The sequence below is a fragment of the Phyllopteryx taeniolatus genome, unplaced genomic scaffold, assembly GCF_024500385.1.
Source record: "Phyllopteryx taeniolatus isolate TA_2022b unplaced genomic scaffold, UOR_Ptae_1.2 contig_31, whole genome shotgun sequence".
Taxonomy (NCBI): Eukaryota; Metazoa; Chordata; class Actinopteri; order Syngnathiformes; family Syngnathidae; genus Phyllopteryx; species Phyllopteryx taeniolatus.
The window spans coordinates 244,452-388,630 of record NW_026903239.1 but is presented as its reverse complement, the minus strand read 5'-3'; the positions used below and the strand labels follow the sequence as shown (position 1 = coordinate 388,630).

General features: G+C 46.1%; 1 protein-coding gene and 3 non-coding genes across 5 annotated transcripts; all 4 read left to right on the top strand.

Moving 5' to 3' along the window:
• Positions 1-2,513: 2,513 nt before the first annotated feature.
• On the top strand, positions 2,514-2,586 carry trnat-agu (transfer RNA threonine (anticodon AGU)). Its single transcript has one exon. It is a non-coding gene; the product is annotated as a tRNA-Thr (tRNA).
• Positions 2,587-12,818: 10,232 nt separating this feature from the next.
• On the top strand, positions 12,819-12,891 carry trnak-uuu (transfer RNA lysine (anticodon UUU)). The gene has a single exon. It is a non-coding gene; the product is annotated as a tRNA-Lys (tRNA).
• Positions 12,892-13,703: 812 nt separating this feature from the next.
• On the top strand, positions 13,704-13,776 carry trnak-uuu (transfer RNA lysine (anticodon UUU)). Its single transcript has one exon. It is a non-coding gene; the product is annotated as a tRNA-Lys (tRNA).
• A 20,961-nt stretch (positions 13,777-34,737) lies between these two features.
• Positions 34,738-100,145, top strand: LOC133473631 (pituitary adenylate cyclase-activating polypeptide type I receptor-like). Of its 2 annotated transcripts, none has more exons than XM_061765235.1 (13): positions 34,738-35,010; positions 53,386-53,494; positions 77,550-77,654; positions 95,719-95,819; positions 96,614-96,711; positions 96,846-96,978; positions 97,590-97,743; positions 97,852-97,912; positions 98,547-98,616; positions 98,774-98,865; positions 98,957-99,086; positions 99,205-99,246; positions 99,693-100,145. In XM_061765235.1, exons 1-13 carry the CDS (start codon positions 34,930-34,932, stop codon positions 99,897-99,899), a joined length of 1,383 nt encoding a protein of 460 aa, XP_061621219.1. In that variant the 5' UTR covers positions 34,738-34,929; the 3' UTR covers positions 99,900-100,145. The 2 variants fall into 2 exon arrangements, with proteins under 2 accessions (XP_061621219.1, XP_061621218.1); XM_061765234.1 differs by lacking the exon at positions 34,738-35,010 and adding an exon at positions 47,416-47,687.
• The last annotated feature ends 44,034 nt before the right edge of the window (positions 100,146-144,179 follow it).

Sequence of the window (144,179 nt, the reverse complement as noted above, 5' to 3'; positions counted from 1 at the left end):
ATCCAGGAAAGGAACTTGGAGGGACAGATGGTGGGAGACTTTGCAAAAAGGATGCAAATGGTTGTAGTGAACACTTTTTTTCCAGAAGAGGCAGGAACAAAGGGTGACCAACAAGAGCGGAGGTAGAAGCACGCAGGTAGATTACATCTTGTGCAGACGATGTCATCTGATGAGGTTACCGACTGTAAGGTGGTGGGAGGGGAGAGTGTGGCTTGACCAGGGGTGGGCAAACTACGGCCCGCGGGCTCTACATATGTGTGTGAACAGACTTTTGTCTGATGAACATCAACAAAACATCCTACAGATCCCAGCTGAGTGATGAACACCTCAGATGTGTTCTGAGAATTGCCACAACAAAACTAACACCAGACTTTGATGCACTGGCAAAAAAAAAAGTGATAAATAAAACAACACTGTTCCCTTTAAAAGTAAGTCTAAGTATTAACACTACAATGCCTTTTTTTTTATTTATTTATTTTTTTTTTATATGTAAGCATCTGGTTCTGGCTTGGCCCGCCTGTCAAATTTTTAAATTCAATCCAAAAAGTTTGCTCACCCTTGTGCTTGACAGCATAGGATGGTGCTGTGTAAGATGATTCTGGTGGTAGGGAGGAAGACTCAGAAGACAAAGGCAGAGTAGAGAACCATGTGGTGGAAGCTGAGAAAGGAAGAGTGTTGCGCGGCTTTTCGGGAATAGCTGAGACAGGATCTCGGTGGACAGGAGGAGCTCCAGAAGACTGGACCACTGCAGCCAAGGTGATCAGAGAGGCAGGCAAGAGAGTACTTGGTGTATCTTCTGGCAGGAAAGGAGAGAAGGAGACTTGGTGGTGGAACCTCACAGTAAAGGAAATCCTGCGCATTTATTCTTGAAAAACTTAAGTCGTTTCAAGTTGAAAAGATTGACACGTGTGGGAAGGCCCTCCCTCTATCCACCAGATGGCAGTGTTCTTGTATCTTTGAGAGCATTGTGTGTGCGTGTGTGTGTATGTGTGTATGTGTGTGTAGGTGTGTTCGTGTATATAGTAGATGTTTGAGAGCTAGCAAATGTTCTTTTTTAAACACTGTAGTAATAATAAGATGGCTTTTGTATCTTCCTGCCAGATGAAGAGGGTGATTGCTTTCTATTTGACTAATGATAGGGCTACTTGTTGTCCACCTTGTTCAGTTATTGTCGGTTTACTGGGGATTTCAACAGGGTCGGACCATAGACTGTCTGCAGCCTGAGGCCTTCTCCTTTTGGTTACGTCTCTTCTCTTGGGTACGCCCCCGTGTGCCTATGTGGCGCCCATGTTGGGGAGGTCGTCATTCCCATAAAAGGCAATGCATGAGAATGTGACTCACGAGGCGTCCCGTTGCGTCAGCAGCAAAGTGTATGCTATCAATACACAACATTAAAACGTTGATCAGTTTGGAATGACAGACGTATGTCAGTGGCTGAATAATTGCTTCAGTAACCTTTTTAATTGCCGCCATTTCTATGTCATCACAGTCAGTTGACATCTTGTAGTCAAGTCATCAATGGAGACAGCAACCCTGTCGTCTAGCAGAAGGAGGGAGGGCCTTCCCACAGGTGTGAATCTTCTCAAGTTGAAACCTGCGTGCCGTCCATCCATCCATTTTCTGAGCCGCTTCTCCTCACTAAGGTCGCGGCGGTCAAGCCAATTGCATTTCTGCTGCATCCACAGCCTTTGCTGCATTTGCATCATTGTGCAAACTCACAACTGGGGTTTAGCATTTGTTTTATTGTTGTTATCGTTGTGTTATCGTTACGTTATTTATTTTTATTTTCTGATTCTATTGTGATTTCACTTCGACTTATTCGGCTAATGCCAGGACTTTGGGTATTGAATTTTGTGCAATATCATGTGTAAATGTGTGTTGGTAAGACAATTAAATTCCTTGAAACCTTTTTTCTAAACAAGCCAACAATGCAGCCTTGTGGTTGTTAGATTGTTAACCAAAATGGTAACTCTAACATGAAAAGAAATACCTCATAGCTCAGTGGCTAGAACACTGGTCTAGTAAACCAGGGGTCCTGAGTTCAATTCTAACTGAGGCCAGAAGTCTAGTTTCACACTTGTAATACATGACGCTAGCCAAGGTAGGAAACCAGCTTTCTATATATCCATTTTGAGCGTGTCAAAAGCCATGACGTACTCTGTCATCCCTTGCTAACATCCCATTAGCACTATGGTTAACAAGCTGATCACAGACATTTCCAAGCTTTGCTCTTCATTTTGTAAAATTCGGTGTTAGCTCATGAGCTAAAACACTAACAGAAGGCCTCATATCTCAGGTGCGAGAGCACTGGTCTTGTAAACCAGGGATCGTGATTTAAATTCTCACTGGGGCCTACCACCCAGATACTATAAATTGCCCACAACATGTGTAAATATGTGTTGTTATGACAATTAAATTCCTTAAAACCTTTTTTCTAAACAAGCCGACAATGAAATTGCCCACTGTGGTTGTTAGCTCGTTAACCAAAATGGTAACTCTAGCATGAAAAGAAAGGCCTCATAGCTCAGTGGCTAGAGCACTGGTCTAGTAAACCAGGGGTCGTGAGTTCAATTCCCACTGAGGCCTGAAGTCTAGTTTCATAGTTGTTATACATGACGCTAGACAAGGTAGGAAACCAGGTACCTGAAAAGTCAATTTGCGCAATGACGTACTTTGTCATCCTTTGCTAACCTACCATTAGCACTATGGTTAACAAGCTGGTCATAGACATTTCCAAGCTTTGCTCTTCATTTTGTAAAATTAGATAAAAGCTCATGAGCTAAAATGCTAACAGAATGTCTGATATCTCAGGGGCGAGAGCACTGATCTTGTAAACCAGGGGTCGTGATTTCAATTCTCACGAGGGCCTTCCACCCAGATACAGATTTAATGTTTCCATACATCCATCCATTGTCAACACCGCTTATCCTAGTTAGGGTCGCAGGGTGATGGAGCCTATCCCAGCTGACTTTAGGCGAAAGGCGGACCACACCCTGAACTGGTCGCCAGTCAGTCGCAGGGCACAGACAACCATTCGCACTCACATTCACACCGTCACTGAGTGGGAACTGAACCCACGCTGCCCGCACCAAAGTCAGGCGAGTAAACCACTACACCATCAGTGATGATTCAATGTTTCTTTGTATTCTAATGGATATTTATTGAGAATTACAATAGTTCAGTTGAGCAAAGTTTGTGAATGGCAATTTCAGAAACAAAAAAGAGACAGAGTGAAAAGGTAGCTAAATAATAGAGGAAAAGACGACAACAAAAGACAAAACTCTCTCTAGCTGTTAACAAGATGAGGAAAGTAATCTAGTACAATGACACAGAATCGAGTGTCATTTGGTCTGATGAGAATTATTATTATTATTATTATTATTATAAGAATTATTTGGTCTGATGAGACCAAGATAGAAATTGTTGGCCTTAATTCTAAGTGGCATGTGTGGAGAAAACCAGGCACTGCTCATCACCTGTCCAATACAGTCCCAACAGTGAAGCATGGTGGTGGCAGCATCATGCTGTGGTTTTTTTTTTCAGCTGCAGGGACAGGACGACTGGTTGCAATCGAAGGAAAGATAAATGCGGCCAAGTACAGGGATATCCAGGATGAAAACCTTCTCCAGAGTACTCAGAACCTCAGACTGGGCCGAAGGTTCACCTTCAAAAAAGACAGTGAACCTAAGCACATCAGAATCAGAATCAGAATCATCTTTATTTGCCAAGTATGTCCAAAAAACACACAAGGAATTTGTCTCCGGTAGTTGGAGCTACTCTAGTACGACAACTGAGAGTCAATTGACAAAGAACACTTTTGAGACATAAAGACATTGACAAAAAAGGGGTTAATAGTTATCTGGTAATGCCGGTACATTATTTTTATTTTTTTTAATAAATTTATTTATTTTTTGACAATTGTGCAAACGATGCAGAGTCCTCTAGCACTTACAGCAGTTCGAATGACTAATATTGCAATAGTCCGGTGCAATGACCATTGTGCAAAGGGCGGCGAGACTTCAAGGAGTGTATGCAGTTTAAAGTGACGAGTAGCGCGTTAATCTGGGACAATGTTGGTTGTGCAAATGTTGCAGATACTCCTCAATCAGTGTGCAAATGGAGCCGATGCTACTTTGGCATGAGTGGCCAGTATTGGTCAACAACAGATATGCAAATAGTGCAGCGTGGCGAGACTACTCCAGTGAGTGCACGAGTAATATATAATTGGCCCCACAGAAATGTGACAATGAACTCAAGTCAAAAAATTGCCAGCATGTTGTAATGGAATTGTAGGTTAGGTGTTTAAGAAGTTGATTGCAAGAGGGAAGAAGCTGTTGGAATGTCTGCTAGTTCTAGTTTGCATTGATCATAAGACCGAGAGGATTTTGCACGCTCTTGTCTTAGTTCTGGCAGTGTGCAAGTCCTCAAGGGTGGGTAGGTGGGTACCGACAATCCTTTCAGCAGTTTTTATTGTCCGTTGCAGTCGGAGTTTGTCCTTTTTTGTAGCAGCACCAAACCAGACTGTGATGGAAGAACACAGGACTGATTCGATGACCACTGTGTAGAACTGCCTCAGCAGGTCCTGTGGCAGGCCGTGCTTTCTCAGAAGCCGCAGGAAGTACATCCTCTGCTGGGCCTTGTTGAGGACGGAGTTGATGTTGGTCGCCCACTTCAGTTCGTGAGAGACTGTAATGAACTTGATGGTCTCGACGGTTGACACAAGGCAGCTGGACAACGTGAGGGGCAGCTGTGGCCAAGGATACCTCCTGAAGTCCACGATCATCTCTACAGTCTTGAGCGTGTTCAGCTCCAGGTTGTGTCGGCCGCACCACAGCTCCAGCCGCTGCGCTTCCTGTCGATATGCAGACTCGTCACCGTCCTTGATGAGGCCGATGACAGTGGTGTCATCTGCAACTTGAGGAGTTTGACTGCGCTGAGGTGCAGTTGTTCGTGTAGAGAGAGAAGAGCAGCGGAGAGAGGACACAACCTTGAGCATCTCTGGAGAGACCTGAAAATGGCTGTACACCAATGTTCACGATCCAACCTGATAGAACTGGAGAGGATCTGCAAGGAGGAATGGCAGAGGATCCCCAAATCCAGGTGTGAAGAACTTGTTTCATCATTCCCGAAAAGACTCTTGGCTGTATTAGCTCAAAAGGGTGCTTCTACTCAATACTGAGCATAGGGTCTGAATACTGATATTTCAGTTTTTCTTTTTTAATAAATCAGCAAACATTTCAACAATTCCATTTTTTTTCTGTCAATATGGGGTGTTGTGTTTACAACCCTAATTCCGATGAAGTTGTGACGTTGTGTTAAACATAAGAAGAGTGCGGGTACGAGACTGGCCTGGCTGCAGTCCAGACCTGTCTCCCATTGAAAATGTGTGGCACATTATGAAGCGAAACAACAGAGACACCGGACTGTTGAACAGCTGAAGCTGTACATCAAGCAAGAATGGGAAAAAATTACACCTACAAAGCTTCAACAATTAGTGTCCTCAGTTCCCAAACGTTTATTGAATGTTGTAAAAAGAAACGGTGATGCAACACACTGATAAACATGACCCTGTCCCAGCTTTTTTGGAACGTGTTGCAGCCATAAAATTCTAAGTTCATGATTATTTGCTAAAAACAATCAAGTTGATCAGTTTGAACATGAAATATCTTGTCTCTGTAGTGTATTCAATGAAATATAGGTTGAACATGATATGCAAATCATTGTATTCTGTTTTTATTTATGTTTAACACAACGTCACAACTTCATTGTACATTAATGTGGAAAAAAAAATAACAAATGATTTTAGCAAATGGCTCAATATAAAAAAGAGTGAAAATTTTAAGGGGCTCTGAAAACATTCTGTACCACTGTATATTTGGGTTTGGCACTAAATAAACTTGATACACAGCTCTTAAATTTGCATTTAATGTGGATACTTTTCACGTTACATTGAAGACACATTATAAAGAAACATTTGTTTTACTTTGTATCCATCCATCCATCTATCCATCCATTTTCTGAGCCGCTTCTCTTCACTAGGGTCGCGGGCGTGCTGGAGCCTATCTCAGCTATCATCGGGCAGGAGGCGGGGTACACCCTGAACTGGTTGCCAGCCAATCGCAGGGCACAAACAAACAAACAACCATTCACACTCACAGTCACACCTACGGGCAATTTAGAGTCTTCAATTAATGCATGTTTTTGGGATGTGGGAGGAAACCGGAGTGGCCGGAGAAAACCCACACAGGCACGGGGAGAACATGCAAACTCCACACAGGCGGGGCCGGGAATAAAACCCCGGTCCTCAGAAGTGTGAGGCTGACGCTCGAACCAGTCGGTCACCGTGCCGCCGTTTTAATTTCATCCATCCATCCATTTTCTGAGCCGCTTCTCCTCACTAGGGTCGCGGGCGTGCTGGAGCCTATCCCAGCTGTCATCGGGCAGGAGGCGGGGTACACCCTGAACTGGTTGCCAGCCAATCGCAGGGCACATCGAAACAAACAACCATTCGCACTCACAGTCATCCCTACGGGCAATTTAGCGTCTCCAATGAATGCATGTTTTTGGGATGTGGGAGGAAACCGGAGTGCCCGGAGATAACCCACGCAGGCACGGGGAGAACATGCAAACTCCACACAGGCGGGGACGGGGATTGAACCCCGCACCTCAGAACTGTGAGGCTGACGCTCTAACCAGTCGGCCACCGTGCCGCCCCGTTTTAATTTGTATTTTGGTAATATTTATTTTACCATTTGAGATCATTATTATCCATCCATCCTCCTCCGCTTATCCGAGGTAGGGTTGCAGGCGGCTGCAGCTTAAGCAGAGAAGCCAAGACTTCCCTCTCCCCAACCACTTCGTCCAGCTCTTCCAGGGGGATTTCGAGGTGTTCTCAGGGCAGCCGAGAGACGCAGTACTGGGTTGTCCCCGGGGCCTCATCCCGGGTGACGTGCCCAAAACACCTCAGCAGGGAGAGGTCCGGGAGGAATCCTAAACGGATGCCCGAGCCACCTCATCTGGCTCCTCTAAATGCGGCTCGACTTTGAGCCACCGGATGACTGAGCTTCTCACCCTAATCATCCATCGATCCATTTTCTGAGCTGCTTCTCCTCACGAGGGTCGCTGGCGTGCTGGAGCCTATCCCAGCCATCATCGGGCAGGAGGCGGGGTACACCCTGAACTGGTTGCCAGCCAATCGCAGGGCACATACAAACAAACAACAATTCGCACTCACATTCACACCGACGGGCAATTTAGGGTCTCCAATTAATGCATATTTTTGGGATGTGGGAGGAAACCAGAGTGCCACGCAGGCACGGGGAGAACATGCAAACTCCACACAGGCGGGGCCGGGGATTGAACCCCGGTCCTCAGAACTGTGAGGCTGACGCTCTAACCAGTAATTATTAATGGTTACTAAACAGATGTCACACTACTAAAATCTATATTTGTGGCAGCATTAAAGCTCTTCGGTATATTGAATATATCCAACATCCATCCATCAATCCATACATTTTCTACCGCTTATCCGGGTCGGGTCGCGGACGCAGTAGCTTTAGCAGGGACACCCAGACTTCACTCTCCCCACCCACTTCATCCAGTTCTTCTGGGGGGATTCCGAGGCGTTCACAGGCCAGCCGAAGGACGTAGTCTCTCCAGCGTGTCCTGGGTTGTGCCCGGGGTCTCCTCCCGGTGGGACGTGCCCAGAACACCTCACCAGGGAGGCGTCCGGGAGGCATCCGAATCAGATGTCCCAGATGTCCTCCCGGATGATCGAGCTTCTCACCCTATCTCTAAGGGAGAGCCCGGACACCCTGTGGAGGAAACTCATTTCAGCCGCTTGTACCCGGGATCTCGTGCTTTCGGTCACGACCCACAGCTCATGACCATAGGTGAGGGTAGGAACGTAGATCGACCGGTAAATTGAGAGCTTTGCCTTTCGGCTTAGCTCCTTCTTTACCACAACAGACCGATACAAAGTCCGCATCACTGCAGGCGCTACACCGATCCGCCTGTCGATCTCCCATTCTATTCTTCCCTCACTTGTGAACAGGACCCCAAGATATTTGAACTCCTCCACTTGGGGCAGGATCTCATCCCCGACCTGGAGAGGGCATGCCACCCTTTTCCGACTGAGGACCATGGTCTCAGATTTGGAGGTGCTGATTCTCATCCCAGCCACTTCACACTCGACTGCGAACTGCTCCAGTGAGAGTTGGAGGTCACGGCTTGATGAAACCAACAGAACCACATCATCTGCAAAAAGCAGAGATGCAATACTGAGGCCACCAAACCGGCACCTAGAAATTCTGTCAATAAAAGTTATGAACAGAATCGGTGACAGAGGACAGCCTTGGCGGAGTCCAACCCTCACCGGGAACGAGTCCGACTTACTGCCGGATATGCGGACCAAACTCTGACTCCGGTCGTACAGGGACCGAACAGCCCGCATCAGGGGGTTCGGTACCCCATACTCCCGAAGCACCCTCCACAGGACTCTCCGAGGGACACGGTCGAACCCCTTCTCCAAGTCCACAAAACACATGTAGACTGGTTGGGCGAACTCCCATGCACCCTCAAGGACTCTGCTGAGGGTGTAGAGCTGGTCCACTGTTCCACAGCCAGGACGAAAACCACACTGCTCCTCCTGAATCTGAGATTTGACTTCCCGACGGACCCTCCTCTCCACCACACACTGAGGAGTGTGATCCCCCTGTAGTTGGAACACACCCGCCGGTCCCCCTTCTTAAAAAGGGAGATCACCACCCCAGTCTGCCAATTCAGAGGCACTTTCCCCGATGTCCACGCGATGTTGCAAAGGCGTGTCAACCAGGACAGCCCCACAACATCCAGAGCCTTTAGGAACTCCGGGCGAATCTCATCCACCCCCGGGGCCCTGCCACCGAGGAGCTTTTTAACTACCTCGGTGACCTCAAACCCAGCGATAGGAGAGCCCGCCTCAGTGAACCCACACTCTGCTTCCTCATGGGAAGTCGTGTCGGTGGAATTGAGGAGGTCTTTGAAGTATTCTCCCCACCGACTCACAACGTCCCGAGTCGAGGTCAGCACCACCCCATCCCCACTATACACAGTGTTGGTGGTACACTGCTTTCCTCTCCTGAGACGCCGGATGGTGGACCAGAATTTTCTCGAAGCCGTCCGTAAGTCTTTCTCTATGGCCTCACCGAACTCCTCCCATACCTGAGTTTTGCTTCAGCGACCACCAGAGCTCCATTCCGCTTGGCCAGCCGGTACCCATCAGCTGCCTCAGGAGTCCCACAGGCCAAAAAGGCCCAATAGGAGTCCTTCTTCAACTTGATGGCATCCCTCACCGTTGGTGTCCACCAACGGGTTCGGGGATTGCTGCCACGACAGGCACCGACCACCTTACAGCCACATCTCCGGTCGGCTGCCTCAGCAATGGAGGCGCGGAACATGGTCCACTCGGACTCGATCTCCCCCACCTCCCCGGAACATGAGCAAAGTTCTGTCGGAGGTGGGAGTTGAAACTCCTTCTGACAGGGGATTCTGCCAGACGTTCCCAGCAGACCCTCACAATACGTTTGGGCCTGCCACGTCGGACCGGCATTTCCCCCCACCATCGGAGCCAACTCACCACGAGGTGGTGATTAGTTGACAGCTCCGCCCCTCTCTTCACCCGAGTGTCCAAGACATGCGGCCGCAAGTCCGTTTACACGACCACAAAGTCGATCATCTAACTGCGACCTAGGGTGTGCTGGTGCCAAGTGCATGTGTGGATACCCTTATTCTTGAACATGGTGTTCGTTATGGACAGTCCGTGACGAGCACAGAAGTCCAACAACAGAACACCGCTTGGGTTCTGATCGGGGGGGACGTTCCTCCCAATCACACCCTTACAGGTCTCACTGTCTTTGCCCACGTGAGCATTGAAGTCCTCCAGCAGAACGATGGAGTCCCCAGCGGGAGCGCTCTACAGCACCCCCTCCAAGGACTCCAAAAAGGGTGAGTACTCTGAACTGCTGTTTGGTGCATAGGCACAAATAACAGTCAGGACCCGTCCCCCCCACCCAAAGGTGGAGGGAGGCTACCATCTAATCCACCGGGGTGAACCCCAACGTACAGGCGCCAAGCCGAGGGGCAATAAGTATACCCACACCTACTCGGCGCCTCTCTCCGCGGGCAACTCCAGAGTGGAATCCAACCCCTCTCGAGAGGACTGTTACCAGAGCCCAAGCTGTGTGTGGGGGCGAGTCCAACTATATCTAGTCGGAACTTCTCGACCTCACACACCAGCTCGGGCTCCTTCCCTGCCAGAGAAGTGACATTCCACGTCCCTAGAGCCAGCTTCTGTAGCCGGGGATTGGATCGCCAAGTTCCCTGCCTTCGCCCACCGCCCAGCTCGCACTGCGCCCGACCCCTCTGGCGCCTCCCACAGGTGGTGAGCCCACGGGACGGTGTCACGGACGGCAATCCCGTAAGGGCAGATCCCAAAAAAGAGACTAGGTAAGAGGTCCGAACAATTTCAATTAAATGACAGAGCATGTGATGGCGAGACATACGAAACTAAAGGGGCTCACAACCAGAGAATCAAAAAACAGATAACGTAGGGCGAAACGACAAAAGGTCCATGTGGTATAATCGTATAGAACCTAAATTTGGACAGCGTTCAGAACGGCGGCAAACACGGGGGCAAAAACGAGTGAATATTCCGACGCCCACACACTGTCACAGTGCCCCCGAAAAAGGCTGATGATTACAATGCATGACAGGTGCGTCACCGATGTCAACGCCCACCTTTGCTCACCCAGACACTACAACACAAAGAAAAACAACTTGAAACACAGGGCCATGAAAGAAGGGCGACCCACGTCACCCTTTTGGGCTGTGACCGGCCGGGCCCCATGGGTGCAGGCCCGGCCACCAGGCTCCCACCTCCAGGCCTGGCTCCAGAGGGGGGCCCCGGTGACCCGCGTCCGGGCAAGGGAAAACCAACTCCATCGTTTGTCGTCATCATTAGGGGTCTTTGAGCCATGATTTGTCTGGTCCCTCACCTAGGACCTGTTTGTCATGGGTGACCCTGCCAGGGGCATAAAGCCCCAGACAACTTAGCTCCTAGGATCATTGGGACGCACTAACCCTCCCACCACGATAAGGTGACGGCTCAAGGAGGGGTCCAAATGAACAGTAAAACCATAGTGCTCATCATCTGGTTGACCTTGGCCAACTCGGAGCACGGCTGAGGCGAAGAAACAAGCAGGGCGCATCGAGAAGCAGCCAAGAGCCCTGGCAGGCTCCCCGTGGTGCTAGCGGCTGTTGTGCCGTGGTCCTCTCTTGGCACCTTTGAAACGCTTCTCGAAATGACAGCATAATTTTCACTGACATTTACTGCGACTTCAGATGCTAATTCACTCCAGGTGAAAATCAAACCAAACAGTTTTCAACATCCATCCATCCATCTATTTTCTGAGCCGCTTCTCCTCACTAGGGTCGCGGGTGTGCTGGAGCCTATCCCAGCTGTCATCGGGCAGGAGGCGGGGTACACCCTGAACTGGTTGCCAGCCAATCGCAGGGCACATAGAAAAAAACAACCAAACCGGAGTGCCCGGAGAAAACCCACCCAGGCACGGGGAGAACATGCAAACTCCACACAGGCGGGGACGGGGATTGAACCCCACACCTCAGAACCGTGAGGCTGACGCTCTAACCAGTCAGCCTCCGTGCCGCTGGTTTTCAACATCAGTTTTAAAATTATTTTTTTTCACCTTTCATTTCTTTGATGCTTCTTTGCTATGTATTCACAAAAACAAACAAATACAAATAGAAATATACAGTATTGGATGTAGATGTAGAGGATGTAGAGGAATAAAACAAATCTGTTTAAATTTGGAAATAAAAACCTGAGAAACTACCTGATCGAAACTATCATATTTTAATGACTATGCATTAGAAATAACTGTATTATATAATGCTGAATGGCTGGTAATGTTCTTTAACTCATTCACTGCCAGCTTTCCCAGTTAACATGGTTATTTGACTTCAAAAGCCGTCAATGTTTTTTAAACACTTGAAGTTTGGTGGTTACAATTGAACAAATCACAAAGAAAGGCACAAGAACAAGCTGTCACATTCATGTATACTGCACATGAATATGCTGATGCAGTTGGCTGGGCTGGCTCGAGTGCGCAAATACTTCCTGACATGACAAGCTTGAAACGGAATATATTTTAAATGACATTCAACAACATTAGTAAAGTAGCACAGGGATTCACTTGACAGGCTGATTGCCTCGATCGATTTATTTCATGACAGGACAAGGGAAAGCTGATCATGCTGCTGCTGAAGTTATGCTTTCTCTTTAATGGTTGTGGTTTTAAGGACTGCCGTAGGACAAGTGATGCCGGTAACGCAAAAAAAAAAATAAAACCCACCGTTATGAGTAACGAGCAAAGTAACATGTTACTTTCCTTGAAAAAGTATTTAGACTACAGTTACAACTTCTCACCAACAATAGTTACTTTTGCATCATTAATGTCTCTTGTGAAGTTTTAATCTGAGGGTCCAGGGTTCAAGTCCCTGTTCAGGCGACATAATTCTTAAGAAGTTGTTCACTAAATATTACGTAGGTACTTTCACTCAGACACTTGAACACTTCAAAACACCCAACACGTTCATTTATGCACCACATACTCTCACTTTGACCTTGGGTATCTCGGTCATTCGTATACCAGGCTTTTAACCTGATGTTCAGTCTTTCGAGAACCAGTTTCGTCAGTAAATTCTTGCGCTTAATTTGAACCTAGTATCCTCACCTCACTGCCTCCCTCATTGACTATAGAGCCTGGATAGCTCAGTCGGTAGCGCATCAGACTTTTAATCTGAGGGTCCAGGTTTCAACTCCCTGTTCAGGTGACATACGTTTTAAGAAGTTGTTCACTGAATAACATTATGCAGGTACTTTCACTCAGACACTTGAACACTTCAAAACACCCAACACGTTAATCTATGCACCACATACTCTCACTTTGACCTTGGGTATCTCGGTCATTCGCATACCAGGTTTTTAATGTTCTGTCTTGCGAGTACCTGTTTCGTCAAATTTCTTGCTTGCGCTTAGCTTGAACATCGTCTCCTCGGTAGAGCATCATACTTTTAATTTGAGGTCAAGGGTTCAAGTCCCCGTTCAGATGACATACTTTTTAAGAGGTTGTTCACTAAATATCACTCAGACACTTGAAGACTTCAAAACACCCAACACATGTTCATCGATGCACCTCTCACTTTCTGACTTTGACCTTGGGTATCTCAGTCAGAACCATACCTGTCTTTTAATCTGATGTTCTGTCTTTCAAGTACCTGTTTATTGTCGCTTGCGCTTACTTTGAACCTCGTCTCCTCAGCTCACTCCCTCATTTTCTCTGGATCCTGGATAGCTCAGTGGGTTGAGCATGAGACATTCTGAGGATCCAGGGTTCAAGTCCCTGTTCAGGTGCGTTAATTCTTAAGCAGTTGTTCACTAAATATCAATTGAACACTTCAAAACACCCACCACATGTTCATTGATGCACCACACACTCTCACTTTGTTCTTGGGTATCTCGGTCAGTAGGATACCAGGCTTTTAATCTTATGTTCTGTCTTTCGAGAACCAGTTTAGTTAGTCATTTCTTGCTTGCGCTTAATTTTCACCTCGTCTCCTCACCTCACTCCCTCATTGACTGGAGAGCCTGGATAGCTCAGTCGGTAGAGCATCAGACTTTTAATCTGTGGGTCCAGGGTTCAAGTCCCTGTTCAGGCGACATACTATTTAAGAGGTTGTTCACTAAATATCACTCAGACAATTGAACACTTCAAAACTTAATTCTTAAGCAGTTGTTCACTAAATATCAATTGAACACTTCAAAACACCCACCACATGTTCATTGATGCACCACACACTCTCACTTTGACCTTGGGTATCTCGGTCAGTCGGATACCAGGCTTTTAATATATAAGAGAGAGAGGGAGATGGGAGATAGATGAGAGAGAGGAATTTGTTTGTTTTGTTTTAACCTAGTAGCACACACATTTGTTAAATGCAGTTTATTTGTATTTTTAACTTTTCAAATGAATCATTACCGTTGGTCGTGATGGTGGTACTGTAATCGGATATTTTTTTCGAGGTGGTACTTGGTGTCCAAAAGTTTGAGAATTACTGATCTCTTGAAGAAATCTATTTAGGTCCGATTTTCCTGCTCTATTGGAATATCCTTTTCTTCAAATCAAATGATATAATAATCCTGATTATTTTTGCAGCGTATCTTTTGCAGTCTCGAGACTTTTGTCTCAAATGCTTCAATGCACACATTTTCCCTCGACACAACTTACTCGTTCTCAGAAATGCAGCCATGTCAGATGTTCCTGTTCTTTTTTCTTCAATGAAGTCATATCTTGCTCATTTCATGACTTTTCCACTTTTTGCAAAGTCACTCCAACGCTAAAAGGCACGGCTCTCTGCCTTGTTGCAAAAGTGCATTGGGAGCTGTTCAATGGACTTGATACTTTTCAATAGTTCACCAACCATGTCGAAAGCAAAACAAATTGTCATGAGCTGTGCCCTGCAGTTCCCTTGTTGGAGCTCGGGTGGGGCCCCTCTCGCCCTGTCTCTCGTCCCAGTAATCAGCACCACCTCGGCCGCACACTTCTTGTCAATCAGCCTTCGTCATCACCTGCATTGAAGCCTGCCAGATCCAAGACTCCACTGCCAGAGTATTAACGTTCACCCGTGGTACACCGGCTCGCAACTTACATGTAAACTACGTCGGTCCTCGCAATATTTCTGACCTCCCTCTGTGTTCTTCCTTGTCCTCAGTGCTCCTTCCGTGTTCCCCGCCTTGCTGACCTCTTCCACCACGCCGCCAAGCCATCCACCTGCTCACGCCTCCGCCTACCGCTCGCTCCCTATCTCGACGACCCGCCGGTACGCCTCAAGGATCCCCCTTTGAATCTCTTCTCAATCCACCGTTCGCCACAAACTTCTTCAGCCTCTGCCTGCTTCTGCCTCCAGTTGAAATGAACACCGTCATATCGTGACACAAATATACAACCCCAATTCCAATGAAGTTGGGACATTGTGTTGAACAGAAATAAAAACAGAATATAATGATTTGCAAATCATGTTCAACCTATAAATAATTGAATACACTACAAAGACCAGATATTTAATGTTCAAACTGATAAACTTTATTGTTTTGCAGCAAAGAATCATTAACTTAGAATTTTATGGCTGCAACACATTGGGAAAGCTGGGACAGGTAACAAAAAAGACTGAGAAAGTTGAGCAATGCTCATCAAACCCTGTTTAGAACATCCCACAGGTGAACAGGCTATTTGGGAACAGGTGGGCACCATGATTGGGTATAAAAGGAGCTTCCCTGAATTGTTCAGTCATTCACAAGCAAAGATGGGGCGAGGTTCACCTCTTTGTGAACAAGTGCTTGAGAAAATAGTCGAACAGTTTAAGAACAATGTTCCTCAATGTACAATTGCAAGGAATTTAGGGATTTCGTCATCTACGGTCCATAATATCATCAAAAGGTTCAGAGAATCTGGAGAAATCACTGTATGTAAGCGGCAAGGCCGAAAACCAACATTGAATGCCCGTGACCTTCAATCCCTCAGGCGGCACTGCATCAAAAACCGACATCAATGTGTGAAGTATATCACCACATGGGCTCAGGAACACTTCAGAAAACCAATGTCAGTACAACATTTCGGCGCGACATCCGTAAGTGCAACTTAAAACTCTACTATGCAAAGCAAAAGCCATTTCTCAACAACACCCAAAAACGCAGCCGGCTTCTCTGGGCGTCAAGTCAGCTGGGATAGGCTCCTGTTGTCACGTTTGTGGTTTGGGCGAAGGCGAGGAACGTAAGGCAAGAACATGGTGGACCCAATTGCAGGGAAGCAGTGAGGCAAGGCAGGAGTGCGGGAGTCTCAAAAAAATAATATTTAATCTTTTAAAAAGGGCAAACAAGGATATTGGATAAAGCAAAACTACACAAAGACCCACAACAGATAACAACCAAACCAAAGTAACAAAGAAACACTTGAATATCTAAAACCGGAAACAAACTATGACCTGTGAGTAAGACGTGGAACAGATAGGGACAATGACACCTGACAATGACATACCACAATGACAACGACAACTGGCGACTATGACATGGCAAAGACTTCCATACCTACGCCTCAGATTTCGCTGTCCTTCTGAATGTACTGAGGCGCTCCCACCACATAGTCCTCGCAGCTCTCAAACAACAGGTAGCTGTAGTTTCTTGGAATGTGAATTTTTCGGATGACTTTTTACATCTACCTTACTGTACTTATTTATCTTTCTGAGGACTTTGACTTGAGTGTACTTAAAAGTCATTCAATGCCAGCCATCCGAGTTAACATGGATATGAGACATCTAAAGCAGTCAATGGCAGTGAAATTAGTAGATTTTTCAGGTATTTGTATATTACTTGAATATTTAGTTCATGACGACATTTTAGTTTTACTCCCTACATTTAAAAAAAGAAGCGGATCAAAAAGATATTTGTACTTTCTACTCCTTGCTTCTTTTCAGTATGAGCACTCTGTAAGCCAATAAGAGGTCAACTATTTTGTGTGCAAAGACAGGCAAAATGTATTTGGACCTTTTAATGAAGTACATTTTCATAGTCTGTACTCTGACTTTGACTTAAGTACAGGAGTTGAATGAGTACTTCTAAGTGTCTGGATTTTGACTTAAGTACAGAGTGATGCGTGAGTGCTTCACCGAGGTAGCTGCTGGCAGGAGCGGGGACGAGATCGGGGTTCTTCTCATTTTCATCCCCTGCCTCGAAAGGCCTGTCATAATAAATGCCCATCTCGAGGCATTCTCGCTCCAAATTCTGAATTTTTTTTTAAAGCTCTCGGGGAACCACATCGAATCGCGGCGATTTTTTGTAATGCCCTGTCAATCTGCTCCAGTTGTGCTGGGATTAACGTGGTAAAAACTTCATAATCCAGATATTAATTGGGATCAACTACACATTGTGAATTGGAGCCTATTTTGTCATTCTCATTGTCTGCAGTCTGCCATGTTGACTACCACCCCCCGTGTTCAAGACGAGCACATCGATTTGGCTAAAGTACCGGCTGAGTACCATGATTTGCAACTAGTGTTCAGTAAGGATCGCGTCCAGTCTTTGCCTCTACATCGTCCATACGACTGTTCCATAGAGTTGATTCCCGAGGCTCCACTACCATGTGCGAGGCTGTATCAGATTTCCAAGCCTGAGCAAGAGGCATTAAAGAATTATATTTCGACTTCGCTAGCTGCCGGGTTGATTCGTCCCTCATCGTCGGCAGTTGGCGCCGGATTTTTCTTTATCGATAAAAAGGACGGGACCCTGCGACCCTGTGTCGATTTCCGGGGTCTTAACGACATCACGATAAAGAATAAGTATCCTCTCCCGCTGTTGGACTCGCCGTTTGCCCCTTTGCAGTCTGCAAAGGTGTTCACAAAATTAGATCTGCGAAATGTCTATCACCTGGTGAGGATGAAAGAGGGAGATGAGTGGAAGACTGCGTTCAATACTCCATTAGGTCATTTTGAGTACTTAGTCATGCCTTTTGGACTCACGAATGCACCTGCTGTGTTTCAGTGTCTTATGAATGATGTGCTCCGGGACATGATAAATGTATTCTGTTTTGTGTAATTGGACGACATCTTAATTTTTTCCCGTGATCTACGTGAACATTGCCAACATGTTCGCATGGTGTTGCAGCGCTTGACGGAAAACCGTCTTTACGTCAAGGCTGAGAAGTGAGAGTTCCATGCGGAGTCGGTACAGTTTTTGGGGTTCATTGTGGAGAAGGGCCAGCTTCGGGCCGATCCCGCCAAGATCCAGGCTGTGGTTGATTGGCCAACTCCAACGTCTAGGAAGCAGTTGCAGAGGTTTTTGGGTTTTGCTCATTTTTATAGGCGATTTATACATGATTACAGCCTTAAGGTGGGACATCTGACTAGACTTACTCCCAATACAATACCATTTGTATGGACCCCTAAGGCAGATGTGACTTTTGATCATATTAAACAATTGTTTGTGAAGGCTCCTGTGTTACATCATCCTAATCCTGACCTTCCTTTTGTTGTCGAGGTGGACGCATCTGATTCAGGTGTGGGGGCGGTCCTGTCCCAGAGGTCCCCGGTCGACCAGAGGCTGGACCCCTGCGCTTTCTTCTCAATTACGATGTGGGAAATAGAGAGCTGCTGCCCATTGTCCTGGCGCTGCAGGAGTGGAGGCACTGGCTGGAGGGTACGAGGGAACTTTCAAGTTTTCACCGACCACAAGAACCTGTCTTACCTCCGGACTGCTAAAAGACTCAACCCCCGTCAAGCACGTTGGGCCCTGTTCCTTACCCGTTTCGATTTCATCATCACTTACCGCCCTGGGTTGAAGAACGGCAAACCTGACGCCTTGTCTAGGCTGTATTGCCCGGCTGCTGTTCAGCCTGTTGTGGAGACCATTCTACCTGGGACCCGGGTGGTGGGAGCGCTTCAGTGGGAGGTTGAGAAGAAGGTGGTGGAGGCGGGGAGGGACGTCCAGGCCCCGGGAGGTGTTCCTGATGGCAAATTGTTTGTTACTGTCGTTTTACGTCCAGAGGTGTTAAGGTGGGGACACACTTCTCGAGTCGCTTGCCATCCTGGGGTCAGTCGGACATTTTTCCTCATTTCCGAACGGTTCTGGTGGCAGGGACTATGCAGGGACGTTAAGGAATATGTTTTGGCATGCTCAGTGTGTGCCCGTAGCAAGATTTCCCATCGTCCTCCAGGTGGTCTTCTTCATCCAGTGCCCATTCCTTCCCGCCCCTGGTCCCACATCGCCTTGGACTTCATCACGGGCCTCCCACTGTCCGGAGGGAACTCAGTCATCCTGAGTGTTGTCGACAGATTCTCCAAGATGTCCCATTTCTGCCGAAGCTGCCGTCCTCGTTTGAGACTGCTAATCTCCTTGTCGACCATGTCTTCCGAGTTCATGGTATTCGTGCTGATCTGGTGTCTGACAGTTGGCCGCAGTTTATCTCTCGAGTCTGGAAGTTGTTCTGCAAAGCGCTGGGGGCTTCCTCCAGTCGTTCGTCCGGTTTCCACCCGCAGACAAACGGCCAGGCTGAGAGGGTGAATCAAGATGTGGAGGCTGCTCTTCGCTGTGTTTGCCATAAGCACCCCTCCTCGTGGTCTTCTCACCTGCCTTGGGTGGAATATGTGCATAACACCCTCGTTTGCTCTGCCATTGGACGGTCGCCGTTCATGCCTGCATACGGTTACCAGCCGCCGTTGTTCCTTTCTCAGGAGAGGAAGGTGGTCGTCCCGTCTGTACAGGTCCATCTCCGAAGGGCTCATCGGGTGTGGCGGGATGCAAAGGCGGCCTTGTCCCATACTGAGGTTCGCAAGCGGCAGTTAGCTGATCGTCATCGGATCTCAGCTCCTCCCTACCGTCCTGGTGAGAAGGTCTGGTTGTCCACACGAGATTTGCATTTGGCCGGGGGTTCTAAAAAACGGGGTCCTCGGTATATTAGTCGCCGCCATGAAAGTTTACCCTGTATTCCATGTCTCCTTGCTCAAACCGGTTTCCTCCAGCCCTCTGTGTCCTCCAGCGGTGGCTCCTCATCCTCCGCGGGTGGTTGATGGCGAGCCAGTGTACACGGTGGGTGAAATATTGGATTCCAGAAGAAGGGGCAGAGGTCTGCAGTATTTGGTCGACTGGGAGGGTTACAGCCCTGAGGAGCGTTCCTGGGTTCCCCGGTCTTGGATCTTAGATCCGTCCCTGCTCCGGGCCGTCCACTCTTTCCACCCGCAGAAGCCGGGTGGTCCGCCAGGTGGCGTCCTTTGAGGGGGGGGGGGATAATGTCATGGCCCTGTGTTTCAAATTGTTTTTCTTTGTGTTGCAGTGTCTGGGTGAGCGAAGGTGGGCGTTGACATCGGTGACGCACCTCTCATGCATTGTAATCATCAGCCTTTTTAGGGGGCACCGTGACAGTGTGTGGGCGTCGGAATATTCACTCGTTTTTTGCCCCGTGTTTGCTGACCGCTGTCCAAATTTCGGTTCTCTACGATTATACCACGACCTTTTGTCGTGTCTCCGTTATCTGCGTTATCTGTTTTTTGATTCTTTCTGGCTGTGAGTTCCTTTAGCTTCGTATATCTCGCCATCACATGCTCTGTCATTGAATTAAAAAATTTCGGACCTCTTACCTCTTACCTTCTTCACCACAACGGACCGATACAATGTTGGCCTCACTGTAGACGCTGCATCGATCCGCCTGTCGATCTGTTTCATTCTTCACTCACAGTTTGAATGTGATCTGTTACTTCTAAACACAGCCACAAGCCAGTTATAGGAGGCAGTGCATCCTTGTGCTACCATATTTATTTTTATTTCTTTTATTTGAACTTTAATTAACCAAGTAAAAGACCAGATAAAACAGTTAATTACATTCAAGTTTATTTCTGTCTATTTTCACATCCCCTCTCAAAAATAGTCAGTTGAGTTGTACAAATTCAAGGTTAACATCAATGGTGGAAAAAGTTTTTAAATGATTTATCTTGGTCAAAATTCTTTTACAACTCAAAAACCTGGAATTTGAACGGGGGTGTACAGCAGATACTTGCGGTCAGGTTAGGCAAGTGAGGCAGAGCCCAATAAAATAGTCAATAAAACCTTATAATTACATTAAATTGTTCCATTTTAGTTCTATGGTCCGTGCTTTACATCGATTTTCTTTTTCAATCCAATAATTTCAATGATTTCCTCATTAAAATTGCTGAATTTTCATATTAGCTGTTAAGATGCATAAGAAGCGCAGCTACGAGTCACGTTGCGTCACCGCTCCCATGATGCTTCAAGAGAGTACGCACACATCCATTCAGGCAGGTTGTGATTGATCCGTGGCTTCACACAAGAGACACTGGTGTTTTCTCATTGCATCGCCAATAATATCCGTTTTATCACACATCTACTGCACTTACTGGTGTTTAACAGACTGTCAAATATATTTAATGAAAGTGTGTGACATGTAGTCTTTCTTATCGACCAGAAAAGCCACTAAATGTGCACAGTGGAGTCTAGTATGTACGGTGCCACAACCAGCATGTGCCAGTGTTGAGTTGAGCTTCATCGAGCTCCAGACGTCACATGACTGTCAGTCACGTGACGTATTCAGTGCCTCACCAATCATGAACCTCGCCGCACGTCACTGGTGTACAGTACATACTTTGTATATCGACTGTAGCCTTGTTCATTGTTTTTGTAATCTCCCCGGTGAGCCGACAGTGTTGTGCTGTTTAACAAGTAGAAACAATATAGCAGTGATTTCCAACCTTTATGGAGGTAAGGCACATATTTTACAATTGAAAAATCTCACGGCACACCAACAAACAAAAATGTCACAAAAAGTGGATACATTAATTACTGTATGTACTTCTTGTCATCTAATAGAAGAGCATTTCTTTGTTCTGTCTGTCACTATGTCCCACTGGCATAAATAGAGATACATTATTTCTTGGAAATAAATACGTTTTTTGAGCAATAAAGTAAAATTTGATAAGTTCCCATGGCACACTTGAGGAGCACTCACGGCACACTAATGCACGCTGGTTGGGAATCGCTGCAATATAGTATAAGACCATTTCTTGGAGCAGAATGTGCCTTAGTTATTTTAAAAAGCACTTCTTTCATAAAGATTTTATTTATTGTTTTAGATGAAGTAATATTGTTCAGCAATATCTGAATTTGCACATCCATATTTTATTTAGTTATTTTTATTTTATTTGACATTCATGCTCTGATTTAAAAAATAAATCATAAGTTACTTAAGAACTTAAGTATTTTTTTTCATTGAGTACTTTCTAATTAAGTAATTATTTGGTGGAGAATTTAATTTGACTTGGTGAAAGTAGCAGCACTCTGACTTGAGGATAATATTTGGCTACTCTACCCACCTTTGATCACAATTTTGATGAAAGCATCGACACAAATAAAAATATAATTGGAATAATGCACTACACTTCTATAACAATTTTCAATGCACAAAAAGATGCTATACAATTGCACACATTTTGTATTCACTCCACAGTCACACCCTGTTATGGGCGCTCCGTCCCATAGGGGTCAGGCCTGTGGGCAATGGCCCTGAGATGCCATGGTGGGCGTCCCTTAGTTTCATTTCTCAATGGTGGCAAGCCTACCCACATACTGTTGGCCAGAGGTGGGTAGAGTAGCCACATATTGAACTCAAGTAGGAGTACTGTTACTTTAGAATAGTATGACTCAAGTAAAAAGTAGTCATCCAAAAATTTACTTGAGTAAGAGTAGGAAAGTACTCAATGAAAAAACTACTCAAGTAAAGAGTAACTTGTGAGTAACTTCTGTTGATTGATTTATTTATTTATTTAAAATAAAATAAAAATAATAATAATAATACATGAGAGTCGACACACATCTGCCACCGTTTCAATTTTAAACTGCCCAAAAAACAACAACACATGCATTGGGCCCTACAGAAACATTATTTGCTTTATTCACTTAAATGACTTCATGGAGAAGCTGTTTGCTGACCAGACTGAGTGATTGTGTGTGCGACACCATATGATAAGGCTAATTTTGCCATATCACTGCCAAAACAACAATAGAAACAGCTTACCGCTAGGTGTTTTCTCAAGTTAGAAGTGGGCTGAAATAGTTTGGGCAGTCACAATTTAAGAACTGCATGACAAAGCTGTTGTTTTTCAGAGTTTTGGAAAGTAAACAGACTCGATTTTTTTCTCTCCCCAAAATGAGTCATTTTGATTGGCTAGGCTACGTGCGCGGTCATGTGACTGCCTCGTGTCGCAACGGGCACCCTATGCGGAAGTCGAAGATGGAGTCTAAAAATAGACACGCAGGAATGGATAAATAAAAGTAGTGAACGGGATGTTGATCATTGTAACGGTGTGAAAGAATCGAACCTTCTTCACATAAAAGTAAAAAGTGTGGTGCATTTAAAATACTCTGATGAGTACAGTTTATGGAAAATGTTACTTAAGTAAATGTAACGGAGTAAATGTAACGCATTATTACCCACCTCTACTGTTCGCCAATAGTGAGTGTCTAATCATTGGCCGAGAAACTTGGTGTGGGGATGGGTATTATGTGAATCAGAATCATCTGTATTTGCCAATTATGTCCAAAAAACACACAAAGAATTTGTCTCCGGTAATTGGACAGACAGTCAATTGACAGAGAACACTTTTGAGACATAAAGACATTGAGAAAAACAGTCACTGAGCAATAAAGGGCTGCTAGTTATCTGGTACATTATTTATTTTTTTTGACAATAGTGCAAAAGATGCAGAGTCCTCAAGCACTTAGAGCAGTTCAAATGACTAATATTACAATAGTCCGGTGCGATGACCGTTGTGCAAAGGGCGCCGAGACTTCAAGCGAGTAGTACGATAGTCTGGGACAATGTTGATTGTGCAAATGTTGCAGATACTCCTCAGTCAATGTGCAAATGGAGCAGATGCTACTCTGGCATGAGTGGCCAGTATTGGTCAACAACAGATATGCAAATAGTGCAGCGTGGTGAGACTACTACAGTGAGTGCACGAGCAATATATAATTGGCCCGACAGAAATGTGACGACAAACTCAAGACAAAAAGACAAAAAATTGCCAGCATGTTGCAATGGAATTGTAGGTTAGGTGTTTAAGAAGTTGATTGCAAGAGGGAAGAAGCTGTTGGAATGCCTGCTAGTTCTAGTTTGCATTGATCGGTAGCGCCTACCTGAGGGAAGGAGGTGGAAGAACTGATGACCAGGATGTGGAGGGTCCAAGAGGATTTTGCATGCGCTTGTTTTAGTTCTGGCAGCGTGCAAGTCCTCAAGGGTGGGTAGGGGGCTACCGACAATCCTTTCAGCAGTTTTGATTGCCCGTTGCAGTCGGAGTTTGTCCTTTTTTGTAGCAGCACCAAAACAGACTGTGATGGAAGAACACAGGACTGATTCGATGACCGCTGTGTAGAACTGCCTCAGCAGCTCCTGTGGGAGGCCGTGCTTTCTCAGAAGCCGCAGGAAGTACAACCTCTGGAGTTGATGTTGATCGCCCACTTCAGGTCCTGAGAGACTGTAATTCCCAGGAACGGTTGACACACAGCTGGACAATGTGAGGGGCAGCTGTGGCGAAGGATGCCTCCTGAAGTCCACGATCAGCTCTACAGTCTTGAGCGTGTTCAGCTCCAGGTTGTGTCGGCCGCACAACAGCTCCAGCCGCTCCACTTCATGTCGATATGCAGACTCGTCACCGTCCTTGATGAGGCCGATGACAGTGGTGTCATCTGCAAACTTCACGAGTTTGACAGCCGGGTGCAGTCGTTTATGTAGAGAGAAGAGCAGCGGAAAGAGGACACAACCTTGGGGCGCCCCAGTGCTGATGCTGCGTGTGGATGAGGAGGCCTCACCTGCTGTGTCCTGCACTGTTACACAACTGTGGGGCGGACGTCCAGACACATTTTTAGAAATAAACAGATAGCTAAAGATTTATATGGCTGTTTAATACCACACTTGATGAGTGGTCAGGCACTCAAGTGAGCCATTTTTTTATACAAACAGAAAGAAAATTCTTCATAATATCTCTACTCTAAATCATGCTTACCAAACATTTCCACCAAAGTCGGAAGGTCAGAATCTTTCAACATTCAGGTGGAAGAGATCAAGTACAACACCTTACTGATAATTTAGGAGAGATTACAAAGTATGAATATTGTCTGTAAAATATGCACCTTAAAATATACCAGTTTATAACCCAATCTACCAGTCATCATTATGCAAACAAGCATAAATCCTGCATTTGTGCGTGTACATAAGTGGGTGAGCTTGGCAACTAATGTACTGTATTCTCCATTATAAGGCGTGTCGAAGGCAGATACGTTATAGGATATGTACCGGCACCGGGGCGCCCCAAGGTTGTGTCCTCTCTCCACTGCTCTTCTCTCTCTACACAAACCACAGCACCTCAACGCACCCGACTGTCAAACTCCTGAAGTTTGCAGACGACACCACAGTCATTGGCCTCATCAAAGACGGTGACGAGTTTGCATATCGACAGGAAGTGGAGCGGCTGGAGCTGTGGTGCGGCCAACACAACCTGGAACTAAACACGCTCAAGACTGTAGAGATGATTGTGGACTTCAGGAGGCATCCTTCGCCACAGCTGCCCCTCACGCTGTCCAACTGCCTGGTGTCAACCATCGAGACCTTCAAGTTCCTGGGAATTACAGCCTCTCAGGAACTGAAGTGGGATTTTGACATCATCTCAATCCTCAAAAAGGCCCAGCAGTGGATGTACTTCCTGTGGCTTCTGAGGAAGCACGGCCTGCCGCAGGAGCTGTTGAGGCAGTTCTACACAGCGGTCATCGAATCAGTCCTGTGTTCTTCCATCACACTCTATTAGTCATTCAAACTGCTCTAATTGCTAGAGGACTTTTGCATTCTTTTGCACAATTTTCAAAACAAATAATAATTGTACCGGCATTACCAAATTACTAGCAACCTTTTATTGCTCAGTGACGTTTTCTTTTAATGTCTTTATGTCTCAAAAGTATTCTCTGTCAATTGACTGTCTGTTGTGGTACGAGAACGGGTCCAATTACGGGACAAGGCCGCCTTTGCATCCCGCCACACCCAATGAGCCTTTCGGAGATGGACCTGTACAGACGGTACGACCACTTCCCTCTCCTGAGAAGGGAACAACGGCAGCTGATAACCGTTTGCAGTCATGAACGGCGACCGTCCAGTGGCAGAGCAAACGAGGGTGTTATACGCATATTCCACCCAAGGCAGGTGAGAAGACCACGAGGAGGGGTGCTGATGGCAAACACAGCGAAGAGCAGCCTCCACATCTTGATTCGCCCTCTCAACCTGGGCTTTGGTCTGCGGGTGGAAACCGGACGAACGACTGGAGGAAGCCCCCAGCCCTTTGCAGAACAACCTCCAGAGAGACGAGAGACGAACTGCGGCCCCCTGTCAGACACCAGATCAGCAGGAATACCATGAACTCTGAAGACATGGTCGACAAGAAGATTAGCAGTCTCAAAGGAGGACAGCAGCTTCGGCAGAGCAACAAAATGGGCCATCTTGGAGAATCTGTCGACAACACTCAGGATGACCGAGTTCCCTCCGGACAGCGGAAGGCCCGTGATGAAGTCCAAGGCGACGTGGGACCAGGGGCGGGAGGAATGGGCAGTGGACGAAGAAGACCAGCTGGAGGACGATGCCACATCTTGCTACGGGCACACACTGAGCTTGCCAAAACATTTTCCTTAACGTCCCTGCGTAGTCCCTGCCACCAGAACCGTTGGGAAATGAGGAAAAATGTCCGACTGACCCCAGGATGGCAAGCAACTCTAGAAGTGTATCCCCACCTCAACGACCGGAACAAACAACTTGCCATCAGGAACACCTCCCGGAGCCTGGATGTCCCTCCCCGCCTCCACCACCTTCTTCTCAACCTCCCACTGAAGCGCTCCCACCACCCGGGTCCCAGGTAGAATGGTCTCCAAAACATGCTGAACAGCAGACGGGCCATGCAGCCGAGACAAGGCGTCAGGTTTGCCGTTCTTCAAACCAGGGCGGTAAGTGATGATGAAATCGAAACGGGTAAGGAACAGGGCCCAACGTGCTTGACGGGGGTTGAGTCTCTTAGCAGTCCGGAGGTAAGACAGGTTCTTGTGGTCGGTGAAAACTTGAAAAGGTTCCCTTGTACCCTCCAGCAAGTGCCTCCACTCCTGCAGCGCCAGGACAATGGCCAGCAGCTCTCTATTTCCCACATCGTAATTGGCCTCTGCAGGGCTCAGGCGCCTAGAGAAGAAGGCGCAGGGGCTCAGCCTCTGGTCGACCGGGGACCTCTGGGACAGGACCACCCCCACACCTGAATCAGATGCGTCCACCTCGACAACAAAAGGAAGGTAAGGATTAGGATGATTTAACACAGGAGCCTTCACAAACAATTGTTTAATATGATCAAAAGTCTCATCTGCCTTAGGAGTCCATACAAATGGTATTTTATTGGAAGTAAGTCTAGTCAGAGGTCCCACCTTAAGGCTGTAATCACGTATAAATCTCCTATAAAAATGAGCAAAACCCAAAAACCTCTGCAACTGCTTCCTAGACGTTGGAGTTGGCCAATCAACCACAGCCTGGATCTTGGCTGGATCGGCCCGAAGCTGGACCTTCTCCACGATGAACCCCAAAAACTGTACCGACTCCGCATGGAACTCACACTTCTCAACCCTTGATGTAAAGACGGTTTTCCATCAAGTGCTGCAACACCATGCGGACATGTTGGCGATGTTCATGTAGATCACGGGAAAAGATTAAGATGTCGTCCAATTACACAAAACAGAATACATTTATCATGTCCCGGAGCACATCATTAATAAGACACTGAAACACAGCGGGTGCATTCGTGAGTCCAAAAGGCATGACTAAATACTCAAAATGACCTAATGGAGTATTGAACGCAGTCTTCCACTCATCTCCCTCCTTCATCCTCACCAGGTGATAGGCATTGCGCAGATCTAATTTTGTGAACACCTTTGCAGACTGCTAAGGGGCAAACGCAGAGTCCAACAGTGGGAGAGGATACTTATTCTTTATCGTGATGTCGTTGAGACCCCGGAATTCGACACAGGGTCGCAGTGTCCCGTCCTTTTTATCGATAAAGAAAAATCCGGCACCAACTGGCGACGATGAGGTACGAATCAACCCGGCAGCTAGCGAAGTCAAAATATACGTCTTTAATTCCTCTTGCTCTGGCTTGGAAATCTGATACAGCCTCGCACATGGTAGAGGAGCCTCGGGAATCAACTCTATGGAACAGTCGTATGGACGATGCGGAGGCAAAGACTGGGCGCGATCCTTACACTAGATGAACACTAGTTCATGGTACTCAGCCGGTACATTAGCCAAAGCGATGTGTTCGTCTTGAACACGGGGGGGTAGTGGTCAACATGGCAGACTGCAGACAATGAGAATGACAAAATAGGCTCCAATTCACAATCTGTAGTTGATCCCAATTAATATCTGGATTATGAAGTTTTAACCACGTTAATCCCAGCACAACTGGAGCAGATTGACAGGGCATTACAAAAAATCGCCGCGATTCGATGTGGTTACCCGAAAGCTTTAAACACATATGTGTTGTAACATCCAAATAAAGTACTTTTCTAGGTTTGCTAAGTCTGTACAGTGGACAATTTAGAGTCTCTATCACACAGGAGTCTACAAAACACTCATCAGCCGCAGTACAGACACACCCCCGCTCTCATGCGTCTCCGTCAGTCGTCCCCCGCCGAGTTGCATCGGCTCCTCCACGGCCGACGCCAAGGTGGATGGGGGAACACAGGCGCCATCTTCCGTGGTGAACGAAGAACATCCCGGGGAACCGTTCCCAAAAAAAATGCGCCGTTCAGCCGCCCGCTCGCGCTGCCGTTCCCTCTGTCGATTGTCCAGTCTAATGGCTAGTCCGATCAACTCTTCCAAATTAGTGGTCTCGTCCCGGGCCGCCAACTCATCTTTGACGGCAGGACAGAGTCCCCGACGAAAAATGCCGCTCAACGCAACATCGTCGAATCCACTCTCTGCTGCCAGGATGCGGAACGAAATGGAGTATTCGGCTACTGACAAGTCCCCCTGGGAATGGTCCAACAACCGGCCTCCTTGCCTTTGACTGGGTGATCAAAAACTCTCCTCAGTTCAGATTCGAATACCGGGAAGGAGGAACGTAACGCTGGGTTGGCGATGCTGATCGCCATCGCCCACGATGCCGCCTGACCCGTAAGTAGACTCATTATAAAAGCAACCTTCGTCTTATCCTGGGCATACGTGACCGGTTGTTGGTCAAATACTAGGGTACATTGATAAATAAATTGACCGCAGCCGCCGAGCTCCCCAGTATAACGAGGTGGATTTGGGAGACAAGCTTCCCTGGCAGGTGGCCCCGCGGCCACCGTGTTGGTGGCGTGTGCTTCTGCCAGAACCGGAGGTGATCCAAGTGCACACACCTGATCAACCCGAGAACTCAGCGTACTGAGATGGGTCGTTAACGCAGTAATTGCCTCCCTGAGCTCGTGTAATGATGTCTCGTGTCTTCCTACCAAATGTCCCTGACTTGCCAAAAGTCTGAGTCTGTGGGATCCATTTTTGGTCGGAATATTCTGTCACGGGCGGCAATGCCGTAAGGGCAAATCCCAAAAAAGAGACTCTAGGTAAGAGGTCCAAACAATTTTAATTCTATGAAAGAGCATGTGATGCCGAGACATACGAAACTAAAGGGACTCACCACCAGAGAGAATAAAAAAAATAAAAAATAACGCAGGGAGACATGACAAAAGGTCCGTGTGGTATAATCGTAGAGAACCTAAATTTGGACAAAGGTCAGAACGGCGGCAAACACGGGGCAAAAACAAGTGAATATTCCGACGCCCACACACTGTCACGGTGCCCCCTAAAAAGGCTGATGATTACAATGCATGACACGTGCGTCACCGATGTCAACGCCCACCTTCGCTCACCCAGACACTGCAACACAAAGAAAAACAATTTGAAACACAGGGCCATGACAGTTTTCGACATACTTGGCAAATAAAGATGATTCTGATTTTGATCACCACAAACATCACCACAAAATCAGTACTGGTGTGAAATTGACATATACAGTAAAACATAATATTAACGTATATTGGCTTCAAATTTAAACCAGCGCTAAATTTGTCTGTGATTATGTGCCATTATTACTATCCAATATTGAAACTGTTATCATTAGTAAGTATGGTATATTACAGTGATTCTGTCTATTTGTATTTCAAAATTCTTAAAAGAATTGAACTTGTAGCGGCACGGTGCAAGACTCGTTAGAGCGTCTGCCTCACAGTTCTGAGGACCGGGGTTCAATCCCCGGCCCCGCCTGTGTGGAGTTTGCATGTTCTCCGCGTGCCTGCGTGGGTTTTCTCCGGGCACTCCGGTTTCCTCCCACATCCCAAAAACATGCATGCTAGGTTAATTGACAACTCTAAATTGCCCGTAGGTGTGAATGTGAGTGCGAATGGTTGTCTGTTTGTATGTGCCCTGCGATTGGCTGGCAACCAGTTCAGGGTATACCCCGCCTCCTGCCCGATGATAGCTGGGATAGGCTCCGGCACGCCCGCGACCCGCGTGAGGAGAAGCGGCTCAGAAAATGGATGGATGGATGAATTGAACTTGTCTAATATATTGTCTTGCTTTTATCTGTTTCAGATCTGGGTTCATACATCCTCAATGTGCAGTCAGGAAATCATCAAGGAAAATTAACATTAGTCTTCATGAGCTGGGAGTGAGGTCTTCCTGAGTCTGCCATCAGCGGATTCTCATAAATCAAATTGGCAAAGTAGGCTAGATGAGTTTCCATTTAGGGCGCCGTGCTGACGTGGTGGTTAGCATATGTGCCTCACAGTTTGGAGGTCCGTAGGTTTGAATCCAGGCTCCAGCCTTTCTGTATAGAGTTTGCATGGAATAAAGGTCCGGCCCACTTGAGATCGAATATGGGTTAATGTGGGCCGCGAGCTAAAATTATTTTGATACCCCTGCTCTTAATTGCCATTATGTGTGACTATAAGTGTGAATGATTGTTTTTCTTTATGTGCCCTGTAATTGGCTAGCGACCAATCTCTCGCCTAAAGTCAGCTCTGATGGTCTCCAACTCACCCATGTGTGGATAAGCAGCATAGAAAATGGATGGATGGAGGTTTCCATTTGATGTGTCTTTTATTTTGGCAAATGGTCCTGTTTGTAAATGCTGGATATGAGTTTTCTTTTAGTCAATTATAATTCATAAAATAATCGCTTTTCGTCCATGGGGAGGAGTGCTTTCAATGGCGCTTTCTCCAGCCCGTTACAATTAAGATTACTGTGCCATCTGATCAATCAAACAATTACCAGCACTAATTTCCACAGTCCCGCTTTGATCAACCACATCATTAAGACTACTTGCACATTATAATGAACTCTAATACAAGAGCTATATCAGATACAGTATTCTGCCTTTACAAAGAAAATGATTTCTGTTTAGATTGCCACAGTCAGGTATTCATTTAACGAAAGGTTTGGTGTAGAACTGCACCGCATCATTGTATCATACGAGAGCTGTTCCTAATATTTTGGACTCTCCCAAGTACGCAATTAAGGTAACCAAAATATTAAACACAGCACTTATTATGATGAATATAAAATGATGACCCTTTCTACATTACTGCACACTAAAGTAACAACATACTGGATAGCATTAAATTACACAAGTGATCATAATGGTTTGGTTGGACAGTGGAGGTGTCAATTGGTGTAATGCGCATAAAATGGCTGGGGAATAAAGGGCGGCCCTTTTATTCCCCTGCCAATACAATATACAGGGCAAAATGATTTTTGCAAATCATTATTCATCACAATTATTATTATTATCATTTGATGCGCTTTTGTCTTCATTTATAAACATTTCATTTTTGCAAGGAATTCAAAATGCAAATAAAGTATTTGCAGCTACGGACTTCTGCATAGCGGCATGGTGGGCGACTGGTTAGAGCGTCTGCCTCACAGTTCTGAGGACCCGGGCTCCTCAGAAATGATGCCGGCTTTTACGAAAGCTCGAACAACAGTGCGAGCAGACACGTTAGCCCGGGCATCCACAATCCATTCACAAATCGTGGCGTAACTCGCCCGGCGCTGCCTCCTAGTCTTAGTAAAGCTGTGATCGCCATCTGTCATCCATCGCTCCCACGCCGCTCGCAACTTCACTTGGAACGCCCTGTTTACACCGATGTTCAGCAGTTGGAGTTCCTTCGTCAAGCCTCACGGAATGATGGCAATCTCCGAGTTCATTTGCTGCACTTGGTTTTTCACAGCGGCTATGAGATGGGCGCGCATGGAGTCACAGATCAACAGGGACGGTGACTCGTGGAAAAAAACATCCGGTCTCTTTACGTACACCTCACTCAGCCACGCTCTCATTTTCTCCTCATCCATCCAGCCCTTTTGATTGGCCTTAACGATTGTTTCATTAACGATGACTTCGGCTCGAAACCTTTCTTTAGGCAGTGTCTTCCTCTTAAAAATCACCATCGGTGGCAGTTTCTGTCCATTACCATGGCAACCAAGCACAACAGTAAAACCCGACTTCTCGTGCCCCGTTGTGCGCTACCGTCCGAGGTGGTCCCCTTCTTCTCTACAGTGTGGTTCACCGGGATGTCGAAAGTGAGCGGCACCTCATCCATGTTGGTGATGTGGTTCAGCTGGATGTATTTGTCGGCAATCTTTTTACTGCAGTAGGAGCCTGAAGATGGCCATCTTTTCCTTGTAATCCGGAAGTTGCTGCGCCACGGTAGTCCTTGCCCGGATGGATAGATGGCGCTGTTTCATAAAACAAAAGCACCGAGACGGACCGCCTTGAAAATGAAAATTTTCATTTCCTCTGCAAGCGTTATTGCCCTCAGTCAAATGGTGACAGTAGAGACGCTTCTCCCGGCTGTTCTTTGATCATTAATCCATTGCCCGAGTCGGTCTTCCAACTCGGGCCACCTCGCCTTGTTTCCGCAGAAGCTCAGCTTCGTCTTCTTGACTTGGCGAAGCTCGTTTTCCTGCTTCCTCCACTTGCGAACCATGGATTCGTTGGTCTTGAATTCTCTCCAGGAGAATTAAGTCATAAGGTGTGAATACGCAACTGAAATGCAACTTAAAACCCCGGCAAACACCTATTTGCATGCTCAGTTGCTGGTTGTCTTGCACTGACTGACTGACAAGGCTCATTCACACATTTGCTCTCATTTAATTTTCCCCCATTTTGCTGATCCTAGAAGAGATGCAACGGACATGGAACAATCATGACACTACAGTATATAAAGTACACACCATTGTGTTGCTTTTAAATGGAGGACGCCGAGTTGAAGTGGTTCATGTAGATTAGTGCTTCTCAAATGTTTCACACAAACTACCACCTTCAAAAATACTTGGATCTCCAAGTAGCACCAGAATGACCAACATTAAAATACAGTAGCGTCATAGTCAGTGTTCATCAACAACGAGGACGAGGTTTCTTTCTTAAAATGTATATTTAATATTATTATAAGCCACTGTAACATTATACACCGTTGGAACATTAACAGTATTCTTAAATATAGTCAAATGTACATAAGTAATAGATTCAGTTCAAATATTTTGAACAAATGTTAAATTAAAAATTGTAGCCAAGTAAATATTTGGAAACAAAGACATTTTTAAATGCAACTGTATTGAACTTAAAAGTTATATACAACTCAACTGTACTCAACACATATACTGAACTGGATTTTTTAAAAAAAGAAAGTTTAAGCCACTGTAACATTGTTCACATTTTAACATTTAATTCAGGGATTGTCACATACTAATAGAGGGAAGCGGCGTAACATTAGTGGTACCCATAGCCCATTTTGATCCATGTTTAAAGGATCTCGCATGTACAAATTATTAAGCTATATTCATTTATATTAATTTAGTAGCAGAATCAGCTCAATGACAGAAAATAACATTATCAGTACGCAGGTTGACGAATCTAGGAAACATTTGGTCATTGAACGATGCTAATTTTGAACTCTGTGAAATGTAGGCCCAGGCAGCTAACAAGCAAACTAATGTTAGCCAAATGAGCACTTTCACCAGAAGCATCACAGACTTTCAAACAAATTATATCGCTAGGTATCACCGTCAAATAACTGTTCTTGTCTTATGTGTGAGTGGATTTCTTTTTATCATCCCTCAACTTCTCAGCAACACCTTTTTGTTTTGAAAGTGTTTTTTTCTTGTCCATCTTGACTCTGGTCTTGACACCATGAACTGGTCGCCAGCCAATCGCAGGGCACATATCAACAAACAACCATTCGCACTCACATTCACACCGATGGGCAATTTAGAATCTTCAATCAACCTACGTCTACCCCATGTTTTTGGGATGTGGGAGGAAACTGGAGTACCCGGAGAAAACCCAGGCACGCACGGGGAGAACATGGATACTTGGATACTGTTGCCTTTCTTGGATTGCCTGCCTGTGTACCGACCTATGCCCGTCTATTAAACCTCTCTTTTTGGAAACTGTCCATTTGTTTTGGAGTCGTGCATTTTTGGGTCCCATCCTCTGTTCCGTTCATGACACTTTGGAAAGTGGAGAAGCCCCAACTGCTTTTACAAAATTGAAAGCATTCTAAAATGTCGTCTTCTAAAGAGCACATATTTTTTTAGGATACGCGGTACGGAAAATGGCTGGATGGATGAAATAGATCTCCATGTAACAATGTCGTAAAGTAAGATTACAGCCCAATAATGTAATGGGAGTCCTCGTTTCACTCGATAAAATTACACGTTGAGTTACCGCCGTACTTACCTCTTTTTCCCATTTGATTATATATTTCTGGCCTACAATGTTTATATATATATATATATATGCATACAGATAGGTCTTTATTGTAATAGTGACTTTACTGCGGGATTAATTCACGTTGTATCCGACTTACGTACAAACTCCATCGCGAAACAAAGATGCCCTGTAGGAGCCTCCATTCGACGAGCGCGTGTTTCTTTTTCTCTCTCGCTCCCCTCCAGCTCTGTTCCTTTCCACAGCGAGCGCATGAAGCCTTTCTGCCTCAGTTGAGTCCGACTCCCCTCCGCGCGTCACGCGGACATTCTCATGCGTAGAACCCGGACTGAAAAGCAACTGAAATAAACTACCTTTACTTGACCTTTTCTCGATATTGATGCGTTTCAATTCTGAAAAGAGAACGGGAAAGGGAGTTGATTTTTCATTTTTTTGCTTGTAAATAACTGCAAAGATACAGCTCAGCGAGCGCAGCGCAGCATGTTCATCTCTGGAGGCTTTTGGTGGAAACGGGTGACTACGTTGCTTCCCCTTAGTCTGCTGCAGATGGTGTGGGAGACGGTGAGTCCCCGACTCGAGCTCTATCAAGTTGAAAATATGTTTGTCTTACCAATGTTAATGCGTGATCGTTCTCTGAGTCATAGCAATAGCTTTTCCCTTTTTCTTAAGGATCCTAATGGTTATAGAACTATCAGTATCTGACAGTGTAAGCCAAGTGATAATTGAGTTAAAGGCAAATGTACTTGTGGCTATACTACAAAACAAATGTACAGAAAAATTGTTCTCCTGAATAAAGCCATCCCAGGGAGCAGCGGGGACATGGGATCCAGATATTGTGTTAGTACATTGATTCATGGAAATTGAAGTGATAATTGAGGTGATGATCTGAACACTTAAGAATTTAATAGCAGACTGGGTTTTCTTAATAATGTTCTACAACAAGTATATACAGTACTTTGTTGTGAAGTACTGTACTGAAGAAACACCACTCTCACCACTTTCGGCAAGGGAACAAAATACATTTCTAACCCAGAACTATTTATCCTTGAAAGAAAATTATGTGCAGGGTGAAACACTGACCAAGTGGACTACATTGGAACACGTTTTTGGAGTTTGTTTTGGATTGAACCCCGCTCCTCAGAGGCAGACGCTCTAACCAGTCGCCAACCGTGCCGCCATGGATTAATTCACCTTTGCTAATTCTGCATCTCTCTTCGTGACACTTTTGCAAGAAGAATGCTAAGAAATGTCGCTTATTCGCTACCATGGAGGCGATGATCAGTGACTTACAATGCGTTGACATCGGACACAAAGAGAACTTTCGCCTCCGCGGCTTGGCAACCGGGGGCTGAAATAAAATAGCGTGCACCAAGCAGCTGTTCAATGTGGACGCGCCGGTAATGTCAGATGCAGTTTTTTGTCCCCCCTCCCAATATCCGGAACAATACGTGTTTCGGCCATAACAAATCAACATTCAGTGATTTCCATAGCAAATATGGATGTTCTTAACATTTGGCAGCTCTGCATACACAAACCTGATGACTTATGTTTGAAAAGGAGTAGGATTAAGTATGAATTTAGCTGTTTAGCCCTTTTGTCTCTGTTACATTATTAATATACTGTACCAACACTATTTAGGAATATTCATATCTATCTATACATAAGATAATATATGCTATATACCACATTCCAATTTACAATACACTTTCTTGTCACAGAGCCATATTTAAATACCGATACGGAGTTAGGCATAATATTCGTATCGAAGGAAGACAAATATGTGTTAATGGTGTTATGATCCTGCGATTGACTGGCGATCAGTTCAGGGTGTACCCCGCCTCTCGCCCGAAGATAGCCTGGATAGGCTCCATCACGCGACCCTTTGTTAGGATAGAGCGGTACAGAACATTGATGGATGGATGGATGGTTATGATCCTTGTGACACAAATGAATCATAAATTAAAGTGAATGTCAGTAATGAGCTGGCTTTAGTATGTAAGCCATAGTCACTGATGGTGGAGTGATTCATTTGCCTTCTGTGCAGACGGTGTGCTTTGTGCAGAGTGTAGTCTGCCTTTAGCCCGAGGTCAGCTGGGATAGGCTTGAGCTCACCCCACTACCCCAAACTCTGCCGTAGAGTAAATGGTTGTTTGTTTATACAGTATGTGCTTTGCGATTGGCTGGCAAACAGTTCAGGGTGTAAGCCACCTCTTGCCCGAAGTCAGCTGAGTTAGGCCCCAGCACACCCGCAGACTTGGTTAATTTTCATTTTGAGCCGAAAACAATTATTATTTCGTTACAGTACACAGTTTATAGTATAGAGCACATTTCACTGAACACATTCACCTGTATATACAGTAGAGCATGAAGCAGGGTAAGCTGCCATTTTCTCTGAATAGTTTTCTCATGTTTTTTGTTAGTGTGGGGTAGGTGTCACCAAGATGGTGCCCACGGGCACCTGGTACCCCCAAGGGACCTGGTCTAAAAATAGCTCAGCAGTGAGGTACATCCAATAATTTCTTTGTGTTGCTCTTTTTAATATCAGATTTGCATTGGTGTAAGATATATAATGGGAATAGTTACACAAAAAATAGTATCGTTCAAAGGTCAATATTGTACCACATGACTAAATCATAGAGTTCGTAGCGACAAGCTAGCGGGCGCAACAACGATGAGGAGATGATCCCCAAATAATTTGAAAAATAAATGTGTAACTGGTAGCGCTTCACATTTTTCAGTACTCATGAAGTATTGTAGCTATCAGTTTCCAAAAGGTTGCTGACCCCTGGTTTAGGGAGTTAGGTTTGGTGAATATATTTTGGCTTTTTTTTGTTTTGTTTCACATGGTGTTTAGAAAGCAAGTTCTGCGAAAGATAGTTTAATTTTGTTTCTTGCCTTGGCTTCACCCTTCATGTCCCTTGTTTGAATTGTTACATTACTTACTTTACCTGAGTGTGAGTGGTAATAAAACATGTTTAATCACATATCAGTGTTGTCATTTTATGTTGCGTTTGCCTGACCCTCACCCGGGGCATAATAGTCTGACAGATTACCCTGTCAGAAGAAGCTTGAACTCACACCTCCTCCAGCAGATATTTGACCATGTCCCAGCAGAGGACGGGGGCATTGAGTCCAAGTGGGTCATATTCCGTGCCTTGGTTGTTGGTCGGTGGTAGTGGTTATTAATTACGATTGGAGTCCGCGAAGGCTGCCCTTTGTCACTAATTTTGTTCATAACCTCCATAGAAAGAATGTCTACCCACAGCTAAGGCATTGAGGAGCTTCGGTGTGGTGATGTCAGCATTGCCGCTGCTTTTTGCAGGTGATGTGGCTTCATCAAGCTGCAATCTTAAACTCTTGCTGAAGCGCACTTCAAACCTCCAGTCGCTCCACCTCCTCTCGATACGCAGACTCGTCACCGTCTTTGATGAGCCCGATGACTGTGTGTCATCTGCATAGCTATGATAGTCAACATCAAGGTCCTGAAGAACTCGACCCAAGGGTAGCAAATACAGACTGAACAGGAGGGGTCCAAGAACTGACCCTTGAGGGACTCCATAGGTCATTACCATTCAATGAGATACTTCCAGTTGTTACGAAATAACTCCTTTCCTCCAGTAGGATCTGAGCCATTTAAGGACCTTTCCATTTAGTCCTACCCATGTTTCCAACCTGTTCAGTATACTGTATTATGATCTACCGTATCAAAAACCGCACTGAGATCCAACAAGACCACAATTGACACCTTTCCCGAGTCAATATTCAACTTAATATCATTTAGCACTTTGATAAAAGCTGATTCTGTACTGTGATGAATTCTGAAACCTGATTTGTCAAAAAGTACATTGAAGTTCAAATAGCTGAGTTGATTAAAAATAACTTTGACAATCTTGGCTATGAAAGGAAGATTTGAGATGGGTCTATAGCTTGCTACCAAGGAAGCATCCAGTGTTCTGTTTTTTCGAAGATGCTTAATGGCAGCTACTACAGCTTTAGGAAACAGGCCTGACAAAAGTGAGCAATTGATTATTTGCTGCAAATCAACTTGCACCGACTCTGAAACCAATGGTTTTGAAAAAATGAGATGGAATTGAGTCGAAACAGCTCATTGATGGTTTCAGGTGCTGAACCGTTTGCTCGACAGTTTTTTGGGCAACTATCAAATTCTGACATGGCAATAAGAGTTTTTCCTGGGTGGCTTAAGATGTTGCATCATGTTATCATATTGCTGATTTGTGCTGATATTTAACCTGATGGATTGTATTTTTTTCTCAAAAATAGCCAAATTCATTGCATTTATCTGCTGTTAGGCGTTCTGGAGTTATCTGATTCGGGGGGTTTGTGAGCTTGTCAACCACAGCAAATAGAGGTTCATTGTTGAGGTTCTTACTGATGATTTCAGAAAGGTGTTGCTGTCTGGCCCTGACCAACTCTTGGTTAAAATTACACAGACTTTGTCGATAGAGGTCATAGTCAATTTTGAGTTTTGTTTTTCTCCACTTACTATCTGCTTTCCTACACTTTGATTTCGAGGACTTTACCATCATTGTGCTCCTCCACGGTGTTCTAGGTCACCTCAAGATTTTCTTAATTTTAATAGGTGCGACAGCATTCATGACATTTGAGATTTTCCTGGTGAAGTTATTCAAAAGTTCATCAACTGTCTCAGCATTCACAGTTTGTGACAGAGCTAAGGTCTCCATAAACTTAGTGGTGGTACTCTCATTAATGTACATTTTCTTAATAGACAGAGGTTGTCTGAACATATGGGAGAATCTGTAATTCAAAGAACACACAAAAATGGTCATCAATAGCCATATCCTAAATGTCAACTGATAGAATTTCAACATCCTTAGAGATGACCAGGTCTAAGATGTGACCTTCAGTGTGGGTTGGACTGTTTATATGTTGAGAGAGGTCAAATATCTCTAATATAGCAGTTCTTTTGAAAGGTTTTCCATGTTATTGTCAACATAAATGTGAAAGACTCCCATTTTGACAAAAATAGTTGTAGTCAGTACAAATAACTGACAGCATTTTTGAAAAATCCTCCATAAATTTTCCATTGTATCTTGGAGGATGATAAATTATTAAAACAATAACCTTTGGATCACCTTTTACTATAAAACAGAGATATTCAAAATAGCTAAAATCACCCAGTATAATTTCGTTACACTGAAAAAATGACTTAAAATAGCAGTAATACCACTGCCTTTTTTTCCTATTTGGCACGTGTTCATGCAATTAAAATTTGCTGGTGTTGCCTCATTTAAAATGGTGTTACAGCTACTTTCTGAGAACCATGTTCCAATTAGTCACAAAAAGTCTAGATCATAGGTTGTAATGATGTCATTAATCAACATTGATTGATTACCCAGTGACCTGATATTGACTAGAGATAGTCTCGCAGAGATAACTGGAGACAATGGTTTGATAGGTTCACATTTCATCCTCACCAAGCTTCTAGTTCTACTCTCTTTGTGCAATATTTCTTTGACAAACTTTCTGTCCATTGTAATTACAGGGATGAAAAATGCCTGATCTAGCATAGGGGTCTGACTTATTCTGGAGAAAAATGTTGTTTGTATCTGATTTGCAGTCATGACCCTCCACATACCAGTCAGATTTGGAGATCAGAATCAGAATCATCTTTATTTGCCAAGTATGTACAACAAAAACACACAAGGAAATTGTCTCCGGTAGTTGGAGCCGCTCTTGTACGACAACAGACAGTCAATTGACAGAGAACACTTTTGAGACATAAAGACATTGACAAAAAAAAATAAAAAATACAGTCACTGAACAGTAAAGGGTTGCTAGTTGTCAGGTAATGCCGGTATATATATATATATATATATATATATTTATTTATTTTTTGACAATTGTGCAAAAGATGCAGAGTCTTCTAGCACGTATGCAGTGGGACAATGTTGATTGTGCAAATGTTCCAGATACTTCTCAATCAGTGTGCAAATGGAGCAGATGCTACTCTGGCATGAGTGGCCAGTATTGGTCAACAACAGATATGTAAATAGTGGAGCGTGGCGAGACAACTACAGTGAGTGCACGAGTAATATATAATTGGCCCCACAGAAATGTGACAACGAACTCAAGTCAAAAAATTGCCAGCATGTTGTAATGGAATTGTAGGATAAGATTCTTCATGGGTGGAGAAGGGGCCGTTTGCATCTTAGTGGACGTTGGTTTCAGGCGAGGGGGGATGAGAGAAAGATATTGGCATGGTGTGCGTTGGATTTCAACATTGACAAAGGCTTTCATCCTGTCTGTCACATTTAATAGAGCAGTTAGGCTATATGAGTATTGCATTGGGCTTTGCTTCAATGGGGCGGGAAGGGGTGTGGGATATTCCAAATGCTGCCTCATCTCATTCCTCATTTGTTCCTCCGATTGTTTGGGTGATGCTGGTGACTCTGTGCCTCCTGTCATCTTATTTCTTGTTCCTCTGATTGTTTAGGTACAACTGGAGACTCCTCCGCCTTTTGTCCTTCAGCCACGTCAACAAGGCCAATGTTTTCCTTTGGTGTCATTGAATGATGTAAACAGTAAAAAATTTTGGCAGCCAATAACTTAACCCCTTGTTTATAGAGACAGAAACCGTCTGCCTTGTAAAGATGTCTGCACTCCCAAAAAATTCAGAAATTTTCAATGAATCTCACGAATAGCCCAGTACACACTTCTTTGAGCCACTTGTGTAATTGACTGAGCCTGCTGAAACATTAATCTCCAGATCCTACGATTGGGAGAGGTCCACTTATGAAAACCTAAGCATCCAAACATTGCACTTTTGTTAGGAGGTCAATGAAATCTGCTCTTGTGAAAGTGCTATATTATATCAAGTTGAATACTGACTCGGGAATGACTCAAGTAGACACTATTATAATGGTCTTCTGAGTGGACTCCACCAAAATACAATTAAACAGCTGCAGCTCATTCAGAATGCTGCAGCTCTGGTTCTGACCAGAACAAAGACGTCAGAGCATGTTACTACAATTCTAAAGTATTTACACTGGCTCTCAGTTTGCTTTAGAATAGATTTTAAAGATCTGCTATTGGTCTATAAATCACAAAATGGTTTAGGTCCTGAATACATGAAAAAAATGCTCATGGAATATAAACCCAGTAGGGCTCTGAGAGCCACAGACTCAGGTCAAATAGTGGAGTCCAAAACAAACATGGTGAAGCAGCATTTAGCTATTATGCTGCACACAAATGGAATAAGTTGCCAACAGAAGTGTGAATGTTTTTAAGTCCAGGTTAAAAACTCTTCTTTTTTCTCATGCTTTTTCGAGCTTTTCCACTTTTAATTGAGATTTCTTACACCGTACACTGCTTTAATTGTAGTTTTACTTTTCTCTTTGTCTTAAATGTTTATAAGCTGTTTTTTTATTTGTTTTTTATATCCTTTTAATAATGTAAAGCACATTGAGTTACCTTGTGTATGAAATGCGCTGTATAAATACATTTGCTTTCCTTTGCTGTTGCTTTATTTTTGCATTTCAACTGTGTTGAAAATTACACCTTATGTGTCGGGGGAGCGCTGCTCTGTACATACACTCGTGGGAATACATACTCACAGGCATACGACAGGAAATCTGCATCAGTATTTTTTTTCAGTGTTGTGTTGAAGTTGGCCAGCTCGGACACCCAGCGATGTCTGGTGGCATTCACTGTATACAGTTACAGAGGAAGTGTAAAACACATAGTCTCTAAACCCGTCTGTAACGGCCCATTTGAGTGCTAAAAACTCAAGCTTCCCTGAACATAATCAAAAGGTTTTTTTCGCCTGGTGTCTGTGTTCGTGAGCCGTACCTGTTAACTCTGAGATTGCCTTCCAGTTTCTGATACAAGACTTCTCTCAGTCCCTGTTTTGAAGCATCTACATGAAGAACGAAGGGATCTTTAAATCTCGGGTAAGCCATAACAGGTGGGTTAGTCAGTACATCAACTAAATAGTTCAGAGCTTTCTCGTGAGTCTTGTTCCACACTATTTTCTGATGTGGGGGAGCTGTCCCATCCCTCCTGACTTAAAAGTAGGCCTCAACTCTGGATCTGTATTTACATCTGCTGATAATAAGTCATACAAGTTTTTTAAACATCCTGCACATAGCTTATATCGTACCCCAAGAAACCCAGAACTTTGTGCAACTCTAATATTTGTGGTTGGCTTTATCATTAGCACTTGCACAGCTGCTACTTCCTTACTGTCAATACGATACCCTTCAGCCGAGATAACTTTGCCAACATAGTAGATTTCATTTTTCATAAAGTCACATTTGTCTGTTCTTAGTTTAATTCTCCAAAGTTGCTTTTGTTTTAGAACAGACCTTACATCCTCTACATGCTGTGTGAATGTAATACTATAGACTAAAAAATAGTCTAAGTATGGAATACATATTTGGTCCCTGAGACCTTCCAGACTTTGTTCCATACTGGGCTGGAAAGCAGAGGGTGCATTTGTGAGATCAAATGGAATCCTGTTCCATTCATACAGTGAATTTTCTTGAGTCCTCACTGACACTTCTTTAATGATATCCTTTAAATTGGTCCAGCACGCTGAACCAAGCATTTCCTCCAAGACCACGGAGTATCTCCTGTATGCGGGGTATGGGGTGCCTGTCTGGAATCGTCTTTTTTGTTCAGCCCTCTGTAGTCAAAACAAAGTCTTAGGCTCGCATCTCTCTTCCTCACGCAATCCACTGTAGCGGTATATGGAGAAATGGATTTGTGGATGAAGCTTTTATTTAATTTGGGCTTTAACCTCCTCAAAGAATGGGCGAGGTAGAGCATTGTATACCTTTGCTAATGGGATGTCATCAGTTCACTTAATGTCCATTTTTTATTTTTTATGTACCCTATATCGACTTTGTTTCTTCCAAACGCTTCTGATTACTCTCTGAGCATTTGTTTGGCCACTGCTTGTTGTTCACTGGTCCAGTGGTCCACATTGACAGGTGGATAAAGTGGTTTGTTATGGGGACCATCTTGAGACAGTTCTGTAGTGGAGCATGGTGGAGAGTAGGAAGTTTCACCAACGAGAGAGTTTATCTGGTACTCCTCCTCAGACTGCACCGGGCAACAATTTGTCACTGCATGTTTCCTATCATAGTTTTACTTGGCATTGTGATGTCATGCTGTTTCATATTTTTCACATACAGTGGGGCAAAAAAGTATTTAGTCAGCCACCAATTGTGCAAGTTCTCCCACTTAAAAAAATGAGAGAGGTCTGTAATTTTCATCGTAGGTATACCTCACCTATGAGAGATAAAATGAAGGGGAAAAAAATCCAGAAAATCACATTGTCTGATTTTTCAAGAATTTATAAGTAAATTATGGTGGGAAATAATTATTTGGTCAATTACAAAAGTTCATCTCAATACTTTGTTATACACCCTTGGTTGGCAATGACAGAGGTCTTGTGATCATTTTGACCCCACGGGGTGAGATTTTACGTGGAGCCCCAGATCGAGGGAGATTATCAGTGGTCTTCCATTTTCTAATAATTACTTGCTTCACACCAAGCTGCTTACCTATTGGGGATTCAGTCGACAATTTGTTTTCTGGTGTCCTTTAACAGCTCTTTGGTCTTGGCCATAGTGGAGTTTGGAGTGTGACTGTTTGAGGTTGTGGACAGGTCTTTTATACTGATGAGTTCAAACAGGTTCCATTAATACAGGTAACGAGTGGAGGACAGAGGAGCCTCTTAAAGGAGTTACATCTTGCATGTTTGTAGGTGACCAAATACCGTAATTTCTCATGTATAATGCACACCCATGTATAATACGCACCCCCAAAGTTGACCTCAAAATTCTAAAAAACCCTTCTACCTATGTATGCTGCATTTTTATAATGCACGATTTTGCTTCTACCCATATGATCAAAACATGAAGTATTTTCTGTATTTGGTTCGTGTTAAATAAATTGTACAAAGTTATCATTTATTTGCTGGCTTGCATTGGTATTGTGGACGATTTTGATGGTTGCTTGCTGACCGTGGGGGAGAGGAAGATATCTCGCCGTCAAGAAAATGACTCAGCAGGAATCAACAGAGAAAGGGCGCCTTGACCAAGGACACAGAGCCAGGTGTTATCCTCATATCTTTACCTTGAAATCTTTAATTAACCTACCATGCATGTTTTGGGGATGTGGGAGGAAACCGGAGTACCCAGAGAAAACCCACGCAGGCACGGTGAGAACATGCAAACTCCACACAGGCAGGGCCGGGATTTGAACCCTGGTCCTCAGAACTGTGAGGCAGGTGTGCTAACCAGTCTCCACCGTGCCGCCTCAACAGTCGTATTAAAAAATATATATATATTTTACATATTCTTCCAGGGTATGTGAATTTATGAGCACAACTATACAAATAGGCAGTCATACGTACCCCTGCCATATTGGAATGAAAGTGTAGGCTACACCTTTTTTATAACCCCTAGGTGGTGGTGGCATATTAGAATGAAAGTGTATCCCTTTCTCAGAACCTCTAGGTGACGGTGGCATTTTGGAATGAACGTCTACAGCTTTTTCATAACCACTAGATGGCGGCATATATTTATAAAATGTGAAAGTTTTTTCCATTTGTCCCTATACATATGTATAAAGCGCACTATTGACTTTTGACATTTTTGTGGGGGAAAATGCGCATTATACACGAGAAATTATCGTAATTATTTTCCACCATAATTTGCTAATAAATTCTTTAAAAAAAATTTAAACAAAAACAAAGAAAAGCAACTAAATCTGTGATGGACTGACCCATTCCAAAAAATAATTAATATCATGGAAAAGTTCATTTATTTCCATAATTTCATTCAAAAAGTTAAACTATCAGAGATTATAGATTCAGGGCCCACAATTTAAACAATTTCAAATATTTGTTTATTTTTACATAATTTGGGCTTCTAGCTCATAAATCCCACGAAATCAGGAGTTCAAAAAGTAAGAATGTAGTGATGAAATCACCATTTACTTCTCAGTTGTTTTTTTTGTTTGTTTTTTTTGGGGGGGAAAGAAAGAAATTAGGGTCCCATTAAATCAATCAAAATATGGTACTTTCAAAACGATATGTTAATCTTCAGTACTTGGTTGGGAATCCCTTTGCTTTAATCACTGCCTCGATGCGTCATGCCATTGAGGAAATCAGCCTGTGTCATTGCCTGGGAGTTATGGAAGGTCAGATTTCCTTGATGCTTGCTGTCAGTTCTTCTTTGTTTTTGGGACTGGTGCCCCTCATTTTCCTCTTGATAATACCCCATAGATTCTCAGTGGGATTTAGATCCGACAAGTTGGCTGGCGAGTCAAGCACTGTGATGGCATGGGCATCAAACCAGGTTTTGGTGCTTCTGGCGGTATCAGAATCAGAATCAGAAGTGCAGTCCCATGTTGACTGCATCATGCACAGACCTGTTCGCTCGGTAGGCAAACTGTAAGAGGTCAGGCAGGGGACCTGTGACGCTCTTGAGGTGGTCCAGCACGAGACGTTCAAAGGACTTCATGACCACAAATTTCAAGGCGACAGGCCTGTAGTCATTTAGACCCGAGATTGTAGGTTTCTTGGGGACTGGAATGATGGTGGAGCATTTGAAACAGGATGGTACTTTGCACAGTTCCAGAGATCTATTTAAGATCTGTGTGAAGACTGGAGCGAGCTGGTCCGCGCAGGCTTTGAGGCAGGATGGGGACACATGGTCTGGGCCTGCCGCTTTGTTAATCTTTTGTTGTTTGAATGTGCATCTCACATCCTGTTCGTGGATGGTTAACGCAGAAGTCAGAGGTGTGACTGTGGTCGGTGGTGCGGCTGGGTGGGTGTGGGGTGTGAAAGTGTCCTTTTCAAATCTGCAGTAGAAGGTATTCAAGTCGTTGGCTAGTGTGCTATTGTTCTCAGCTTGGGGGGATCGTCGCTTGCAATTTGTCAGCGATTGGAATGCATACAAGACTGATTTAGAGGCGTTAGCGCTAAACTGTTTTTCCAACTTTGCTGCATAGTTCCTCGTTGCAATGTTAATTTCTTTAGTCAGCTTGTTTCTAGCTCGATTATACAGGGCCCTGGTCCCTCTTTGATATGCGTCCTCCTTAGCTTGGCGAAGCTGCTTAAGTTTGGCAGTGAACCACGGCTTGTTGTTGTTGAAAGTGCGAAATGACTTTGTTGGTACACAAACCTCATCACAGAAACTGACATAGGATGTGACAGTGTCCGCGAAGCTGCTTAAGTTTGGCAGTGAACCACGGCTTGTTGTTGTTGAAAGTGCGAAATGACTTTGTTGGTACACAAACCTCATCACAGAAACTGACATAGGATGTGACAGTGTCAGTATATTCATCCAGGCTGCCAGCTGAATTTTCAAAGACAAACCAGTCTGTGCAGTCTAAACAGCTTTGAAGTTCCATCTTTGCTTCATTGGTCCACTTTTTCACTGTTTTCACTGTCGGCTTCGCGCATTTAAGTTCTTGCCTGTATGTCGGTATTAATTAAATTAAGCAGTGATCAGACGAGCCCAGTGCTGCAAGATGTTTGGCACGGTATGTGTTGTTTAGTGTAGTATAGCAGTGGTCCAAAATTTTATTTTCCCTGGTGGGACAGTCTATGTGCTGCTTGTATTTAGGAGGTTCGTGGTTGAGTTTAGCTTTGATAAAGTCCCCAAGAATAATGAGGCGTGAGTCCGGGTGGTTTTTTTTCAATTTCGTTGACTTGTTCGGCGAGCATTAGCAGTACGGCGTTCGTGTTAGCTTGAGGCGGAATGTATACACCAGCGAGAATGAATGATGCAAACTCACGCGGCGAGTAGAATGGCTTACAGTTCCAAAACAGCGACTACAAATGCGAGCTGCAGTGTGTGCTGAGCTCCGTTACATCCGTACACCAGTTTTTGTTGATATAGAAGCATGTGCCGCCGCCTTTTGTTCTCCCCGATGATTCCATGTCGCGGTCTGCCCTGTGAAGATGGAAGCCAGGAAGCATGACGGCGCCATCGGGTACAGCGTCACAAAGCCAAGTCTCCGTAAAGCACATGGTGGCGGAACGTCCGAAGTCTTTACTGGTCTTTATCAGAAGATGAAGCTCGTCCATTTTGTTGGGTAGGGAGCGTAGATTCGCGAGGTGGATGGACGGAAACGCCAGTCTGTATTCGCTCTTGCGGAGTTTCCCCTGGATGCCGGCTCACTTCCCTCTGTGGCGGCGCCGCCTCCGCCTCCATGCGGCAAAAACCGCAGTCGCTGCTCCGGTGAGTAACTCAGGGAAAAAACATTTTGCGAAAGTTGGTGAAAGAAAGTCCGGAGTAGCCTCCTTGATGGGCAATTCTCCCCTTGTGTAAGTGAGTCATGTAATGTCTCCAAAGACGAACGAAAAACACAGAAACAAAAACAATACTAGAGAGCGCGTAACCGAGGCGACCACACGGGTAGGCGCCATCTTAGCAGAGTTCATGCAACAAGGCTTAGTTAGGATGCACTAACTATGGGCAGGGACCAGGTCCTGCTGGAAGATGAAATCTGCATCTCCATACAGATCCTCAGTAGAAGGAATCATGAAGTCCTCTAAAACATTCTGGTAGACTGTTGCGGTGACCTTGGATTTAAGAAAGGAGAGTTTACCAACACCTGCACTGGACATTGCACCCCAAATCATGACTTACTGTGGATATTTCACACTGGACCTCAAGCTTGGGTTCTGTTCTTCACCAGTCTTCCTCCAAACCCTTGGACCATGATTCCCAAATGAAAGGCACACTTTCCTTTCCTTGGAAAAGAGGACCTTGGACCACTGGCCAACAGTCCAGTCCTTCTAATCCTTGACCCAGTTGAGACACTTCCTATGTTGGCTCAGGCTCAGGAGAGGCTTGACCCAAGAAACCCGACAGTTTTAGAATGAATGTGGTGGTTTTTGAACCTGTGACTCCCGTCTCATTCCACTCTTTCTGGATCTCTGCTATATTCTTGAATCTTTGCATTGATATATGCTTTGACACAGAACTGAATCTATAATCTACGAAAGTTTAACTTTTTGAATGGAATTATGGAAATAAATAAACTTTTCCATGATTTAAGATGAAAGATTACATAGCTTTCAGTTTTGTTTTCCTCACTCTCTATTATGTGTTATTCTGTCTTTCTCTAGCTTAGGCATTATTAGATGACATTATACACAAACCCATTTCTGTGAAAAATGTACTCTGAAATGCGTAAACATTTACTCTCCACTGGCATGAATAATAGGTAGCTAGGAGGTAGGAGAAAAACAAAGGAGAAATAAATGTGGCTGCATTACTGACAAAGTGAATGCTGTTATGGCAGCACAGCTTTAATGTGAAACATGTCTTTCATATCTCCTTTTCAGGTTCATGGAAAAACAACAAAACTGATTATGCAGATGTGTAGAAGCATAAAAATATCCATAGATACAAATGATATGGCTCCTGTGTAGCTGTGTGTGTGAGTGTGGCTGTGGGTGTTCATAAGTGTGTGTTGTAACCTCAGTTTTTAAATGGCAACAGTTCATCTGAAAGCAACTCAAATGAAATCACTGCCTTAAAGAGGTCATTAATGAAAGGCACCAACTCCTTTCTGTCGACCTTTCTAAAGGAGGGATCATTAACATGAGAAGTAATTGCCAGACCACAGTCTTTTTTGCTCATGTTTCTCTTCATACTCCTATTTCTTTTCATTTAGTTAGCATGATTGCCAACAGTGATCGTCGCTCATCTATCGGTGCTCATTCAGTGTTTTTTATTTGAATTTTTGTGCTCTGTCTAGAGATTCTCCACATTCAAAAACATACTTCTTAAAAAAATCCAACACAGTATTTATATGTTTCACAATAATACCTTTGAACTGACATCTGACAACAACAAAGCTGGAAAGTATAAAGCATTTCAAAGTAGATCTTTACTTCTTGCCTGAAGGAATTATAATGAACTCTATGCTAATATTGCCAATTAAATTTAAATTAAATTAATCACACCTATTTATTGTATATATATATATATGTATATATATATGTATATATATATATATGTATATATATGTATATATATATATATATATATATATATATATGTATATATGTATGTATATATATATATGTATATATGTGTATATATATATATATATATATATATATATATATATATGTATATTCGCCCGGAGTTCCTCAAGGCTTTGGCTGTTGTAGGGCTGTCCTGGTTGACACGCCTCTGCAACATCGCGTGGACATCGGGGAGAGTGCCTCTGGATTGGCAAACTGGGGTGGTGGTCCCCCTTTTTAAGAAAGGGGACCGGAGGGTGTCTTCCAACTACAGGGGGATCACACTCCTGTATGTGTATATATGTATGTATGTATATATATATATACATACATTCTGAAAACTTGCATTGTAGGTTGATTGAAGACACAAAGTTTTCTGTAGGTGAGTGTGAATGGTTGTTTGTCTCTTTGTGCCCTGCAATTGGCTGGCGACCAGTTCAGGGTGTACCCTGCCTCCTGCCCAAAGTCAGCTGAGTTCGGCGCCAGCACACCCGTGACCGTAGTGAGGATAACCAATACAGAAAATTGATGGATGGATGGATGTGGAATGTCACCTCTCTGGCAGGGAAGGAGCCCGAGCTGGTGTGTGAGGTCGAGAAGTTCCGACTAGATATAGTCGGACTCGCCTCCACGCACAGCTTGCGCTCTGGAACCAGTCCTCTCAAGAGGGGTTGGACTCTCTTCCACTCTGGAGTTGCCTACGGTGAGAGGGGCCAAGCAGGTGTGGGTATACTTATTGCTCCCTGGCTCTGCGCGCCTGTACGTTGGGGTTCACCCCGGTGGACGAGAGGGTAGCCTCCCTCCGCCTTCGGGTGGGGGGACAGGTCCTGACTGTTGTTTGTGCCTATGCACCAAACAGCAGTTCAGAGTACCCACCCTTTTTGGAGTCCTTGGAGGGGGTGCTGGAGAGCGCTCCCGCTGGGGACTCCATCGTTCTGCTGGGGGACTTCAATGCTCACGTGAGCAATGACAATGAGACCTGGAAGGGCGTGATTAGGAGGAACGGCCCCCCGATCAGAACCCGAGCGGTGTTCTGTTATTGGACTTCTGTGCTCATCACGGATTGTCCCTAACCAGCACCATGTCTTGGACACTCGGGTGAAGAGAGGGGCGGAGCTGTCAACTGATCACCACCTGGTGGTGAGTTGGCTCCGATGGTAGGGGAAGATCCTGGTCCGACGTGGCCCAAACGTATTGTGAGGGTCTGCTGGGAACGTCTGGCAGAATCCCCTGTCAGAAGGAGTTTCAACTCCCACCTCCGACAGAACTTTGCTCATGTTCCGGGGGAGGCGGGGGACATCGAGTCCGAGTGGACCATGCTCCGCGCCTCCATTGCTGAGGCGGCCAACCGGAGCTGTGGCCGTAAGGTGGTCGGTGCCTGCCGTGGCGGCAATCCCCGAACCCGTTGGTGGACACCAACGCTGAGGGATGCCGTAAAGCTGAAGAAGGAGTCCTATCGAGTCCCACATTTGGCATGTGGGACTCCTGAGGCAGCTGATGGGTACCGGCTGGCCAAGCGGAATGCAGCTTTGGTGGTCGCTGAAGCAAAAACTCGGGCATAGGAGGAGTTCGGTGAGGCCATGGAGAAAGACTTCCGGACGGCTTCGAGGAAATTCTGGTCCACCCGTCTCGGGAGGGGGAAGCAGTTCACCATCAACACTGTGTATAGTGGGGATGGGGCGCTGCTGACCTCGACTCGGGACGTTGTGAGCCGGTGGGGAGAATACTTCGAAGATCACCGACACTCCTTCCCATGAGGGAGCAGAGTGTGCGTTCTCTGAGGCGGGCTCTCCTATCTCTGGGGTTGAGGTCACCGAGGTGGTTAAAAAGCTCCTCGGTGGCAAGGCCCCGGGGGTGGATGAGATTCGCCCGGAGTTCCTCAAGGCTTTGGCTGTTGTAGGGCTGTCCTGGTTGACACGCCTCTGCAACATCGCGTGGACATCGGGGACAGGGCCTCTGGATTGGCAAACTGGGGTGGTGGTCCCCCTTTTTAAGAAAGGGGACCGGAGGGTGTCTTCCAACTACAGGGGAATCACACTGCTCAGCCTCCCTGGTAAGGTCTATTCAGGGGTGCTGGAGAGGAGGGTCCGTCGGGAAGTTAAATCTCAGATTCAGGAGGAGCAGTGTGGTTTTTGTCCTGGCGGTGGAACAGTGGACCAGCTCTACACCTTTGGCAGGGTCCTCGAGGGTGCATGGGAGTTCGCCTTTCATGGAATGCAGTATATTGTAGTGAAGTACATTTGCTGCAAATTTGTCACCGTAGTCTGAAATCGGTGTAGGTATTATTAGCTATCGCTGTAGTAGCTAGCTTGTCGTAACGAGCGATTTTAAAATACATCCAACAATTCAAAACATGGCTAATATTTATGTGGACTATCGAAAGATAGAATATATGTTAAAACAACTGTCATTTCTATGAAAATCAATAACGCTTAATTGCTTACATTGTGTTATGCTCTGTCTCCTCTCTTCCATCTTCCCAGCGATTGCAGAGTATCATGGGAAATTTCTGATACCTCTTGTTTCAACTGAGGTCCCAGTTTGTCTTTGTCTCAAGGGATGTGCACCCCTCTCTCTTAACCTTTCCACGTAACCTTATGAGAATTGGGATACCACTTCGCCAAACGCGAACACACAAAACCAAGGACTAATGAAGAAGAAGAAGAAGAAGAATCACCTTTTATTGTCATGAACATGTATGCATGCACACGAAATTTGTTCTTGTTGTTTGACATCACAGCCGTTAGTCTGGGGGATGTTGGCGGATGGTCCAGCCCGTGTCTTGAACCTAGGTCCCCCACAGTGACATTGAAAACAATGTCTGTGGGGTACAGTTAGGATTGGTCTGTAGTCCACTGGATTTATCTGTGTACCTGTCGGTCACTCTGCCTCTTCTGGAGGACAGTGTATGCTATTGCCATTCCATCCTTTTGGCAAAGTCTACCACCATTTCTCCCTCTAGATTCTAGTCCTGGATACCGAATATGCCCGTCACCTCTGTCACCCCATAGGGCTGTATTCTGTTTTCCATCCATCCATTTTCTGAGCCGCTTCTCCTCACTAGGGTCGTGGGCGTGCTGGAGCCTATCCCAGCTATCATCGGGCAGGAGGCGGGGTACACCCTGAACTGGTTGCCAGCCAATCGCAGGGCACACATAAACAAACAACCATTCACACTCACATTCACACCTACGGCAATTTAGAGTCCCCAATTCATGCATGTTTTTGGGATGTGGGAGGAAACCGGAGTGTTCAGAGAAAACCCACGCAGGCACGGGGAGAACATGCAAACTCCACACAGGCGGGGCCGGGGATTGAACCCCGGTCCTTAGAACTGTGAGGCTGACGCTCTAACCAGTCGACCACCGTGCCGCGTATTCTGTTTTTGACTAACATATATTACAATATTGGCAGCACGGTGGACGACTGGCTAGCACATCGGCCTCACAGTTCTGAGGACCGGGTTTCAAATCCCGGGCCCCGCCTGTGTGGAGTTTGCATGTTCTCCCCGTGCCTGTGTGGGTTTTCTCCAGGCACTCCGGTTAACATGCATGGTAGGTTGATTGAAGACTTTAAATTTCCCTTAGGTGTGAATGTGATTGTGAATGGTTGTTTGTTTATATGTGCCCTCCGATTGGCTGGCGACTAGTTCAGGGTGTACCCCGCCTCTCGCCCGAAGATTTCTGGGATTGGCTCCAGCACGCCGGCGACCCTAGTGAGGATAAGCGGAACGGAAGATGAATGAATGAATGAATGACTGTCACAATATTGTTGTAGTACTGTAGTCTTCTTTCTTCTTATTATTATTATTATTATTTTTTTTCACTCTGTCATGATCATCATCACTGTAAATGTTTTCATGTCTAACTAAATTGTGATTTCAATTGCTTGCTCTCTAGACGGAGGCCATTCACCCAGATTGTGCCCTCGTGGTTCAACACATGAAGGCTCAGGAAGAATGCAGCCAGATCATCAAACAGCAAGAAAACAAGCTCTCCACTGGGACAGGTATGTAAGTAGTGTGACTCAAATTGTTGACACTGAGTATAGGGACTTGTATCTCTCCCACAGAAGTATACGGTGCATCAGACACTTCAAGGTTTATTAGGTTTGTTGATTAGTTCCAGTAAGACCGAGCTGAGCGTATGTAATATTGTATGTATATACCAAAGATGGGGGGACTCGAACCAAATGACTTGACTCGAGTCGACTCGAGTTACCAGTTTTATGACTTGGGACTGGGTTGCCAAATACTTCAGAAAGACTTGACATGACTTTAACTTGGTAGCCAAGCGACTTGACTTGACTTTGAGTTAACTACATGACTTGACAGTATCATCTCATTTAGTTGGAAATCTTCATTTTAATTGAGACAGTTTGCCTTTTTTTTTTTAAAGTAAAGGGGTCATTCGCGCCAACCTAGCAACACAGTCTGTGTTGTTGCGCACTTGTCCGTGTGAAGTAGCCACCTGAATGAACAACGATGGAAGGAGCTCCAAAGATAATTCAATTTGGATTCAAGGATTATGTTGTCGATGAAGTCTGCAAAAAGAGGAGAGCAACCTTCAAAGTTTCTAACTCGCGCATTAAATACACAACAAGAGGGACATGAAACATAATCTGTCACTACAAAACTCAGACAGATAAACTAATTTAACAGTTTACAGTAGCTAGCTGGTTAAGCATTAAGTTTCATAGACTGGTTTGGGACGATTAAAAATGAAAACGATCTTTGCATTACGATCATAAAAATGTGGCCAAAAATGTGTTCCAATATTAGTAAGTACAGTTGAAATTGTGAGTAGCTAGGTGTGAATATAATTTTCATACTACTGAATGTGTACGTATGTTGAAGTTTCACCATTAAAATGTCATCTGTTTGTCGGCTCAGTGATAAAGCTGTCTATACTATGTTTTTAAAATTGAGACCACAGCATATGAAACATAACCTTTAATCTAATGACAATTGTCAATTGTCCCGAGGTAGTGCTTCTAAATAAATTAACAAACCTGACTGAGTGATTTAATTAAAGTAAAAGACACAGGAAGAATGAAGATTATTCCCTTAATTATGAATCTCTTTCATGCTCCATTAGCCAATTAGGTACACATCTAATTATATTTGACCAACAGAAAACAGTCTTGGCTTTTGCTTAATTGTGTTCTTTTCAGAACCGTAGAAGTTACGAGGCTGTCATCACAAAGAACACAGCATAGTTTGTTCAGAAATAAAGTTCAGTTAAATTGAGTTTAAAATCCAACTTTTAAGACAATTCAGTGCAATAAATTCAGTCAGTCATAATTTTAGTTGTTGTTCATTTAACTTTTATAATGTGTGAATACTTTTTTTAGTGTTATGATTTGTAAAAGAACATTTTATTACCACTCCAATATATGTTGCAACTGGAGCAAGACCGTATGACTTGACTTGCGTCTTGCTTAAACCACGGAATGACTTGACTCGACTTGCTTGAAATTTAGTGGCGACTCGACTTAACTTGCTTGATTTTAATTATGTTTTTATTTTTTTCCATCCATCCATCCATTTTCCTCCGCTTAACCGAGGTCGGGTCGCGGGGGCAGCAGCCTCAGCAGGGAAGCGCAGACTTCCCTCTCCCCAGCCACTTCCTCCACCTCTTCTGAGGGAATCCCGAGGCGTTCCCAGGCCACCCGAGAGAAATAGTCTCTCCAGCGTGTCCTGGGTCGTCCCTGGGGTCTCCTCCCGCTGGAACGTGCCTGGAACACCTCACCAGGGAGGCATCCAGGAGGTATCCTAATCAGATGCCCGAGCCACCTCATCTGGCTCCTCTCAATGCGGAGGAGCAGCGACTCTACTCTGAGCCCCTCCCGGATGACCGAGCTTCTCACCCTCTAAGGGAGAGCCCAGACACCCTGCGGAAGAAACCCATTTCGGCCGCTTGTATCCGGGATCTTGTTCTTTCGGTCACGACCCACAGCTCGTGACCATAGGTGAGGGTAGGAACATAGATCGACCGGTAAATCGAGAGCTTCGCCTTTCAGCTTAGCTCCTTCTTCACCACAACGGACCGATACAAAGCCCGCATCACTGCAGACACTGCAGCGATCCGGCTGTCCATCTCCCGTTCCATTCTTCCCTCACTCGTGAATAAGACTCCAAGCTATTTGAACTTGGGGCAGGATCTCATCAACCAACCCGGAAAGGGCACTCCACCCTTTTCCAACTGAGGACCATGGTCTCAAATTTGGAGGTGCTGATTCTCATCCCAGCCGCGTCACACAGTTGGAGATCACGGCTTGATGAAGCCAACAGAACCACATCATCTGCAAAAAGCAGCGATGCAATACTGAGGCCACCAAACCGGACCCCCTCTACGCCTCGGCTGCACCGAGAAATTCTGTCCATAAAAGTTATGAACAGAATTGGTGACAAAGGGCAGCTTTGGCGGAGTCCCACAGGCCAAAAAGGCCCTTATGAGAATTGGGATACCACTTGGCTAAACGCGAACACACAAAACCAATGACTAAGGGATAAAACAATGTCTAAGGGGTACAGTTAGGATTGGCCTTTAGCCCACCCGTGTGGATTTATCTGTTTACCTGTCAGTCACTCTGCCTCTGCCGCAAGTCCGATGACACGACCACAAAGTCGATCATCAAAGTGCGACCTCGGGTGTCCTGGTGCCAAGTGCAAATGTGGAGACACTTATGCTTGAACATGGTGTTCGTTATGGAGCACAGAAGTCCAATAACAGAACACCGCTCGGGTTCTGATTGGGGCGCGACGTTCCTCCCAATCCCGCCACTCCAGGTGTCACTGTCATTGCCCACGTGAGCATTGAAGTCCCCCAGGAGAACATTGGAGTCCCCAGTGGGAGCACTCTCCAGCACCCCCTCCAAGGACTCCCAAAAGGGTGTGTACTCAGAACTGCATAGGCACAAACAACAGTCAGGACCCGTCCCCCCACCCGAAAGCGGAGGGAGGCTACTCTCTCGTCCACCGGTGTGAACCCCAATATACAGGCGCCGAGCCGGGGGACAATAGTATTTATAGTATATAGTATAGTTTTGTATAAAAAATAAAAGTTGATGGCAGTCATACAGAGGTGGGACCAAATCATTGCTTTGCAAGTCACAAGTAAGTCTCAAGTCTTTTGTCTCAAGTCCCGAGTCAAGTCCCAAGTCGAGACAAGCAAGTCCAGAGTCAAGTTGCAAGAACTTCACTTTGAGGTTTTTAGTCCTTTCGAGCCATTTTAACAACAAAGTAATAAAATATTTTAATATAAATTATTTATATACACTGAACAACAATATAAATGCAACACTTTTGTTTTTGCCCCCGTTTTCGTGAGCTGGACTCCAAGTTCTAAAACTTTTTCTACATACTCAAAAGGCCATTTCCCTCAAATATTGTTCACAAATCGGTCTAAATCTGTGTTAGTGAGCATTTCTCCTTTGTTGAGATAATCCATCCCACTTCACAAGTGTGGCATATCAAGATGCTGATTAGACAGCATGATTATTGGCTGGCCACAATAAAAGGCCCCTCTGAAATGAAAATGAATGAAGATTTTAGATAAGTGCTTAGTAAAAATAACAGTAGCACTGAAATTCTCTTTGCGATGTTGGTTTCTTTTGTCAGCTGGTGTCTGGCCTAATTATACAGGGATGTCCCCTCTCCGATAAGCGTCTTCTTTAGCCGGGCGAAGTTGGCGAAGTTTGGCAGTGAACCACGGCTTGTTGTTATTGAACGTGCGAAACGTCTTTGTTGGTACACACGTCTTCACAGAAGCTGATGTAGGATGTAATAGTGTCCTTTCATTAATCCAAGCTGCCAGTTGAAGTTTCATAGATACTCCAATCTGTGTAGTCTGAACAGTCTTGAAGTTCCATCTTAGCTTTCTTGGTCCACCTCTTCACTGTTTTTACCACAGGCTTCGCACATTTAAGTTTGTATATATTGGTATTAAGTGAATTAAACAGTGATCAGACAAGGCCAAAGCTGCAAGGGGGAATAGCACCGTACGAGTCCTTCAGCGTGTTATAGCAGTGGTCTAGAATGTTGTTTTCCCTGGTGGGACAGTCAATGTGCTGCTTGTATTTAGGGAGTTCGTGGTAGAGTTTTGCATCCTATACATCCTGAACCTTCATTTGCACACCACCCGTGGCTCCTTGCAGGACACTTGCACCATTATACAGTATGCTTGAGAAATGAGCTTGCTTTCAATTGAATCAGCTGTGGCACTTCGGAGAGGGATGGACTTAAAAAACCTCTCTTGGACATTACGGGCTTTGTCATTGTAGTGGATCACAATCACCAGCTGACACTGAGTGGAAATGTCCATTGTTTCATCAATCTGAATGTTAACAAAATCTGCACTCCCGATTTCTTCAATGATGCACTCCCTCAAAACTGACAGCAAGGAGTTCATTCTGTACAGTCTTCGATGTTCCCTTAAACATAGTGGCAGTCCGCAGGTGCAGAACTGTATCCAGTGATGCCACAAAATCCACCAGTCCTCTAAAAACAACAGGATTTTCCAAGCCTTCACCTTCATCTTGGCCATGCAGTCCAAGTTCAAATGCACGACAGAACGTAACACAAGCTATTATTTTCGATAGAATGTGTCTGTTTTTGTCAACCTCCTTATTGTGGTTACTAAAGCAACTACTGTTGCTAAACCAGCTCCCAGAAAATACGTTGTGTATCCTCTCCCTCGGTCTTTTGACTTCTGCTTGATTTTAAAGTTCGGCTGGTCAGGTCCGCGTTCTTTAACGTCAAGCTTGTGCTGGTACCTTCTTCTCTCAAAAGGTGCTGCTTTAAGACACTTCACATACTTCAAACTGCACGTAGCTCTACTCGGCTCCACAATGGTGAAAACACAGAGAGTGCCGTGCGGAGGGGCTGGAGATCGGAAATTATTTTGACTGACACGAATGGCGAATAGCGAGTGGAATTCCTTTTTAAACCTGTCACACCAGCCTTGGGTGACGATGCCATGCTGATGGGATGTGTGGTGGCGGTGGCGAGTCGGGGTGGCTTTCATGAACTGGCAGTTGTTGGGCTGAAAGAACCAATCCAGCTTCAATTGTTTCCCTCTTCGATTATGTTCGTTAATGATCAATACCCTTAATGTTTGAAGATGTCAATAATCAATAATGGCATGGTGGATGACTGGTTAGTACAGTCATCCATTCACGATAATTTAAAAAAAATAATTCAACCCTTTTTTGGTGTCCTTTTGGGTTTAACAAGTATATATTAAAATCACCACAAAGTATTAGCACTTTACTATTTTAGTAGCTAAACATGGCATCTATTTTTTTATTAAAAATGTCAAGGCTTGATCGTGGTTTTCTATAAATGCATCTCGTGATTATGTTAGTCTTATGTTTAATATATATTTCAATGGTTAAACTTTCCATTACATTATCTATGGTGTATGTCATATTTTCGATCTGGCTGCATTCCACTGCTCTATCCACATACTGCAAATATAGCAACACCACCCACTCTTTTATGCTCCCTGTGCTTTGTAAATAGTTTATAGCCATCCAGTCTCATATCACTTGTTTTCTTTTTATCAAGCCAAGTTTCCGATATCCATCCATCCATTTTCTGAGCCGCTTCTCCTCAGAAGGGTCGCAGGCGTGCTGGAGCCTATCACAGCTATCATCAGGCAGGAGGCGGGGTACACCCTGAACTGGTTGTCAGCCAATCGCAGGGTACATACAAACAACCATTCGCACTCACACCTACGGGCAATTTAGAGTTGTCAATCAACCTACCCTGCATGTTTTTGGGATGTGGGAGGAAACCGGAATGACCGGAGAAAACCCACGCAGGCACGGGGAGACCATGCAAACTCCACACAGGCGGGGCCGGGGATTGAAACCCGCTCCTCAGAACTGTGAAGCAGACGCTCTAACCAGTTGTCCACCGAGCCGCCAATGACTTTTCCATTTTTACATTTGTTTTGAACTGCTCATCCACACAGTACTGACAGGTATTGTTGTAGAAATGATTATAACCATTCCATTCTCAACACCGCTTATCCAGTTCAGGGTCGTGGGGTGCTGGAGCCTATCCCAGCTGTCTTCGGGTAAAAGGTGGACCATAGACTGTCCACAAGAAAAGGCCACTCCAAAATGTGCCGTTTTATTGTATTGGCGGCGATCCGGATTGGTGAGAAAATCAGTCAGTATCTGGTGTGACCGCCATTTGCCTCACACATTGCAACATCTCCTTCACAGAGAGTCGACAACGCCGCCTCGACATAAAAATGACAACCATTTTTTCCCATTAAGTGGGTGAAAAAAATCCCTATATAAAAAAAAAATCCTATAAACTTGATGTTCTGGGCACGTCCCAGCGGGAGAAGGCCCCGTGGACAACCCAGAACATACTGGAGAAACTGCATCTGTCATGGGTGTGTGTTCCGGTTTTTGTCTTCCCCCTGTTTCATACACACCTACTCCTGAGAGCATCTTCACCACCTGTGCCTCGTTCACCCTGATTACACGTTGCATTTAACCTCATGTCTCATTCTTTCTCGTCGCCAGTTCGGTGTACCTTGTCATCGCGTTCCAGCATTCCTTGTTTCCACGTCACCGACTCACAGTAAGACTAGACCCTGTTCCGATTATCGACCTCGCCTTTTTGCCTCACGTTTTTGGATACTGTTGCCTTTTTTGGATTGCCTGCTTGTGTACCAACCTCTGCCCGTATATTAAATCTCTCTTTTTGAAACTGTCCATTTGTTTTGGAGTCGTGCATTTTTAGGTCCTATCCTCTGTTCCATTCATGACAGAACGAGACACGAGGTTAAATGCAAGGGGTAATTTGGATAAACGAGGCATAGGTGGTGAAGATGCTCTCAGGAGCAGGTGTGTATGAAACAGGGGGAAGACAAAAACCGGAACACACACCCATGACACAAACAAAACAAACAAATAGGGATATATACATCCATCCATCCATCCATCCATTTTCTGTACCGCTTATCCTCACTAGGGTGGCGGGCGTGCTGGAGCCAATCCCATCTATCTTTGGGCGAGAGGCCGGGTACACCCTGAACTGGTCGCCAGCCAATTGCACGGCACATATAAACAAACAACCATTCGCACACACATTCACACCTACGGGCAAGTTGGAGTCTTCAATCAACCTACCATGCATGTTTTTGGGATGTGGGAGGAAACCAGAATACCCAGAGAAAAGCCACGCAGGCAAGGGGAGAACAAGCAAACTCCACACAGGCGGGGCCGGGATTTGAACCGCGGTCATCAGAACTCTGAGGCAGCTGTGCTAACCCACCATCCAGAGTGCCGCCCTGCACTGGACATTGCACCCCAAATCATGACTGACTGTGGATAATTCACACGAACTCAAGCAGCTTGGGTTCTGTTCTTCACCCGTTTTCCTCCAAACACTTGGACCTTGATTCCCGAACGAAAGGCACACTTTACTGTGCTTTCATCGGAAAAGAGAACCACTGGCCAACAGTCCAGTAGTTCTTCTCCTTGGCCCAGTTGAGACGCTTCCTACGTTGGCTCAGGCTCAGAAGTTGCTTGACCCGAGGAACCCAACAGTTGTAGCCCATCTTCCGGATGCGTCTGAATGTGGTGGTTTTTGAAGCTGTGACTCCCGCCTCTTTCCACTCTTTCTGGATCTCTGCTACATTCTCGAATCTTTTCTGTTTGATAACCCGCTGAAGCCCGCGGTCATCTCTTTTGCTGGTGCATATTGTCCTGCCACATTTTGTCCTTCCACTAGACTTTCCATTGATATGGTTGGACACAGCCGTCTGTGAACAGCCAGCCTCCTTACCTATGAAATTTTGTGGCTTACCCATCCTATGGAGGGTATTAATGATGGTCTTCTGGCCAGATGTCATGTCTGCATGCAGTCTTCTCCACATTGAACCCAACTGAGACAATTGAACCAAACTGAAGCAGTTTAATGACATCTGGGGGAAACTGCGCAGGTGCTTTGAGTTTAGTCGATGATTAGTGTGTGACACCTCGTTTAAAACATTTATGGCCTGCAAAATTTGGGCTGATTTCTTTACAGTTCTCTAAATTGTTCGTGGGTTTTATAATCTGGAAGCCAGAATTATGTGAAAATAAACAAATAAATACTTGAAATTGTTTAAATTGTGGGCCCTGAGTCTCTGATCTATGAAAGTTGAATTTTTTGAATGGAGTTATGGAAAGAAATAAACATTTCCAAGATATTAAATTTGTTCAATGGAATTATGGAAATAAATAAACATTTCCATGATATTAAATCTTTTGGGAAAGGGTCTCCACATACATACAGACACACACACACACACACACACACACACACACACACACGCACAATTTGAATCCCTTTTCAAATTCATATATTTTTGCATCTTTTCCCCACTTTAATGTTTAAGATCATCAAACAAATGTAAATATCAGTCAAATAGAACCCAAGTGAACTTAAAATGCTGTTTTTAAATGGTGGTTTCATTTATTAAGGAACAAAAACTATTCCGTTACCTGGCCCTGTGTGAAAAAGTAATGGCCCCCTAAACTTATAACTGGTTGGGCCATCCTCAGCAGCAACAAGTGAAATCAGCCGTTTTCTATAACTGTCAATGAGTCTTCCACATCTCTGTGGAGAAATTTTGGCCCACTCTTCCTTGTAGAATTCCTTGAATTGAGCAAAAATGGAGGGGTTTTGAGCATGAGCGGCTTTTTTAAGTCATGCCACTGCATTTCAATCAGATTCAAGTCCAGACATTGACTAGGCCACACTGAAACCTTCATTTTGTTTTTTTAAGCCATTCAGAAGTTGACTTGCTGGTGTGTTTTGTATTGTTATCCTGCTGCGCAACCCAAGTGCGCTTCAGCTTGACGTCACAAATTGATGGCTGACCATTGTCATTCAGGATTTTCTGTTAAAGAGCAGAATTCATGGTTCCATCAACCACAGCAAGTTTTCCAGGTCCTGAAGGAGTAAAACAGCCCAACACCATCACACAACCACCACCGTGTTTTGTTGTTGGTATGATCTTCATTTTCTGAAATGCTGTGCTGCATTTACGGCAGCTGTAACGAGACACACGCCTTCCAAAAAGTCCTACTTTTGTCTCATCAGTCCATATAATATTCACCCAAAATTCTTGGGAATAATTCAGGTATTTTTTTGAAAAAGTAAGATGAGGCTTTATATGATTTTTGGTCAGCAGTGGTTTTTGCCTTCGAACTCTGCCATGGATGGCATTTTTGCTCAGTCTCTTCCTTATTGTTGAGTCATGAACACTGACCTTTACTGAGGCAATTACTGCAATTCTTCAGAAATTGTCCTGAGTTCCTTTGTGGCCTCCTGGCTGATTGCTGTTCACTTGGGTAAACTTTTTAGGCCGACCACTCTTGGGAAGGTTCCCCACTGTTCCATGTTTTCTCCATGTGAGGATAATTGCTCTCCCTCTGGTTAGCTGGAATCCTAAAGCTTTAGAAATGACTTTTGTAACCCTTTCCAAGCTGATCGATGTCAATTACTTTATTTCTCAACTGTTCTGGAATTTCTTTGGATCGTGTCATTTTGTTGCAGCTCTTTTTAGATATTTTGCCATACTTGATTCTGTTTAAGTGATTTCTTGATTGAACGGGTTTGGAGGGAATCAGGCTTGGGTGTGATCAATAAAAATTAACCAACAATTGTGATTATCCATAATTAATTCATGATTTACCAAGGGGGTAATTACTTTTTTACACAGGGCCAGGTAACTGAAAAGTTTTTTTTCCGTAATAAATGAAATCATTTAAAAACAGCAATTTAAGTTCACTTGGGTTGTATTTGTTTGACCCTTATGCTTGAACATGGTGTTCGTTATGGAAAATCCGTGATGAGCACAGAAGTCCAATAACAGAACACCGCTCGGGTTCTGATTGGGAGGCCAACCTGTTGTCTACTGGGGTGAACCCCAACGTCCAGGGGCCGAGCCGGGGAGCAATAAGTATACCCACACCTGCTCGGCGCCTCTCACCGTGGGCAACCCCAGAGTGGAAGAGAGTCCAACCCCTCTCGAGAGGATTGGTACCAGAGCCCAAGCTGTGCGTTGAGGCGAGTCCGACTATATCTAGTCGGAACTTCTCGACCTCACACACCAGCTCGGGCTCCTTCCCTGCCAGAGAGGAGACATTCCACGTCCCTAGAGCCAGCTTTTGTAGCCGGGGATCGGATCGCCAAGGTCCCCGACTTCGGCCAGCTCGCACTGCACCCAACCCCTATGGCCCCTCCCACAGGTGGTGAACCCATGGGAAGTGGGACCCACCTTACCCTTTCGGGCTGTGCCCAGACGTGCCCCCATGGGTGCAGGCCAGGCCACCAGGCGCTCGCCTTCGAGCCCCACCTCCGGGCCTGTAGGGGGGCCCTACAATTATGTCATGCAATATAATCATATATCTATATTTAGTTTTTAATGGTATGTGGTGTTCTTTTAACATAAAATACAACTGGTTATTAATAGTTTCTTGCTTTCTAATGGTATCTGTAACTACAAGGTGGTCATGGCATTTATCTCCCTCTTGGAGGCGCTCTTGTTCCATTGGTTAGGCAGTGGGCTGGTGATACAGCTGACAATCGTAAACTATGAAGTTCTGGCAGTTCTTCCCAGTTTTAACCTAGGCAGCAGACTGGCTGGCAACCGTGAGCCAATTTCCGCCTCCCAGCTGCCTTTTACATTAATCATATTTCACCCGCTGTTATTTGAGTCGGGACCACCAGAGTGGTATCTTTTGGGCTTCCCAACTTTTCCAAAAGTAGCTTCCACGAGGCCAGCATATTTCACGATTCAGTTCATTAAATTATTATTTATGAAGAACACCACGAAAAGAATAATTCATAATATGAATTACTTACAATGCTAATACTCCACAATCTCCGCGGGGTTTGCCGTGTGAGCGTCAAGCTACACAGATGCAACGTCACGTGATGCAATCGGGGCGTTGTCGGCCGCTCGAGCGCAAGAGTATAAAGAGTCCTTAAGTCTCAGGGCCTAAGTAATCTGAGAAAGGCTGCAGCTCCTCTGTGAACAGGACAGCAGTTGGTAAGTGATGGATGAAAGCTTATTGTTTTAAAAAACAGATGAAAAAGCTTTTAGCTAACTCTGGTCCAATTTGTTTAAATTGTCCATTGTCCCTGTAAATAGAAACGATTAAAAGAACTAATTAACTGTTACAATTCCAGATGCGCTGCGTTAACTTAGTTTAAAGCAAATACTGACAAGTAGGCCTGTAGTTAATCAAAGCTAATTATAAAGCTTAGATTTGTATTTTTTTAATGTTTGCCTGTTGAATACAATTTAAGTCAGTTTTGGTCATGCCTCTTCATACAGTCAACTCTTTTATATTTCCTCAACATTCATGCTGCTATTTCGTGCATTTAGGTTTATCCACCACAACGTGATGTTGAAGGTGAGTCAGCAGGAATGTCTGCACTTTCTAACAAGATTAAAAAGTTTGTTTTCATGATCTGACAGCTAAGCTACACAAGTGCACTGCAAACTTTCTTCTTTGATCCCATGTCACTCCTATCTGCGTGTTCTAGCTCTGTCTTAGCTTTTGCCTTATCACTCCATTGTTTATTAAAGGAAGGATATTGCACTGTATATCCCAGTGGTGCCCTTTCTCTTGTAATATTTGTAACAATATTATGGTAGCAGCAATGAAGAAAAATGTTTTATTGGACCATGACAATGATCACTGAGGTATGGGGTCTAGAGAGGTTGTAAGACGAGTAATGCATGTCTGAGATGATAAAATATACGTTTAGATTTACATTTTGTAATCATGTGATGTGTTTTATGCTTGGATATTGCAAAAGTGCCCTTGTGAATTGTGCTCATTAGAGCACAAATAACAAAACAATGTGTCTGAATGTTTCCACAAAGCACCGAGAACCTAGACTAAAACAGCCCTATCTGACTTTGTTTACTTTTTCGGCATCACTCAATAAATCGTGAGATTACAGTTTTGCTTTTGGTTATCAAACACATATCCACAAGCATGGTCACCAGCCAATTTATTTGTAGTACTGGTTCCATGCCGGGTAAATGGTGAGGGTTGTGTCAGGAAGGCACCCAGCATAAAACATTGTCTTAACCAGATATGCAAATCCAAGTTGATGCAGAAAGACAGGTAGACATTTTGTGTGTACAGGCAACCAGAGGTAGTAAGGCTAGAAGCATCGATGCAGGGTTCAAACTGACTTATCAAGGTCTGGATAGGAATATGAATAGGGTAGTAATATGCAAAGAATGTTACTGAAGTGAAACGAGAGTCAGACAAGGTGATGATTGTTAAGATGAATGTTGTAAATGGTTACGTCCCAAAAGTGGAATGTAAGTTAGAGGAAAAGAAGATGTTTTGGAGTGAGTTGGTTGAGTTCATATTGGAGTAATCCTAGAAGGGAGAGAGTGGTGATTGGAGCAGACCTCAATGAGCATGTTGGTGAAGGGAAGAGAGGTGATGAGGAGGTGACGCTTCAGATTCTCGTTTTTGCTTAAGAACGTTCCTTTCCTATGATGACTTTGAAAAACTTGGAGGATAGGTCGTTCGAATCCTAAAAATGCCTAGGAGAGGTGCCTCGATGCAACCTTTAAGCCAGCTTTAGCATAGGTTACTCCTGACCAACCTTCATAAAAGGAAAGGAGATATATTACCCACAATCATTTAAGGCAGCAATATGTAAAGCACCAGGCCACCGATTAACTTTACAGACAATGCAAAGATTCTCAAGAGTTTCGCACTGGAGACTGCTTCTTCTTTTCCTTTCGGCTTGTCCCTTTAGAAGTCGCCACAGCACGTCATCCTTTTCCATGTAAGCCAATCTCCTACATCCTCCTCTCGAAAACCAACTGCCCTCATCTCTTCCCTCACAACATCCATCAACCTTCTCTTTGGTCTTCCTCTAGCTCGCTTGCCTGGCAGCTCCATCCTCATTATCCTTCTACCAATATACTCACTATTTCTCCTCTGGACGTATCCAAACCATCGAAGTCTGCTCTCTCTAACTTTGTCTCCAAAACATCGAACCTTGGCTGTCCCTCTGATGAGCTCATTTCTAATTTGATCCAACCTGGTCACTCCGAGAGCGAACCTCAACATCTTCATTTCCGCCACCTCCAGCTCTGCTTCCTGTTGTCTCTTCAGTGGCACTGTCTCTAATCTGTACATCATGGCCGGCCTCACCACTGTCTTCTAAACTTTGCCCTTCATCCTAGCAGAGACTCTTCTGTCACATAACACACCTGACACCTTCCTCCACCCGTTCCAAACTGCTTGGACCTGTTTCTTCACTTCCTGACCACACTCACTATTGCTCTGGACGGTTGACCCCAAATATCTAAAGTCCTCCACCCTTGCTATCTCTTCTCCCTGTAGCCTCACTCTTCCCCCACCACCCCTCTCATTCATGCACATATATTCTGTTTTACTTCGGCTAATCATCATTCCTCTGCTTTCCAGTGCATGCCTCCATCTTTCTAACTGTTCCTCCACCTGCTCCCTGCTTTCACTGCAGATCACAATGTCATCTGCAAACATCATGGTCCACGGGGATTCCAGTCTAACCTCATCTGTCAGCCTATCCATCACCACTGCAAACAGGAAGGGGCACAGGGCTGATCCCTGATGCAGTCCCACCTCCACCTTAAATTCGTCTGTCACACCTACAGCACATCTCACCGCTGTTCTGCTGCCCTTGTACATGTCCTGTATTATTCCAACATACTTCTCTGCCACTCCAGACTTCCGCATGCAGTACCACAGTTCCTCTCTAGGTACTCTGTCATAGGCTTCTTGTTTGGCCTTTGCCACCTCTACCTTTGCCCTGTGTCGCATCTCAATGTATTCCTTTCGCCTCTCCTCGGTCCTCTAGGTGTCCCACTTCTTCTTAGCGAAGATTTTTCCTTGTATGATTTCCTGTACTGTGAGGTTCCACCACCTTCTCCTTTCCTGCCAGATGATGCACCAAGTACTCTCCTGCCTGCCTCTCTGATCACCTTGGCTGCAGTGGTCCAGTCTTCTGGAAGCTCCTCCCGTCCACCGAGAGCCTGTCTCTCCTCTTCCCGAAAAGCTGCACAACACTCGTCCTGTCTCAGCTTCCACCACATGGTTCTCTTCTCTGCCTTTGTCTTCCTAATCTTCCTCCCCACCACCAGAGTCATCTTACACACCAATATCCTATGCTGTCTAGCCACACTCTCCCCTACCACTACCTTACAGTCGGTAACCTCCTTCAGATTACATCGTCTGCGCAAGATGTAATCCACCTGTGTGCTTCTAGCTCCATTCTTGTAGGTCACCCTATGTCCCTTCCTCTTCTGGAAAAAAGTGTTGACTACAGCCATTTGCATCCTTGTTGCAAAGTCTACCACCATCTGTCCCTCCAAGTTCCTTTCCTGGATGCCGTACTTACCCATCACTTCTTCATCACCCCTATTTCCTTCACCAGCATGTCCATTACAATCTGCACCAATCACGACTCTCTCTCTGTCTGGGATGCTCAGAACTACTTCGTCTAGCTCCTTCCAGAATTTCTCCTTCACCTCTAGGTCACATCCTACCTGTGGGACATAGCCACTAATCACATAACATATACATAACACCCTCAATTTCAAGTTTCAGCCTCATCACTCGATCTGATAATCTTTTCACCTCCAAGACATTCATAGCCAACTCTTCTTTTAAAATAACCCCAACTCCATTTCTCTTCCCATCTACACCATGGTAAAATCATTTAAACCGTGCCCCTAAACTTCTAGCCTTACTGCCTTTTCACCTGGTCTCCTAGACACACAATATATCAACCTTTCTCCTAATCATCATGTCAACCAACTCCCGAGATTTTCCTGTCATAGTCCCAACATTCAGTTCTAGGCTCTGTGCTTTCCTTTTCTCTTTCTGCCGAAGAACCCGCTTTCCACCTCCTTCGACTTCGACCCACAGTAGCTGAATTTCCAACAGCACCCTGCAGGTTGACGGCGCCGGTGGCGGACGGTGTTAACCCGGGCCACTACCGATCCGGTATGGAATTCTTTGGATGAACGCTCATATTTATTTGGCAAAGTTTTAAGCCGGATGCCCTTCCTGACCCTCTGCATTTATCCGGGCTTGGGACCGGCCTACAGTTGCATTAGTTTTACATTGGAGACTAAAAATATATATATTTTTTAAACTGTTTATTTTAACATAAAAATTTAACAGAATAGTATTTACAAAGAAACAAGCATCAAGAAGAGTCTTACACAACAGTAGCAATGTGAACATACAAAAAAATAGCCTCAATAATTGTAAGACTAACATTATTATCCATACAGGGAAAAAACAGCTGTAAACACCATCCATCCCTCCATCCATTTTCCGTACCGCTTATTCTCATGACGCAAAATATAAAATACAGACGCATATGCGAGGGATAAAACGAGAGAAAGAATGGCAGAAAAAATGACAGAAAGCATGATTGAGACTTACGTCAGCAATACTCGACGTCACGCGATGACGTTGGTTAGGAAAGGTTGAGGCTAAATTCATTTGAAACAGGGCTGTCCTTTCCAATGTTCGAAAGGTAGCTCCTTTTCATGCCTCCTTGACCCGATGACACATTCCAACAAAGGTTACGGAAAGGTGGCATAAGGGTTAGGAGCAGAGATGTACTGGGCCCAAATTTCAGCCAGGCACTTTTGTTCCATTGTCTTCCTTCTCCCCCAATAAGACCACCACATCTTCCTCCTACTCCTCATTCTCTAAGACCAGTACTACCTCCTCATTGCCACCATGGGGTCACCCAGTCCCTCGATAACCCCTCTGCAAGTGACCTTTAAGCCCTGATGTTGCTGCTGCTGCCAATAATTACAATAATAACTAGGCTTTACACGATCAGGATTTTTGGGGCCGATCACCGATCAGCAAGTATAAAAAACCGATAACCGATCACCGATCTGATCACAAGGTGGGGGAATGTCCATCCATCCATCCGCTCTATTTATGCCAGTGAGGTATAGTGACGGACAGATCAAATGAATGGTCTTCTATTAGATGGGAGGAAGTAAATACAGTAATTAATGTATCCACTTTTTCTGACATTTTTGTACGTTGGTGTGCCGTGAGATTTTTCAATTGTAAGATATGTTCGTTGACTCCATAAAGGTTGGAAATCACTGCTCTAGTCAGATCGTGTATTCTAATCAGTCAGGTCAAACCAACATTACATCACAGAAATAATGGGTGGTAACTTACTGTAATTTAAATTACTTTATCCATCCATCCATCCATTTTCGACCGCTTATCCGAGGTCGGGTCACGGGGGCAGTAGCTTTAGCAGGGACGCCCAGATTTCCCTCTCCCTAGCCACTTTATCCAGCTCTTCCGGGGGGGATCCCGAGGCGTTCCCAGGCCAGCCGAAGGATGTAGTCTCTCCAGCGTGTCCTGGGTCGTCCCCCGGGTCTCCTCCCGGTGGGACGTGCCTGGAACACCTCACCGGGGATTCGTCTGGGAGGCATCCGAATCAGATGCCCCAGCCACCTCATCTGGCTCCTCTCGATGTGAAGGAGCAGCGGCTCTTCTCTGAGATCCTCAGGGATTACCAAGCTTCTCACCCTATCTCTAAGGGAGAGCCTCATTTCGGCCGCTTGTATCCGGGATCTTGATCTTTCGGTCATGACCCACAGCTCGTGACCATGAGGGTAGGAACGTAGATCGACCGGTAAATCGAGAGCTTCACCTCTCGGCTTAGCTCCTTCTTTACGACAACGGATAGATACAAAGTCCGCATCACTGCAGACGCTGCACCGATCCGCCTGTCGATCTCCCGTTCCATTCTTCCCTCACTCGTGAACAAGACCCCAAGATACTTGAACTCCTCCACTTGGGGCAGGATCTCATTCCCGACCTGGAGAGGGAACGCCACCGTTTTTCGACTGAGGACCATGGTCTCAGATTTGGAGGTGCTGATTCTCATCCCAGCCGCTTCACACTCGGCTGCGAACTACTCCAGTGAGAGTTGGAGGTCACGGCTTGATGAAGCCAACAGAACCACATCATCTGCAAAAAGCAGAGATGCAATACTGAGAGCACCAAACCGGACCCCCTCTACACCTCGGCTGCGCCTAGAAATCAGAAATCAGTGAAAAGGGCAGCCTTGGCGGAGTCCAACCCTCACCGGAAGCGAGTCCGACTTACTGCCGGATATGCGGACCACACTCTGACTCCGGTCGTACAGGGACCGAACAGCCCGTATCAGGGGGTTCGGTACCCCATACTCCCGAAGCACCCCCCACAGGACACCCCGAGGGACACGGTCGAACGCCTTCTCCAAGTGCACAAAACACATGTAGACTGGTTGGGTGAACTCCTATGCACCCTCGAGGACCCTGCCAAGGGTGTAGAGCTGGTCCACTGTTCCACGGCCAGGACGAAAACCACACTGCTCCTCCTGAATCTGAGATTTAACTTCCCGACGGACCCTCCTCTCCAGCACCCCTGAATAGACCTTACCAGGGAGGCTGAGGAGTGTGATCCCCCTGTAGTTGGAACACACCCTCCGGTCCCCCTTCTTAAAAAGGGGGACCACCATGCCAGTCTGCCAATCCAGAGGCACTGTCCCCGATGTCCACGTGATGTTGCAGAGGCGTGTCAACCAGGACAGCCCTACAACATCCCGAGCCTTGAGAAACTCCGGGCGACTCTCATCCACCCCCGGGGCCTTGCCACCGAGGACCTTTTTAACCACCTCGGTGATCTCAACCCCAGAGATAGGAGAGCCCGCCTCAGAGAACCCAGACTCTGCTCCTTCATGGGAAGGCGTGTCGGTGGAATTGAGGAGGTCTTCGAAGTATTCTCCCCACCGGCTCACAACGTCCCGAGTCGAGGTCAGCAGCGCCCCATCCCCACTATACACAGTGTTGATGGTGCGCTGCTTCCCCGTCCTGAGACGCCGGATGGTGGACCAGAATTTTCTCGAAGCTGTCCGGAAGTCTTTCTCCATGGCCTCACCGAACTCCCCCCATGCCCGAGTTTTTGCTTCAGCGACCACCAAAGCTGCAGTCCGCTTGGCCAGCCGGTACCCATCAGCTGCCTCAGGAGTCCTACAGGCCAAAAAGACCTGATAGGACTCCTTCTTCAGCTTGACGGCATCCCTCACCGTTGGTGTCCACCAACGGGTTCAGGTATTGCCGCCACGACAGGCACCAACCACCTTACGGCCACAGCTGCGGTCGGCCGGCTTAGCAAAGTCGATCATGGAAATGCGACCTAGGGTGTCCTGGTGCCAAGTGCACGTGTTGACACCCTTATGCTTGAACATGGTGTTCGTTATGGACAATCCGTGATGAGCACAGGAGTCCAATAACAGAACGCCGCTCGGGTTCTGATCGGGGGGGCCGTTCCTCCCAAACACGCCCTTCCAGGTCTCATTGTCATTGCCCACGTGAACATTGAAGTCCCCCAGCAGAACGATGGAGTCCCCAGCGGGAGCGCTCTCCAGCGCCCCCTCCAAGGACTCCAAAAAGGGTGGGTACTCTGAACTGCTGTTTGGTGCATATGCACAAACAACAGTCAGGACCCGTCCCCCCACCCTAAGGCGGAGGGAGGCTACCCTCTCGTCCACCTGGGTGAACCCCTTTGTACAGGCGCCGAGCCAGGGAGCAATAAGTATACCCACACCTGCTCGGTGCCTCTCACCGTGGGCAACTCCAGAGTGGAAGAGAGTCCAACCCCTCTCGAGAGGACTGGTACCAGAGCCCAAGCTGTGCGTGGAGGCGAGTCCGACTATATCTAGTCGGAACTTGTCAACCTCACACACCAGCTTCTCTGCCAGAGAGGTGACATTCCACGTCCCTAGAGCCAGCTTCTGTAGCCGGGGATCGGATCGCCAAGATCCCCGCCTTTGGCCACCGCCCAGCTCACACTGCACCCAACCCCTATGGCCCCTCCCACAGGTGGTGACCCCATGGGAAGGGAGACCCATGTTACCCTTTCGGGCTGTGCCCGGCCGGGCCCCATGGGTGCAGGCCCGGCCACCAGGCGCTCGCCTTCGAGCCCCACCTCCAGGCCTGGCTCCAGAGCGGGGCCCCGGTGACCTGCATCCGGGCAAGGGAAACCTGAATCCATTAATTGTATTCGTCATAGAGGTTTTTACTTTATTACTTTACTTTATTTTTAATTAAATTACTTCACCCACACCAAAACTTTAGAGCATGATTCGACAGAACCGCGGCATGTTTACGTACAACCATTCGTGCTACCACTAGCTTGCTAGGCTACGTAACATTTTGTTGCCTGCTTGCGATCCGTATCGTATTAAACGTACGTGAACATACCTCAAGCAAGCCTTAAACGAACGTCCTCTCCTGTCCTGAGCACCGGTGACCACCAACACACATTTTCCCCCATTTTGTCCCTATAATACAATCGGCGCGCTCGACTCTTGTTGTCGTCGCCACGGTAATGAGTGTATCCGGTAAAAAAACGCGGCACGGTGGCCCGACTGGTTAGAACGTCTGCCTCACAGTTCTGAGTACCGGGGTTCAATCCCCGGCCCCGCCTGTGTGGAGTTTGCATGTCCCCCCCGTGCCTGCGTGGGTTTTCTCCGGGCACTCCGGTTTCCTCCCACATCCCCAAAACATGCATGGTTAATTGGCAACTCTAAATTGCCCGTAGGTGTGAATGTAAGTGTGAATGGTTGTTTGTTTGTATGTGCCCTGCGATTGGCTGGCAACCAGTTCAGGGTGTACCGCGCCTCCTGCCCGATGATAGCTGGGATGGGCTCCAGCACGCCCGTGACCCTAGTGAGGAGAAGCATCTCAGAAAATGGATGGATGGATGGATGGATCGTAAAAAACGGGATGTGGTGGTATCGGAATGCAAGATTTTATTGCAGTACTCTGACAGTGCAATAGGTGAAAGAGCAAATTTGTCTTGTAGTTTGACTCGGGCATTACGTGTTGTCTGCTCCACACCGCCATGTTTTTTGTTTTTTTTAATAACTTCATTGGCCGTCAGATATTTCCAATACAACGTCAAAAGATACGTGACAAGGCTAAAAATAAACTAGCTTTTGGATTCAAATATATTGTGCACGCGGCGACGTGGAGTAAATGTCTTTTGTGGAGCCGATCAATGACGTCATTGATCAGATCGGCGAATTATGACATTAAAGCTGATCAGCATAAAATGCTAAATATCAGCCCGATAAAATCGGTGAAAAGTCTAATCATAACAATATTAATCATAACAAGAGTTATGTTCTTAATACACAAAGGCAATCCATGTAAGAAAATGCCATAAATCACACACACACACACACACCTGCATGCACACACACACACACACACACACACACGCATACCCTGTTGGAGGGAAAATGCTTTCTCATATCAGAGTAATCCCGCTCATTTGTTCACCTATCAAATAATATGTAGGTATCCCCTAATTGCTTAAAAAGTATAAATCTCAAAGTCAAGTCACAGAGACTTCATCCTTTTCTGATGGTGAGCGACAAAAATCAATGATGCTTGCAGTACATAAGGACTCAAGTATTTAACAATTTTGTATACCAAAGCATTTGCAACAAATGCATGGTCTGCAAGGTGTAATATTTTGCCATTTCCCACTGTGCCCACCTGTAGTCGTGCTGTTGTATCCTTCCTCCACTGAAAAGATCTGTCAGCTTTGCACATTTTTTTTCACATCTAGTGTGGGGTTAGGAGGGAAGAGACGACTTGCTTACGACTTGTCTGCTGCTTAACAACAATTGTTGGTCGCACAGCGCACGGCACAACAGCAAGGCTCTGACGGAGTCACGAATCATAAACGCATGCTCAGCCTGCAGGTTGTAATCTACACCGGGACACTCGGCTTGGTGTGTATGGCGCACACGACCGATTCGCTCATGCACGGCGTTGTTGACAAAAGGCTAGCCTAAAAGTCATCTTATTTGTTGAATCGTATTCTGTAGTTATGTTTTGTTAAAATACGTCTCTGTGTATTGGAAAGTCCATCCATCCATCCATTTTCTGAGCCGCTTCTCCTCACTAGGGTCGCGGGCGTGCTGGAGCCTATCCCAGCTGTCATCGGGCAGGAGGCGGGGTACACCCTGAACTGGTTGCCAGCCAATCGCAGGGCACATAGGAACAAACAACCATTCCCACTTACAGTCATGCCTACGGGCAATTTAAAGTCTCCAATTAATACATGTTTTTGGGATGTGGGAGGAAACCGGAGTGCCCGGAGAAAACCCACGCAGGCACGGGGAGAACATGCAAACTCCACACAGGCGGGGCCGGGGATTGAACCCGGGTCCTCAGAACTGTGAGGCTGACGCTCTAACCAGTCGGGCCACCGTGCCGTATTGGAAAGTATATAGGAATAATCCTCCATCCATCCATTTTCTGAGCCGCTTATCCTCACAAGGGTCGCGGGAGTGGTGGAGCCTATCCCAGCTATCTTCGGGTAGGAGGCGGGGTCCACCCTGAACTGGTTGCCAGCCAATCGGAGGGCACATATAAACAAACAACCATTTGCACTCACATTCAGACTTACGGGCAATTTAGAGTCTTCAATCAACCTACCATGCATGTTTTTGGGATGTGGGAGGAAACCGGAGTGCCCGGAGAAAACCCACGCAGACACTGGGAGCAAACTCCACACAGGCGAGGCCGGGGATTGGACCCCGGTCCATAGAACTGTGAGGCAGATGCTCTAACCAGTGCCACTAGGAATTATCCAATTTAAACAAACAAAAGCAAAAAAAGAGGCCTGGCCAGGTTGGCCTGGGGTGGACCGGGCCAATTGCACCCCGCTCCTGGTTACGAGATTGGACTTTTTGAAGAGGCCATTGGTGTTAAGGAAAGGAAGTTGGAAGGACAGATGTTCGTGGACACTAATAGGGGTTATGAGCAATTAACTCAAGCAGGTCGAAGTACTTGCTACCGGTAAATGGCAGACCCTTATATCATACAATGTCTTTTGTTTTACACAAGATATCTTCAAGAGCTACCAAACACATGACAATATCCGATGTTTGGCCTTCATTTGTTTTCATATATATATATCATAGTAGTCATGGTACTTATCGCAGCATTCAAAGGAAGTCAGCTAAACTGTTTTCCAGGTTCGGTCACGTGACATTCCACATATGGGAAATTTCCAAAAGAAAGGAACACGGTGGCATACAAGAGCGGAGGCAGGTGCACAGAGGGGGACTATATTGAGTGTAGACAACGCAACGACTGGGCACTAAATTCATTTTATCAATAAATGTGAGCTTTGTTTTATAGACATACAGGATTTGCAGTATTATTTGTCATTCAAGTATGTTGCTGCGGACGGACTCACACTAACAACAAGGCTGCAAATAGCAAGGAGCTCGTTTCATCACTATTTGGAATTGGTTCGGATTTGTAACAAATTCTACTGCAAATTATGTTATAGTATGAAAATATCTTAGACAAACCTTGAAACAGAAGCTGAAAAGAGTTTGCATTGTTTGTTTATTTGCAGCGTATCACATTTAGGTTTTGCGTTTTATGCATGTGTGAACAAATTTACTGTTATGGCACATTACATAAATACCCACCACGGTCCCATACAAAGGACCCCAGAGTGGAGAGCCACTGGAAAAAGGGCAATTATCTAAATACCCAGAATACCTATGAAGATCAGTCCTTTCATTTGCAGAATTCATCACGTCACAAGCTCTAATTAGCACCTAATGAAGGCAGCCCCATTCACTTCAAATTTGAGCATTGTGGCCTTTTACTCCTGCCTGACCAAGCATGGAGTGTAGTCTCCATTAGCTGGAGAGCCATCAGTATATAACTGATGACTAATGTATCATTTCAATCAGTACGCCAAAGTAAAATGCCAACTGAACCTCGGCGCACGACGCATAAGTACCTATGGCTGTAAACTATTAAATTCCTCTGACTATTAGCCTCAAAATAACAACGCTTTCAAACATTCTCTAATTCTAATAAACTCATAGTGAGGTAGTTTGCGACAATGTTCTGTCATTTTGTGTTAATTTAGACTGTCAGTGTCATGTATTGGCTGGACTCAGGCATAATCAGGATTCAGTTAAAATAAATACATACTTAAATATACTGCCCACCAACACTGGGGAAAAAAACAAAAAAACAACAACAACAACAACAAAGCACCAAACATTAAACTCATGCGAGAGAGCACGATTAAGGTACGTGTGTCAAGAAATTATGGATGTAACACCCCACTTCTCCAATGAAACCGTAAACATGACAACGATCAACGTGCTACAGTGATTCATAGCAATAAAACAATAAATGTACACTTGTGAGCAAAAAAAACAAAAAAACACCTGGAACCCATAAAACCCTTTTTATTTTTTAGCTATTTCCCGTGGTCCATTTGTTAGCAATCTACATCCGCGAGAAGCTGCTGTGTAATAAAGAATAGTAAAAAGTTGAAGAATGAGTCTTCACATAGGTGGGGAAGGCATTGTTGTCACATGAATTAATGAGGTTGACCTTTTTGTTGTTTTCGAGGGAATTTATCCACAGCTACTGTGAAGTAAATCATCGTAGGAAATAGAAACATTTTGTCTCCAAGTCAGTTCTGATTAAAGTTTTACAAATCATCATTGTTAACGTTTGTAGAAGTTTTGAAATCAGTGAGAACCATTTTGACTTTTAAAACTATATATATATATATATATATATACACACCGACTAAAATAGACTGCATATGAATTTTCTTCCATATTTATATTTTTAAAAAATGAAGAGACGCATCAATTAAGAACAATCGCGAGCACAAAAAGCTTCCATTCTTTATAGTATACCTCTAACCAAAATCTACCTGTTATGTGCAATATTCAAACAAAAACAAAAACCCCATGGGTCATGGGTGCGTTGATTGAGTAGTCTAGTAAAACATTACCACAGGCAGACCATGGAGAAAGTGTACCGGAGACAAATTCCTTTTGGGTTTTAACATACTTGGCCAATAAAGATGATTCTGGTTCCAATTACGAATAGATGTGTGATAAATGTTTTTTTTCATGCCTTAGGGTGCCCAACAGTGTGGGATGAGATTCGCTGCTGGTATCGTGCTGAGGTGGGACAGGTGGTCGGTGTATCATGTGCCAATATCTCCCAGCTGTTTAATAACAAAGGTAAATCACTCATCTTGTCTTTTTCAATTGGAAGCAAAGCTATCTAGAATCTATTCAACAATGGAATGACATTCAAATCCCTTTCAGAAATACAAACTATTGGAGAAATACCGCTATTGTAGTTTACCTCATCCCAAAAGTATGAGGAAGGCTAGATGAAGCAGCATAGTTCATTCCATGTCTCAGTTTATATCTCCACAAAGGGATCGTTCTTTTTTGAGAGATTTCCCAAGAGCAGTCTTGCAATTTTACTGAGTGGTTTATGACCTCTACACACAACATGGATACTAGCGCCATGTGTCTCTATGAGCAAACGTGCAAATATTCTGACTGTATACATGGTTTTCAAATTGTCTTGTCTTCGTGTCGTCTCACACAGTCGGGCAGGTGCAGTCATAGCTCCGGTGTTATCTCACAACGTGTTTTCAGTATCATTATTTTGTACAAATGCTAAGATGCAACAATGCAATGGGCATGCACTGTACATGCTGTTTTCCACAAGTGTATAGCCTGACATACAGGCCTGAGTGTCAAGTGTTTCATGGATTCAGATAGTAATCAATTAGGACTGAGGGAACTGTAAGCAAGTGTCTGAACTTAGTGGCGTGTGGAGGAAATGATAATAAAAAATACGTTGTTTAATCGATGAATCATTAGCTTTTGCTATAAAGGTAGTTGGACCTGATAGCATTAAATGATATGGAATGACGGTCTTCTTCCAAAAGACAAGACAATAGAAGACTAGATTCAAACCCTTCCATCCTATCAGATAGCACTGTGGGATTCTTATCTATGAAGAGCCAGGAGCAACAGGCTTGTTTCGTGTTGCATGTGGGATGCTTGGTGAGCAGAAGTGTGAACTTCTGTTGCTGTTGATGACCTCATAACTCAATGTTAGTGGGTTCCTGTACCTTAGTGGATTTCCGCCTCCACGCCAGAAAAAAAGTCAAGTGCTGTATCGTTGTTGCTGTGTTGTTAGATTCAGTTAATGTAAACGTTAGGTCGATTGCGGAAAAAAATAATGAATTGGAAAATCAAAGAGTTCATTGTACGAGCCTGCAGCATAAGTAAGGAATTGGCACAGCTTGTTAAGTGAGCCAGTGTTGCGAACTAACAACCTCTCTGGAGCCTCAACCTTTGCCCCACCACACATCCACCAATGCCGTGGCTAGAGGGTCTACACGTCACCTCACTTTATCCTTTGTCAAATGTACTGTAGCTACAGTACAACCTCCCACGACTCAAATTCCTTGGCTGAGCTGTGGATTTAGACATGAGGGCATATTTTCATGATGATACTCTATGCTGTTATCAACTGTTATCTCTCTCTATCTCTATCTCTCTCTGTCTGTCTGTCTGTCTTTCTCTCTCTCTCTCTCTCTCGCTCGCTCTCTCGCTTCCCCCCAAACTCACATACAAACTGGGAACCTTCTGAACTCCTCTTTGAACTAAGTGAGTTAGCTCCATCATTGTAACCCCAGGCCATCGTGGAAGATCATGGCTATGATTGACTTGAATTCTGTTTGAGGGTTTTGTCGGTGTGGTGCACAGGCAGAAAGGTAGGTGGACCAGGCAGTTGCAGAATCTCAAAAAGGTATTTGTTAACAAAAACAGCAAACAAAGGTACGTAGTAACACACCAAAAGAATAAATAAGAGTTCTGTTTAGTGATGCCCTGTTCCTTTTACTGTGTGACAAGGTCATTTTGAGTTTGCCAGTGCCACTTGCTTGCTCTATTAAATAGCATCTACCTTGTGGTCATGGTGAGTTCCAATCGTGAAATCGTCAATAACCTCATGTACTGCATCAAGGAAATAATAAAGAGATCAAATTCTTAACTTAAAGAAAGCAATCATGCTGTGTGTGTGTGTGTGTGTGTGTGTGGTGGTTCTGGCCTAGGGCCACTGTTCTAGGTGGGACTACAACTGCAAATGACTGAAATCAACTGCATAAATTTAATTTTAAACTAAAAATATAAACAAAATGCAGATCACGACATTACTCCCCACCCCACTTAAATGACAGATAATAGGTCTCCAAAATAGGGAGGGCGGAAGGGAGACAGCAGGCTGGCATTAGAGTGAGAGTTGAGGTCATTCTGGAGGTCAAAAAGAATAACTGGAAGGGCCCCATAGGGGTCAGTCTGGTGGATGTCTGGGACATGGGCCCTATGGAGTCGCAGGGGCCAGACGTGAGTTTTGGCCGACCATCTGAAATGAATGATGGATGCAGATTTCCAATTCTTAAGACTGGACTTTCAACGCCGAAGCAGGATCCGATGGCAGATGCAGGATGTCGGCCATTGGAAAAGGTTATAGTGGTTTTCTTACAATGTGTGTTGCCGGAGAACGGTCTGATGGCAGCCGTAGGACATGCGCCACCAGAGAAGGTATGGATTGTGGCCGTAGTATGTGCGGTGTCAGAGAACTGAGAGAGGGCAGCCTCATGACTTCATGCTGCCATGGAGCTGAAACGGGAGCCTCAAGCTGCCATGGAGTCAGTGTCAGGGCCTTGAGCTGCCGCAGAGATGATCAGCCTGCTCCCATAGAGGTTGTGGGACACTCGAAACAAGTTGGAGCAGAGGGTGCAGACCCTAGATAAGAAGAGCTTGGAGAGATGGGTAGACCATGGGAGGTGAAATGACTGGTACGGAACATGGTGAAGAAATGGGTCTGGAACAATGTCACTAAGATAGCAGTACAAAACAAGGTGACAAAACGAACGCGGAACAAGGTGACACAGATACAGGCGTGAAACGATGGGATGACAAAACTGGTGCGGAATGAGGTGAGGAAGACACACCCGTTGAACGAGATGCGGTGAAACAGGGTGAACAGAACGGCGATGGCTTTAACTTGGGCTCCATCATTGGCCAACAAGGGAAGGTCCCATATAAATGGCCAAACATACCCAAAAGTCAGAGGAAAAAGACACAGGCATCCACAGATCGGAAAATGGAAAACGTGACAAAATATGACGAGGACCTGAAACACTACAAGGGAAAAAACTGGAGAAATCAAAATCAACAGTCGGAGTCAGAATCTTCGAGGCCATAATCTTAAAAATCTAAAGCTATAAAAATGGAAAGGTAAAATGGAAAGGCCTACAGAAAAAACTATCACGTTACACTAAAAACACGCAGGACACTGGTGGGACGCAAAGCAAAGCAAATGTATTTATATAGCACATTTCATACACAAGGTAACTCAATGTGCTTTACATGATTAAACGCATTTAAAAACAAAGAAAAAAAACAGCTTATAAACCTTTTAAATATAACATAACATAAACAAGAGGAAAAAAAAGTACAATTAAAACAGCTCACAGTGCAACAAATATCATTTAAAAGTGGAAATGCTCTAAAAAGCATGAGGAAAAAAGAAGAGTTTTTAACCTGGACTTAAAAACATTCCCACTTGCGGCTGACGTCACTTCTGTTGGCAACTTATTCCATTTGTGTGCAGCATAATAGCTAAATGCTGCTTCACCCTGTTTATTTTGGACTCTGTGCTCCACTATTTGACCTGAGTCTGTGGATCTCAGAGCCCTGCTGGGTCTATATTCCGCTCACTAGTGTCATGGGTGTTCTAAAGTCTATCCCAGCTTATTTTTGGGCAAGAGGTGGGTGCACCCTGAACAGCCAATTGCAGGGCACATATACATCCATCCATCCATTTTCTGAGCCGCTTCTCCTCACTAGGGTCGCGGGCGTGCTGGAGCCTATCCCAGCTGTCATCGGGCAGGAGGCGGGGTACACCCTGAACTGGTTGCCAGCCAATCGCAGGGCACATAGAAACTAACAACCATTCGCACTCACAGTCATGCCTACGGGCAATTTAGAGTCTCCAATTAATGCATGTTTTTGGGATGTGGGAGGAAACCGGAGTGCCCGGAGAAAACCCACGCAGGCACGGGGAGAACATGCAAACTCCACACAGCCGGGGACGGGGATTGAACCCCGCACCTCAGAACTGTGAGGCTAACGCTCTAACCAGTCGGTCACCGTGCCGCCGCACATATACAGTAGACAAATAATTATTCACACTCACATTCACACCGACGGACAGTTTTGTGTTTTCAAGTAACCTACCATGCATGTTTTTGGAATGTGGGAGGAAGCCACAGTACCTGTAAAAAAAAACAGGCTCAGGAAGAACATGCAAACTCCACACAGGAAGGCAGGAACTCTGACTCCCCTGAACTGTGAGGCGGATGTTCTAACCAGTCGGTCACTGTCCCACCGTGTAGCCAACCCATCAAACAATATTGAAATGACACAAGACGCATTTCCTTTTTACAACATTTCTGGTTTTGCAAATATAATGTTTTGTTTTGCATGAAAAAAACTAATATCTACCTGTATCATAAATGAAACTATTTTGATCCTACTAAAGGACAACCGGCGGCACGGTGGCCGACTGGTTAGCACATCTGCCTCACAGAGGTCCTTCTAAGGACCCGGGTTCAAATCTGGCCTCGCCTGTGTAGAGTTTGCATGTTCTCCCCGTGAATGCATGGGTTTTCTCCGGGTGCTCCGGTTTCCTCCCCATCCCAAAAACATGCATGGTAGGTGACTTGAAGACTCCAAATTGCTCGTCGGTGTGAATAAGAGTGTGAATGGTTGTTTATATATGCCCTGCGATTGGCTGGCGACCACTTCAGGGTGTATCCCCCTCTCGCCCAGAGTCAGCTGGGATAGGCTCCAGCACGCCCGCGACCCTAGTGAGGATAAGCGGTACGGAAAATGAATGAATGAATAAAGGACAACCATGCATGGACATGAATAAATGTATTCCCAAAAACACAGAAATGCAAAGTGCTTTTAAACACAACTAGACTCTTGAAGCAGTTCACATTAAAAAAATCAAAGAACACCAATAACCTAAGAATTTAATAAACAGGCACAAACATGTAAGGTCTACATTTCAGTAGAAATTGAAGAAAGACTGAAAAATAATTTGATGTGTAAAGCACTACAGGAATCTCAAGCCAAAATGTCAAGTAACACTCACTTTTAAGTAAATCAGAACTGGTCAAGTAAAAAAGCGATATGTTGTTTAACTTTGAGTAACATCTCTGCAACTGCATTGCCATGTTCCCTTATGTCGGAAACATCACTAAATGTTCATTTACATTGCCTCAAAATCCCCGCTATCCGGATGGGTGAGCTCAATTCGGTTGTCTTGCGAGGCCTGGCCTCCTAGTTCCTGCTCTCTGTTCTAGCCATGGAGCATATGGGACACAACGGTATTGATCCGGCTTCCGGAATAATAGGAAAGTACTCGTTACTACTCCGTCCATTCCTTCCTAAAAACTGTTTTCTGAACTTTTAAACAAGCTTCGTCTTCCTGCAAAATTTGTTCCGGTAAATAAACAGTTTGATTGACTCATTATTGTCACGTGATCACAACAGGATTTACCATAATACAGCGTGTAGCTCGCACACAGTTCGTGACAGCGGCCAGTGTGACGGTGCACATTATATTTATTTAATAGCAATTGACCGTGGGTCCGCATGAGACTTTGACTCGGTCCGGACCCGAACCGCGGTCCGCCATTTGAAGATGTCTGCTATACAGCCTCGCATTTTAACGCTGCAGCGTGTCCGCAGATCAATCGGTCAATGTGTGGGTGTGACTCTTAGCGTCTCCTTGTTGATCTCTACAAGAGTCATTGCCATAGTTGTAGTGTGATGTGACAGAAAGTTTAAATATTCTTCGGATACTATTTCTAACCCTGTGCTGTCCTAACTTGGAGCATAAATAGTAGATTTTTTTTCTACACCAACACAGGTTAGTGAGTCCTATCTAAGCCTCATTGCATGAACTGATTAACCCTGTTCAGATGAAAGGCGAAACGTCTTCCAAGACAACCAGAACAGTCCAGTTACAATCAATACAATGCTTGAGAATGAAATGACATGAATGAATGAGAATATTCACAGGCATGCTCGCAATGGAAAAACGCTACTCACAGAAAGAACAAGAAGCACTAGCTGTCATGTGGGTCTGTGAATAATACCACCGAATTATATGGACACTAGTAACCCGCCTCTCTCCCGAAGATAACTGGGATTGGCTCCAGCACGCCCACGACCCTAGTGAGGATAAGCGGAACGGAAGATGGATGGATGGATATATGGACACCACAAGGCCCTTGAAATCATCTGGAACAAATCTAGATCCAAAACCCAGATCCTGGGCTGAAAGATGGAAATTTAGGCTTCAGCCATACAACTTCAGTGTGGAGTATGAGAAGAGAAGAGAAAAGGAGTGGTGCGTTCCTCACTGCACTTGACTGCATACACCAGATTGCATTCTGGGTATGTTGTGTCTCTGTTGAGTAATGGTTTTTCCACCTTCACAAAGTTGGCCTCTCTCACTCCTCTTTCAAACAATTTGTCTTCCCTGTCCAGAATATGCACATTTTTGTCTTCAAAAGACTGCTGTTTCTCTTGGATGTTCCAGTCGACAGCTGAGTCTGGCCGTCCGCGTAGAAGTTGCTTGGTTGGCCCAATGTACGTATCTTTGAATTCCTCACTACACTTGACCGCATACACAAGGTTGACATTTTCCAACCAACACAACATTCTGGTGCACTTCAAATCTGATAACACCCTGAAACAAAGACTTCTACCCCCCAAAGACCTTACATCTCCAACTTACAATACCGTTCTTTTTGTCTATTCCAAAGAGACTAAATAATTTTGCCTCCAACAAATAGTACAGCCTCTTTGACCGTTAAGCAACTCCACTACCGCTTTACAACTGATGAGAATATTAATGAGGGAGTTTCCACCTCACGACTCTTGTGGACAGACAATAGCCTCTTTACCAGGCAGCCTAAGGGGTTTCTTTTTTTTTTTTTTTGCATTCCAAAAGAATGATACCATACATGGTCTGCTGGGGCCTGCCTCCAACTTCAGCATAGTTTGTTTTTCCACACGAGCACAGGTGAGGGAGTCCTTACTAAGCTTTGTTGCATGAACTGATGAAGCCTGCTCAGATGACAGGTGTAACATTCTATAAGATAGCCAGAACAGTCCAGTTGTGATTGATTCAATGCTCTGACATTGAGAGCATGGCTTGCACATGCCATGTTGGTTTTTCCTTTTCCAACAAGTTGTACAGGGCTGTTATCGATGATCAGCTATGTCACTTTGTTTGGATTCAAATGTGACATGGTGGTGTCACTGGTTGGACAGTCCTTGATAGGTTCGAGTTCTGCTTCTTGTTCTGGACCCCGGGCCCATTGAGAATCTTTGATAAAGCGAGAGCAATAGTGCCATCCCACGTAGACTCCTGGTTTTGCCAGCATCTTGCGAGTCACTGGCCTGCTGTGTGGCTGCTACCTTTTCGGGGTCTGCTGAGATGCCACATAACAGAAAATGAATCCAAAGAATTCAAGCTTGGACTTGTTGAATCTGCATTTCTTCATGTTGGTTGTGAGTCTGCTTTGAAGAGAACTTCAAAAGACTTCAAAAGAATCATGATATCCATCCATCCATTTTCTACAATGCTTATTCTCATAGGGTGCTGACCTGCTGTCTTCGGTTGCCAGCCAGTTGCAGGGCACATATAGACAACAATAAGCATTCATACTCACATTCACACCAATGGACACTTTATAGTCGTCAATTAACCGAAAATGCATGTTTTGGCAATGTGGGAGGATGCCAGCGTACCTGGTCATAAAACTTACTATAGCGTTGGGAGAACATGCAAACTCGAAGGAGGAAAAAGAAGGCCGGAGCCAAAATTGAAACCCCAAACCTTAGAACTGTGAGGCACACATGCTAACTACTCAGCTTCGAAGTACTCCGGCTTTCTTCCTTATGTTACGTGAATTAAAGACACTAAATTGTCCTGGATCATCCGCCAACATCCCCCGGACTCACGGCTGTGGTGTCCTTGAGCAAGACACTGATACCCCAAAATGCTCCCCGGGCGCTTCAGCTGCCCCCTGCTCCAGTGTGTTCCACTAACATGTGTATGTATTCACTGTGATGGGTTAAATGCAGAGAACAAATTTCATGTAGATGCATGCATGTTCATGACAATAAAAGATGATTCTTCTTCTTCTTCTTCAGAGGTGTGAATGTGAGTATGAATGGTTATTTTTCTATACATGTACAGTATGTACCCTGTGATTGGTTGACAATCAGTTAAAGTTTCACCTTACCTCTCGCCCAAAGTCAGTTGGGATAACCTCCGGCTCACCAATGACACTCACTCATGAGGACAAATACTGTAGAAAATGGATGAATGGATATTGTAATGAAAATACATTAAACTAAGATTTCTTCTTTTCCTTTCGGCTTGTCCCGTTAGGGGTTGCCACAGCGTGTCATGCTTTTCAGTGCAAGCCTATCTCCTGCAACCTCCTCTCGAACACCAACTGCCCTCATGTCTTCCCTCATTCTGTCAACCTTCTCTTTGGTCTTCCTCTAGCTCTCTTTACCTGGCAGCTCCATCCTTATTAACTCTTCTACTAATATACCCACTATCTCTCCTCTGGACGTGTCCAAATCATCGAAGTCTGCGCTCTCTAACTTTGTCTTCAAAACATCTAACCTTGGCTGTCCCTCTGATGACCTTATTTCTAATCCTATCCAACCTGGTCCTTAACATCTTCATATCCGCCACCTCCAGCTCTGCTTCCTGTTGTCTCTTCAGTGACACTGTCTCTAATCCATACATCATGGCTGGCCTCACCACTATCTTATAAACTTTGCCCTTCATCCTAGCAGCGACTCTTCTGTTACATAACACACCTGACACCTTCCTCCACGCGTTCCAGCCTGATTGCACCTGTTTCTTCACTTCCTTACTATACTCGCCATTGCTCTGGACTGTTCACCCCAAGTATTTAAAGTCTTTCACCCCCGCTATCTCTTTTCCCTGTCGCCTCAGTCTTCCCCCTCCACCCCTCTAATTCATGCAAGTATTTTATGTCTTAGTTTGGCTAATCCTCATTCCTCTCCTTTCCAGTGCATGCCTCCACATTTCTAACTGTTCCTCCACCTGCTCCCTGCTTTCACTGATGGTCACAATGTCATTTGTGATCATGGTCCAATGGCGATTCCAGTCTAACCTCATCTGTCAGCCTAATGATCACAACTGCAAACAGGAAGGGGCTCAGGGCTGATCCCTGATGCAGTCCCACCGCCACCTTAAATTTGTCTGTCACACCTACAGCACACCTCACCGCTGTTCTGCTGCCCTCATACATGTCCTGTATTGTTCTAACATACTTCTCTGCCACTCCAAACCTCCGCATGCAGTATCACAGTTCCTCTCTGGGTACTCTGTCAGTGGCTTTCTCTAGATCTACAAAGACACATTGTAGCTCTTTCTGACCTTCTCTGTACTTCTCCATCAACATCCTCAAGGCAAATAATGCATTTGTGGTACTCTTTCTAGGCATGAAACCATATTGTTGCTCGCAAATACTCACTTCTTCCCGAAGTCTAGCCTCCACTACTCTTTCTGATAACTTCATTGTGTGGCTCTTCAACTTTATTCCTTTATAGTTCACACAGCTCTGCACATCACCCTTGTTCTTAAAAATGGGCACCAGCACACTTTTCCTCCATTCCTCAGCTGCTTCTCACCTGCTAGAATTCTGTCTAACAACCTGGTCAAAAACTCCACAGCCACCTTTCCTAGATGCTTCCATACCTCCACAGGTATGTCATCAGGACCAACTGCCTTTCCTTTTTTCATCCTCTTTAGTGCCTTTCTCACTCCCCCTTACTAATCATTGCCACTTCCTGGTCCACCACACTTCCCTCTTCAATGCTCCCTTCTCTCTCATTTTCCTCATTCATCAACCCCTCAAATTATTCTTTTCATCTATCCAGCACACTACTGGCACCAGTCAACACATTTCCATCTCTATCCTGAATCACCCTAACCTGTTGCACATCTCTAGCTCTCTGTCTGGCCAACCTGTATAGATATTTTTTCTCATTCTTTATTGTCCAACCTGGCCTCATGTTTGGCCTTTGCCAGCTCTACCTTCGCCCTGTGCCGGGTCTCCATGTATTCCTTTGTGCTCTCCTCAGTCCTCTCAGTGTCCCACTTCTTCTTAGCTAAGCTCTTTGGTTAATCAGTTTATTTGAAAGGGGACAATGCAGTTTCATAAAACACATGAAGTACACATGGTTAAAAAAGCCAGAATTAGCCAGAAGGCTAGTTTTCATCTGTAGTCCCCTGGCCATGATGTAAAAAAGCAGTAAAATACATCTACAAGACAATATAATACAGGATACATAATCAAATACTTATTATACTATTAAGAGAGAATAAAACCACAAATCATTTGATCATAACATGAAAACATCATAACATACTTGTCTTTTAGTGTTGGCAGCTATAGGTGTTAACGAGCCACATTTTCAGTTTTTTTGTGAAGGCCTTGTATGTTGTAAGCAGTTTAACCTCCTCAGGTACTGAGTTCCACTCACCAGCGCTCCTCACTGACCAGGCTGACTTACTGAAAGTGCTCCTGCGCAGAGGAATGAGACAGTCACCTCTGACAGAGCCTCGAGTGACACGCTCAGAGCTGTTTCTTTGGCTGATGAACTTAGCCAGAAGAGCTGGAGCCAAATCATGCAGTACTTTATAAATCAAATTTAAATCTGCAAATATGTGAAGACTGTCCCAGTTTAAAAGACTGTATTTTTTTAAAATTGCACAGTGATTATAGTGCCTTGGTTTTTTTATCCATCACTTTAATTACTTGTTTGTACAAAACTTCCAATGTTTTTTTTGCATTCTGACCAGCCTCGGACCAACTGGTTATGCAACAATGAAAGTGACTAAGAATCATTGAATGCAAGTACATTTTTGCAGCTTCAGTTGACATTTCATTTCGAATTGCACGAAAATTTGCGAGGTTTAATTTGATGTTTTTACACAATTTGTCAATATGGGCTTTAAAGGAAAGCTGTGAATCTATTATTAACCCAAGATATTTGTATTGGCTGACAATTTGCATTTTTTCTCCATTAAGTATGTCGGGGTCAGGTGATACTCTGTTTGTTTTAGTGAAATACATGCCTACAGCTTTAGAAACGTTTAGCTGTAGACAGCACTCCTGCAACCAAGTTGTGACACAGGACATTGTATGAGTGAGTTTAGCAGCAACAGTATCTTTGGAGCGACCATGAACAAAGAAAACCGTGTCGTCTGCATACATTACGCACTCAGCTTCAAAACAAACAGTGGGCAAATCGTTGATATAAAGACTAAATAAATGGGGGCCTAATATTGATCCCTGAGGGACTCCAGAGGTTAGCCTAAAAGACTCTGATCTGCAGTTGTTAACTGATACAGATTGTGTTCGATCATGCAGATATGATTCAATCCAGCTCACAGCTTTGCGAGAGAAGTTAAATTTTGAGAGCTTGGTAAGAAGAACAGTGATTTACTGTATCAAAGGCCTTCCTAAGGTCCAAGAACACCGCCCCTACAACTCCACCCTTGTCGAGAGAAGATTTTATTTTCTCAATGAAGAGGCATGTAGCCATTTCAGTGGAATGCTTGGATCTGAAACCAAACTGCATGAAGTGGAGAGAGGGGGAGCTGCTGTTTAAATAATGGACAATCTGCTCTGACACCCATTTTTCTGCAACTTTGGAAATGGCCAGAAGAATGCTTATCGGTCGGTAGTTATTCAGAGAGGTTGAGTCACTGGATTTAAAGACAGAGGTAACAATAGCAGATTTTTCAGGCCTTTGGAAAGTGACCAGATGAAATTGAAAGATAAATGATTGAGGCAATAGGAGTAGCAAGAGTTGAACCTAGATCTTTGAGCATTTTCGTGTCCATTCCAAAAACATCCTTTGCCTTGGTTTGAGTGAATGAATTAAATCGATAACTTTGGTCTCAGTAATATTTGTAATAGTAAAGAACTGCGTTGCAGACAATGCAGGGTATTCCTTCCTTTGTTTTACTGCAAACTTAGTAGAGATTTCTGACACAGATTCAATGAAGTAGTTGTTAAAAGCAGCAGCCATCACTTGAGGTTCCGTCAAGATGTTTCCATTTAATTGAATTTGCATAAGTTTTGTTTTGTTATTTTGTGTATCACCCAATAGTTTTTTAATATAATCCCTTCACACTATTCAAAGCAGTAAGGAAAAAGTCAGCCTTAGATTTTCCTATTTCTTTCACTACCCTATTTCTAAGTGAAATAAATTGGTGTCTATTGTATCCTGATTTGACCGACAACTTCAAGGAATGATCGCGTTCTTTCATCAGTTTCAGAATAAATGTGTTTAACCAAGGAAGGCCATTCTTTCTAGATTTTAGTTTAATTATCCGTGTAAATTGTATAATAATTTTTTGTATTTTGTTGGCAAATTTAGAACAGTCCTCATCTAAATTTTTGCCAGCGAGTAATACATTCCAGTTTACTTGGATAGAATCTTGGAAATTTAGTTGTTCATGTTTTTGTATCCTATAGGATTCAGTGGTGGCCAAGGGTTTGAAGCACTTTTTATTTAATTTTCTTGTGACCATTATAAGATTGTGATCAGACAATCCTGTGAGCGTATTGTATGGCTTCAAGATCCTTTCTGGCCTATTAGTAAAGGCTAGATCAATCTGAGTGCGGGTGGAGTTTGTAATTCTCGTAGGGCCATTAATTACCTGAGTCATCTATATCATCCATAACCTTTCAATTTTTTCCCAACTTTGTTAACTTCCCAATTAACATTTAGGTCACCCATTATTATCACCTCTTTTGCAAGATTGAGTTGTTTCAGTAAAATGTCCAGCTTTACATAAAAATCTGCATTTGATGAGGGAGGCCTATAAATAACTACAAGAATAAAAGACATTTGCTGTGACAAAGAAACAGTTAGTCCAAGAAATTCTAATCCATTCTCATCTGTAACATGTATTTCATTACAATTAAAAGGGTCCTTGGCATAAATCATAACACCTCCTCCCTTAGAACCCTGTCTGTCGTTTCTAAACATTTTATAACCAGGTACAGATAGTATTGCTGAGGGCGAAGATTCATGGAGCCATGTCTCAGATAGGCAGAGGAAGTCAATATTTGAGTCAGTAAGAAGGGGATGGACCTGATCACTTTTTGTTAAAATGCTTCGTACATTTAAGTGTGCACAAAGAATGCCTTTTGGTTTACGTGTTGAGTTCTATATTAATTTAGAGTTATTAACGGTTTGGAACGCCCTCCATTTCCGGTGCTTTAGTATTGCGGGGTTTGGCAGCCCCCTGTTTATTTTATTGGCAATGTTTGCATATAGCTTTATGCTGCCACCTTTCGCATCAGCCAGCAGTGGCGGAGGCCCAGCCGGTGTCATAAACGGAACAGAGGATAGGACCCAAAAATGCACGACTCCAAAACAAATGGACAGTTTCCAAAAAGAGAGGTTTAATATACGAGCATAGGTCGGTACAGAGGCAGGCAATCCAAGAAAGGCAACAGGATCCAAAAACATGAGGCAAAGAGGCGAGGTCGATAATCGGAACAGGGTCAAGTCTTACTGTGAGTCTGTGACGTGGAAACAAGGAATGCTGGAACGCGACGACAAGGTACAACGAACTGGCGACGAGAGGGAATGAGACACGAGGTTAAATACAAGGGGTAATTAGGGTGAACGAGGCACAGGTGGTGAAGATGCTCACAGGAGCAGGTGTGTGTGAAACAGGGGGAAGACAAAAACCAGAACACACATCCATGACAGCCGGCAGTGGCGGAGGCCCAGCCGGCGGAGGCCCAGCCGGCAGAGGCCCAGCCGGCAGAGGCCCAGCCGGCAGAGGTGGAGGCCCAGCCGGCAGTGATGGAGGCCCAACTAGCAGTGGTGTTGGCCCAACTTGCAGTGGTGTTGGCCCAGCTAGCAGTGGTAGAGGCCCAGCTAGCAGTGGTAGAGGCCCAGCTAGCAGTGGTAGAGGCCCAGCTAGCAGAGGTGGAGGCCTAGCTAGCAATGATGTTAGCTGATCTAGCAGTGGTATTAGCCTGGCTGCTCGGGGTAAAGGCCCAGCTGGCAGTGATGTTGGCCCAGGTAGCAGAGGTGGAGGCCCAGCTAGCACTGGCCCAGGGTTTAGTTCAACATCAGAAGATACACCAAGTACTCTCCTGCTTGTCACTCTGATCACCTTGGCTGTTGTGGTCTAGTCTTCTGGAAGCTCCTTCTATCCACCGAGAACCTGTCTCACCTCTTCTCAAAAAGCCGCACAAGACTCTTTCTTTCTCAGATTCCACCACATGGTTCTCTGCTCTGCCTTTGTCTTCTTAATTTTCCTCCCCACCACCAGTCATTTTACACACCACAATCCTATGCTGTCTAGCCACACTCTCCCCAGCCACTACCTTAGAGTCACCAACATGTCCACTACTATCTGCACCAATCACGACTCTCTCTCTGTTTGAGATGCTCATAACTACTTCGTCCATCTCCTTCCAGAATTTCTCTTTCACCTCTCGGTCACATCCGACCTGTGGGGCATAGCCACGAATCACATTATACATCATACACTCAATTTCAAGTTTCAGCCAAGTTTCACTCGATCTGATACTCTTTTCACCTTCAAGAAATTCTTAACTAATCCTTCCTTTAAAATAACCCTGACTCCATTTCTCTTCCCATCTACACAATGGTAAAATAATTTAAACCCTGTCCCGAAACTTCTAGCCTTACTGCTTTTCCACCTGCTCTCCTGAACACACAATATATCACCCTTTCTCCTAATCATCATGTCAACCAACTCCTGAGCTTTTCCTGTCATAGGCCCAACATTAAAAGTCCCCACATTCAGTTCTGTGCTTTCCTCTTCTCTTTCTGCCTAAGAACCCAATTTCCAATTCTCCTTCGTCTTCGACCCACAGTAGCTGAATTTCCACTGGCACCCTCTAGGTTAACGGCGCCAGCTGTGGACGTTAACCCGAGCCACGACTGATCTAGTATGGAATTATTTGGAGTCATCGCAGGTGGTTGATAGTATACTGGGTATATTTTTCACTGTGTCTGCAGTATGTTAATGTGTGCTAAAAATTTTAATAACAAAACTTTTTTTTTTTTTAAATTGTTGTTGTAAAAGAAAAATAAGTAGACTATGGTAACACACAAATGAGGTAGTGTCTGTGTATTAACATAAATTATTTTCAATTAAAATTTTAAAATTGCTTCTGAAAACAGACTTTTGCTTGACTGGCCTTTATGTGATGTGGTCTTCTCCCTTTTTTTAAATTCTATTTATTTATTTATTATTTTTTACCCTGTCCTGTTCAGGTGCATGGCCATCCAGATTGCTGGATCTGTATGCCTTTTGTGCTGTGCTACAGTGGAGTTTGAAACACTCCCTATGTTTATTTTTATTTTATGTTTGTAAATTATTCTTATGTTTTTTTGAAAATGCAGCTGGACAGAAAACGGTTTTAGGGGACAGACAGAAGGACATAACGGAGAAGGGGAATAGGGGGGGCGAACTACAGCAGAACAATAACAAGAACAACAATTAGGCAGTCTAGAAATTTGACCACAAGTAACCCTAACCAAAGTCAAGTAGCGTTCTTATTTGGGAACGGGTGGATGGGGGACGGTCACACCCGGTGAGGACATGCAACTTCTAACTATTAGGACAAGATGAGAGAGGACAGAAAAGGACAGGGTAGGACAGGATGGGGGAAATGAGCAAGGCAGTGATACTAATGAGTGGCGTGGTGGAATCCTTTTATAGTGTCTACTTACCTGTAAGAACCTGTAAATTGATATCCTAGTACAAGATTGTTTTTTGTTAGGAGTCCCAACATAAACAATAAAAGCCTATAGCGTGTCTGTGGAACTTATTAGTGAATAAACATCATATCATATCATGTATGTTAGTCAACTGGTGTACGGAGTTGTTGTGTCAGCACACATCGGAAGGGTGGACCCAGCGCGTCCATCCTGTCGGGGATCCAGTCAGGGGTATGCCAACCAATCCCCACTCAGCGCACCCCACCGCCGCCGCCACCCCTGTCACCCCCAGAAATCATGGGGGCCACAACCACCAACAGGCCAGCTACCACCCGAAAAGGCAACTCCCCGCCAACAGTGACCCCAACCCAAGTGCCAAATGTGAGCAATGACGGTCAAGGGTGCCAGGAGAGGGGAGAGAAAGGCAGGGACCCAAGTGAGGAGAGGGACAGGCCCGACAACCTAAAAAGGGGGGGGGGGGGGGGGGGGGTCCCAGGAGTCAAGCCATGAGACAAGTGAATGACCACATCCCACCCTATTGCTATGGTTATAGGGAATGTATGTGGTGCATGAAAAAGCGACTAGACTGGAAACCATCACAGATGTGCCAGGACTTGGTCCGGTGTTCACATCATCATGTCTCGTGTCAACCCTCCAGGGGATCCTGAATGAAATCTGAATGTGCAAAAACGTACAGTGTGAGTAAAAATTGCAGCGTGCCTAAGTAAGAGGCTAGATTCCTTGATTATATTCTTTTTTTTTTAAAAGTAGTGTACTTTTTTTGTGTGCGTGTCTTAAAATGTATTGGTCTCCGGGTAGGGGCTGGGGGCCGTGCTGCTCCTGTGTCCTCCTATCCCCTCTCCCCGGGGCGCTCTGTCGTGGTTGTCACCCCTCTCTCCCTCAGGCTGTGTGGGGTCCCTGGCTGACTTGGGGCTTATGGTAGGGTTTCAGCGCCTCCTGCCTTGGACGGGCCCACCTTCTGGGTGCTGTTGTGGTCGCTGGGCGATGGTCGGTTTGCGGGGGGGGGGGGTTGGCTATAGGGTAGGGAGGGGCTGCTCTCCTTTTCTCTGTGGTCTTCCAGCCGGTCGGGCCGGGCCGGACCCGCAGGAGTCTAGCCACTTACTGTTATCAATGACGCAATGCGCTGCCCAGGAAGCAGACCCAACTATTAAAATGAGCAATTAAACAAGGTTTAACTAAACAAAGGGAGCGCCGACTTAAGCGAGTAACAATCAGAAGCTAAGAACAGAAAACAGCGAGGACATAAGGTCAACGAACAAGTGAATAACTAAACACAAAGAGGTGGAGAAACCACATTACTAAATACTACAAACCAAAATCACAACTCTGCAATTTACCCTACACAAGGTGTAAAAACAAAACAACACAAAAGGCAAACAGTGTACTTACATGCAACAAACGGTCAAACAAAACGGCAAGTACACTGGCATGAAAACTACTACTGACTCGAAATACAAGGAAAGTTGATGCAGTGGTGGCAAGCAATGGGTAGCGAGCATTGATCTGACACCTTCCTGCAGTTCCCTCCGATCCTAAGTACCCAGCTGATGACAGTGGACCAACAGGTGCAGTGCCACAGGCTCCGCCCACCAATGTTCACAACAAGAACCAGAAAAACACAGGACCCAGCAGTACCAGCAGGGACAAACAGGAACATGACAGTACCCACCACCCCCAGCCCCCTCAACGGACGCCCCCTGGCGGACGTCCAGGCTTGGAGGGGTGGAGCGAGTGGAAATCGCGGATGAGTGACGTGTCCAGGATCCAGGAGTGAGGGACCCACTGACGTTCCTCGGGACTGTATCCTCCCAGTCAACCAGATATTGCACTCCCCGGCCCCGACTCCTGGAGTCTAAAACTGACCTCCCCGTGTAGGCAGGCCGACCATCAAGGAGGAGGAGGCACCACAGGAGGACTCACCGGGCTGGTGGAGACCGGCTTGAGCAGCGAAACATGGAACATGGGGGAAGGAGGGAGCCTGAGTCTCACAGCGGCAGGGTTTATCACAGCCTCGACCTTAAATGGGCCAATGAAGCGAGGACCCAATTTCTTCAACCACCCTTTCTTAATCTTTACTCATAGGTTTTATCTTTTGTGTTTTTGATGTACATACAGGTATATAGGAGTTGAATTAGCCCACTTCTCAGTTGTAGTTTCCTCATCAATAAAACACATTGATAATGGATGATTTCATGAGGCTCCTGGTTACGAGACTAACCAGTCTCTGTCAATGATTATTTATTTATCTTACAGATTCAATCGATTTCTTTTGTTCCTCATTGTGATTTTTTGCGCTTAGTCTCTCTATAACTCTGCTTATGTTGTACTTTAGGTTACATCTACAGGAACTGCACAGAAAGCGGATGGTCTGCGCTGTACCCAAACTATACAGAAGCCTGTGATTTTGCAGATGACAGTGAAGCAGAATCAGAGGTAGACATTGGCATAGAACCGATTCTGAATGTCTCTGTGATACGGTACATAGTTTATAGAGTGCAAGACTTTGCCATTTTAATCACTTGCTGCACAAATGTATTTGTGTGAGTGGTTATTTCCAGAATGTTCTATAATAACCTTGTCTCTCTCTCTCTCTCTCTCTTTAATTATTATGTGACCACTGGAGTGGTCACATAATAATTATTACAACAGCTCTTTTTTGCAACTTTTTGCAGTAAAAACATAAAAACTGGAAACGTGTATCATATCACCCAATCAACATGAAATATTGATGCGCAGACACTTTTTGGCATTATTGACGTACCTTTGACAAACAGTCCTTTTGGACTTGACAATCAAATACAAAGCTTCGAGCTTTTCTGATGCAGTTTTTTCGTTTTCTGAACTTTCACCCCAGGCGGATGGCTGCCCCATGCTCGTCTTGGTTCTGCTTTGGATTTATTCCAGTAAGGGGCCTCGACATATGGTCGCTCATGTGGGGATCCGTTCAGTCTATTGAATTATATTTTTTCTGATTACATTTTGAGAACTGTAATGAATAAATACAAATTCTGATCATCAAAATATCTTTGGAATGATAGGTAGTAAAAGCACTTTTCCTTGCAACTTCACAATCATCGGTACATCATGTATATTCATTGATACATTTGTTAACCTCAGCCGAAAATATTCACAGTGGAGGTAACAAACATTGCGTTTACCTGTTAGCATTTCATTAGCAACAATACAGATCGCTAACACCTCTTTTCCTTTTGTCTCTTACAATTCAGACAACCTACTTCTCCAACTTCAAACAGGTGTATACAGCTGGCTATGCTACCTCCCTCATCTCTCTTATATCTGCCATTTTTGTCTTTATAGTATTCAGGTAATTTTTTTTTCAATCATGGCAAGTACTTAAACATGAAATATGTGTAGCAGTAATATTTGACTATTAATATTTGTACTCACAATACTTTCAAATGTTTTGTATTAGTGGGGAGTTAATTTCTCTTTCTATAGGAAGTTTCACTGCACCAGGAACTACATCCATATGAACCTCTTCTTCTCTTTCATCTTGAGAGCGAGCGCCGTCTTCATTAAAGATGAAATTCTCTTCTCCGACGAAGACCTGGACCACTGTTTCATGTCAAGTGTGAGTGTGACAGCATCGCTCTCCGGCGATGTGCGTGTAATGTCACCAAATTCAATGCGCACTGGAAAAGTATTGTGGGAGTCATTCCTATTAACAAGCATTAGTCACAAACATTCACGGATGGAAAGTTTGAGTGAATGTGAATTGACTGAAATTGGTTACAGTAGGAACTTATGGAAGCTTATGTCATGTCCTTGCCAGGAAAGGAGCAGGATGGCAGATTCATTCATTACACTGGGAAAGATGCATAAACAGGAGAGAAAATATCTTAATAGACAGACAAGGGTGGTGTACACGTGGAAAAAAGGAATATCAATCTCAAAATAAAACAATTCACACTATTATCATGAAAAATAACTTCGAACTGCAGTGATCCCTCATCGTTACCAATATACAGTAATCTGACAGCCTGAACCAACATAACCTCAATTACGCTCAGCTTCAGTCGCAGAGTATTAATTGTCAAAATGAAAGGTTACCAGTCCAATGTTTTATCATCTTCTCTGTGACCCCAAAAACGGATGTGAAACACTATTACTGTTCTGACCACGACAGATAAATGGCGCCCTCCAAATATCGGATGCTGATTTGTAATTGTTTACATCCTGCAGACATCCTGTAAATCAGCAGTGGCCTTCTTTCAGTTTAGTATCCTAGCCAACTACTTCTGGCTCTTGGTGGAGGGCATGTACTTGCAGACCCTGCTGGCTCTCACATTTGTCTTCCAGAAAAAGTACTTCTGGTGGTACATTCTAATTGGCTGGGGTGAGTGCTCATCATCAATCTTTTCATTGCTGTTTCCTCCCTCAGTGTCCCGTTTGGGGGCGTTCTTGAACGATACCTGAATCATCCGATAACTCTGTGCCCCCCCAGGTCTCCCAACAACAATCATAACTGTATGGGTCTTGACTCGGAACTTCTATGACAACAGAGGGTGAGGTTATAATAACTAATAATAATCCATCCACCCATCCATTTTCTGCACCACTGATCCTCATTAGGGCTGTAGGTAATAATAATAATAATAATAATAATAATAATAATAATAATAATAATAATAATAATAATAATAATAATAATCATAATAATTAGGCGGCACGGTAGTCGACTGGTTAGAGCGTCAGCCTCACAGTTCTGAGGTTTGGGGTTCAATCCCCGACCCCACCTGTGTGGAGTTTGCATGGTTTTCCTCCGGGCACTCCGGTTTCCTCCCACATCCCAAAAACATGCATGAATTGGAGACTCTAAATTGTCCGTAGGTGTGACTGTGAGTGCGAATGGTTGTTTGTTTGTATGTGCCCTGCGATTGGCTGGCAACCAGTTCAGGGTGTACCCCTCCTCTTGCCAGAAGATAGCTGGCATAGGCTCCAGCACACCTGTGACCCTAGTGAGGAAAAGCGTTAGAGAAAATGGATGGATGGATAATCATAAAAAAAGAGGACAAACAACTGAGGGTTTGCTTTAATGTCTCTTAATGGGTTCTGGTGGGCGAGTTGTCACGTGCAGTATGGCGAGAGCGACAATATTTTGGTCTCGGTTATCTCATTAATGCATGTGGTGTGCCTCAGCTGCTGGGATGACACAGATGTGGCCTTTATCTGGTGGATCATAAAAGCTCCAATAACCGCATCATTACTGGTGAGTTACAGCGGGAACTATTGAGTCACAGCAAGCATCACAGCATATATATATATATATATATGTGTGTGTGTGTGTGTGTGTGTGTGTGTGTGTGTGAGGGAGAGTGAGAGAGAATACCGTATATGCATAAGGCAATTTGCGTTTCCTTATGCAGGTAAACTTCCTCATCTTCATCAATGTGATCCGTATTCTGGTGCAGAAACTGCGATCCCCCGGTGTCGGCGGCAGCGATACCAGTCACTTCAAGTGAGACATTATCTGATCGATCATGATACCTGAGCAAACAGTTGCAACACATGCATTCATTAACACTGTATGTGCCTATATGGGCTCGCAGGAGACTGGCCAAATCCACTCTGCTGCTCATTCCGCTGTTTGGGATGCACTATATGGTTTTTGCTTTCCTACCAGAAAACACAGGAGCAGAGGCTCGTCTTTTCATAGAGCTTGGTTTGGGATCCTTTCAGGTGGTATATTTAAGTGGTCATACATTCATTCAATATTTAGCTATAATATCATATATATATATATATATATATATATATATATATATATAGTATAACATTTACCTTTGTTTGGTTATAGGGATTTGTTGTTGCCCTACTCTACTGTTTCTTAAATGGTGAGGTAAGTGACTTTAAAACCTTGACATAACAGCAGAACATCTATGTGTGGTCAGACATGTATATGCACTGACCATTGTCATACATTTCGTGGCAGTGTTGGGCTTTAGAGGATTTCCTTGACGTTTGAAAAGAATAAACTGACAAATCATTTGGTTTTTCTGACAAAAACAAAGGTAGCCATCAGCAAGTTTCTGGCACACTTTTGGGCTGCGCTTCTTGAGTGTCCTTCCCGTTGGTTTCCTTACAAGAACAGTATTAGTAAAACGTTGCACAGTTTGCAGCAGTCACACTAGTTTAAATCCACTGACTGGCCACCTCAGCTGTGATGATGTAAACTTTCTTTACTAATCTTACTCTTAAACTGCAAAGTACTTCAGAAGTACAGTACATCCAATTTGAATTTCCAACAAGTGTTGTCACAATTGATTTTGTATTCTGTGTGTCCAGGTGCAGGCAGAACTGAAGAAGAGATTTTGGAAGTGGCAGACTCAGAGTTACCTGCGTTATAGTAAACGACGTCGAACCTTGTTCACTGAAGGCAGCACGGTGACTCAGATATCTGTCCTTGACAAATCCAGCCCCAAAGGTCTGCCAGGCTCTGGGACAAATGCCCTCTCAAGTATTGTGACACCCTGCAACATCTCCACAGTTTGAGAAACATCTGTAGACCTATTTCTATTATCACTGAAGTTACATGCCGAATAAGATCCCGATCAAGTGACTAAATCACGGAGCTTGTTTGAATGCATCTTTCCATTTTGTACAGTGGGAATCGACTGCAAAATTCCATCAAGTTTGGAAAGTATACAGACATAAGTGCAGGGTAGTCATGATGAACATCTGATCATATCTCCATTGTCTTGTGTTGATTATTCATCCTCAAATACAATAAATATTGTGCATTGCAGTTTGCTGTGTCCGTTTGACTTGTATGTATTTGATGAATTAAATGGAACATGAATTATAATGATAATCAATGAAAATATTCTTTTTATGGGTGCACAAGTGGCAAATAGCAAATTAATAGCAAAGGTTAGGTGAGGGGAACCGAACCCTCCTTCTCCCGGTGTAGGGGAAATAATTCCCCTTCCCGGATCGGGGGGGAGATGCACGGTCCATCCCCCTGCGCCATCTCCCGTCTCCATTTCCCCATTCCTGACGGCCCCGCCGGTCATAGTGGACCACTTTCCACTCTTCCCCCAGTCATCTGTTTTAATTTTCTTTTTTAATTCCAAATGAATTGTATAGAGTCGCCTTTGTTATTGATGTAATATTTTTTTCTTTGAGATGTGCTATTTATTAATAGGTATGAATTTGTAATATATTTGTAATCATAACAATGATTACAAACAATCATCATAACAATGAGGAAAAATGAATACCTCTCTGACATTTTCAATCCAAAAAGTATTTTATACATGATAATTGGTCCTAAAGTTGTGGCCAGTTGTACTGTTTTTAGAAGAACTTTTGTGAATCATTTTTCTATCCATCCATTTCCAACACCGCTTATCCCGGGGCGCTGCGCCGGAGCCTATCCCAGCTGATTTTGGGCGAAAGGCGGACTACGCCCTGAACCGGTCGCCAGTCAGTCGCAGGGCACATATAGACAGGGACAACCATTCGCACTCACAGTCACACTGTCACTGAGTGGGAACTGAACCCGCTCTGCCCGCACCAAAGTCAGGCGAGTGCACCACTACACCATCAGCGACTTCCCCAAATCTGTTCAATTTCATATTTTTTCACCAATTGATACTGTTGTTCAGTCCACACGTGGGATTGTTATTCTTCCAAATGACTGAGCGTTGTAAATTGCTTGCTCTTTGATGATGCAGCGTTAATAAAGACGTCGTTATTTTGTTTTCCTGTAAAGTATTCCACCCAATGCCAATGATATCCAACCTATAGGATACAGCGTGGTTTTTGTATGAGCGCGCATTTGGAGTTTGTAATCGCTTGCGGTCGTGCCGCTTTAGGAACATGGGATGTCAAGCGTACGACTCCTGAAGCAGAATCGCCAGGCAACTGATGATCTTTTCCGGCCCCTAACCTTGACCGCCGCGAGTGAGGCGATGCCGTCCTCTTATCTGCCGGCACCCGCTGTCCTGACTGCGGCGTAGGCGGCAAGGATTAGCTGTTTTGCGTTTCCTTACTGTGCATTAATTTTTAGGAAGCGGGGTCACTCGCATTGCTCCTCCACTGGCCTGCTGTGCTAATGAAAGAGCCTACAATTCTGTCATTTTGTCATAAACAGTGTCCACACGTTGCTTGCAGGCAGCAGAGTGCAGAACATCTTTTAGAAACGACACGATGGAAACCGCCTTCAGACTGAAATGAGACTTTTCGGGGACACCTTGTTTCTACGCCACGCAACCTTCAATGACACCAGAAGCCGATGTGCAGAAATCTTGGATGTTGAACAGAAAAGAAAAACATTGACTGTATTTGTGTGTTGAGCTGTTAATAATACTACTGATAATAATACTGATAATGATGCGCTGCTGCCTTTTTGCCTTCAAGGCTTTTGTGGTGTTGTGCCAAGCAGGGCGACACACTCCAGTGGTGTTTGCAATGTGGCGTTCATTTCAAGTTTACTGTGTCTGGGCTCACACTTTACAGACTCCTTGATGGCGGAAATGTGCGTGCGTGAAATTAGGTGAAGAATAGGAATTTTTATTTGTGAACTATTAAATATGTAATGTAAAAATGCACGCCCATCGATGTGATCCATGGCTGTGGCGTTCCTGCTCCCGTGTCCACTGATGCGCTGGGCCAACGTGTTACCATGGTAACCACGTTATCCATTTGGAGCCTAAAGCCTAAGCTTCAGTAGACTCATGAATCACTTATTGATGAAGATAAAATGTTTGTGTACAATGTGTAACTTTTTGAAATTGTATCATCAACTTGTTCTAAACATATGATTGCAACGTGTGTATTGGTTTTAAAAAGAAAGACCATTGAAGGAAATATAGAATACTTTATATTCTAATATGTAATTCTATATGTAATATAACGAGAGTAATAGGAGGGTTAGGGTTAGCACATACCTCAAAGTCTGCTAGCTTGATGTAAAGAAAAAACTAAAAAGAAAAGAAAAACACCATTGACATGCTAACGTTAGCACCAACTGTCAAGGCCCTGTGTTTCAAGTTGTTTTTGTTTGTGTTGCAGTGTCTGGGTGGACGTGGACATCGGTGACGCACCTGTCATGCATTGTAATCATCAGCCTTTTTAGGGGGCACCGTGACAGTGTGTGGGCGTCGGAATATTCACTCGTTTTTGCCCCGTGTTTGCCGCCGTTCTGACCGCTGTCCAAATTTAGGCTCAATACGATTATACCACACGGACCGTTTGTCGTGTCTCCCTGCGTTATCTGTTTTTGATTCTCTGGTTGTGAGCCCCTTTAGTTTCGTATGTCTCGCCATCACATGCTCTTCCATTTATGCGGAAGGTGGGCTAGTGGGCTAAGATTGGAAACAAAAGATCGCTGGGAATCCAGACTTAAGGGGAGTCCTACCCCGAGTCTCTCGACGGTTATGGGGCCGAGCGCCGACCGTCAAAGCATTCAGTTTTGCTGCAGTAGTAGGCCTTTATTGCCTAAATTGTAACATGAGGACCTCTGCGAATTTGGCGCGACTTTTAGGGTGCTTAATTACGACCTAGTGGGCTAAGATTTGAAACAAAAGATCGGTGGGAATCCAGATTTCAGGGGAGGCCTCCCCCGAGTCTCTGGACGGTTGTGGGGCCAAAAGGTGACCGTCCAAACATTCAGTTTCGCTCCAGGAGTAGGCCTTTATTGCCTAAATTGTAACATGAGGACCTCTGCGAATTTGGCGCGACTTTTAGGGTGCTTAATTACGACCTAGTGGGCTAAGATTTGAAACAAAAGATCGGTGGGAATCCAGATTTCAGGGGAGGCCTCCCCCGAGTCTCTGGACGGTTGTGGGGCCAAAAGGTGACCGTCCAAACATTCAGTTTCGCTCCAGGAGTAGGCCTTTATTGCCTAAATTGTAACATGAGGACCTCTGCGAATTTGGCGCGACTTTTAGGGTGCTTAATTACGACCTAGTGGGCTAAGATTTGAAACAAAAGATCGGTGGGAATCCAGATTTCAGGGGAGGCCTCCCCCGAGTCTCTGGGCGGTTGTGGCGCCGAGCGGCGACCGTCAAAACATTCAGTTTCGCTCCAGGAGTAGGCCTTTATTGCCTAAATTGTAACATGAGGACCTCTGTGATTTTGGCAGGAATTTTGGTCGCTTAATTTGGAGTTATTGGACTGGAGGTTGAGGCACTCAATCGATGTGAATCCACCTTTCAGGGGAGGCTTCTCCCAAGCCTCTTGGAGGTCATGGGGCCGAGCGGCGACCGTCAAAACATTCAGTTTCGCTCCAGGAATAGGCCTTTATTGCCTAAATTGTAACATGAGGACCTCTGCGAATTTGGCGCAACTTTTAGGGTGCTTAATTACGACCTAGTGGGCTAAGATTTGAAACAAAAGATCGGTGGGAATCCAGATTTCAGGCGAGGCCTCCCCCGAGTCTCTGAACGGTTGTGGGGCCAAAAGGTGACCGTCCAAACATTCAGTTTCGCTCCAGGAGTAGGCCTTTATTGCCTAAATTGTAACATGAGGACCTCTGTGAATTTGGCGCGACTTTTAGGGTGCTTAATTACGACCTAGTGGGCTAAGATTTGAAACAAAAGATCGGTGGGAATCCAGATTTCAGGGGAGGCCTCCCCCGAGTCTCTGGGCGGTTGTGGCGCCGAGCGGCGACCGTCAAAACATTCAGTTTCGCTCCAGGAATAGGCCTTTATTGCCTAAATTGTAACATGAGGACCTCTGCGAATTTGGCGCGACTTTTAGGGTGCTTAATTACGACCTAGTGGGCTAAGATTTCAAACAAAAGATCGGTGGGAATCCAGATTTCAGGGGAGGCCTCCCCCGAGTCTCTGGACGGTTGTGGGGCCAAAAGGTGACCGTCCAAACATTCAGTTTCGCTCCAGGAGTAGGCCTTTATTGCCTAAATTGTAACATGAGAACCTCTGCGAATTTGGCACGACTTTTAGGGTGCTTAATTACGACCTAGTGGGCTAAGATTTGAAACAAAAGATCGGTGGGAATCCAGATTTCAGGGGAGGCCTCCCCCGAGTCTCTGGACGGTTGTGGGGCCAAAAGGTGACCGTCCAAACATTCAGTTTCGCTCCAGGAGTAGGCCTTTATTGCCTAAATTGTAACATGAGGACCTCTGTGAATTTGGCGCGACTTTTAGGGTGCTTAATTACGACCTAGTGGGCTAAGATTTGAAACAAAAGATCGGTGGGAATCCAGATTTCAGGGGAGGCCTCCCCCGAGTCTCTGGGCGGTTGTGGCGCCGAGCGGCGACCGTCAAAACATTCAGTTTCGCTCCAGGAGTAGGCCTTTATTGTCTAAATTGTAACATGAGGACCTCTGTGATTTTGGCAGGAATTTTGGTCGCTTAATTTGGAGTTATTGGACAGGAGGTTGAGGCACTCAATCGATGTGAATCCACCTTTCAGGGGAGGCTTCTCCCAAGCCTCTTGGAGGTCATGGGGCCGAGCGGCGACCGTCAAAACATTCAGTTTCGCTCCAGGAATAGGCCTTTATTGCCTAAATTGTAACATGAGGACCTCTGTGAATTTGGCGCGACTTTTAGGGTGCTTAATTACGACCTAGTGGGCTAAGATTTGAAACAAAAGATCGGTGGGAATCCAGATTTCAGGGGAGGCCTCCCCCGAGTCTCTGGACGGTTGTGGGGCCAAAAGGTGACCGTCCAAACATTCAGTTTCGCTCCAGGAGTAGGCCTTTATTGCCTAAATTGTAACATGAGGACCTCTGTGATTTTGGCAGGAATTTTGGTCGCTTAATTTGGAGTTATTGGACTGGAGGTTGAGGTACTCAATCGATGTGAATCCACATTTCAGGGGATGCTTCTCCCAAGCCTCTTGGAGGTCATGGGGCCGAGCGGCGACCGTCAAAACATTCAGTTTCGCTCCAGGAATAGGCCTTTATTGCCTAAATTGTAACATGAGGACCTCTGCGAATTTGGCGCGACTTTTAGGGTGCTTAATTACGACCTAGTGGGCTAAGATTTGAGACAAAAGATCGGTGGGAATCCAGATTTCAGGGGAGGCCTCCCCCGAGTCTCTGGGCGGTTGTGGCGCCGAGCGGCGACCGTCAAAACATTCAGTTTCGCTCCAGGAGTAGGCCTTTATTGCCTAAATTGTAACATGAGGACCTCTGCGAATTTGGCGCGACTTTTAGGGTGCTTAATTACGACCTAGTGGGCTAAGATTTGAAACAAAAGATCGGTGGGAATCCAGATTTCAGGGGAGGCCTCACCCGAGTCTCTGGACGGTTGTGGGGCCAAAAGGTGACCGTCCAAACATTCAGTTTCGCTCCAGGAGTAGGCCTTTATTGCCTAAATTGTAACATGAGGACCTCTGTGAATTTGGCGCGACTTTTAGGGTGCTTAATTACGACCTAGTGGGCTAAGATTTGAAACAAAAGATCGGTGGGAATCCAGATTTCAGGGGAGGCCTCCCCCGAGTCTCTGGACGGTTGTGGGGCCAAAAGGTGACCGTCCAAACATTCAGTTTCGCTCCAGGAGTAGGCCTTTATTGCCTAAATTGTAACATGAGGACCTCTGTGAATTTGGCGCGACTTTTAGGGTGCTTAATTACGACCTAGTGGGCTAAGATTTGAAACAAAAGATCGGTGGGAATCCAGATTTCAGGGGAGGCCTCCCCCGAGCCTCTGGACGGTTGTGGGGCCAAAAGGTGACCGTCCAAACATTCAGTTTCGCTCCAGGAGTAGGCCTTTATTGCCTAAATTGTAACATGAGGACCTCTGCGAATTTGGCGCGACTTTTAGGGTGCTTAATTACGACCTAGTGGGCTAAGATTTGAAACAAAAGATCGGTCGGAATCCAGATTTCAGGGGAGGCCTTCCCCGAGTCTCTGGGTGGTTGTGGGGCCGAGCGGCGACCGTCAAAACATTCAGTTTTGCTCCAGGAGTAGGCCTTTATTGCCTAAATTTGAACATGAGGAACTCTGTAAATTTGGCGCGACTTTTAGGGTGCTTAATTACGATCTAGTGGGCTAAGATTTGAAACAAAAGATCGCTGGGAAACCAGAATTCAGGGGAGTCCTACCCCGAGTCTCTGGACGGTTGTGGGGCCGAGCGGCGACCGTCAAAGCATTCAGTTTCACTGCAGTAGGAGGCCTTTATTGCCTAAATTGTAACATGAGGACCTCTGCGAATTTGGCGCGACTTTTAGGGTGCTTAATTATGACCTAGTGGGCTAAGATTTGAAACAAAAGATCGGTGGGAATCCAGATTTCAGGGGAGGCCTCCCCCGAGTCTCTGGACGGTTGTGGGGCCAAAAGGTGACCTTCCAAACATTCAGTTTCGCTCCAGGAGTAGGCCTTTATTGCCTAAATTGTAACATGAGGACCTCTGTGATTTTGGCAGGAATTTTGGTCGCTTAATTTGGAGTTATTGGACTGGAGGTTGAGGCCCTCAATCGATGTGAATCCACCTTTCAGGGGAGGCTTCTCCCAAGCCTCTTGGAGGTCATGGGGCCGAGCGGCGACCGTCAAAACTTTCAGTTTCGCTCCAGGAATAGGCCTTTAATGCCTAAATTGTAACATGAGGACCTCTGCGAATTTGGCGCAACCTTTAGGGTGCTTAATTACGACCTAGTGGGCTAAGATTTGAAACAAAAGATCGGTGGGAATCCAGATTTCAGGGGAGGCCTCCCCCGAGTCTCTGGGCGGTTGTGGCGCCGAGCGGCGACCGTCAAAACATTCAGTTTCGCTCCAGGAGTAGGGCTTTATTGTCTAAATTGTAACATGAGGACCTCTGTGATTTTGGCAGGAATTTTGGTCGCTTAATTTGGAGTTATTGGACAGGAGGTTGAGGCACTCAATCGATGTGAATCCACCTTTCAGGGGAGGCTTCTCCCAAGCCTCTTGGAGGTCATGGGGCCGAGCGGCGACCGTCAAAACATTCAGTTTCGCTGGAGGAATAGGCCTTTATTGCCTAAATTGTAACATGAGGACCTCTGTGAATTTGGCGCGACTTTTAGGGTGCTTAATTACGACCTAGTGGGCTAAGATTTGAAACAAAAGATCGGTGGGAATCCAGATTTCAGGGGAGGCCTCCCCCGAGTCTCTGGACGGTTGTGGGGCCAAAAGGTGACCGTCCAAACATTCAGTTTCGCTCCAGGAGTAGGCCTTTATTGCCTAAATTGTAACATGAGGACCTCTGTGATTTTGGCAGGAATTTTGGTCGCTTAATTTGGAGTTATTGGACTGGAGGTTGAGGTACTCAATCGATGTGAATCCACATTTCAGGGGATGCTTCTCCCAAGCCTCTTGGAGGTCATGGGGCCGAGCGGCGACCGTCAAAACATTCAGTTTCGCTCCAGGAATAGCCCTTTATTGCCTAAATTGTAACATGAGGACCTCTGAGAATTTGGCGCGACTTTTAGGGTGCTTAATTACGACCTAGTGGGCTAAGATTTGAGACAAAAGATCGGTGGGAATCCAGATTTCAGGGGAGGCCTCCCCCGAGTCTCTGGGCGGTTGTGGCGCCGAGCGGCGACCGTCAAAACATTCAGTTTCGCTCCAGGAGTAGGCCTTTATTGCCTAAATTGTAACATGAGGACCTCTGCGAATTTGGCGCGACTTTTAGGGTGCTTAATTACGACCTAGTGGGCTAAGATTTGAAACAAAAGATCGGTGGGAATCCAGATTTCAGGGGAGGCCTCCCCCGAGTCTCTGGACGGTTGTGGGGCCAAAAGGTGACCGTCCAAACATTCAGTTTCGCTCCAGGAGTAGGCCTTTATTGCCTAAATTGTAACATGAGGACCTCTGTGAATTTGGCGCGACTTTTAGGGTGCTTAATTACGACCTAGTGGGCTAAGATTTGAAACAAAAGATCGGTGGGAATCCAGATTTCAGGGGAGGCCTCCCCCGAGTCTCTGGACGGTTGTGGGGCCAAAAGGTGACCGTCCAAACATTCAGTTTCGCTCCAGGAGTAGGCCTTTATTGCCTAAATTGTAACATGAGGACCTCTGTGAATTTGGCGCGACTTTTAGGGTGCTTAATTACGACCTAGTGGGCTAAGATTTGAAACAAAAGATCGGTGGGAATCCAGATTTCAGGGGAGGCCTCCCCCGAGCCTCTGGACGGTTGTGGGGCCAAAAGGTGACCGTCCAAACATTCAGTTTCGCTCCAGGAGTAGGCCTTTATTGCCTAAATTGTAACATGAGGACCTCTGCGAATTTGGCGCGACTTTTAGGGTGCTTAATTACGACCTAGTGGGCTAAGATTTGAAACAAAAGATCGGTCGGAATCCAGATTTCAGGGGAGGCCTTCCCCGAGTCTCTGGGTGGTTGTGGGGCCGAGCGGCGACCGTCAAAACATTCAGTTTTGCTCCAGGAGTAGGCCTTTATTGCCTAAATTTGAACATGAGGAACTCTGTAAATTTGGCGCGACTTTTAGGGTGCTTAATTACGATCTAGTGGGCTAAGATTTGAAACAAAAGATCGCTGGGAAACCAGAATTCAGGGGAGTCCTACCCCGAGTCTCTGGACGGTTGTGGGGCCGAGCGGCGACCGTCAAAGCATTCAGTTTCACTGCAGTAGGAGGCCTTTATTGCCTAAATTGTAACATGAGGACCTCTGCGAATTTGGCGCGACTTTTAGGGTGCTTAATTATGACCTAGTGGGCTAAGATTTGAAACAAAAGATCGGTGGGAATCCAGATTTCAGGGGAGGCCTCCCCCGAGTCTCTGGACGGTTGTGGGGCCAAAAGGTGACCGTCCAAACATTCAGTTTCGCTCCAGGAGTAGGCCTTTATTGCCTAAATTGTAACATGAGGACCTCTGTGAATTTGGCGCGACTTTTAGGGTGCTTAATTACGACCTAGTGGGCTAAGATTTGAAACAAAAGATCGGTGGGAATCCAGATTTCAGGGGAGGCCTCCCCCGAGTCTCTGGGCGGTTGTGGCGCCGAGCGGCGACCGTCAAAACATTCAGTTTCGCTCCAGGAGTAGGCCTTTATTGTCTAAATTGTAACATGAGGACCTCTGTGATTTTGGCAGGAATTTTGGTCGCTTAATTTGGAGTTATTGGACAGGAGGTTGAGGCACTCAATCGATGTGAATCCACCTTTCAGGGGAGGCTTCTCCCAAGCCTCTTGGAGGTCATGGGGCCGAGCGGCGACCGTCAAAACATTCAGTTTCGCTCCAGGAATAGGCCTTTATTGCCTAAATTGTAACATGAGGACCTCTGTGAATTTGGCGCGACTTTTAGGGTGCTAAATTACGACCTAGTGGGCTAAGATTTGAAACAAAAGATCGGTGGGAATCCAGATTTCAGGGGAGGCCTCCCCCGAGTCTCTGGACGGTTGTGGGGCCAAAAGGTGACCTTCCAAACATTCAGTTTCGCTCCAGGAGTAGGCCTTTATTGCCTAAATTGTAACATGAGGACCTCTGTGATTTTGGCAGGAATTTTGGTCGCTTAATTTGGAGTTATTGGACTGGAGGTTGAGGTACTCAATCGATGTGAATCCACATTTCAGGGGATGCTTCTCCCAAGCCTCTTGGAGGTCATGGGGCCGAGCGGCGACCGTCAAAACATTCAGTTTCGCTCCAGGAATAGGCCTTTATTGCCTAAATTGTAACATGAGGACCTCTGCGAATTTGGCGCGACTTTTAGGGTGCTTAATTACGACCTAGTGGGCTAAGATTTGAGACAAAAGATCGGTGGGAATCCAGATTTCAGGGGAGGCCTCCCCCGAGTCTCTGGGCGGTTGTGGCGCCGAGCGGCGACCGTCAAAACATTCAGTTTCGCTCCAGGAGTAGGCCTTTACTGCCTAAATTGTAACATGAGGACCTCTGCGAATTTGGCGCGACTTTTAGGGTGCTTAATTACGACCTAGTGGGCTAAGATTTGAAACAAAAGATCGGTGGGAATCCAGATTTCAGGGGAGGCCTCCCCCGAGTCTCTGGACGGTTGTGGGGCCAAAAGGTGACCGTCCAAACATTCAGTTTCGCTCCAGGAGTAGGCCTTTATTGCCTAAATTGTAACATGAGGACCTCTGTGAATTTGGCGCGACTTTTAGGGTGCTTAATTACGACCTAGTGGGCTAAGATTTGAAACAAAAGATCGGTGGGAATCCAGATTTCAGGGGAGGCCTCCCCCGAGTCTCTGGACGGTTGTGGGGCCAAAAGGTGACCGTCCAAACATTCAGTTTCGCTCCAGGAGTAGGCCTTTATTGCCTAAATTGTAACATGAGGACCTCTGTGAATTTGGCGCGACTTTTAGGGTGCTTAATTACGACCTAGTGGGCTAAGATTTGAAACAAAAGATCGGTGGGAATCCAGATTTCAGGGGAGGCCTCCCCCGAGCCTCTGGACGGTTGTGGGGCCAAAAGGTGACCGTCCAAACATTCAGTTTCGCTCCAGGAGTAGGCCTTTATTGCCTAAATTGTAACATGAGGACCTCTGCGAATTTGGCGCGACTTTTAGGGTGCTTAATTACGACCTAGTGGGCTAAGATTTGAAACAAAAGATCGGTCGGAATCCAGATTTCAGGGGAGGCCTTCCCCGAGTCTCTGGGTGGTTGTGGGGCCGAGCGGCGACCGTCAAAACATTCAGTTTTGCTCCAGGAGTAGGCCTTTATTGCCTAAATTTGAACATGAGGAACTCTGTAAATTTGGCGCGACTTTTAGGGTGCTTAATTACGATCTAGTGGGCTAAGATTTGAAACAAAAGATCGCTGGGAAACCAGAATTCAGGGGAGTCCTACCCCGAGTCTCTGGACGGTTGTGGGGCCGAGCGGCGACCGTCAAAGCATTCAGTTTCACTGCAGTAGGAGGCCTTTATTGCCTAAATTGTAACATGAGGACCTCTGTGAATTTGGCGCGACTTTTAGGGTGCTTAATTACGACCTAGTGGGCTAAGATTTGAAACAAAAGATCGGTGGGAATCCAGATTTCAGGGGAGGCCTCCCCCGAGCCTCTGGACGGTTGTGGGGCCAAAAGGTGACCGTCCAAACATTCAGTTTCGCTCCAGGAGTAGGCCTTTATTGCCTAAATTGTAACATGAGGACCTCTGCGAATTTGGCGCGACTTTTAGGGTGCTTAATTACGACCTAGTGGGCTAAGATTTGAAACAAAAGATCGGTCGGAATCCAGATTTCAGGGGAGGCCTTCCCCGAGTCTCTGGGTGGTTGTGGGGCCGAGCGGCGACCGTCAAAACATTCAGTTTTGCTCCAGGAGTAGGCCTTTATTGCCTAAATTTGAACATGAGGAACTCTGTAAATTTGGCGCGACTTTTAGGGTGCTTAATTACGATCTAGTGGGCTAAGATTTGAAACAAAAGATCGCTGGGAAACCAGAATTCAGGGGAGTCCTACCCCGAGTCTCTGGACGGTTGTGGGGCCGAGCGGCGACCGTCAAAGCATTCAGTTTCACTGCAGTAGGAGGCCTTTATTGCCTAAATTGTAACATGAGGACCTCTGCGAATTTGGCGCGACTTTTAGGGTGCTTAATTATGACCTAGTGGGCTAAGATTTGAAACAAAAGATCGGTGGGAATCCAGATTTCAGGGGAGGCCTCCCCCGAGTCTCTGGACGGTTGTGGGGCCAAAAGGTGACCTTCCAAACATTCAGTTTCGCTCCAGGAGTAGGCCTTTATTGCCTAAATTGTAACATGAGGACCTCTGTGATTTTGGCAGGAATTTTGGTCGCTTAATTTGGAGTTATTGGACTGGAGGTTGAGGCACTCAATCGATGTGAATCCACCTTTCAGGGGAGGCTTCTCCCAAGCCTCTTGGAGGTCATGGGGCCGAGCGGCGACCGTCAAAACTTTCAGTTTCGCTCCAGGAATAGGCCTTTAATGCCTAAATTGTAACATGAGGACCTCTGCGAATTTGGCGCAACCTTTAGGGTGCTTAATTACGACCTAGTGGGCTAAGATTTGAAACAAAAGATCGGTGGGAATCCAGATTTCAGGGGAGGCCTCCCCCGAGTCTCTGGGCGGTTGTGGCGCCGAGCGGCGACCGTCAAAACATTCAGTTTCGCTCCAGGAATAGGCCTTTATTGCCTAAATTGTAACATGAGGACCTCTGCGAATTTGGCGCGACTTTTAGGGTGCTTAATTACGACCTAGTGGGCTAAGATTTCAAACAAAAGATCGGTGGGAATCCAGATTTCAGGGGAGGCCTCCCCCGAGTCTCTGGACGGTTGTGGGGCCAAAAGGTGACCGTCCAAACATTCAGTTTCGCTCCAGGAGTAGGCCTTTATTGCCTAAATTGTAACATGAGAACCTCTGCGAATTTGGCACGACTTTTAGGGTGCTTAATTACGACCTAGTGGGCTAAGATTTGAAACAAAAGATCGGTGGGAATCCAGATTTCAGGGGAGGCCTCCCCCGAGTCTCTGGACGGTTGTGGGGCCAAAAGGTGACCGTCCAAACATTCAGTTTCGCTCCAGGAGTAGGCCTTTATTGCCTAAATTGTAACATGAGGACCTCTGTGAATTTGGCGCGACTTTTAGGGTGCTTAATTACGACCTAGTGGGCTAAGATTTGAAACAAAAGATCGGTGGGAATCCAGATTTCAGGGGAGGCCTCCCCCGAGTCTCTGGGCGGTTGTGGCGCCGAGCGGCGACCGTCAAAACATTCAGTTTCGCAACAGGAGTAGGCCTTTATTGTCTAAATTGTAACATGAGGACCTCTGTGATTTTGGCAGGAATTTTGGTCGCTTAATTTGGAGTTATTGGACAGGAGGTTGAGGCACTCAATCGATGTGAATCCACCTTTCAGGGGAGGCTTCTCCCAAGCCTCTTGGAGGTCATGGGGCCGAGCGGCGACCGTCAAAACATTCAGTTTCGCTCCAGGAATAGGCCTTTATTGCCTAAATTGTAACATGAGGACCTCTGTGAATTTGGCGCGACTTTTAGGGTGCTTAATTACGACCTAGTGGGCTAAGATTTGAAACAAAAGATCGGTGGGAATCCAGATTTCAGGGGAGGCCTCCCCCGAGTCTCTGGACGGTTGTGGGGCCAAAAGGTGACCGTCCAAACATTCAGTTTCGCTCCAGGAGTAGGCCTTTATTGCCTAAATTGTAACATGAGGACCTCTGTGATTTTGGCAGGAATTTTGGTCGCTTAATTTGGAGTTATTGGACTGGAGGTTGAGGTACTCAATCGATGTGAATCCACATTTCAGGGGATGCTTCTCCCAAGCCTCTTGGAGGTCATGGGACCGAGCGGCGACCGTCAAAACATTCAGTTTCGCTCCAGGAATAGGCCTTTATTGCCTAAATTGTAACATGAGGACCTCTGAGAATTTGGCGCGACTTTTAGGGTGCTTAATTACGACCTAGTGGGCTAAGATTTGAAACAAAAGATCGGTGGGAATCCAGATTTCAGGGGAGGCCTCCCCCGAGTCTCTGGACGGTTGTGGGGCCAAAAGGTGACCGTCAAAACATTCAGTTTCGCTCCAGGAGTAGGCCTTTATTGCCTAAATTGTAACATGAGGACCTCTGTGAATTTGGCGCGACTTTTAGGGTGCTTAATTACGACCTAGTGGGCTAAGATTTGAAACAAAAGATCGGTGGGAATCCAGATTTCAGGGGAGGCCTCCCCCGAGTCTCTGGACGGTTGTGGGGCCAAAAGGTGACCGTCCAAACATTCAGTTTCGCTCCAGGAGTAGGCCTTTATTGCCTAAATTGTAACATGAGGACCTCTGTGAATTTGGCGCGACTTTTAGGGTGCTTAATTACGACCTAGTGGGCTAAGATTTGAAACAAAAGATCGGTGGGAATCCAGATTTCAGGGGAGGCCTCCCCCGAGTCTCTGGACGGTTGTGGGGCCAAAAGGTGACCGTCCAAACATTCAGTTTCGCTCCAGGAGTAGGCCTTTATTGGCTAAATTGTAACATGAGGACCTCTGCGAATTTGGCGCGACTTTTAGGGTGCTTAATTACGACCTAGTGGGCTAAGATTTGAAACAAAAGATCGGTCGGAATCCAGATTTCAGGGGAGGCCTTCCCCGAGTCTCTGGGTGGTTGTGGGGCCGAGCGGCGACCGTCAAAACATTCAGTTTTGCTCCAGGAGTAGGCCTTTATTGCCTAAATTGTAACATGAGGACCTCTGTGAATTTGGCGCGACTTTTAGGGTGCTTAATTACGACCTAGTGGGCTAAGATTTGAAACAAAAGATCGCTGGGAATCCAGATTTCAGGGGAGTCCTACCCCGAGTCTCTGGACGGTTGTGGGGCCGAGCGGCGACCGTCAAAGCATTCAGTTTCACTGCAGTAGGAGGCCTTTATTGCCTAAATTGTAACATGAGGACCTCTGCGAATTTGGCGCAACCTTTAGGGTGCTTAATTACGACCTAGTGGGCTAAGATTTGAAACAAAAGATCGGTGGGAATCCAGATTTCAGGGGAGGCCTCCCCCGAGTCTCTGGACGGTTGTGGGGCCAAAAGGTGACCGTCCAAACATTCAGTTTCGCTCCAGGAGTAGGCCTTTATTGCCTAAATTGTAACATGAGGACCTCTGCGAATTTGGCGCGACTTTTAGGGTGCTTAATTACGACCTAGTGGGCTAAGATTTGAAACAAAAGATCGGTCGGAATCCAGATTTCAGGGGAGGCCTTCCCCGAGTCTCTGGGTGGTTGCGGGGCCGAGCGGCGACCGTCAAAACATTCAGTTTTGCTCCAGGAGTAGGCCTTTATTGCCTAAATTTGAACATGAGGAACTCTGTAAATTTGGCGCGACTTTTAGGGTGCTTAATTACGATCTAGTGGGCTAAGATTTGAAACAAAAGATCGCTGGGAAACCAGAATTCAGGGGAGTCCTACCCCGAGTCTCTGGACGGTTGTGGGGCCGAGCGGCGACCGTCAAAGCATTCAGTTTCACTGCAGTAGGAGGCCTTTATTGCCTAAATTGTAACATGAGGACCTCTGCGAATTTGGCGCGACTTTTAGGGTGCTTAATTATGACCTAGTGGGCTAAGATTTGAAACAAAAGATCGGTGGGAATCCAGATTTCAGGGGAGGCCTCCCCCGAGTCTCTGGACGGTTGTGGGGCCAAAAGGTGACCGTCCAAACATTCAGTTTCGCTCCAGGAGTAGGCCTTTATTGCCTAAATTGTAACATGAGGACCTCTGCGAATTTGGCGCGACTTTTAGGGTGCTTAATTACGACCTAGTGGGCTAAGATTTGAAACAAAAGATCGGTGGGAATCCAGATTTCAGGGGAGGCCTCCCCCGAGTCTCTGGACGGTTGTGGGGCCAAAGCGGTGACCGTCCAAAACATTCAGTTTCGCTCCAGGAGTAGGCCTTTATTGCCTAAATTGTAACATGAGGACCTCTGTGAATTTGGCGCGACTTTTAGGGTGCTTAATTACGACCTAGTGGGCTAAGATTTGAAACAAAAGATCGGTGGGAATCCAGATTTCAGGGGAGGCCTCCCCCGAGTCTCTGGACGGTTGTGGGGCCAAAAGGTGACCGTCCAAACATTCAGTTTCGCTCCAGGAGTAGGCCTTTATTGCCTAAATTGTAACATGAGGACCTCTGTGAATTTGGCGCGACTTTTAGGGTGCTTAATTACGACCTAGTGGGCTAAGATTTGAAACAAAAGATCGGTGGGAATCCAGATTTCAGGGGAGGCCTCCCCCGAGTCTCTGGACGGTTGTGGGGCCAAAAGGTGACCGTCCAAACATTCAGTTTCGCTCCAGGAGTAGGCCTTTATTGCCTAAATTGTAACATGAGGACCTCTGCGAATTTGGCGCGACTTTTAGGGTGCTTAATTACGACCTAGTGGGCTAAGATTTGAAACAAAAGATCGGTGGGAATCCAGATTTCAGGGGAGGCCTCCCCCGAGTCTCTGGACGGTTGTGGGGCCAAAAGGTGACCGTCCAAACATTCAGTTTCGCTCCAGGAGTAGGCCTTTATTGCCTAAATTGTAACATGAGGACCTCTGTGAATTTGGCGCGACTTTTAGGGTGCTTAATTACGACCTAGTGGGCTAAGATTTGAAACAAAAGATCGGTGGGAATCCAGATTTCAGGGGAGGCCTCCCCCGAGTCTCTGGACGGTTGTGGGGCCAAAAGGTGACCGTCCAAACATTCAGTTTCGCTCCAGGAGTAGGCCTTTATTGCCTAAATTGTAACATGAGGACCTCTGTGAATTTGGCGCGACTTTTAGGGTGCTTAATTACGACCTAGTGGGCTAAGATTTGAAACAAAAGATCGGTGGGAATCCAGATTTCAGGGGAGGCCTCCCCCGAGTCTCTGGACGGTTGTGGGGCCAAAAGGTGACCGTCCAAACATTCAGTTTCGCTCCAGGAGTAGGCCTTTATTGCCTAAATTGTAACATGAGGACCTCTGTGAATTTGGCGCGACTTTTAGGGTGCTTAATTACGACCTAGTGGGCTAAGATTTGAAACAAAAGATCGGTGGGAATCCAGATTTCAGGGGAGGCCTCCCCCGAGTCTCTGGACGGTTGTGGGGCCAAAAGGTGACCGTCCAAACATTCAGTTTCGCTCCAGGAGTAGGCCTTTATTGCCTAAATTGTAACATGAGGACCTCTGTGAATTTGGCGCGACTTTTAGGGTGCTTAATTACGACCTAGTGGGCTAAGATTTGAGACAAAAGATCGGTGGGAATCCAGATTTCAGGGGAGGCCTCCCCCGAGTCTCTGGGCGGTTGTGGCGCCGAGCGGCGACCGTCAAAACATTCAGTTTCGCTCCAGGAGTAGGCCTTTATTGCCTAAATTGTAACATGAGGACCTCTGCGAATTTGGCGCGACTTTTAGGGTGCTTAATTACGACCTAGTGGGCTAAGATTTGAAACAAAAGATCGGTGGGAATCCAGATTTCAGGGGAGGCCTCCCCCGAGTCTCTGGACGGTTGTGGGGCCAAAAGGTGACCGTCCAAACATTCAGTTTCGCTCCAGGAGTAGGCCTTTATTGCCTAAATTGTAACATGAGGACCTCTGTGAATTTGGCGCGACTTTTAGGGTGCTTAATTACGACCTAGTGGGCTAAGATTTGAAACAAAAGATCGGTGGGAATCCAGATTTCAGGGGAGGCCTCCCCCGAGTCTCTGGACGGTTGTGGGGCCAAAAGGTGACCGTCCAAACATTCAGTTTCGCTCCAGGAGTAGGCCTTTATTGCCTAAATTGTAACATGAGGACCTCTGTGAATTTGGCGCGACTTTTAGGGTGCTTAATTACGACCTAGTGGGCTAAGATTTGAAACAAAAGATCGGTGGGAATCCAGATTTCAGGGGAGGCCTCCCCCGAGTCTCTGGACGGTTGTGGGGCCAAAAGGTGACCGTCCAAACATTCAGTTTCGCTCCAGGAGTAGGCCTTTATTGCCTAAATTGTAACATGAGGACCTCTGTGAATTTGGCGCGACTTTTAGGGTGCTTAATTACGACCTAGTGGGCTAAGATTTGAAACAAAAGATCGGTGGGAATCCAGATTTCAGGGGAGGCCTCCCCCGAGTCTCTGGACGGTTGTGGGGCCAAAAGGTGACCGTCCAAACATTCAGTTTCGCTCCAGGAGTAGGCCTTTATTGCCTAAATTGTAACATGAGGACCTCTGCGAATTTGGCGCGACTTTTAGGGTGCTTAATTACGACCTAGTGGGCTAAGATTTGAAACAAAAGATCGGTGGGAATCCAGATTTCAGGGGAGGCCTCCCCCGAGTCTCTGGACGGTTGTGGGGCCAAAAGGTGACCGTCCAAACATTCAGTTTCGCTCCAGGAGTAGGCCTTTATTGCCTAAATTGTAACATGAGGACCTCTGCGAATTTGGCGCGACTTTTAGGGTGCTTAATTACGACCTAGTGGGCTAAGATTTGAAACAAAAGATCGGTGGGAATCCAGATTTCAGGGGAGGCCTCCCCCGAGTCTCTGGACGGTTGTGGGGCCAAAAGGTGACCGTCCAAACATTCAGTTTCGCTCCAGGAGTAGGCCTTTATTGCCTAAATTGTAACATGAGGACCTCTGTGAATTTGGCGCGACTTTTAGGGTGCTTAATTACGACCTAGTGGGCTAAGATTTGAAACAAAAGATCGGTGGGAATCCAGATTTCAGGGGAGGCCTCCCCCGAGTCTCTGGACGGTTGTGGGGCCAAAAGGTGACCGTCCAAACATTCAGTTTCGCTCCAGGAGTAGGCCTTTATTGCCTAAATTGTAACATGAGGACCTCTGTGAATTTGGCGCGACTTTTAGGGTGCTTAATTACGACCTAGTGGGCTAAGATTTGAAACAAAAGATCGGTGGGAATCCAGATTTCAGGGGAGGCCTCCCCCGAGTCTCTGGACGGTTGTGGGGCCAAAAGGTGACCGTCCAAACATTCAGTTTCGCTCCAGGAGTAGGCCTTTATTGCCTAAATTGTAACATGAGGACCTCTGTGAATTTGGCGCGACTTTTAGGGTGCTTAATTACGACCTAGTGGGCTAAGATTTGAAACAAAAGATCGGTGGGAATCCAGATTTCAGGGGAGGCCTCCCCCGAGTCTCTGGGCGGTTGTGGGCCGAGCGGCGACCGTCAAAACATTCAGTTTCGCTCCAGGAATAGGCCTTTATTGCCTAAATTGTAACATGAGGACCTCTGCGAATTTGGCGCGACTTTTAGGGTGCTTAATTACGACCTAGTGGGCTAAGATTTGAAACAAAAGATCGGTGGGAATCCAGATTTCAGGGGAGGCCTCCCCCGAGTCTCTGGACGGTTGTGGGGCCAAAAGGTGACCGTCCAAACATTCAGTTTCGCTCCAGGAGTAGGCCTTTATTGCCTAAATTGTAACATGAGGACCTCTGTGAATTTGGCGCGACTTTTAGGGTGCTTAATTACGACCTAGTGGGCTAAGATTTGAAACAAAAGATCGGTGGGAATCCAGATTTCAGGGGAGGCCTCCCCGAGTCTCTGGACGGTTGTGGGGCCAAAAGGTGACCGTCCAAACATTCAGTTTCGCTCCAGGAGTAGGCCTTTATTGCCTAAATTGTAACATGAGGACCTCTGTGAATTTGGCGCGACTTTTAGGGTGCTTAATTACGACCTAGTGGGCTAAGATTTGAAACAAAAGATCGGTGGGAATCCAGATTTCAGGGGAGGCCTCCCCCGAGTCTCTGGACGGTTGTGGGGCCAAAAGGTGACCGTCCAAACATTCAGTTTCGCTCCAGGAGTAGGCCTTTATTGCCTAAATTGTAACATGAGGACCTCTGTGAATTTGGCGCGACTTTTAGGGTGCTTAATTACGACCTAGTGGGCTAAGATTTGAAACAAAAGATCGGTGGGAATCCAGATTTCAGGGGAGGCCTCCCCCGAGTCTCTGGACGGTTGTGGGGCCAAAAGGTGACCGTCCAAACATTCAGTTTCGCTCCAGGAGTAGGCCTTTATTGCCTAAATTGTAACATGAGGACCTCTGCGAATTTGGCGCGACTTTTAGGGTGCTTAATTACGACCTAGTGGGCTAAGATTTGAAACAAAAGATCGGTGGGAATCCAGATTTCAGGGGAGGCCTCCCCCGAGTCTCTGGACGGTTGTGGGGCCAAAAGGTGACCGTCCAAACATTCAGTTTCGCTCCAGGAGTAGGCCTTTATTGCCTAAATTGTAACATGAGGACCTCTGCGAATTTGGCGCGACTTTTAGGGTGCTTAATTACGACCTAGTGGGCTAAGATTTGAAACAAAAGATCGGTGGGAATCCAGATTTCAGGGGAGGCCTCCCCCGAGTCTCTGGACGGTTGTGGGGCCAAAAGGTGACCGTCCAAACATTCAGTTTCGCTCCAGGAGTAGGCCTTTATTGCCTAAATTGTAACATGAGGACCTCTGCGAATTTGGCGCGACTTTTAGGGTGCTTAATTACGACCTAGTGGGCTAAGATTTGAAACAAAAGATCGGTGGGAATCCAGATTTCAGGGGAGGCCTCCCCCGAGTCTCTGGACGGTTGTGGGGCCAAAAGGTGACCGTCCAAACATTCAGTTTCGCTCCAGGAGTAGGCCTTTATTGCCTAAATTGTAACATGAGGACCTCTGTGAATTTGGCGCGACTTTTAGGGTGCTTAATTACGACCTAGTGGGCTAAGATTTGAAACAAAAGATCGGTGGGAATCCAGATTTCAGGGGAGGCCTCCCCCGAGTCTCTGGACGGTTGTGGGGCCAAAAGGTGACCGTCCAAACATTCAGTTTCGCTCCAGGAGTAGGCCTTTATTGCCTAAATTGTAACATGAGGACCTCTGTGAATTTGGCGCGACTTTTAGGGTGCTTAATTACGACCTAGTGGGCTAAGATTTGAAACAAAAGATCGGTGGGAATCCAGATTTCAGGGGAGGCCTCCCCCGAGTCTCTGGACGGTTGTGGGGCCAAAAGGTGACCGTCCAAACATTCAGTTTCGCTCCAGGAGTAGGCCTTTATTGCCTAAATTGTAACATGAGGACCTCTGTGAATTTGGCGCGACTTTTAGGGTGCTTAATTACGACCTAGTGGGCTAAGATTTGAAACAAAAGATCGGTGGGAATCCAGATTTCAGGGGAGGCCTCCCCCGAGTCTCTGGACGGTTGTGGGGCCAAAAGGTGACCGTCCAAACATTCAGTTTCGCTCCAGGAGTAGGCCTTTATTGCCTAAATTGTAACATGAGGACCTCTGCGAATTTGGCGCGACTTTTAGGGTGCTTAATTACGACCTAGTGGGCTAAGATTTGAAACAAAAGATCGGTGGGAATCCAGATTTCAGGGGAGGCCTCCCCCGAGTCTCTGGACGGTTGTGGGGCCAAAAGGTGACCGTCCAAACATTCAGTTTCGCTCCAGGAGTAGGCCTTTATTGCCTAAATTGTAACATGAGGACCTCTGTGAATTTGGCGCGACTTTTAGGGTGCTTAATTACGACCTAGTGGGCTAAGATTTGAAACAAAAGATCGGTGGGAATCCAGATTTCAGGGGAGGCCTCCCCCGAGTCTCTGGACGGTTGTGGGGCCAAAAGGTGACCGTCCAAACATTCAGTTTCGCTCCAGGAGTAGGCCTTTATTGCCTAAATTGTAACATGAGGACCTCTGCGAATTTGGCGCGACTTTTAGGGTGCTTAATTACGACCTAGTGGGCTAAGATTTGAAACAAAAGATCGGTGGGAATCCAGATTTCAGGGGAGGCCTCCCCCGAGTCTCTGGACGGTTGTGGGGCCAAAGGTGACCGTCCAAACATTCAGTTTCGCTCCAGGAGTAGGCCTTTATTGCCTAAATTGTAACATGAGGACCTCTGCGAATTTGGCGCGACTTTTAGGGTGCTTAATTACGACCTAGTGGGCTAAGATTTGAAACAAAAGATCGGTGGGAATCCAGATTTCAGGGGAGGCCTCCCCCGAGTCTCTGGACGGTTGTGGGGCCAAAAGGTGACCGTCCAAACATTCAGTTTCGCTCCAGGAGTAGGCCTTTATTGCCTAAATTGTAACATGAGGACCTCTGTGAATTTGGCGCGACTTTTAGGGTGCTTAATTACGACCTAGTGGGCTAAGATTTGAAACAAAAGATCGGTGGGAATCCAGATTTCAGGGGAGGCCTCCCCCGAGTCTCTGGACGGTTGTGGGGCCAAAAGGTGACCGTCCAAACATTCAGTTTCGCTCCAGGAGTAGGCCTTTATTGCCTAAATTGTAACATGAGGACCTCTGCGAATTTGGCGCGACTTTTAGGGTGCTTAATTACGACCTAGTGGGCTAAGATTTGAAACAAAAGATCGGTGGGAATCCAGATTTCAGGGGAGGCCTCCCCCGAGTCTCTGGACGGTTGTGGGGCCAAAGGTGACCGTCCAAACATTCAGTTTCGCTCCAGGAGTAGGCCTTTATTGCCTAAATTGTAACATGAGGACCTCTGTGAATTTGGCGCGACTTTTAGGGTGCTTAATTACGACCTAGTGGGCTAAGATTTGAAACAAAAGATCGGTGGGAATCCAGATTTCAGGGGAGGCCTCCCCCGAGTCTCTGGACGGTTGTGGGGCCAAAAGGTGACCGTCCAAACATTCAGTTTCGCTCCAGGAGTAGGCCTTTATTGCCTAAATTGTAACATGAGGACCTCTGCGAATTTGGCGCGACTTTTAGGGTGCTTAATTACGACCTAGTGGGCTAAGATTTGAAACAAAAGATCGGTGGGAATCCAGATTTCAGGGGAGGCCTCCCCCGAGTCTCTGGACGGTTGTGGGGCCAAAAGGTGACCGTCCAAACATTCAGTTTCGCTCCAGGAGTAGGCCTTTATTGCCTAAATTGTAACATGAGGACCTCTGCGAATTTGGCGCGACTTTTAGGGTGCTTAATTACGACCTAGTGGGCTAAGATTTGAAACAAAAGATCGGTGGGAATCCAGATTTCAGGGGAGGCCTCCCCCGAGTCTCTGGACGGTTGTGGGGCCAAAAGGTGACCGTCCAAACATTCAGTTTCGCTCCAGGAGTAGGCCTTTATTGCCTAAATTGTAACATGAGGACCTCTGTGAATTTGGCGCGACTTTTAGGGTGCTTAATTACGACCTAGTGGGCTAAGATTTGAAACAAAAGATCGGTGGGAATCCAGATTTCAGGGGAGGCCTCCCCCGAGTCTCTGGACGGTTGTGGGGCCAAAGGCGACCGTCAAAACATTCAGTTTCGCTCCAGGAGTAGGCCTTTATTGCCTAAATTGTAACATGAGGACCTCTGTGAATTTGGCGCGACTTTTAGGGTGCTTAATTACGACCTAGTGGGCTAAGATTTGAAACAAAAGATCGGTGGGAATCCAGATTTCAGGGGAGGCCTCCCCCGAGTCTCTGGACGGTTGTGGGGCCAAAAGGTGACCGTCCAAACATTCAGTTTCGCTCCAGGAGTAGGCCTTTATTGCCTAAATTGTAACATGAGGACCTCTGTGAATTTGGCGCGACTTTTAGGGTGCTTAATTACGACCTAGTGGGCTAAGATTTGAAACAAAAGATCGGTGGGAATCCAGATTTCAGGGGAGGCCTCCCCCGAGTCTCTGGACGGTTGTGGGGCCAAAAGGTGACCGTCCAAACATTCAGTTTCGCTCCAGGAGTAGGCCTTTATTGCCTAAATTGTAACATGAGGACCTCTGTGAATTTGGCGCGACTTTTAGGGTGCTTAATTACGACCTAGTGGGCTAAGATTTGAAACAAAAGATCGGTGGGAATCCAGATTTCAGGGGAGGCCTCCCCCGAGTCTCTGGACGGTTGTGGGGCCAGAGCGGCGACCGTCCAAACATTCAGTTTCGCTCCAGGAGTAGGCCTTTATTGCCTAAATTGTAACATGAGGACCTCTGTGAATTTGGCGCGACTTTTAGGGTGCTTAATTACGACCTAGTGGGCTAAGATTTGAAACAAAAGATCGGTGGGAATCCAGATTTCAGGGGAGGCCTCCCCCGAGTCTCTGGACGGTTGTGGGGCCAAAAGGTGACCGTCCAAACATTCAGTTTCGCTCCAGGAGTAGGCCTTTATTGCCTAAATTGTAACATGAGGACCTCTGTGAATTTGGCGCGACTTTTAGGGTGCTTAATTACGACCTAGTGGGCTAAGATTTGAAACAAAAGATCGGTGGGAATCCAGATTTCAGGGGAGGCCTCCCCCGAGTCTCTGGACGGTTGTGGGGCCAAAAGGTGACCGTCCAAACATTCAGTTTCGCTCCAGGAGTAGGCCTTTATTGCCTAAATTGTAACATGAGGACCTCTGTGAATTTGGCGCGACTTTTAGGGTGCTTAATTACGACCTAGTGGGCTAAGATTTGAAACAAAAGATCGGTGGGAATCCAGATTTCAGGGGAGGCCTCCCCCGAGTCTCTGGACGGTTGTGGGGCCAAAAGGTGACCGTCCAAACATTCAGTTTCGCTCCAGGAGTAGGCCTTTATTGCCTAAATTGTAACATGAGGACCTCTGTGAATTTGGCGCGACTTTTAGGGTGCTTAATTACGACCTAGTGGGCTAAGATTTGAAACAAAAGATCGGTGGGAATCCAGATTTCAGGGGAGGCCTCCCCCGAGTCTCTGGACGGTTGTGGGGCCAAAAGGTGACCGTCCAAACATTCAGTTTCGCTCCAGGAGTAGGCCTTTATTGCCTAAATTGTAACATGAGGACCTCTGTGAATTTGGCGCGACTTTTAGGGTGCTTAATTACGACCTAGTGGGCTAAGATTTGAAACAAAAGATCGGTGGGAATCCAGATTTCAGGGGAGGCCTCCCCCGAGTCTCTGGACGGTTGTGGGGCCAAGAGGTGACCGTCCAAACATTCAGTTTCGCTCCAGGAGTAGGCCTTTATTGCCTAAATTGTAACATGAGGACCTCTGCGAATTTGGCGCGACTTTTAGGGTGCTTAATTACGACCTAGTGGGCTAAGATTTGAAACAAAAGATCGGTGGGAATCCAGATTTCAGGGGAGGCCTCCCCCGAGTCTCTGGACGGTTGTGGGGCCAAAAGGTGACCGTCCAAACATTCAGTTTCGCTCCAGGAGTAGGCCTTTATTGCCTAAATTGTAACATGAGGACCTCTGTGAATTTGGCGCGACTTTTAGGGTGCTTAATTACGACCTAGTGGGCTAAGATTTGAAACAAAAGATCGGTGGGAATCCAGATTTCAGGGGAGGCCTCCCCCGAGTCTCTGGACGGTTGTGGGGCCAAAAGGTGACCGTCCAAACATTCAGTTTCGCTCCAGGAGTAGGCCTTTATTGCCTAAATTGTAACATGAGGACCTCTGTGAATTTGGCGCGACTTTTAGGGTGCTTAATTACGACCTAGTGGGCTAAGATTTGAAACAAAAGATCGGTGGGAATCCAGATTTCAGGGGAGGCCTCCCCCGAGTCTCTGGACGGTTGTGGGGCCAAAAGGTGACCGTCCAAACATTCAGTTTCGCTCCAGGAGTAGGCCTTTATTGCCTAAATTGTAACATGAGGACCTCTGTGAATTTGGCGCGACTTTTAGGGTGCTTAATTACGACCTAGTGGGCTAAGATTTGAAACAAAAGATCGGTGGGAATCCAGATTTCAGGGGAGGCCTCCCCCGAGTCTCTGGACGGTTGTGGGGCCAAAAGGTGACCGTCCAAACATTCAGTTTCGCTCCAGGAGTAGGCCTTTATTGCCTAAATTGTAACATGAGGACCTCTGTGAATTTGGCGCGACTTTTAGGGTGCTTAATTACGACCTAGTGGGCTAAGATTTGAAACAAAAGATCGGTGGGAATCCAGATTTCAGGGGAGGCCTCCCCCGAGTCTCTGGACGGTTGTGGGGCCAAAAGGTGACCGTCCAAACATTCAGTTTCGCTCCAGGAGTAGGCCTTTATTGCCTAAATTGTAACATGAGGACCTCTGTGAATTTGGCGCGACTTTTAGGGTGCTTAATTACGACCTAGTGGGCTAAGATTTGAAACAAAAGATCGGTGGGAATCCAGATTTCAGGGGAGGCCTCCCCCGAGTCTCTGGACGGTTGTGGGGCCGAGCGGCGACCGTCAAACATTCAGTTTCGCTCCAGGAGTAGGCCTTTATTGCCTAAATTGTAACATGAGGACCTCTGTGAATTTGGCGCGACTTTTAGGGTGCTTAATTACGACCTAGTGGGCTAAGATTTGAAACAAAAGATCGGTGGGAATCCAGATTTCAGGGGAGGCCTCCCCCGAGTCTCTGGACGGTTGTGGGGCCAAAAGGTGACCGTCCAAACATTCAGTTTCGCTCCAGGAGTAGGCCTTTATTGCCTAAATTGTAACATGAGGACCTCTGTGAATTTGGCGCGACTTTTAGGGTGCTTAATTACGACCTAGTGGGCTAAGATTTGAAACAAAAGATCGGTGGGAATCCAGATTTCAGGGGAGGCCTCCCCCGAGTCTCTGGACGGTTGTGGGGCCAAAAGGTGACCGTCCAAACATTCAGTTTCGCTCCAGGAGTAGGCCTTTATTGCCTAAATTGTAACATGAGGACCTCTGTGAATTTGGCGCGACTTTTAGGGTGCTTAATTACGACCTAGTGGGCTAAGATTTGAAACAAAAGATCGGTGGGAATCCAGATTTCAGGGGAGGCCTCCCCCGAGTCTCTGGACGGTTGTGGGGCCAAAAGGTGACCGTCCAAACATTCAGTTTCGCTCCAGGAGTAGGCCTTTATTGCCTAAATTGTAACATGAGGACCTCTGTGAATTTGGCGCGACTTTTAGGGTGCTTAATTACGACCTAGTGGGCTAAGATTTGAAACAAAAGATCGGTGGGAATCCAGATTTCAGGGGAGGCCTCCCCCGAGTCTCTGGACGGTTGTGGGGCCAAAAGGTGACCGTCCAAACATTCAGTTTCGCTCCAGGAGTAGGCCTTTATTGCCTAAATTGTAACATGAGGACCTCTGTGAATTTGGCGCGACTTTTAGGGTGCTTAATTACGACCTAGTGGGCTAAGATTTGAAACAAAAGATCGGTGGGAATCCAGATTTCAGGGGAGGCCTCCCCCGAGTCTCTGGACGGTTGTGGTGCCGAGCGGCGACCGTCAAAACATTCAGTTTCGCTCCAGGAGTAGGCCTTTATTGCCTAAATTGTAACATGAGGACCTCTGTGAAATTGGCGCGACTTTTAGGGTGCTTAATTACGACCTAGTGGGCTAAGATTTGAAACAAAAGATCGGTGGGAATCCAGATTTCAGGGGAGGCCTCCCCCGAGTCTCTGGACGGTTGTGGGGCCAAAAGGTGACCGTCCAAACATTCAGTTTCGCTCCAGGAGTAGGCCTTTATTGCCTAAATTGTAACATGAGGACCTCTGTGAATTTGGCGCGACTTTTAGGGTGCTTAATTACGACCTAGTGGGCTAAGATTTGAAACAAAAGATCGGTGGGAATCCAGATTTCAGGGGAGGCCTCCCCCGAGTCTCTGGACGGTTGTGGGGCCAAAAGGTGACCGTCCAAACATTCAGTTTCGCTCCAGGAGTAGGCCTTTATTGCCTAAATTGTAACATGAGGACCTCTGTGAATTTGGCGCGACTTTTAGGGTGCTTAATTACGACCTAGTGGGCTAAGATTTGAAACAAAAGATCGGTGGGAATCCAGATTTCAGGGGAGGCCTCCCCCGAGTCTCTGGACGGTTGTGGGGCCAAAAGGTGACCGTCCAAACATTCAGTTTCGCTCCAGGAGTAGGCCTTTATTGCCTAAATTGTAACATGAGGACCTCTGTGAATTTGGCGCGACTTTTAGGGTGCTTAATTACGACCTAGTGGGCTAAGATTTGAAACAAAAGATCGGTGGGAATCCAGATTTCAGGGGAGGCCTCCCCCGAGTCTCTGGACGGTTGTGGGGCCAAAAGGTGACCGTCCAAACATTCAGTTTCGCTCCAGGAGTAGGCCTTTATTGCCTAAATTGTAACATGAGGACCTCTGTGAATTTGGCGCGACTTTTAGGGTGCTTAATTACGACCTAGTGGGCTAAGATTTGAAACAAAAGATCGGTGGGAATCCAGATTTCAGGGGAGGCCTCCCCCGAGTCTCTGGGCGGTTGTGGCGCCGAGCGGCGACCGTCAAAACATTCAGTTTCGCTCCAGGAATAGGCCTTTATTGCCTAAATTGTAACATGAGGACCTCTGTGAATTTGGCGCGACTTTTAGGGTGCTTAATTACGACCTAGTGGGCTAAGATTTGAAACAAAAGATCGGTGGGAATCCAGATTTCAGGGGAGGCCTCCCCCGAGTCTCTGGACGGTTGTGGGGCCAAAAGGTGACCGTCCAAACATTCAGTTTCGCTCCAGGAGTAGGCCTTTATTGCCTAAATTGTAACATGAGGACCTCTGCGAATTTGGCGCGACTTTTAGGGTGCTTAATTACGACCTAGTGGGCTAAGATTTGAAACAAAAGATCGGTGGGAATCCAGATTTCAGGGGAGGCCTCCCCCGAGTCTCTGGACGGTTGTGGGGCCAAAAGGTGACCGTCCAAACATTCAGTTTCGCTCCAGGAGTAGGCCTTTATTGCCTAAATTGTAACATGAGGACCTCTGTGAATTTGGCGCGACTTTTAGGGTGCTTAATTACGACCTAGTGGGCTAAGATTTGAAACAAAAGATCGGTGGGAATCCAGATTTCAGGGGAGGCCTCCCCCGAGTCTCTGGACGGTTGTGGGGCCAAAAGGTGACCGTCCAAACATTCAGTTTCGCTCCAGGAGTAGGCCTTTATTGCCTAAATTGTAACATGAGGACCTCTGCGAATTTGGCGCGACTTTTAGGGTGCTTAATTACGACCTAGTGGGCTAAGATTTGAAACAAAAGATCGGTGGGAATCCAGATTTCAGGGGAGGCCTCCCCCGAGTCTCTGGACGGTTGTGGGGCCAAAAGGTGACCGTCCAAACATTCAGTTTCGCTCCAGGAGTAGGCCTTTATTGCCTAAATTGTAACATGAGGACCTCTGTGAATTTGGCGCGACTTTTAGGGTGCTTAATTACGACCTAGTGGGCTAAGATTTGAAACAAAAGATCGGTGGGAATCCAGATTTCAGGGGAGGCCTCCCCCGAGTCTCTGGACGGTTGTGGGGCCAAAAGGTGACCGTCCAAACATTCAGTTTCGCTCCAGGAGTAGGCCTTTATTGCCTAAATTGTAACATGAGGACCTCTGTGAATTTGGCGCGACTTTTAGGGTGCTTAATTACGACCTAGTGGGCTAAGATTTGAAACAAAAGATCGGTGGGAATCCAGATTTCAGGGGAGGCCTCCCCCGAGTCTCTGGACGGTTGTGGGGCCGAGCGGCGACCGTCAAAACATTCAGTTTCGCTCCAGGAATAGGCCTTTATTGCCTAAATTGTAACATGAGGACCTCTGCGAATTTGGCGCGACTTTTAGGGTGCTTAATTACGACCTAGTGGGCTAAGATTTGAAACAAAAGATCGGTGGGAATCCAGATTTCAGGGGAGGCCTCCCCCGAGTCTCTGGACGGTTGTGGGGCCAAAAGGTGACCGTCCAAACATTCAGTTTCGCTCCAGGAGTAGGCCTTTATTGCCTAAATTGTAACATGAGGACCTCTGTGAATTTGGCGCGACTTTTAGGGTGCTTAATTACGACCTAGTGGGCTAAGATTTGAAACAAAAGATCGGTGGGAATCCAGATTTCAGGGGAGGCCTCCCCCGAGTCTCTGGACGGTTGTGGGGCCAAAAGGTGACCGTCCAAACATTCAGTTTCGCTCCAGGAGTAGGCCTTTATTGCCTAAATTGTAACATGAGGACCTCTGTGAATTTGGCGCGACTTTTAGGGTGCTTAATTACGACCTAGTGGGCTAAGATTTGAAACAAAAGATCGGTGGGAATCCAGATTTCAGGGGAGGCCTCCCCCGAGTCTCTGGACGGTTGTGGGGCCAAAAGGTGACCGTCCAAACATTCAGTTTCGCTCCAGGAGTAGGCCTTTATTGCCTAAATTGTAACATGAGGACCTCTGCGAATTTGGCGCGACTTTTAGGGTGCTTAATTACGACCTAGTGGGCTAAGATTTGAAACAAAAGATCGGTGGGAATCCAGATTTCAGGGGAGGCCTCCCCCGAGTCTCTGGACGGTTGTGGGGCCAAAAGGTGACCGTCCAAACATTCAGTTTCGCTCCAGGAGTAGGCCTTTATTGCCTAAATTGTAACATGAGGACCTCTGTGATTTTGGCAGGAATTTTGGTCGCTTAATTTGGAGTTATTGGACTGGAGGTTGAGGCACTCAATCGATGTGAATCCACCTTTCAGGGGAGGCTTCTCCCAAGCCTCTTGGAGGTCATGGGGCCGAGCGGCGACCGTCAAAACATTCAGTTTCGCTCCAGGAATAGGCCTTTATTGCCTAAATTGTAACATGAGGACCTCTGCGAATTTGGCGCGACTTTTAGGGTGCTTAATTACGACCTAGTGGGCTAAGATTTGAAACAAAAGATCGGTGGGAATCCAGATTTCAGGGGAGGCCTCCCCCGAGTCTCTGGACGGTTGTGGGGCCAAAAGGTGACCGTCCAAACATTCAGTTTCGCTCCAGGAGTAGGCCTTTATTGCCTAAATTGTAACATGAGGACCTCTGTGAATTTGGCGCGACTTTTAGGGTGCTTAATTACGACCTAGTGGGCTAAGATTTGAAACAAAAGATCGGTGGGAATCCAGATTTCAGGGGAGGCCTCCCCCGAGTCTCTGGACGGTTGTGGGGCCAAAAGGTGACCGTCCAAACATTCAGTTTCGCTCCAGGAGTAGGCCTTTATTGCCTAAATTGTAACATGAGGACCTCTGCGAATTTGGCGCGACTTTTAGGGTGCTTAATTACGACCTAGTGGGCTAAGATTTGAAACAAAAGATCGGTGGGAATCCAGATTTCAGGGGAGGCCTCCCCCGAGTCTCTGGACGGTTGTGGGGCCAAAAGGTGACCGTCCAAACATTCAGTTTCGCTCCAGGAGTAGGCCTTTATTGCCTAAATTGTAACATGAGGACCTCTGTGAATTTGGCGCGACTTTTAGGGTGCTTAATTACGACCTAGTGGGCTAAGATTTGAAACAAAAGATCGGTGGGAATCCAGATTTCAGGGGAGGCCTCCCCCGAGTCTCTGGACGGTTGTGGGGCCAAAAGGTGACCGTCCAAACATTCAGTTTCGCTCCAGGAGTAGGCCTTTATTGCCTAAATTGTAACATGAGGACCTCTGTGATTTTGGCAGGAATTTTGGTCGCTTAATTTGGAGTTATTGGACTGGAGGTTGAGGCACTCAATCGATGTGAATCCACCTTTCAGGGGAGGCTTCTCCCAAGCCTCTTGGAGGTCATGGGGCCGAGCGGCGACCGTCAAAACATTCAGTTTCGCTCCAGGAATAGGCCTTTATTGCCTAAATTGTAACATGAGGACCTCTGCGAATTTGGCGCGACTTTTAGGGTGCTTAATTACGACCTAGTGGGCTAAGATTTGAAACAAAAGATCGGTGGGAATCCAGATTTCAGGGGAGGCCTCCCCCGAGTCTCTGGACGGTTGTGGGGCCAAAAGGTGACCGTCCAAACATTCAGTTTCGCTCCAGGAGTAGGCCTTTATTGCCTAAATTGTAACATGAGGACCTCTGTGAATTTGGCGCGACTTTTAGGGTGCTTAATTACGACCTAGTGGGCTAAGATTTGAAACAAAAGATCGGTGGGAATCCAGATTTCAGGGGAGGCCTCCCCCCGAGTCTCTGGACGGTTGTGGGGCCAAAAGGTGACCGTCCAAACATTCAGTTTCGCTCCAGGAGTAGGCCTTTATTGCCTAAATTGTAACATGAGGACCTCTGTGAATTTGGCGCGACTTTTAGGGTGCTTAATTACGACCTAGTGGGCTAAGATTTGAAACAAAAGATCGGTGGGAATCCAGATTTCAGGGGAGGCCTCCCCCGAGTCTCTGGACGGTTGTGGGGCCAAAAGGTGACCGTCCAAACATTCAGTTTCGCTCCAGGAGTAGGCCTTTATTGCCTAAATTGTAACATGAGGACCTCTGTGAATTTGGCGCGACTTTTAGGGTGCTTAATTACGACCTAGTGGGCTAAGATTTGAAACAAAAGATCGGTGGGAATCCAGATTTCAGGGGAGGCCTCCCCCGAGTCTCTGGGCGGTTGTGGCGCCGAGCGGCGACCGTCAAAACATTCAGTTTCGCTCCAGGAGTAGGCCTTTATTGCCTAAATTGTAACATGAGGACCTCTGTGAATTTGGCGCGACTTTTAGGGTGCTTAATTACGACCTAGTGGGCTAAGATTTGAAACAAAAGATCGGTGGGAATCCAGATTTCAGGGGAGGCCTCCCCCGAGTCTCTGGACGGTTGTGGGGCCAAAAGGTGACCGTCCAAACATTCAGTTTCGCTCCAGGAGTAGGCCTTTATTGCCTAAATTGTAACATGAGGACCTCTGTGAATTTGGCGCGACTTTTAGGGTGCTTAATTACGACCTAGTGGGCTTAGATTTGAAACAAAAGATCGGTGGGAATCCAGATTTCAGGGGAGGCCTCCCCCGAGTCTCTGGGCGGTTGTGGCGCCGAGCGGCGACCGTCAAAACATTCAGTTTCGCTCCAGGAATAGGCCTTTATTGCCTAAATTGTAACATGAGGACCTCTGCGAATTTGGCGCGACTTTTAGGGTGCTTAATTACGACCTAGTGGGCTAAGATTTGAAACAAAAGATCGGTGGGAATCCAGATTTCAGGGGAGGCCTCCCCCGAGTCTCTGGACGGTTGTGGGGCCAAAAGGTGACCGTCCAAACATTCAGTTTCGCTCCAGGAGTAGGCCTTTATTGCCTAAATTGTAACATGAGGACCTCTGCGAATTTGGCGCGACTTTTAGGGTGCTTAATTACGACCTAGTGGGCTAAGATTTGAAACAAAAGATCGGTGGGAATCCAGATTTCAGGGGAGGCCTCCCCCGAGTCTCTGGACGGTTGTGGGGCCAAAAGGTGACCGTCCAAACATTCAGTTTCGCTCCAGGAGTAGGCCTTTATTGCCTAAATTGTAACATGAGGACCTCTGTGAATTTGGCGCGACTTTTAGGGTGCTTAATTACGACCTAGTGGGCTAAGATTTGAAACAAAAGATCGGTGGGAATCCAGATTTCAGGGGAGGCCTCCCCCGAGTCTCTGGACGGTTGTGGGGCCAAAGGTGACCGTCCAAACATTCAGTTTCGCTCCAGGAGTAGGCCTTTATTGCCTAAATTGTAACATGAGGACCTCTGCGAATTTGGCGCGACTTTTAGGGTGCTTAATTACGACCTAGTGGGCTAAGATTTGAAACAAAAGATCGGTGGGAATCCAGATTTCAGGGGAGGCCTCCCCCGAGTCTCTGGACGGTTGTGGGGCCAAAAGGTGACCGTCCAAACATTCAGTTTCGCTCCAGGAGTAGGCCTTTATTGCCTAAATTGTAACATGAGGACCTCTGTGAATTTGGCGCGACTTTTAGGGTGCTTAATTACGACCTAGTGGGCTAAGATTTGAAACAAAAGATCGGTGGGAATCCAGATTTCAGGGGAGGCCTCCCCCGAGTCTCTGGACGGTTGTGGGGCCGAAAGGTGACCGTCCAAACATTCAGTTTCGCTCCAGGAGTAGGCCTTTATTGCCTAAATTGTAACATGAGGACCTCTGCGAATTTGGCGCGACTTTTAGGGTGCTTAATTACGACCTAGTGGGCTAAGATTTGAAACAAAAGATCGGTGGGAATCCAGATTTCAGGGGAGGCCTCCCCCGAGTCTCTGGACGGTTGTGGGGCCAAAAGGTGACCGTCCAAACATTCAGTTTCGCTCCAGGAGTAGGCCTTTATTGCCTAAATTGTAACATGAGGACCTCTGTGAATTTGGCGCGACTTTTAGGGTGCTTAATTACGACCTAGTGGGCTAAGATTTGAAACAAAAGATCGGTGGGAATCCAGATTTCAGGGGAGGCCTCCCCCGAGTCTCTGGACGGTTGTGGGGCCAAAAGGTGACCGTCCAAACATTCAGTTTCGCTCCAGGAGTAGGCCTTTATTGCCTAAATTGTAACATGAGGACCTCTGTGAATTTGGCGCGACTTTTAGGGTGCTTAATTACGACCTAGTGGGCTAAGATTTGAAACAAAAGATCGGTGGGAATCCAGATTTCAGGGGAGGCCTCCCCCGAGTCTCTGGACGGTTGTGGGGCCAAAAGGTGACCGTCCAAACATTCAGTTTCGCTCCAGGAGTAGGCCTTTATTGCCTAAATTGTAACATGAGGACCTCTGCGAATTTGGCGCGACTTTTAGGGTGCTTAATTACGACCTAGTGGGCTAAGATTTGAAACAAAAGATCGGTGGGAATCCAGATTTCAGGGGAGGCCTCCCCCGAGTCTCTGGACGGTTGTGGGGCCAAAAGGTGACCGTCCAAACATTCAGTTTCGCTCCAGGAGTAGGCCTTTATTGCCTAAATTGTAACATGAGGACCTCTGTGAATTTGGCGCGACTTTTAGGGTGCTTAATTACGACCTAGTGGGCTAAGATTTGAAACAAAAGATCGGTGGGAATCCAGATTTCAGGGGAGGCCTCCCCCGAGTCTCTGGACGGTTGTGGGGCCAAAAGGTGACCGTCCAAACATTCAGTTTCGCTCCAGGAGTAGGCCTTTATTGCCTAAATTGTAACATGAGGACCTCTGTGATTTTGGCAGGAATTTTGGTCGCTTAATTTGGAGTTATTGGACTGGAGGTTGAGGCACTCAATCGATGTGAATCCACCTTTCAGGGGAGGCTTCTCCCAAGCCTCTTGGAGGTCATGGGGCCGAGCGGCGACCGTCAAAACATTCAGTTTCGCTCCAGGAATAGGCCTTTATTGCCTAAATTGTAACATGAGGACCTCTGCGAATTTGGCGCGACTTTTAGGGTGCTTAATTACGACCTAGTGGGCTAAGATTTGAAACAAAAGATCGGTGGGAATCCAGATTTCAGGGGAGGCCTCCCCCGAGTCTCTGGACGGTTGTGGGGCCAAAAGGTGACCGTCCAAACATTCAGTTTCGCTCCAGGAGTAGGCCTTTATTGCCTAAATTGTAACATGAGGACCTCTGTGAATTTGGCGCGACTTTTAGGGTGCTTAATTACGACCTAGTGGGCTAAGATTTGAAACAAAAGATCGGTGGGAATCCAGATTTCAGGGGAGGCCTCCCCCGAGTCTCTGGACGGTTGTGGGGCCAAAAGGTGACCGTCCAAACATTCAGTTTCGCTCCAGGAGTAGGCCTTTATTGCCTAAATTGTAACATGAGGACCTCTGTGAATTTGGCGCGACTTTTAGGGTGCTTAATTACGACCTAGTGGGCTAAGATTTGAAACAAAAGATCGGTGGGAATCCAGATTTCAGGGGAGGCCTCCCCCGAGTCTCTGGACGGTTGTGGGGCCAAAAGGTGACCGTCCAAACATTCAGTTTCGCTCCAGGAGTAGGCCTTTATTGCCTAAATTGTAACATGAGGACCTCTGTGAATTTGGCGCGACTTTTAGGGTGCTTAATTACGACCTAGTGGGCTAAGATTTGAAACAAAAGATCGGTGGGAATCCAGATTTCAGGGGAGGCCTCCCCCGAGTCTCTGGGCGGTTGTGGCGCCGAGCGGCGACCGTCAAAACATTCAGTTTCGCTCCAGGAATAGGCCTTTATTGCCTAAATTGTAACATGAGGACCTCTGTGAATTTGGCGCGACTTTTAGGGTGCTTAATTACGACCTAGTGGGCTAAGATTTGAAACAAAAGATCGGTGGGAATCCAGATTTCAGGGGAGGCCTCCCCCGAGTCTCTGGACGGTTGTGGGGCCAAAAGGTGACCGTCCAAACATTCAGTTTCGCTCCAGGAGTAGGCCTTTATTGCCTAAATTGTAACATGAGGACCTCTGTGAATTTGGCGCGACTTTTAGGGTGCTTAATTACGACCTAGTGGGCTTAGATTTGAAACAAAAGATCGGTGGGAATCCAGATTTCAGGGGAGGCCTCCCCCGAGTCTCTGGGCGGTTGTGGCGCCGAGCGGCGACCGTCAAAACATTCAGTTTCGCTCCAGGAATAGGCCTTTATTGCCTAAATTGTAACATGAGGACCTCTGTGAATTTGGCGCGACTTTTAGGGTGCTTAATTACGACCTAGTGGGCTAAGATTTGAAACAAAAGATCGGTGGGAATCCAGATTTCAGGGGAGGCCTCCCCCGAGTCTCTGGACGGTTGTGGGGCCAAAAGGTGACCGTCCAAACATTCAGTTTCGCTCCAGGAGTAGGCCTTTATTGCCTAAATTGTAACATGAGGACCTCTGTGAATTTGGCGCGACTTTTAGGGTGCTTAATTACGACCTAGTGGGCTAAGATTTGAAACAAAAGATCGGTGGGAATCCAGATTTCAGGGGAGGCCTCCCCCGAGTCTCTGGACGGTTGTGGGGCCAAAAGGTGACCGTCCAAACATTCAGTTTCGCTCCAGGAGTAGGCCTTTATTGCCTAAATTGTAACATGAGGACCTCTGTGAATTTGGCGCGACTTTTAGGGTGCTTAATTACGACCTAGTGGGCTAAGATTTGAAACAAAAGATCGGTGGGAATCCAGATTTCAGGGGAGGCCTCCCCCGAGTCTCTGGGCGGTTGTGGCGCCGAGCGGCGACCGTCAAAACATTCAGTTTCGCTCCAGGAGTAGGCCTTTATTGCCTAAATTGTAACATGAGGACCTCTGCGAATTTGGCGCGACTTTTAGGGTGCTTAATTACGACCTAGTGGGCTAAGATTTGAAACAAAAGATCGGTGGGAATCCAGATTTCAGGGGAGGCCTCCCCCGAGTCTCTGGACGGTTGTGGGGCCAAAAGGTGACCGTCCAAACATTCAGTTTCGCTCCAGGAGTAGGCCTTTATTGCCTAAATTGTAACATGAGGACCTCTGTGAATTTGGCGCGACTTTTAGGGTGCTTAATTACGACCTAGTGGGCTAAGATTTGAAACAAAAGATCGGTGGGAATCCAGATTTCAGGGGAGGCCTCCCCCGAGTCTCTGGACGGTTGTGGGGCCAAAAGGTGACCGTCCAAACATTCAGTTTCGCTCCAGGAGTAGGCCTTTATTGCCTAAATTGTAACATGAGGACCTCTGTGATTTTGGCAGGAATTTTGGTCGCTTAATTTGGAGTTATTGGACTGGAGGTTGAGGCACTCAATCGATGTGAATCCACCTTTCAGGGGAGGCTTCTCCCAAGCCTCTTGGAGGTCATGGGGCCGAGCGGCGACCGTCAAAACATTCAGTTTCGCTCCAGGAATAGGCCTTTATTGCCTAAATTGTAACATGAGGACCTCTGCGAATTTGGCGCGACTTTTAGGGTGCTTAATTACGACCTAGTGGGCTAAGATTTGAAACAAAAGATCGGTGGGAATCCAGATTTCAGGGGAGGCCTCCCCCGAGTCTCTGGACGGTTGTGGGGCCAAAAGGTGACCGTCCAAACATTCAGTTTCGCTCCAGGAGTAGGCCTTTATTGCCTAAATTGTAACATGAGGACCTCTGTGAATTTGGCGCGACTTTTAGGGTGCTTAATTACGACCTAGTGGGCTAAGATTTGAAACAAAAGATCGGTGGGAATCCAGATTTCAGGGGAGGCCTCCCCCGAGTCTCTGGACGGTTGTGGGGCCAAAAGGTGACCGTCCAAACATTCAGTTTCGCTCCAGGAGTAGGCCTTTATTGCCTAAATTGTAACATGAGGACCTCTGTGAATTTGGCGCGACTTTTAGGGTGCTTAATTACGACCTAGTGGGCTAAGATTTGAAACAAAAGATCGGTGGGAATCCAGATTTCAGGGGAGGCCTCCCCCGAGTCTCTGGACGGTTGTGGGCGCCGAGCGGCGACCGTCAAAACATTCAGTTTCGCTCCAGGAGTAGGCCTTTATTGCCTAAATTGTAACATGAGGACCTCTGTGAATTTGGCGCGACTTTTAGGGTGCTTAATTACGACCTAGTGGGCTAAGATTTGAAACAAAAGATCGGTGGGAATCCAGATTTCAGGGGAGGCCTCCCCCGAGTCTCTGGACGGTTGTGGGGCCAAAAGGTGACCGTCCAAACATTCAGTTTCGCTCCAGGAGTAGGCCTTTATTGCCTAAATTGTAACATGAGGACCTCTGTGAATTTGGCGCGACTTTTAGGGTGCTTAATTACGACCTAGTGGGCTAAGATTTGAAACAAAAGATCGGTGGGAATCCAGATTTCAGGGGAGGCCTCCCCCGAGTCTCTGGGCGGTCATGGGGCCGAGCGGCGACCGTCAAAACATTCAGTTTCGCTCCAGGAATAGGCCTTTATTGCCTAAATTGTAACATGAGGACCTCTGCGAATTTGGCGCGACTTTTAGGGTGCTTAATTACGACCTAGTGGGCTAAGATTTGAAACAAAAGATCGGTGGGAATCCAGATTTCAGGGGAGGCCTCCCCCGAGTCTCTGGACGGTTGTGGGGCCAAAAGGTGACCGTCCAAACATTCAGTTTCGCTCCAGGAGTAGGCCTTTATTGCCTAAATTGTAACATGAGGACCTCTGTGAATTTGGCGCGACTTTTAGGGTGCTTAATTACGACCTAGTGGGCTAAGATTTGAAACAAAAGATCGGTGGGAATCCAGATTTCAGGGGAGGCCTCCCCCGAGTCTCTGGACGGTTGTGGGGCCAAAAGGTGACCGTCCAAACATTCAGTTTCGCTCCAGGAGTAGGCCTTTATTGCCTAAATTGTAACATGAGGACCTCTGTGAATTTGGCGCGACTTTTAGGGTGCTTAATTACGACCTAGTGGGCTAAGATTTGAAACAAAAGATCGGTGGGAATCCAGATTTCAGGGGAGGCCTCCCCCGAGTCTCTGGACGGTTGTGGGGCCAAAAGGTGACCGTCCAAACATTCAGTTTCGCTCCAGGAGTAGGCCTTTATTGCCTAAATTGTAACATGAGGACCTCTGTGAATTTGGCGCGACTTTTAGGGTGCTTAATTACGACCTAGTGGGCTAAGATTTGAAACAAAAGATCGGTGGGAATCCAGATTTCAGGGGAGGCCTCCCCCGAGTCTCTGGACGGTTGTGGGGCCAAAAGGTGACCGTCCAAACATTCAGTTTCGCTCCAGGAGTAGGCCTTTATTGCCTAAATTGTAACATGAGGACCTCTGTGAATTTGGCGCGACTTTTAGGGTGCTTAATTACGACCTAGTGGGCTAAGATTTGAAACAAAAGATCGGTGGGAATCCAGATTTCAGGGGAGGCCTCCCCCGAGTCTCTGGACGGTTGTGGGGCCAAAAGGTGACCGTCCAAACATTCAGTTTCGCTCCAGGAGTAGGCCTTTATTGCCTAAATTGTAACATGAGGACCTCTGTGATTTTGGCAGGAATTTTGGTCGCTTAATTTGGAGTTATTGGACTGGAGGTTGAGGCACTCAATCGATGTGAATCCACCTTTCAGGGGAGGCTTCTCCCAAGCCTCTTGGAGGTCATGGGGCCGAGCGGCGACCGTCAAAACATTCAGTTTCGCTCCAGGAATAGGCCTTTATTGCCTAAATTGTAACATGAGGACCTCTGCGAATTTGGCGCGACTTTTAGGGTGCTTAATTACGACCTAGTGGGCTAAGATTTGAAACAAAAGATCGGTGGGAATCCAGATTTCAGGGGAGGCCTCCCCCGAGTCTCTGGACGGTTGTGGGGCCAAAAGGTGACCGTCCAAACATTCAGTTTCGCTCCAGGAGTAGGCCTTTATTGCCTAAATTGTAACATGAGGACCTCTGTGAATTTGGCGCGACTTTTAGGGTGCTTAATTACGACCTAGTGGGCTAAGATTTGAAACAAAAGATCGGTGGGAATCCAGATTTCAGGGGAGGCCTCCCCCGAGTCTCTGGACGGTTGTGGGGCCAAAAGGTGACCGTCCAAACATTCAGTTTCGCTCCAGGAGTAGGCCTTTATTGCCTAAATTGTAACATGAGGACCTCTGTGAATTTGGCGCGACTTTTAGGGTGCTTAATTACGACCTAGTGGGCTAAGATTTGAAACAAAAGATCGGTGGGAATCCAGATTTCAGGGGAGGCCTCCCCCGAGTCTCTGGACGGTTGTGGGGCCAAAAGGTGACCGTCCAAACATTCAGTTTCGCTCCAGGAGTAGGCCTTTATTGCCTAAATTGTAACATGAGGACCTCTGTGAATTTGGCGCGACTTTTAGGGTGCTTAATTACGACCTAGTGGGCTAAGATTTGAAACAAAAGATCGGTGGGAATCCAGATTTCAGGGGAGGCCTCCCCCGAGTCTCTGGGCGGTTGTGGCGCCGAGCGGCGACCGTCAAAACATTCAGTTTCGCTCCAGGAATAGGCCTTTATTGCCTAAATTGTAACATGAGGACCTCTGTGAATTTGGCGCGACTTTTAGGGTGCTTAATTACGACCTAGTGGGCTAAGATTTGAAACAAAAGATCGGTGGGAATCCAGATTTCAGGGGAGGCCTCCCCCGAGTCTCTGGACGGTTGTGGGGCCAAAAGGTGACCGTCCAAACATTCAGTTTCGCTCCAGGAGTAGGCCTTTATTGCCTAAATTGTAACATGAGGACCTCTGTGAATTTGGCGCGACTTTTAGGGTGCTTAATTACGACCTAGTGGGCTAAGATTTGAAACAAAAGATCGGTGGGAATCCAGATTTCAGGGGAGGCCTCCCCCGAGTCTCTGGACGGTTGTGGGGCCAAAAGGTGACCGTCCAAACATTCAGTTTCGCTCCAGGAGTAGGCCTTTATTGCCTAAATTGTAACATGAGGACCTCTGTGAATTTGGCGCGACTTTTAGGGTGCTTAATTACGACCTAGTGGGCTAAGATTTGAAACAAAAGATCGGTGGGAATCCAGATTTCAGGGGAGGCCTCCCCCGAGTCTCTGGGCGGTTGTGGCGCCGAGCGGCGACCGTCAAAACATTCAGTTTCGCTCCAGGAGTAGGCCTTTATTGCCTAAATTGTAACATGAGGACCTCTGCGAATTTGGCGCGACTTTTAGGGTGCTTAATTACGACCTAGTGGGCTAAGATTTGAAACAAAAGATCGGTGGGAATCCAGATTTCAGGGGAGGCCTCCCCCGAGTCTCTGGACGGTTGTGGGGCCAAAAGGTGACCGTCCAAACATTCAGTTTCGCTCCAGGAGTAGGCCTTTATTGCCTAAATTGTAACATGAGGACCTCTGTGAATTTGGCGCGACTTTTAGGGTGCTTAATTACGACCTAGTGGGCTAAGATTTGAAACAAAAGATCGGTGGGAATCCAGATTTCAGGGGAGGCCTCCCCCGAGTCTCTGGACGGTTGTGGGGCCAAAAGGTGACCGTCCAAACATTCAGTTTCGCTCCAGGAGTAGGCCTTTATTGCCTAAATTGTAACATGAGGACCTCTGTGATTTTGGCAGGAATTTTGGTCGCTTAATTTGGAGTTATTGGACTGGAGGTTGAGGCACTCAATCGATGTGAATCCACCTTTCAGGGGAGGCTTCTCCCAAGCCTCTTGGAGGTCATGGGGCCGAGCGGCGACCGTCAAAACATTCAGTTTCGCTCCAGGAATAGGCCTTTATTGCCTAAATTGTAACATGAGGACCTCTGCGAATTTGGCGCGACTTTTAGGGTGCTTAATTACGACCTAGTGGGCTAAGATTTGAAACAAAAGATCGGTGGGAATCCAGATTTCAGGGGAGGCCTCCCCCGAGTCTCTGGACGGTTGTGGGGCCAAAAGGTGACCGTCCAAACATTCAGTTTCGCTCCAGGAGTAGGCCTTTATTGCCTAAATTGTAACATGAGGACCTCTGCGAATTTGGCGCGACTTTTAGGGTGCTTAATTACGACCTAGTGGGCTAAGATTTGAAACAAAAGATCGGTGGGAATCCAGATTTCAGGGGAGGCCTCCCCCGAGTCTCTGGACGGTTGTGGGGCCAAAAGGTGACCGTCCAAACATTCAGTTTCGCTCCAGGAGTAGGCCTTTATTGCCTAAATTGTAACATGAGGACCTCTGTGAATTTGGCGCGACTTTTAGGGTGCTTAATTACGACCTAGTGGGCTAAGATTTGAAACAAAAGATCGGTGGGAATCCAGATTTCAGGGGAGGCCTCCCCCGAGTCTCTGGACGGTTGTGGGGCCAAAAGGTGACCGTCCAAACATTCAGTTTCGCTCCAGGAGTAGGCCTTTATTGCCTAAATTGTAACATGAGGACCTCTGTGAATTTGGCGCGACTTTTAGGGTGCTTAATTACGACCTAGTGGGCTAAGATTTGAAACAAAAGATCGGTGGGAATCCAGATTTCAGGGGAGGCCTCCCCCGAGTCTCTGGACGGTTGTGGGCCAGAGCGGCGACCGTCCAAACATTCAGTTTCGCTCCAGGAGTAGGCCTTTATTGCCTAAATTGTAACATGAGGACCTCTGTGAATTTGGCGCGACTTTTAGGGTGCTTAATTACGACCTAGTGGGCTTAGATTTGAAACAAAAGATCGGTGGGAATCCAGATTTCAGGGGAGGCCTCCCCCGAGTCTCTGGGCGGTTGTGGCGCCGAGCGGCGACCGTCAAAACATTCAGTTTCGCTCCAGGAATAGGCCTTTATTGCCTAAATTGTAACATGAGGACCTCTGCGAATTTGGCGCGACTTTTAGGGTGCTTAATTACGACCTAGTGGGCTAAGATTTGAAACAAAAGATCGGTGGGAATCCAGATTTCAGGGGAGGCCTCCCCCGAGTCTCTGGACGGTTGTGGGGCCAAAAGGTGACCGTCCAAACATTCAGTTTCGCTCCAGGAGTAGGCCTTTATTGCCTAAATTGTAACATGAGGACCTCTGTGAATTTGGCGCGACTTTTAGGGTGCTTAATTACGACCTAGTGGGCTAAGATTTGAAACAAAAGATCGGTGGGAATCCAGATTTCAGGGGAGGCCTCCCCCGAGTCTCTGGACGGTTGTGGGGCCAAAAGGTGACCGTCCAAACATTCAGTTTCGCTCCAGGAGTAGGCCTTTATTGCCTAAATTGTAACATGAGGACCTCTGTGATTTTGGCAGGAATTTTGGTCGCTTAATTTGGAGTTATTGGACTGGAGGTTGAGGCACTCAATCGATGTGAATCCACCTTTCAGGGGAGGCTTCTCCCAAGCCTCTTGGAGGTCATGGGGCCGAGCGGCGACCGTCAAAACATTCAGTTTCGCTCCAGGAATAGGCCTTTATTGCCTAAATTGTAACATGAGGACCTCTGCGAATTTGGCGCGACTTTTAGGGTGCTTAATTACGACCTAGTGGGCTAAGATTTGAAACAAAAGATCGGTGGGAATCCAGATTTCAGGGGAGGCCTCCCCCGAGTCTCTGGACGGTTGTGGGGCCAAAAGGTGACCGTCCAAACATTCAGTTTCGCTCCAGGAGTAGGCCTTTATTGCCTAAATTGTAACATGAGGACCTCTGCGAATTTGGCGCGACTTTTAGGGTGCTTAATTACGACCTAGTGGGCTAAGATTTGAAACAAAAGATCGGTGGGAATCCAGATTTCAGGGGAGGCCTCCCCCGAGTCTCTGGACGGTTGTGGGGCCAAAAGGTGACCGTCCAAACATTCAGTTTCGCTCCAGGAGTAGGCCTTTATTGCCTAAATTGTAACATGAGGACCTCTGTGAATTTGGCGCGACTTTTAGGGTGCTTAATTACGACCTAGTGGGCTAAGATTTGAAACAAAAGATCGGTGGGAATCCAGATTTCAGGGGAGGCCTCCCCCGAGTCTCTGGACGGTTGTGGGGCCAAAAGGTGACCGTCCAAACATTCAGTTTCGCTCCAGGAGTAGGCCTTTATTGCCTAAATTGTAACATGAGGACCTCTGTGAATTTGGCGCGACTTTTAGGGTGCTTAATTACGACCTAGTGGGCTAAGATTTGAAACAAAAGATCGGTGGGAATCCAGATTTCAGGGGAGGCCTCCCCCGAGTCTCTGGGCGGTTGTGGCGCCGAGCGGCGACCGTCAAAACATTCAGTTTCGCTCCAGGAGTAGGCCTTTATTGCCTAAATTGTAACATGAGGACCTCTGTGAATTTGGCGCGACTTTTAGGGTGCTTAATTACGACCTAGTGGGCTAAGATTTGAAACAAAAGATCGGTGGGAATCCAGATTTCAGGGGAGGCCTCCCCCGAGTCTCTGGACGGTTGTGGGGCCAAAAGGTGACCGTCCAAACATTCAGTTTCGCTCCAGGAGTAGGCCTTTATTGCCTAAATTGTAACATGAGGACCTCTGTGAATTTGGCGCGACTTTTAGGGTGCTTAATTACGACCTAGTGGGCTAAGATTTGAAACAAAAGATCGGTGGGAATCCAGATTTCAGGGGAGGCCTCCCCCGAGTCTCTGGGCGGTTGTGGCGCCGAGCGGCGACCGTCAAAACATTCAGTTTCGCTCCAGGAATAGGCCTTTATTGCCTAAATTGTAACATGAGGACCTCTGTGAATTTGGCGCGACTTTTAGGGTGCTTAATTACGACCTAGTGGGCTAAGATTTGAAACAAAAGATCGGTGGGAATCCAGATTTCAGGGGAGGCCTCCCCCGAGTCTCTGGACGGTT

What these genes read in the sequence shown, in the direction of transcription:
- LOC133473631 (XM_061765234.1), top strand. Translation starts at nt 47,568, where the DNA reads ATGGACGGAAACGCCAGTCTGTATTCGCTCTTGCGGAGTTTCCCCTGG. An exon ending in GTACATTCTAATTGGCTGGG is followed by an intron (nt 97,744 to 97,851) that starts GTGAGTGCTCAT and finishes GTGCCCCCCCAG; the next exon opens with GTCTCCCAACAACAATCATA. An exon ending in ACTGTTTCTTAAATGGTGAG is followed by an intron (nt 99,247 to 99,692) that starts GTAAGTGACTTT and finishes CTGTGTGTCCAG; the next exon opens with GTGCAGGCAGAACTGAAGAA.